The 141,101-nt window shown below is 45.6% G+C and overlaps 9 protein-coding genes, 3 long non-coding RNA genes and 3 pseudogenes across 53 annotated transcripts; 3 read left to right on the forward strand and 12 right to left on the reverse strand.

Annotated features, from left to right (window-relative positions):
* Nucleotides 1–30,554: 30,554 nt before the first annotated feature.
* On the reverse strand, nt 30,555–36,496 carry LOC136529447 (uncharacterized). Of its 38 annotated transcripts, none has more exons than XR_010777325.1 (8): nt 35,174–36,496; nt 34,209–34,419; nt 34,088–34,132; nt 33,613–33,687; nt 32,231–32,327; nt 32,018–32,128; nt 31,509–31,634; nt 30,555–30,818 (listed from the first exon to the last, which is right to left on the reverse strand). XR_010777325.1 is itself a non-coding variant. In XM_066522526.1 (8 exons), exons 2-6 carry the CDS (start codon nt 34,373–34,375, stop codon nt 32,022–32,024), a joined length of 576 nt encoding a protein of 191 aa, XP_066378623.1. In that variant the 5' UTR covers nt 34,376–34,419; nt 35,174–36,496; the 3' UTR covers nt 30,555–30,818; nt 31,509–31,634; nt 32,018–32,021. The 38 variants fall into 38 exon arrangements, 1 of the variants encoding a protein (XP_066378623.1); XM_066522526.1 differs by lacking the exon at nt 34,088–34,132 and adding an exon at nt 33,242–33,371; XR_010777326.1 differs by lacking the exon at nt 34,088–34,132 and having other exon boundaries at nt 34,264–34,419.
* A 381-nt stretch (nt 36,497–36,877) lies between these two features.
* LOC136527021 (uncharacterized) lies at nt 36,878–37,866 on the reverse strand. The gene is made up of 3 exons (XR_010776662.1): nt 37,731–37,866; nt 37,556–37,633; nt 36,878–37,355 (listed from the first exon to the last, which is right to left on the reverse strand). It is a non-coding gene; the product is annotated as an uncharacterized lncRNA (long non-coding RNA).
* Nucleotides 37,867–40,230: 2,364 nt separating this feature from the next.
* On the reverse strand, nt 40,231–42,431 carry LOC136529108 (uncharacterized). The gene is made up of 9 exons (XM_066522178.1): nt 42,336–42,431; nt 42,134–42,260; nt 41,879–42,029; nt 41,399–41,783; nt 41,258–41,313; nt 41,090–41,153; nt 40,906–41,003; nt 40,747–40,821; nt 40,231–40,598 (listed from the first exon to the last, which is right to left on the reverse strand). Exons 4-7 carry the CDS (start codon nt 41,612–41,614, stop codon nt 40,938–40,940), a joined length of 402 nt encoding a protein of 133 aa, XP_066378275.1. The 5' UTR covers nt 41,615–41,783; nt 41,879–42,029; nt 42,134–42,260; nt 42,336–42,431; the 3' UTR covers nt 40,231–40,598; nt 40,747–40,821; nt 40,906–40,937.
* Nucleotides 42,432–42,530: 99 nt separating this feature from the next.
* On the reverse strand, nt 42,531–43,234 carry LOC136529109 (uncharacterized). Its single transcript, XR_010777206.1, has 3 exons — nt 42,969–43,234; nt 42,766–42,868; nt 42,531–42,665 (listed from the first exon to the last, which is right to left on the reverse strand). It is a non-coding gene; the product is annotated as an uncharacterized lncRNA (long non-coding RNA).
* Nucleotides 43,235–43,405: 171 nt separating this feature from the next.
* LOC136529107 (uncharacterized) lies at nt 43,406–52,766 on the reverse strand. 3 transcript variants are annotated; one of them, XM_066522176.1, is made up of 5 exons: nt 52,554–52,766; nt 51,559–51,692; nt 50,179–50,312; nt 48,990–49,051; nt 43,406–43,527 (listed from the first exon to the last, which is right to left on the reverse strand). In XM_066522176.1, the coding sequence occupies exons 1-5, from the start codon at nt 52,701–52,703 to the stop codon at nt 43,447–43,449; spliced, it is 561 nt and encodes a 186-aa protein (XP_066378273.1). In that variant the 5' UTR covers nt 52,704–52,766; the 3' UTR covers nt 43,406–43,446. The 3 variants fall into 3 exon arrangements, 2 of the variants coding, with proteins under 2 accessions (XP_066378273.1, XP_066378274.1); XM_066522177.1 differs by lacking the exon at nt 43,406–43,527 and adding an exon at nt 48,801–48,868; XR_010777205.1 differs by lacking the exons at nt 43,406–43,527; nt 48,990–49,051; nt 51,559–51,692; nt 52,554–52,766 and adding an exon at nt 49,939–50,069 and having other exon boundaries at nt 50,179–51,325.
* A 1,244-nt stretch (nt 52,767–54,010) lies between these two features.
* LOC136525360 (protein ALP1-like) lies at nt 54,011–54,963 on the reverse strand. The gene is made up of 2 exons (XM_066518363.1): nt 54,557–54,963; nt 54,011–54,486 (listed from the first exon to the last, which is right to left on the reverse strand). The coding sequence occupies exons 1-2, from the start codon at nt 54,879–54,881 to the stop codon at nt 54,011–54,013; spliced, it is 801 nt and encodes a 266-aa protein (XP_066374460.1). The 5' UTR covers nt 54,882–54,963.
* Nucleotides 54,964–55,728: 765 nt separating this feature from the next.
* Nucleotides 55,729–56,684, reverse strand: LOC136525359 (L10-interacting MYB domain-containing protein-like; annotated as a pseudogene).
* A 6,172-nt stretch (nt 56,685–62,856) lies between these two features.
* Nucleotides 62,857–67,729, forward strand: LOC136528838 (pyrophosphate-energized vacuolar membrane proton pump). Its single transcript, XM_066521833.1, has 8 exons — nt 62,857–63,247; nt 64,665–65,239; nt 65,346–65,725; nt 65,807–65,893; nt 65,983–66,313; nt 66,574–66,984; nt 67,068–67,127; nt 67,222–67,729. The coding sequence occupies exons 1-8, from the start codon at nt 63,010–63,012 to the stop codon at nt 67,426–67,428; spliced, it is 2,289 nt and encodes a 762-aa protein (XP_066377930.1). The 5' UTR covers nt 62,857–63,009; the 3' UTR covers nt 67,429–67,729.
* LOC136528839 (heparanase-like protein 3) lies at nt 67,562–71,797 on the reverse strand. Its single transcript, XM_066521834.1, has 9 exons — nt 71,445–71,797; nt 71,304–71,340; nt 71,008–71,197; nt 70,770–70,918; nt 70,018–70,251; nt 69,744–69,933; nt 69,531–69,656; nt 69,169–69,268; nt 67,562–69,053 (listed from the first exon to the last, which is right to left on the reverse strand). The coding sequence occupies exons 1-9, from the start codon at nt 71,670–71,672 to the stop codon at nt 68,664–68,666; spliced, it is 1,644 nt and encodes a 547-aa protein (XP_066377931.1). The 5' UTR covers nt 71,673–71,797; the 3' UTR covers nt 67,562–68,663.
* Nucleotides 71,798–72,019: 222 nt separating this feature from the next.
* Nucleotides 72,020–73,135, reverse strand: LOC136525643 (uncharacterized). Its single transcript, XM_066518565.1, has one exon. The coding sequence runs from the start codon at nt 73,133–73,135 to the stop codon at nt 72,020–72,022; it is 1,116 nt and encodes a 371-aa protein (XP_066374662.1).
* Nucleotides 73,136–78,773: 5,638 nt separating this feature from the next.
* On the forward strand, nt 78,774–81,230 carry LOC136529526 (uncharacterized). Its single transcript, XM_066522597.1, has one exon. The coding sequence runs from the start codon at nt 80,033–80,035 to the stop codon at nt 80,798–80,800; it is 768 nt and encodes a 255-aa protein (XP_066378694.1). The 5' UTR covers nt 78,774–80,032; the 3' UTR covers nt 80,801–81,230.
* Nucleotides 81,231–82,015: 785 nt separating this feature from the next.
* Nucleotides 82,016–85,415, reverse strand: LOC136527226 (protein NUCLEAR FUSION DEFECTIVE 4-like). The gene is made up of 3 exons (XM_066519867.1): nt 84,809–85,415; nt 83,212–84,086; nt 82,016–82,669 (listed from the first exon to the last, which is right to left on the reverse strand). Exons 1-3 carry the CDS (start codon nt 85,139–85,141, stop codon nt 82,189–82,191), a joined length of 1,689 nt encoding a protein of 562 aa, XP_066375964.1. The 5' UTR covers nt 85,142–85,415; the 3' UTR covers nt 82,016–82,188.
* Nucleotides 85,416–87,139: 1,724 nt separating this feature from the next.
* LOC136529487 (uncharacterized) lies at nt 87,140–89,591 on the reverse strand. 3 transcript variants are annotated; one of them, XR_010777338.1, is made up of 5 exons: nt 88,985–89,591; nt 88,477–88,533; nt 88,315–88,380; nt 87,773–87,846; nt 87,140–87,405 (listed from the first exon to the last, which is right to left on the reverse strand). It is a non-coding gene; the product is annotated as an uncharacterized lncRNA (long non-coding RNA). The 3 variants fall into 3 exon arrangements; XR_010777337.1 differs by lacking the exon at nt 87,140–87,405 and having other exon boundaries at nt 87,425–87,846; nt 88,985–89,043; nt 89,113–89,591; XR_010777336.1 differs by lacking the exon at nt 87,140–87,405 and having other exon boundaries at nt 87,425–87,846.
* A 36,803-nt stretch (nt 89,592–126,394) lies between these two features.
* Nucleotides 126,395–129,616, forward strand: LOC136525644 (probable 2-oxoglutarate-dependent dioxygenase AOP1; annotated as a pseudogene).
* Nucleotides 129,617–135,843: 6,227 nt separating this feature from the next.
* LOC136528565 (protein ALP1-like) lies at nt 135,844–137,172 on the reverse strand (annotated as a pseudogene).
* Nucleotides 137,173–141,101: the final 3,929 nt, after the last annotated feature.

Consider the following 141,101-nt stretch of genomic DNA (forward strand, 5'->3'; position numbering starts at 1 on the left):
TCCCGTTCCAAGCAGCAAACAAGGCACCAAAGCAAACGCAACGCCATGAGCCCACGAGTGCTGAGTAAAAAAACTCTGGACGGCAGAAAGGCACTTCTATGGCTTGCGGGGTCGGAGTGCTAGAACAAGACCCGACTACTCGAGCAGTCGTCCGTGGTGCCTGGTCGTTCGGCATGCATCAGCTGGGGCGGGGGCGCACTCGAGCAGTCGAGCGTCTTCCTCCTCGAGGACGGTACCGGCATGTACGGAACTCTCAATCCCGCCCGGAATGGCTGGAATCGTCCGAGATGGCCGGAATCGTCCGGTATCCTGGCCGGTACGGGACGCAGCTTCTTCTGTTCCGGTCTGCACGCCGGCACGAGGCATACCGGCCGTTCCGGACGGTACCGGAACGGAATTGTGCTTTTTCTTTTTTTACTCGTCGGCCCCACCTAACCCAAAACAAGGGTCTTAGTTTACAATCTCATTTTCCTTACCCAAAACCAGCCCATCATAACCCAGCACAATTCCATATCCCATATCCACTGACTATCCAAACGCCACCCAAATGTTAAGAATAGTTTTGCTACAGCTGAGTGTGTGCCCGTTTTCTTAGTTTTTTTTTTCTCATTTCTTCTTTTTTTTCGTCCATATGTCACACTCCCTCCGTTTCAAATTATAGCATGTTTGTCTTTTCTAGACACGTTATGTTTTGAGTAAATTACGTGGCTGGTCCCTAAGCTATTGTTTAGATTTCATCCGATCTCTGAATTAAGAAACTGCTGTTTCGGCTTCCTAATCTATTCTAGTCATCCATCCCAGTCCAAATTAGCCACGTACCTCAGGCAGTGGCTGGTCTGGCACTCCACGTAGGCTGAATAAGCATGTGCCACGCACATAAGGGCAGGGACAGGTATGAAAATAAGCGAAAATGTCAGTATTTAGCGTCGTAAGGGCAACTCTAAGAGCCTGACTATTCTTGTTGAAGAGACTATTTTAGAATTTGTATAGTAAAAAATAGGATCCAACAGATGTGCTATCTAATTTTATAAAATAGAAAGTTGACTATTCCTTTATTTTTGATGACCATATATAGTCAAACAAAGCTGTTGTAGATCTTTTCTTATTCTTAGAAGTTTTCTATTTTACAAAATGGCTAAATAATGGATTTTGTCAACTAATTTTAGACAAGCTGTTAAAATTGCTCTAATAGATTTTTTATTTACATGATAGAATATTTAGTGCTATAGAAACTCTGCTGCTCTCTTTGGACTTGTGATCCAACGGTGATGGGAATTGTGTCAGGAACACGGTACAACATCTGTGTGGAATGATCGCGTTATTGTCGAGCCGACACCGGTTACTTGCGACTGTTGAGTGGTGAAGTCGAAACGAAAAATGCAACAAACACAAGATGGAGCCGAGATGACGACGTACAGAATCCCAACAGAACGCAGTCATGTGTAGCGTGGAGCGAGGGACGGTGCGGAGGCCCGCGGCCACGGCACGACTCGACGCCAGCTGCCCCAGGCAGCCCGCACCAGCGGGCGCCTGCCTTCTCCGACTCCCGGTGGCGGCAGCCGTGCGCGTGCGCCGGGCTGTCTTGTCCCGTACGCGGTGCACGCGGGCTGTGGACGACGCACGCCACGATGTGTCAACTCCGATGAAAGCGAATCCACCAACGGACAAGCAGGCGGCGGTCGTAACGTATCCAGTGCCCGCGCCGCGTTGATGCTGGCGTGTCGCTGGGCGCTGGCACTGCTGCGAACAGCTGGAAGCAACGCTGGGCGAGTGCACTGTGCCCGTGTGAAGTGTGAACGCCAGCTCCGGTGGAATATGCCGGTGCCCCGACGGCTACCGACGTGAGCGAGCTGAATCCACGCGCCCGTGAGCTGGCAAACGCCGAATCGAATTGGGGGAAGAAGAAAAAACAAAAAACATGCTACGGCCTATCATCGCTCTGATCAATGCATCGGAAGAGTAAGGCCTGTACTACTCGGTACCGCTTTGATGTCTTCTAGTCGAGTAGAAAAAGGGCCCGGGAACGTGCCGTGCCAGTGCTGGCACTGCTCCACCGTGTCCCGCGTCCTCTCAACGGCAGCTCGAGCCCCGACCCCGACTGAAAGAGGATACGGATCAACCTCAACTCTGTATTGATCTTGTGTGCTTGGTTTTCAATTTTGGTATTACAAAAATTTCGGTCACCACCGAAACTATCGAATTTTATAAAATTCGGCCGAAATTTCGACGAATTTTTTTTAGAGACCGGCACATAAAGTATGCTTTTTCTAAAAAAACATTTAAATCTAAACAAATATTAGTATGATTTATGACTACACATCTATTGAATACAAAAATATGCAATATAAACAATAAAAAATTGAGTCTAAAGTTATATAACACATGTATTAGTGTATTACAAAATTTCGGATTTTTCTTTCGGCCACCACCGAAATTACCGAATTTCGCGAAATTTCGCCGAAATTTTGAACCCTGCTTGTGTGGTCATATTTATATAAGTACAAGGCCCGTAACCTCTACGGGGAAAACTGCTCTCGGCACGGCAGAGCGACTAACAGAGGTGTGGCGTGCGCGGCGTGGCGCAGAGCGGGCGTCGTGCGTGCGCGCCTGTGTGTTGACCGTGTGGTGTACATGACGTGTACAGCCCGTGGGCACGACTCCGTTATCACCCCCACAGAGGCAACGTCGGGAGCTCCGACGGTGAGACTGAAACGAAATCCGGTGGACGTGTTCGTCGACAGGCCCTTCGTCATCACGTCGGCGAACTGATGGTCCGTTGGCACATGAGCAACACGCAGCTCGCCAAGCGCCATGCGTTCCCAGACGAAGTGGATGTCTAGCTCGATATGCTCCGTTCATCGATGGTGGACGGGTTCTCGCTCATGTAGACGGTGGAGACGTTGCCACAGTAGGCCACCGTGGCACTGGGAACGTTGCAGTAAAGCTTGCGAAGAAGCTGCCGCAGCCATATGCATTCGGCCACGGCGTTCGCCACGGCCCTGTACTCGGCTTCCGCGCTTGATCTCAACACGGTGGCTTTGCACTTTGACGACCATGACACTAAGGTGTCACCGAGGAAGATGTAGTACCCGGATGTCGACCGACGCGTGTCCGGGCATCCAGCCTAGTCGGCGTCCGAATAGGTGATGATCTTGGGGACACCTGTACCCTGGACATGAAGGTCGTACGACTTCGTGACACAGGCATAGTGGCATGAACATGAAACGAAACGCAGACGGCCGGACTTGTTTAATCCGCGGAGGACTTTTAAAAAAGGGGCATTAGTCAGTAATCGCAAGGCGGCACTCACTACACTAGTACTGTACTGCTGGTACACTGCTCCTAGGATCCATCCATTATCCATGTGAGCGTGACGGCGACGTCGACGGTAGCTGCGAGTTGTCCAGGGACGACGACGCTTGGTGCCGTGCCTCTATATTTATTTAGCCATCACTTCACTTCAGTATAGTAGTAGTAGTAGTATCGTTGACGAGCACAGAGCGCAACGAGGAGACGATCGAGATCTCGAATGCGTGCTTGGAAACGCGTAGCGCCTACGAGCACGTCCATGGCCAGGAATCCATCGCCTGCCTTACTTGCGAACGGATATGCATGTCCAATTGCTCACCCGTCTCTGCACGACTGAACAAAGCAAAACTTGATCTCCTCTCGAGCTCTTCTGCCTTTTGGCCTTTCCCCCCTCGATCGTCATGGCTGCTGCGGGTGCGGACGGACCTACTGGGTTGTGGGTAGCGGTAGCGTCCAACCAAAGCATACTTGGTAGTACGTCACTGGACGCGGAAAGCCAGCGCCCAGCGGCGGGGATTTTTTTAACATTTTTTAAACTATTTCTAATTTTAACACTGTTTATTTTTTTCTTCAAAAGTAACATTTTTGGACGCGCTATGTACGGCGCGGCAAATTCATGCTGTCGCGTCATGCATGGCGGCGCGGCATGGGGCGGTCAACGGCCGCGGCGACCGCTGACGTAGCGGGGCCGACGCGCCGTGCATCATGGCACGGCGGTGCCGCGCCACCGATCATGGCGCGGCGAGGCTTTACTTACCCGTTGCGGCGCTGGCTCCCCCCCTCTGTCTGTCTGCCCGACTCGAGGTGAGGCCGCTCGCGGCACCCACGCCATTGCCTCCTGGTTCCCCACGGCCGGCCGGCGACTTTTCCTCCCATGTCGGCCTCCTCCCTACCTTCCCCGAAGCTCCTCCTCGGCCTTGTCAAGGTAATGAAGCTCCTCCTCGGCCTTCACGGTGGATCAAAGGATTTGAATGAGTAGTTAGGGTATGGAGGAAAATATGAGTTCGTTAGAACGTTTGATTGAAGGATTAGGATTAGGATTGCCAATATCAAGGTTAATTGGTTAGTTAGAATTATGATTACATGTATTCTAAGGTCAAATTTTATATGAATTTTGCTTGTTTGAGTTTGCATCTCAACTTCTATATGTGAATAAATATATGGATACACTGTTGATGTACCAAATTTTATTTTTTAGTGGCCAAAGTATAGTTTTTATATAGTTTGCATGTTTACATCTAAGATAGAGTTTGCACCAAAGTGTAGGTTATATTTTATTTGTTGTAATGCAAATGGTTCTCATTGACATTAATTTGTAATGTTTTGATTTTTGTTTGTTAAATTACAACCGTTTTGTTAGATGCAAGACATGTATCGGGAGGAGTTTTGGCGAAAACGGGGTCGTCCTAGAGAATTATATCCCGACGCGTCTAGCAAAGATGCCCTCATCCCTCCTGACCTCCCTGTCCCTAACTGTGACTGTGATTTTCTGGCCGACGTGTTTCAATCGAGACATCTAGACACAGCGACGCGCTGCTTTTACAAATACAGTCGTTGTAATATAAGTAATTATTTCCACTATCTTTTTTTCTTCATTTGTGTAAGTAGGCTACTAATATTTTGTTGAAATCTTATATTGTAGGCCTACGAGAGGTGCTTTTTCTTTCAGTGGATCGACGGTACAGACAAATTTGACCCTAGATACCTCCTTTTCGACGATTGGTGTAGAGGGAGATATCCACGTGAGCACTTCGAGTGGTGGGTTCCACCCCCTACCCCCCCCCGGTCAATGACGGCTAAGGAGAAGCATCTAGCCGCAGTTAGACGACTCGAGGAACCTCCTCTATGCGAATGCGAAGATCAAGCTGTGATAAATCCTAAGAATACATTGGAGTTTGTGTGTCCGAACAAGCACGAAGTAAGTGGACAGTGTATCTGTTTAAATGTTTATCTCTATATGTGTGCATGTACTAATGTATTCTCTTGTAGCGTTATGGATTTGTGAAGTGTTGTTTCAATAAGTGGCTCTACGATTCTAAGAATCAATGGCCAGAGCCACCAAAGGCAAAGAAAAAGAAGAAATAAAGGTTAATTTACAAAGCACCTCCAGTCATGTGCGAATGTGGTGTTAAATCCAACTACGGTCTAGTCCCTTCGGAGCTTGGAATATGCCATTATTGCAGCCATATGGTTGACTATGATGAGGTTGGTTATTTTTGTGATAAACATGAAATCATATTTTTGTTTCTTTTGCTAAGACATATATGATATAATTTTTCGTTTGAACAGAGCACTAGGAAATACAGGTGGGAATATTATGATGGTCAAGCTAAGTTCTTGAATGAACTGAAGGGGAGGCAAGTAATTACACAGAAGAGTGGATATGGACCTGACTACGTCAACCTATTCATTAAACAACATAAAAAGAAGATGTGTTTGTTTGCTAGACAACACGGTATTCGTAACCCGATCGATGTTAGGCTTGACAATTGGAGGTCGGAGAGACGGAGGGCGTTAGAGGAGGAGAGGGTAAGGGAGAAGACAAGAGTACAAATACAGGTCTTGAATGACCATGTTGTTGCATTGTGTGTCAGTGAGTGCTTGAAAGCCTTTTTATTTTTGTTGTCTGATTTTAAATGTAATATAATCACGTTGCTAACTGGTTGCATTTTATACATGAAGAGATTGGATGCAGCGAGGACCATGCCGCAGAGGTGGCCCGTGCAAGGTATGAGAAAAAGAAGTTAGATAAACACAGAACGCGAGCTGGTTGCACCGTCCAATCTCCGATTGTGTTGGCCGATGATGGGGACGAGGATGAGGACGACACTGCCAGGTTGAGCGATCTCATCGCTCTAGTGGAGGCAGGCTTGCAGGCGGAGGAGGCTGAGAAAGACACTAGCAGACTTAGCGAGCTTATTGCTCAAGCAGATGCAGTCTTGCAGGCGGAGGAAGACGCGTTCTTCTCTCAGGCCACAGAGAAAGCAGAGGCCGCTTACTACAGGCGACAGACCGATCAAGGCAACGTAGGTGAGCCTAGCCACATGAGCCAGACAGAGGAGGATGCGTTCTTGACTCAGGCCACATAGGACGCAGGTGAAGCAGAGGCAGCTTACTACAGACGATAGATAGATCAGGGCAATGTAGGTGAGCCTAGCCACAGCAACGAGGTAGTGGTAGAGGACTGGTACTCAGATGATGAGTTGCTTACTCAGTATATTTCAGACTGAGGATTAGTAGAGGTATGGTAGAGGATTGGTACATGTGTGCTAGTTCAATGCTTTAGATTTGGTATTTGTATTGTAGTAGAACTTTCTCGGTGCTACATTGTGTTTTATTTGAACTATTTATGTATTGTACCCATATAACAAACTCTGTTTAATTTTTATAACGGACATTGTGTTATCTCATAAAACTTTTGCCATAAAAAATGGTATTACAATGCTGCAATTTGCATGTATTTGTTACGTTCTCGGTATATAATGCTTTTGCTTTTGTCATTGTCACACATTCGGGTATTACTTTTGGGTCTTAGTGTGTCTCATTGTGCCTGCTAGCATTAAGCGACAGATGCTTGATGACCAATGAAGTTGGGCTGGTTCTGTAGTGTCCTGATAAAGCATATCTGATAGAGGGGTTTGCTAAAGAGGTTTCTTCCACAATCTATAGAGTACCAGTGTTACCAAGGGAAACATTAGCCATGAGACATGGCACGCATAATTCTTTTAGTTTGGTGCCCATCTTGTCCAAACATTATCTAGAAGACTGTACCAATCAATAATGACCTTGTGTCATGTCTATGCTCTATTTTTTAAAAAAAGATAAATAAAAAGTTGTTCTCACCATTGTGATTTTTTGAAACCCCCTAAATTATATGTATCAAAATCTTGTTGTTGCTGATGCGCTCAGAAGGGAGTCTGGCCAGCGCCCAGCATGGGTTTGCCGCGCCACCGTCCATGGCGTGGCTAGGCTAACGCGCCAGCTGCCATGGCGCGGCAAGGCTAACACGCCAGCTACCATGGCGCGGCAAAGCGGACACGCCCTAGCCATGGCGCGGCGGTCAAAGCAGTAATAAATGGAACAAGACACTTCTGTTATGTTCTCACATGAGCCAAGTTATTTCGTCATGTTGGTTTAACGAATAGGTCAGCAGGAAGGTTAAGTGCACGAGATAATCAATACACAAGTTCAGCAATACTAACTTGTACACGTCCCAAGTTCATCGTAAGTTCGACAATACCTCTGTTCGACATAAGTTCAGCAAGTCATAACTACGACACAAATTCATCAATACATAAGTTCGACATTACTTGACATACTACATGTTCCATCAGTATATGGGTATCCGAGTACAAGTGAATCATGTCATCCTAAAGAACTCCTACGACCCAGGAGTATATGGGTACCGTGGACGTCGCTACCTCTTCGGACATGAAGGCAGCACGTTAGGGGTGAACCCAACGTCGGTACGGTCTTGCTGGCGGTACACCCGGCGGTACTGTTGAGTGTAACTAGGACCCTGCAATTACAATGTAGGCATCATTACTTACAATTAACATTAATATAATAAAATGTATGCTATATGCACCTGCTGCTCTTGTCTTCTATGCCTGCTAGCCTTGTGACCAGGTTCTTTGTAAATAAAGCAAAGATTCCTACCACGGGTCTCGTTGAAGTCTCCCTCTTCGTACATGTCTTCGCTGTACCCTCTCATAGCGTCCATGTCCCCCTTGAGTCGCTTCTTCTTCCTCCTACCCTTGCCTACCTTCATTAGATCTAGATGCGGCATGTAGTCATACCATGATAAGGTGGCCACTATGTCGGGTCAAGGTATGGTTCGAAGCTTCTCTCCCAAATACTAACGGTGTTTGAACGGAGATACAAGGGTGATATATATGGCAGATCCTCAAAGTTATACCCGTGAACCCTACAGGCCGTGATCATATGAGAGCAAAGGGCATGCATGATCTGAGGGATGTTGCAATTGCACTCTACTTTGTCAAGATCAACTCGGTAGTTTCATCCACCATAACGTTCGCCGTCCAAGCTTATGCCACCCTAGCCCCGTACATTAAAGATATGGTGACGGGGTCTATACGGCTCGGCGGTGTGCTGCTTGGCCAATTCCTAAGCTCCTTCAAATGTTCTGCTCCAGCCTTTCCAAATTGCCCCTGCTCAGCTATATTCCTCTGCACAAGTTACCACTTCTTGACAAAATATTCGTTGCACTTACAAAAGGAGAACTTAACAATTCTAGACACAGGCAACGATCAAACTCTAATGAAAACACGATTGAAAGACTCCGATGAGTTAGTGGTCATGATGCCATATCTGAACCCCCCTCATCATATGCTAATGCCCACTTAGCCTTCTGTTCCATCTACGCCTCTAACTAGGCATTGCCCGCTTCATTTAGCATCTTGTCTAGTTCTCTCTTTTTCTCCTTGAACTGGTGCTATGTACATACACAATATAGAGTCTTTACCTTGTCACATACCTCCTCCTTCCTCTAACACCGCCAGAAATTAGCGACAAAAGTGTCTCATGCACCATCTGTGCACTAGAAGCGGGAACCCATCTATATGCTCAGTTGCAGCATTAAGAAGCCCTAGGTGACGGTCCGAGATCAAACATATAGTGCAAGATGGGCCAAGCACTTGTACACGTAGAAGCCGCATGAACCATGACCACGATTTATTGTTCTCTCCCTCTGCCAAAGCAAAAGCCATGGGTACTATCTAGTCCTCTGGATTAACAGCAGCAGCCATCATCAAGGTGCCCCTGTACTTTCCTGTTAGGAAAGTACCATCAACAAGTACGATTTGTCGACAAAACTGTAATACATGTTCCGTTTACGTGAACGACCAGAACACACGATGCAGCCATGCAGGACATGCCTCAACGGGTCCCAAAAATGCATCCCTCCAGTGTCCATAAACCATTTCAAGCTAGGGTTGTAGTAATGCATTACACATAAGATGTGGGGCACCCTGTTGTACGCTTCCTCCCAACTACCCAAACGAATTGCCAAGGCAATTTGCTTAGCACGCCAAGCCTTTTCGTACTTCACATCATACTTAACGAATCCAGATATGGACTGTTGTAATGAAGACACTGAAATGTCGTTATTGTCATCAACGAACCCCAATATACGATGGGCAAGGTAACGTGCAGTGAGTTGTTGATGATTTTCCTTCTCCCTATTTGATAGGCAAGTGTGGGGTTCGACCACTTTACTTATCCTCCACTTGCCTTCACTCTATCTCATTGGTGCATTTAACCTCCACATACAACCATTTTTGCATATCACATGGTACCTCAACTCCTGGTCCGAATGAGTGACGTTGTACGGCCTATGGTGATACACAGCATAGTCCTGAAGAAAGTGCTTCATCTCTGACATTGTATTAAATATCATCCCCTTACTAAGGATTTCTTTGTCATGGTCATATAATGATTTCCTACATATCTGGAGACCGGTGTCACAAACTACCATATCTGTCATGTTGACATCCCTATAGTTTGAAATGCTCCTAAAAGGTACATTCATCGACCTTAGTTGCTCAAGCTCTGTCGCTGTGTAAGGTGGTGGTGGAACATACTGCTATGCTTCGCTAATTCTGCCTCATGAATTATAGGGGGTATCATCTGCTGGCAAATCTGTGACTAGTCTACCCTGAGCCGTCATAGCATGCAAAACCTCAGTTAGTACTGGTAATGGCATACCATGAACAGGTACTAGCATGGCATCAACCGGTGTGGGCATAACATGTCTACCTCCCTGGTCATCATCTGAATCACTGCTAACTACATCACTGATCCTGTCCTCCTCCTCCTGCTCCTCCTCTTCCTGATCGAACTCGTTCACATTGAAGTCATTGCTTATACAACCTACTTGACTTGAATGAAACTGCTCCTACGTCAACTGACCATCCAAATCCATAGTGCCCATAGTTGGTTCCACTGTTCGACATGAACCCCATATTCTTGTTTAGTATCATCATCGAAGGATGGCCCCTCCTAGAGATCATGCATCATGTATCCATTCTCCACAACCACCTCAGCCAAGGTCACATTGGAACTTTGGATTACCCTATTGTAGCGGGACCAGTGAGCATGGTCCTATAAGGGCATCAGCACGTAGTGTGCCCTAGTCTTTCCACTATCGAACCTCTCCTTCAGTGTATAATCACCGCCAAACTTTCCATTCAAACGGCCACAAAGATCGCTGAAGCTAGGAGGTTCATCAAACCATTCCAATTCTTCTTCCATATCCTCAAACATACCATCTTCTCTCCTAACACTTCCTCCGTAGAAAACTCTAACACAACAATCCATCTATAAAAGCATTTTAGAAATTTTATTAGGTCATCAAAATCGTCATGCGTACTAACTAACTGACTACACCTATACTAACTACACATATACCAACTAAATATACTAACTAATCTAATATTAATACCTATACCAACAATTCTAACTAACTATACTAACTAACTGCACTAAACACACTAATATTAATACCTATACTTACTATACTAAGTAACTTTACTAACTATACATATCTAGCTAACTGCAAAACTAACTGCAAAACTATACATAACTTATATTTACTAACTTCACTAAATATCTTTGCTAACTTATTATATAAATCTCTATCCAGTCAAACTAAATTTGAATCATAACCCTAGCAAAAAAATTAACAGAGATACAGAAGAGCATTACCTCGATAAAGATTATGGGTCACAATAATCCATCAATGGAAAGGAGATGGCCGTCGGCGGCAATGGCTGGCCGGCCGGTGGCAATCCCCCTTCTGGAGGACGACGTTGGGCAGCACAGCAGTGTCCTTCACGGCTCAAGACAGTGCGGAGAGATGGAGGGGTGTAACACCCTCGGTGTTACACTGTAAATCATTTACTAAAATATATCATGAGCATCATGTTTATTTGTTAATGCATGTAATAAAGTGTGTAGATCAATTTCTATAACTCGAAACGATCAACTAGACTACGAAACGAAAGTTAATTCAATAGTCATGTTATGTCACTTAAGGTTGAAAACTAATTTTTATTAAGCAAAAATGCTATGAAACATGTATGTGACACTTAAAGAAAATTGAAAGTACAAACTTTGTAGATGGCAATGATATACTTGTTGTTGAAAAATATTATTGTTAGATAGTATTTCTAATAGCTTAGAAATGGAACTTGGACTAAAATTCAGCCCAAGACTCAGCAAATTTTCAAAGTTGAAAGCGGTGTGACAAGGCTATATTAGTGAATTAATTTTGAAAAATTTAGCTAAAGTCTTGTGCTATATATTTTGCTTGGTGGGGTACATCCAAGTAAGTACTTGTCAATGGTATAGGGGTTGGTTTAGATAGTATGTGCTTTGATCATCAATTAATTGCTACAAAAGCTAGAAAATGTTGTTTGGGCGCCGGTTGATAGCATCAGGCTCATATTTCCTTTTCTAGTCTACCTTGGCCCAAGTATGTTGCTCCATTCAGTAGTCCTAGGTACCATCTTTAGCTCGACAGAGTTGGTTGGGTCATAACCGAGCTAGATGGGTCGTGGTTGATGCTTTAAAAAGCGTGCACAGCGCGTTTTGGGTCGGTTAGCCGTGTGTGCGTGGTCACCGCGCGCCTGGGGCACCGCTGGCCACCCTGACCATGCGCCTGGCGCGCTGCATGCTACTGCTGGCGCCGCTGCTGGTGCCACTGTGGCTACACACGCCGCCTTGTTGCGCTGCCCAGCTCCGCTACCCACTGGTGCCGCTGCAGTCGCGTCACCGCTGTAGCGCGCACCACCCTTCACTAGCCCCACTGTCCCGTCATCACTTTGTCATCGCGTCTCCGCATGGCTGCACGGTTTTTCGTTGTCGCTACCGGTGCCACGCCGCGTTGCTGCTGCCACTTACCACCGCGTGCACGTGGGGTGCCACAGCTGCGCTCGTGCCATCGCCTCGCCTTAATGGCGCTGCGGCCGCGCAGGCTACTCCCACCTGCCCTCCCCGCCCACGCACGTGGTCTGGCCGTGTGTCGCGTAGTTCGGTCGTAGGCGTCGACGCATGTTCGGCCGACCATTTACCGCCAAGGCCAACCGAGCAGTGCCCTATCGCATATATCTCTCCCTCTTCCTCTGTTCTCGCCGCCGGGTCATGCCCACGAGTGTGCCAGTGGTGCGGTCACCTCATCAATCACTGGTGCCTGCAGCTTTGCCCTTCTGTCTTCTCATCGCCCGACCTCGCACAGCCTTAACAGCGGCCCGGCCAAGCGCCAATTTTGGCGTCTCCCACCAGCGAGCCGTTAAGGCCACGCCTCGGCCATGACCGAGGGTAGACTTAAATTCCCCGCTCTAAGCCCAATTGCTTGCACCATTGCACTCGCACGAGCCTCCTTCTCACCGTGCGCATCTAAGCCTCACCTTTACTGCCACCCTCACGGCGCTGACGTGGCCGTGCCACCGTAGTCCGTCGGCGGGCTTGCCGTGCGCACATGGCCAGACGCGCCCGGTCCGTCCCCGGCCAAGCCACCACCACGGGTAGCTGCGGGGTGAGTTGCTGATGCTCACCCATTGTTTCTATCACCTCTGTTGTGTCGAGGCTCACCGGAACCTAGCTACCTCCGTTGTAGGGTGTCCGCCGCCGCGGAGGGAGCACCTGGACGTGTCCCCGCCCATTCTACCTCCGCCCAGCGACTCACGTCAACCCCTAGGTTAGCGTCGGCCTCTTATTTTGGGCAAGCAAGGTCTCAGGTGGCTGGCGCGCGCTCCAATTCCACCGCCGCCGGGCCGGTGCTCACGAGGGTGACCGGGGGACCTGGCCGATTCAAAGAGGGAAGAGTGAAAGGGCCTTATTGCAAAGTTTCTCTCTCTAGGAATTATCATGTGGAGTGCGGATTGATTTATCGGTAGCTCAAGGGTGTTTTTGCAAGAGTACCAGCGCGCGCGGGCTTCCCCGCCGTGGGCCGCCTCTCGCGTGGGCCTGCTTCGCGTGGGCCGCGTGGATGGGCCGCGCGAGAAGTGGTTTTCCTTTTTCCAGCAAATTAGCAAATATTTTTCTAATTTAGTTTTGAGTTGATCTTTGAAAAATTATAACAAATTCGGTAGATGTCCAAAAATTGTGAAACCAATTTTGTTAGGTTCTAAAATTATGCTATATTTATTAGTGTATTTAGTTCATATATATATATATATATATATATATATATATATATATATGTTGATACCAGCGGCTATTAAATCATTTACGAGTGCTTAGTATTATTTAGATTAGTATTTGTAGGAATTTTTATGGTAAATTGGTAATAGCTTTGACCATAAAATTTTTACCGTAGATTCATTGTATTATTTCGTGTTCACTGTAATTTTTGTAGCCTTAGAATATGTTGAGAAATATGGTAGCTAAGTACTCCTTGTCGTAGTATATAGGTAATCGTTAATAAGAGTAAGAATATATTTTAGTTGCTAAGTAGCACAAGAATGTTTAGGTAATGAACTAATCATTACTGCTAATAAGAAATATACATAAGAATTCACTACTAGTATTGCTTTCCGCAAAAAGGAAACACAGTAAACCTTAAAGCTTATCATATCCTTTGAAGTTGGGAAGTTATTCCCACTAGTCGGGTAAGTCTTGCGAGTATATTGTGTACTCAGGGTTTATTTACCCCTGTTGCAGGGACAGCTTGAAGAGTGACTGTTGTATGGAGGATTATTCTGGTGGGCACATATGGATCCTTGTATTCTACCGTTAGATGTTTATTGTAATTCTGCGGTTTAAATTCCATACTCTGAACTTGGTACTATAATAATGTCTTTTCTAAGAACTCTAGTTGTATGAAATAGACTAAGTATTGTAAACTCGTTCTCATTATTGGATCTTGGAGAAAAAACGTGGATTATTCGAGTACTTCCTTAGGGTGTGCTCGACGGAACCGTCCGATGCAGCCAGCTTTCGGGATGCTTAGTGTCTGATGGAAGACGAGCGCCTTCGGAAGCGTGCTATTTCGGACGGTTCTGCCACAAGGGGCGGCGACGAGGATGGACGGCGCGCGGCAGTGGGGAGATGGAGGGGCAGCGGCGGCAGTAAGAGAGGCAACGAGACAGGGAGAGATGGAGATGGAGTGAGGGAGGACGGGCACACGGCGGTGGGCGCGGAGGGCGGCGTGGTGACCGGGGTCGCGGTGGGCGGGGCTCGTCGGGCGCGGGCGCGCTGGGTGGGGCACGGCGGGCGTGGCGGCCGCGGGCTCGCCGGGCGGACGCGACGGGCGGGAGTCGCGGCGGCGCGTTTTCTCGTCTAAGGACGGAGACACTGAGAGAGGGAACAAGGGGTCTGTCGCGTCGTGATGTGTGGCGCGGCAGCCCCGCGCCGTGATGCGTGGCGCGGCAGGCCTGCCGCGCTGTGACGGGTGGCGCGTCAGACCTGCCACGTCGGCGGTCGCTGTGCCGCGCCGTCATGTATGGTGCGACAGCGTGAATTAGCCGCGCCGTGCAAACAGGCGCGCCTAAAATGTTAGTTTTGAAAAAAAAAACAGTATTAGTTTTAAAAATAGTTTAAAAAATGTTAAAAATAAAAAAAATACGCGGCCGGATGCGGGCGGCAGGTGGAGCACGAGATCGATCGAGCGCCGCACCGACGATTGCGCGCGTCCGCGTGTGCGTTGTGCCGCTAGCGCCGTGCCCGTGCGCGTGCGCGTGCGCGTCGCTCTCGTCCGCTGCATTTCCGGTCGTCCGTCCGTCCGGCGCGCCTGATCGGTCGGTGGGATCCCTCGTCATCGACAGCGATGCCATGTCCGTTTGGCGCTTGCGGCAGGGGTGCTAGCTGTGACTGTGAGTTGTGACCACGTTATCGCGCGCCGCATGCCAGGCCCTTTGGAGCCGTCTGCCGTCGCGTTCGGGCGGGCCGGCCGATCACGCACCTTCCCTGTTCCTTTTTTATGCATGGGGCTGCTGCATGCTGTGCCTGCAGCGCCAACGGCGGCACGTTCACATCAGCCACACACACGATGTTCGTTCAGGAACACGGGCCGATGCATTTTTTTTTGCGGGTCTGTTTGATGGTTCGCGTTGGGTACGGTAGCAGCAGGAGCAGCAGCACAAGATCGTCCGACTGAACTTTTGGTCTGAGCCGAGCGTTACCGTTTTGAACGAAGCATGTCATGTGCATCTCTGTGCTCTCCGGGGTTGCCGCTCTCGCAGTAAAGCTTTTACTGCAGCACAGCGCCAGGCCACCAGCCAGCCATACACGCCCATACCTACCTCTACCTCGGGTACACACCGTCCACACCCCTTGCCAACATCGGCTCCGTTTGCTTCGCTGAAAAAACAAGACAAAATATTGTTCTGTATGATTTGATGTGAAAGAAAAATATTATTTCGGTTAAAAAAATAAACTGAAAAGTATAGATTACAAGAGAAGTGAACGAACCGGGACTCTCCTCGAGCGAGCGTCTAGAACAAATCCTGACAGCAGTAGTAGTACTGTGGGTTTCTTGCTTGGATGGACCCAAAAAACATAGATATTTCTGCCCCCGATCCGGCGAGTGGTGTGGTGGCATGGCAGAGGCAGAGGCATTGGCAGAGTGGCAGTACGTGACCGTGCCCCAACACAACTGCCGTCGGATCGTTCGGCGGATCCGTCGTCCCGGTCGTCCGTCCGCGCCACCAACCGAGCCCCAACCATGTGACGCGAGTCGCGCGCGCGTCACGTCGGTCGTCGGTCGCCGGTCGCCACGACGCCATCCCCCATGCGCCGGGCCGGGGCCGCGGGGCGGGATCGCTATATACCAAGCTGCCCAGTGTCGGTCGGTCTTTGTTTGGGCGCTCACGATTTCCACGGCGCGCTGTTGAGATCCTCCCTCCACATGGCTTGACAGCAAAGACGACGTGCAACTAGTAGCGGAGCGCGAGCGATGGGATCGAACCTGACGTTTGAACGTATTGTGTGTATATACCCCGTGGTAGGGATCGTGGTGGTTTAGGATGGGTTTGATTATTTGCGAACGTGGGTGCGCGCAAGCGGCGCCGCCGTCGCTCGGCTGCACGGGCATAGGCCGCCTAGCCGGCACTTCTTTTCGGGTTGATCAGTTTCCAATGCAACACCATAGATTTCAGTACATTAGGATGGATCTGAGCGTACATGTACAATTCTTCTAACCCCTAGGGCGCCACTAAAGCGTGTTGTATTAAATCTTTTCTCTATCTTAATATAAAGACGCGCAAACCTTTTACGTGATGGAGAAAAAAAATTGCAGCACACTACTTAGTTTTTCTTTTTCGGAAAAAAGCATAAAAAAGAAAGAACATACATGTAGCTGTCTCATTGATGTTCGTGTACAAATTACGAAGTCTTCATTACGTGGAGATCGACTTGTCAATTTGCATGACCGTTGGAGAACGATGCAAGCTTATTTTTTTCCTTTTTCAGGGGGCGAGTACTTCATTTTTTTTCAAGTTATGTTTCACTTTATGTTGTCCTAATTCGTCAAATTTTGATTAACTTCATAAAAATATCAACAATATCCATAATATCAAATAATTAATTTTATTAAATTCTTCTTAAAATATATCTTGAAATTATATTTATTTCGGCTTGCAGGTGTTGTTACAATTTTTTCCCCTAGAACTTGATTAAAATTAGAAAAAAAATTAACTTAGAACAAAGTTGATGTGAATAAATCAACTATAATTTAAAAATGAAAGGTGTATCTTATTTAGTGTGAATCATCTGTGCACAATATGGGGATTGAGTGCATCTAACAGACCGTGCTATATGTTTTGGTATGTGACTCATATAATACCTATGAGAGGCTATTTATGTGTTTATTAAGGCTTTGACCAATATTAATTCTATAGCTATTTATGTGAAACTAGTATAATATATAAGAATTTAGAAATGTTATGGAAATGTTTTTTTTTATACATCTGCTAAATTTACTTCTTGTCTGATTGATTAACCAACGAAGCATGTTAAGTTTTTTCCCCTCCTCCCTGGGAGCCCAAGTAGCTTGGTAAGTTTTTTTCCCCTCCTCCCTGGGAGCGAAAGGGGACTTCGATCCATGTTAAAATATAATTCCCTCTGTAGACCTTTCAAGGTGCGACGATCTTCGTGATGCCCTGGAAGTCAGCATCAAATTCTGATTTATGTATATCACGAATAAAAATGCAAGTGAGTGTTAGCTCGCAAGCCCACATATACTGATATGGGTTTAGTTATGGGTTGCCACAAGCAAGTTGCAAAATCAAACCGATATACGTGTTAGAGGGCTAGCCCACTTACATCCGTAATTATGAATCAATGTATATAGTATTGATTAATCACCATACCCATTCATAAGCCAATGTGATATGCCATGACCATTTTAAAATAAATTAATCTATAAAGTTATTCTAGGTCAAATTATTCTAAATTCAACCAAATTTTTAGAAAAAATAACAATATTTATGACATTAAAATAATTAGTATCAATATATGCACATGAAAAATTTCATAATATATTTTTTTTATATTGCAAATAATGTTATTCTTCAATATAAAGTTGATCAAAGTTGACTTAGTGTGATTTTAGGAGTTGATTTATTTTGGACGAAGGCCATATATGAATAGTTTTCTTGGAAAGGACAAGTTCATAGTAGTAGGGCCAGTATCATTGAGAGTTTTATCTATATTGATAGGTTGCCATATAAACGTTTTTTATCGCATGGCAACACTTTTAAGTAAAGAGAGATGTACTATAGTTGAAACTACCGTGACTCGATTTCTACCCCTAGATGAGTTATGGGATCAAATGTCTATGAAACAAAAGTATAAAACTATATATTAAGTGTTGGGTTCATAAACCCGGGGTCCCTAATGGACCCGCTTTCCTACAAAACTCGGCCCAGCAGGCGGCGTAATGACACACACGCCTAGGCCGGCCCAGATACACAATAATAGGCCAAGACCACAATCCGGTCCCCGACCAACACCTTCGACCTCTGTGGGCAGGCCCCGTACTCGCCTAACGTCTGGGTCGCGGGCTCAGCCTCGCCCGACCACCTTCTCCGACCAAGGATACGCCGGACCTCTGCTCGCTGCTCTTTTCCGACTGACACGGTCGGGGACGACTGGGAACGACCAACCGGGGACGCCCGCTCAGTGTGGGTCTAGGGAGCAGGCGAAACAGATAAGGTAAGGCGCTCAAGTCAACCGTAATACCTAGGACCACACCCTGCCATACCCTTCGCACCTACAAGATGGTGCATCCGGGTCATGATAGATGGACACTATACAACCTTCTAGACGTGTCAGACCGCAAACAGTATTGTGGGCGCCGACGTTTTCCGTACCAGACGAACACGGTAGAGCATGCTAGACGCGCCTGGGCATAAACAATATTATGGGCGCTGGCAGCCATCCCGTACCTGATGGCATGAGCAACAAGACTAGGCAGTACACATATACACTTTCTCTCTGACTTGTAAGGCCATCCCTTTCAACTATAAAAGGGGATGCGCTCTCCTAAAAAATGACGTTGTCTCTCTCTCTCTCGAAGACTCTCTCGATGACTCGAGAACACAATAGCTCAACAAGCTTTAGAGACACACAGAGCATACGCTCTAATACTTAGCATACGTTAGAGCCCCCGTCACTCTCGGCCACTCGGTTCAGAGTTCGATCGGGCCTCTAACACCCTCTTCTCATTCCTATTTATTTGTAACCCCACAACAAACTTCAAGCACCTGGGCTCAGGAATAAATTCATTAATCGACTGAAACTGGATGTAGGGCACGTTGTCAGAACTAGTATAAATCTTATATCATTGAGTGCTAGGCCACATCCGATCACAACGCAAGGCAAAACTACAAATATTTACTTGTTGGTTACTTTTCGCACCGATGGTTGGTGCTATCCGTGGGGAATACGTCATGCGTTCATGCTTTTGGTCATTGGATGGCCCACCTTTCCACCATCTTTGGCATGGCGAGCTCGAGCGATATGATTCGCTTCGGCTCGCTGGAGTTTCCCACACTCCCACTTACTAGGATGGGGGTTCCTCCCATCTTTGAGCCGCTCCAGACCTTCCTCTTCGGAAGTTTGGATTTCATCGCCGACTAGCTCGGCGTACTCTACCTCCGCAAGGAGGCGCTTGTCCCAGCGCCCACTAAAGGAGGAGCGCCCTCCACCGGCCCCGGGCCACTCGACAACCTCAACATCGAGACACCCACGCTTCGCCTCGAGCCCATGCTTGGCTCAAACTCCATGGTGAGTAACATACATATTGTTCTTTACTCACTATTTAACACCTTCCGCTGACTCTCCGGAGGGACCCCATTGTCCTCACCACGACTGCCGTACGATCGGTTCCCCTACAACTTTGCGTCCCTCATGGACGCGTGTGCAGGGGGCTCTGAAGGATGCTGACGCTGCCCCCTCTCATGTCCGAGTTCATGGGGATGGCGGGCTATGCTCCTGCCTCCTTCCATGACCTTGTCGATGACGAGGTCGAAAGCGACGACTCCAGCATCGACGACGTCGTGGCACCTGACCACCCTCTGTCCTAGGAGTGCGCTATGGCGGACGCCCCAGGACAGCCACCAGTGGTAGTGGAGTCCGTGCAGACTCAGACCCCTCCAGACCCCCATGCGAAGGCCCTGGCGTGTGTGCAGGAGCACGACAAGGAGTTACGACAAAGGTGGAAGAGCTACCCTCCACCTACACTAGCGCGCTCGACGCAGCACGCTACTCCACATGCGCGTAACCCGGCGAGCGGTGCTCGGGGTCACGCCCGTCAGATCTAGCATAACATCCTGGACAGAGGGAATGACCCCCCTCAATTTGCTCAGGCTGGCCAGAACATCGCTACTGCGGCGATGCTTCTGCGCGGCCTCCCCGAGCCTACCGACCCCTAGGAACAGGCAATCCACCAGAACCTTCGGGCGCTGCTGGAGACCGCCGTTGTTCACTAGGCATAGAGCTCCACGTCACGACACCGGCTCACGACCTCTTGCCCAACCGGGGGACTAGGGCTGTACCAGTCAAATCGCTCCGTCCACTCACCACAGCACTTACTGGGCGTGGAGTAGGAAGCCACGGCTGCACCGTAGCCTGACCCAACACCCGCTCCACACCGACCACCTATGCGTGAACAGCTTGGGATGAACTGTGACACTCGCAGCATCATCAACAATCGACGCCACTCCTGGCGCGATGATGACGTCCATTGAATGGCGGCGAGAGCAAGCGGCATGGGCCCCGGCATAACCATCGAGGAGTGCGAGGACACACACCCCAGGCATGGCAGCCGACCGAACGATAGGAGCCCCAACCCCGATGACCCAGGCCCACGGGCCTTCGGTCGCCGCATCCATAAAGCGTTGTTCCCACAGCGCTTTCGACCGCTCACCAACATCGCTAGGTACACCGAGGAGATGAACCCCAGTATATGGCTCAAAGACTTCTAGCTCGCCTACTGAGCCAAAAAAGTGGATGATGACTACTTCATCATCTAGTACCTCCCCATCTGCGTGGGGGAGCATGTTCGAGCATGGCTCGAATTCCTTCCGCCCGACAGCATCCTCGACTAGGCGGACCTCAACAGGGTCTTCGTTGGAAATTTCCAGAGGACCTATGTTCGTCCTAGGAATTCTTGGGACCTCAAGAGCTACAAGCAGAAGCCCAATGAGTCCCTGTGGGATTATATCTGTAGGTTCTCAAAGTAGTGCAACTCCCTTCCTAATGTCGTTGACGTAGACGTCATCAACGCGTTCCTTTCTGGGACAACCTACAAGTCTCTGATCTATAAGCTCGGCTGTGTGAAGCACCATACCACCCATGACCTGCTTGACATCACCACAAACCACGCCTCTGGCGAGGAGGCGATCGGGGTTGTCTTCAGCAGCGGTCAGGATAGGGGCAAGGCCAAGCATGAGGACCAAGGCAAGGGCCCCTCCACACAAAGGGGCAAGAAGAACAAGAAGGGACGGCGCCGATCGGCCAACCTAGCTTTGGTCGCTGTGGTCGACTGTGCGGTCAAGCAACCCCAATAGGGCCAACCTAACCATTTCGATAGGCTCATGGAGAGTCCATGCACCAACTATGCCTATCCTGTCAAACACCTCTACAAGGACTGCGAGCTCCTCAAGCGCTTCCTGCGGCAAGCCAGCAAGCCAAAGGAAGGGAAAGGCAAGGAGGACGTGGCCAAGAAGGGAGGCACGACGAGCAAGGATGAAGAGTCACTACCCACTCGTCATCTACCCTATCATCTGCAAGATGCACCTCACCAAGGTGCTAATGGACAGAGGCAGCGGCCTCAACATTCTCTATGTCGACACCCTCGACACCATGCGTATCCCTCGGTCGGAGCTCCACCCAATGAGCTTTCCCTTCCATGGCGTGATCCTAGGGACATAGGTGTACCCACTTGGGCAGATCGACCTACCCGTCATGTTTGGTGACCGAGCCAATTTTCGCTCGGAGGTCCTGACCTTCGAGGTGGTGGACTTTCCAAGGTCCTACCACGCTATCTTGGGGCGGCCATGTTACGCCAAGTTCATGGCGATCCCCAACTACACCTACCTCAAGCTAAAGATGTCGGGACCAAATGGTGTCGTCGCCATGGGTAGCACCTTTTTGCATGCCTACACATGCGATTGCCACTACCATCATCAACTCCACTAAGCTCCAGAGCTCGGGAATTCGGCGACTCCAGCAGTCCCCGACTGCAATGAGCCGACCTCCTCAAGTGCCTTCCATCCGACCAAGGAAACCAAGGCACTGGAGATTCACCCCACCGACCCAACTAAGATGGTTTGGGTCAGAACCAAGCTTCTGACCAAATAGGAAAGCGAGCTCGCCGACTTTCTATGCGCAAATCGCGATGTCTTTGTGTGGAAGCCTTTCGACATGGCGGACATACCGAGGGAGGTCATTGATCACGCACTACACATCGTCCTAGGCTCAAATGCTGCCAAGCAACGCCTGCATTGCTTTGACGATGAGAGGCACATGACCATAGGCAAGGAGATCGCCAAACTTCTAGCAGCCGGATTCATCAAACAGGTATACCACTATGACTGGCTAGCTAATCTTGTTCTTATAAAAAAGAAGAATGGGAAATGAAGAATATGTGTTGATTATACTGGCCTCAATAAGGCATGTCCAAAGGACCATTTTCCTTTACCAGGCATAGACCAGATAGTCGACACCACCTTAGGATGTGAAATCCTCTCTTTTCTGAATGCCTATTCAGGCTACCACCAGATCACGATGAAAGAGTCTGATCAGGTCACGACTTCTTTCATCATCCCGTATGGTTCGTACTATTACATAACCATGGCTTTCGGTCTGAAGAACACCGGTGCCACCTATCAATGGTGCATGCAACGATGCTTCGTCGACTAAATCAACCCGCCCGACCAACCTGACCAAGTCGAGCGGCCAAAACCAACAATCACCGTCTATGTTGACGACATAGTGGTGAAAACAGCTCAAGCTAGCGACCTGATTGCAAACTTGGCCGCCACATTCGCGAACCTCCAAAGGTTCAACGTTAAATCGAATCCCAAAAAATATGTTTTCGGGGTTCCGAAGGAGAAGCTACTCGGATACATCGTGTCCGAGCATGGCATCAAAGCCAACCCTAAAAAATCATGACCATCTCCAACATGGGCCCTATACGCAACGTCAAGGGTGTACAGAGTCTCACTGGCTGTCTGGCCACCCTAAGCCGGTTCATCTCCTGACTAGGCGAACGTGGGATGCCTCTCTACAAACTTCTTAAGAAGACAGATGCATTCATCTAGACAGAGGAGGCACAACATGCTTTGGAAAGCCTCAAAGCTTCACTGACGTCGGCCTCAATCCTTGTCGCTTCCGAACATGGAGAATCCCTCCTCCTCTACATCACGGCAAGCAACCACATTATGAGCGCCGCCCTCATCGTCGAGAGGGAGGAGCTGGGACACCCCCTAAAGGTCCAACGATCGATGTACTTTATTAGTGAGGTACTCGCCGATGCCAAGGTTCGCTACCCCTAGGTCTAGAAGCTTCTATATGTCGTTTTGATGGCGACCCATAAGCTCCTGCACTACTTCACCGATCATGAAGTCACTGTCGTCACTTCGAACCTACTGGGAGACATCATCCGCAACTGCGATGCCGCAGGACAAATCTCCAAATGGGCTCTTGAGCTCATGGGCCACGACATCAGGTATATCCCTCGCACTGCTATTAAGTCTTAGGCTCTCGCCGACTTCATCGCCGAATGGACGGAAGTCCAGCTCCTGACCCCGAATGTCATCCATGAGTACTGGACGATGTACTTCGATGGGTCAGTCATGGCACCCGGCTCAGGGGTTGGAGTGGTTCTGATCTCCCCAGATAGGAGCAGGCTCCGCTACATAATCCATCTCCATTTTTCAGCCTCGAACAATGCCGCGGAGTACGAAGCTCTCATCAACGGACCGCGCATCGCATCAAGCTCGGCGCCATGCGGCTATATGTTCACGGCAACTCAGAGTTGGTCGTCGACCAAGTCATGAATGAGTCCTCCTGCAAGAGCCCTCTCATGGCAGCATACTGCTAGGAAGTGCTCAAGCTCGAGGACAAGTTCCGAGGGATCAAACTGCATCATGTCTCCTAAAAGGACAACGATGTCGCCGACTTCCTCACGAAATTGGCCGCCAGGCGTGTTTCATCTCCAGATGGGGTCTTCATCAACGATCTCCATGAGCCATCTGCCTACATTCTGGAGGATCCGACCTAGACGCACTCCAACAACAATCTAGCACTTGGGGGGCTCCGACCCCCCGACGTGCCTCTACCCTAACCAAGTGCTCAGGGGCTCCAACCTTGGCGCCTCCATGGCAACATTCCCCGTCGACATCGCCGTGATGGCACTCGATCCGACCAACTAGAGAGCACCACTGCTCGACTACCTCCTCGAGGAGGTTCTTCCACTAGAAAGGACTGCAGCACGATGAATCGCTTGACATGCCAAGATGTTCATCGCCATCGGTGATGAGCTTTACAAATAGAGTTCGTTGGGAGTACTCATGAAGTGCATCTAGACTGACTAGGGGAAACCGCTCCTCCTAGAGGTCCACGTTGGAATCTACAGACATTATGCGGCCCTAAGGTCGTTGGTCGGGAAAGCCTTTCGCCAAGGTTTCTACTGGCCCACTACACTCCGAGATGTAGAGGAGGTTGTCTGTAGGTGTGAAGGATGCTAATTCTACGCTTATCAAACTCACCTACCGGCGCAGGAGCTTCAGACCATCCCTATCACCTGGCCATTCGCGGTCTGGGGCCTCGACATGGTTGGACCCTTCAAAAAGGCCCCAGGTGGCTTCACACACCTACTCATAGCAGTGGACAAGTTCACCAAGTGGATAGAGGCGAAGCCCATCACCAATATCCACTCGGAAGAGGTGGGTAGGTTCTTCCTTGACATCATCTATCGGTTTGGTGTCCCTAACTGTATCATCACCAACCATGGAACAAACTTCACCGGGAAGAAGTTCCTGGACTTTTGTGATGGATACGACATCATAATTGATTGGGCCTCGATCGAACACCCGTGTACTAACGGTTAGGTCGAGTGGGCCAATGGCATGGTCCTCTAAGGACTCAAGCCCTGCATATTTGATTGGCTCAAAAAGTATGCCAGATGATGGGTTGCAGAGGTCCCAGCGATCCTCTGGAGCCTAAGAAAGACCCCAAACTGGTCCACGGGATTCACCCCTTTCTTCCTGGCATACGGAGCCAAAGCAGTGTTACCATCCGACCTCAATCATGGCGCCCCAAGAGTAAAGGCCTTTGACCAAGACCGAGCCATGGAGGCTCAGCAGGACACGGTCGACCTGCTCGAGGAGGCTCGTAAGACGACCGTCATCTGCTCCGCTCATTACCAGCAAACTCTCCGTAGGTACCATGAAAGAAAAATCAGGGGGAGGACCCTCGAGGTCAGTTATCTCATACTCAGGAGGACCCAGTCAACCAAGGATAAACATAATCTCTCTCCACCATGGGAAGGGCCATATGTGGTGGTCGAGGTAATCCGACCGGGTGCCTACGGCTGAAGGACGACAACGGCAACGTTCTCACCAACACATGGAATATCGAACAGTTACGTCGTATCTTTCCATTCAACATTTGCTCCTACATCACCCCAGCCCAAGCACTCTCGGCCTGGGTCGCTCAGGGGCTCCACGGGGGTGTGATACCACCCTCCTTTTTACTATCATGTAGTAATACTTTTTGCCCAAACGAAAGGGCATCGCCCAAACGAAAGGGCATTCCGTTCGTTTGATTAACCTATGTAACTTGCGCTTTATCCTCTCGATCGATCATACCCCGCCACGACCTACGGTTATGAGCAGTTGAGCCTTGCGGGCCACACCCAACTTCTTAAGGCTATAGCCTATGGGTCAACGGGCAGGTGCGAAAAAGAAAGGACAAAAAACAAAGCTACGTAAGGGTAAAAACAAGGACGAATGGGACAAGCTTCCCCTCATGACTGGTTTCATCACAAAACAAACTTAAAATATTCATGTAAAACTGTTCGCACAGGGGCTCCTCCATGAACTCATGTTTTACATAAACTAACTATTTCTACTCTAATTCCATTATGGCCCCCCAGCTGCGTCGGCCGATGATGCAATTGACGAGGACAAAGGCGGTCGGCTATGGTCGGAATGACATTTGGCTCGATTGGGGGCGGGATGATGCTCGCCTCCGACTCAGCCTCCGCTGCCTCCACAGGATGGACGACGTCTTCTCGGCGCATATCTGCAGCCATGGACGGACGATGAGCCTCCATCACCATAGCGTGGTGACCTGTTCTGTCTCGCTCGACAACTTGGGTTTGAGCTCCACCTCGCTCGACCTCTGGGTCATGGGCTCTGCCTCACCCAACCTCTTGGGTTCATGGCCCTAGCTGATGGGACATGGCCTGCCCGACAAAATGTGGCCTAGGTGGGGCCCACCACTACCGCAACCCGAGCACAGGAAATGAGGCGCAACCACACACAAACGACCCTCCGCCTTCCCATGTAGGGTTTGGAGGGGCCCACCGATAGAATCTCTATTGAGAAGAGGCCAACTGGTCACCCGAGTCGATCGGACAACTACCGAGAGACAGGTAAGGAGCAGTGGGATGCCCCATGCAGGTTATGCGACTATCACGAATGATGGGCCCAGATTCCACTCAAACATATTCGATAGGAGCTCCCCAAACCCGTCACTCGAGCCGTTGAGGCAAGCGACGTTAGCTCAACCCCTCTGGATGTGGAAACCGCGGATGGGGTGACGCACGAAACTCGACCAAGCCCTACCAAGCCCAACGGGGCTTGGGGGCTCAGGCCACCTGACCCTAACTCGGGAGTCCAGCCGACCGCACAGGTTGCGGTCAGAATGGACATGGGCGAATACCCCGATCGAAAGAGACACAAGAGTCTGCAGCCCCAAAAAAGAGTACCAAGGTGCTCAGCCTTCGATCGACTTCCCAGTCGGCCGTAGGCTCAGGGGCTACACCAACCTGATACACTCGTGTGCACCTGGTGGAAAACGGATTACCAGCGAGTCTCCTCCTCAGGGGCTGGCCACCTGTCTGCACGGCGCGCCTCTACGACCTTCGCTAGTCCCTTCCTCAGGGGTTGGGTGCCCATATCCCTCCGACGTGCCTCCGCGGCCTTCGCCAGTCCTCCCCACGGTGGCTGGGTGCCCGTATCCCCTTTGCTAGTCCTCCACATAAAGGCTGGGTGCCTTAATACTACTCGGTTACCTTACGCGATACAACAAACCAAGGGGGAAAACACCGAAGTTCCAATAACAACCCCTTCACGACTTCATAGAAGTCCTAAAGGAGCTCGAGGGCTCCTGTTAGGTTCATAAATCTAGGGTCCCCAACGGACCTGCTTTCCTACAAAACTTGGCCCAGCAGGCGGCGCAACGACAGCACACGCCTAGGCCGGCCCAGATACACAATAATAGGTCAAGACCACGATCTGGTCCCCGATCGGCACCTCCAACCTCTAGGGGCAGGCCCCGCACTGCCCGACCTCTGGGTCGCAGGCTCCGCCTTGCCCGACCCCTTTCTCTGACCAAGGATACGCCAGACCTCTGCTCGCTGCTCTTTCCCGATCGACATGGTCGGGGATGACTAGGAACAACCGACCGGGGACACCCGCTCGGTGTGGGTCTGAGGAGCAGGCGGAGCGGATAAGGTAAGGTGCTCAAGTCAACCGTAATACCGAGGACCGTACCCTGCCATACCCTATGCACCTACAAGACGGTGCCTCTAGGTCATGACAGACGGACACTATACAACCTTTCAGACTCGTTAGACCACAAACAGTATTGTGGGCACCGACGTTTGCCGTACCAGGCGAACACGGTAGAGCCTGCCAGATGCGTCTGGGCATAAACAGTATTGTGGCCGTTGGCAGCCATCCCGTACCTGATGGCGTGAGCAACAAGACTAGGCAGTACACGTATACACTTTTTCTCTTTCTCTCTTACTTGTAAGGCCATCCCTTTCAACTATAAAAGGGGATATGCTCTCTCCTGAAAAACAACGTTGTCTCTCTCTCGAAGACTCTCTCGATGACTCGAGAACACAATAGCTCAACAAGCTTTAGAGACATACAGAGCATACGCTCCAATACTTAGCATACGTTAGAGCCCTCGTCACTCTCGGCCACTCGGTTCAGAGTCTGACCGCGCCTCTAACACCCCCCTTCTCATTCCTATTTGTTTGTAACCTCACAGCAAACTTCGAGCACCTGGGCTCAGGAATAAAGTCATCGACCGACTGAAACTAGACGTAGGGTACGTTGCCTGAACCAATATAAATCTTATGTCATTGAGTGCTAAGCCACATCCAATCACAAACGCACGGCAAAACTACAAATATTTACTTGTTGATCATTTTTCGGACCGACATTAAGAGTGATTGTTTTATCCATATTTCATTACATTCTACTCCCTCCGTTCCAAATTATAAGTCGTTTTAACTTTTTTGGTATATCTATTTTACTATGCATCTAATATATTAATATGTTTATATACATAATAAAAATGAATGGAAAAAAAGTTAAAATAACTTATAATTTGAAATGGACGGAGTATATTTTTTAAAACAACACCGTGAAACTCTTCACCAAAATTAGTATAATCAATGTATTTTCACTAATAACGCGTTTCTATTTCGACCAGTGTGTACAAAAAGGATCTGATGTTGCGTCAGGTACTACCATCCTATTGCCTGACGGCCACCGATAACCCACCATAAATGCAGCACGCTGGAAATTTCACATGCACGATCGCCGGCTGTGTTTAGGCCCCGTTTAGATCCAAATTTTTTTTTTATTTTGGCTATTATAGTACTTTTGTTTGTATTTGGCAATTAGTGTCTAATTATGGACTAATTAGGTTCAAAAGTTTCGTCTCGCGATTTCTCACCCAACTGTGCAATTAGTTTTTTTTTCGTCTACATTTAGTACTCTATGCATGTGCCACAAGATTCGATGTGACGGGTACTGCGCAAAATTTTTTGGAATCTAAACAGGCCCTTAGTTCGCGAAATGAAAATTTTTGGATGTCACATCTGATGTTTTGAGAATATCAAAAGGAATTTTCGAATACTAATAAAAAACTAATTACATAGTTCACCTAGAAACTGCGAGACGAATTTATTAAGCCTAATTAATCCATCATTAACGCATGTTAGTTACTGTAGTACTTATGGCTGATCATGGACTAATTAGTCTTAAAACATTCATCTCGCGATTTCCAACCAAACTGTGTAATTAGTTTTTTTCATCTATATTTAATACTCCATGCATGTGCCGTAATATTCGATGTGATAATTTATGGTGAAAATTGTGCAGTGGTGGGAACTGTTGAGAAACCTTAAAATAGCGTAATAGCTACTCAAGTTGTCCAGACATCTCACGAGCCACACCACACCACACCCATATGAAGTAGTATTATAAACAAAGTACGGTTAGGTCAATGAAAGGTTTTTGTGAGCAATGCAAGCAGGGAGCTCAACATATATCCATGTTGTTGCAAGGGGATTCATCAAGAAGAGGACCAACCAACTTCTGAAATGTAATAACTTGATACGCAATTTACAACACAAAAAGGGCCATGCATGTGTATGGTTTTATTATGTGCAACAACCACTGAATTATAAGCAAAGCACCATCAGTGAGCTAGCAGTAGGATGAAGATCCCTATCACGCATCAGTGAGCCAGCTATAGGAGAAAGGCCTTCTTAAACTAACCACTCACCAGTCACCAGCCGGTGGACATGCACTCCATAACTTCCCAAAATGTTGCTGTACGATAGCTCCATGGCTTGAGGAGGGGAAATGGACAATAATAGTGAACTGAAATCTCTAAGGTCTAGCAACATTTTGAATTTAGAAAAAAAAAATTCTATGTTTCCAATTCCAAATAAGTTTGGAGTTTAGCGTGACACACCACTGTACGTGATCGTAGTATTAATTGAAGTGGCATGAGATGGATATATACTATAGGATCAAACTAAAAGCGCGAAAACTGATATAGTAATAATTTGCACTGCTACGGCAAGCGTGGGAATGGCTTTAGATTGTAGGTGCAAATTAAATTAAAATGGTGAAAAGGTTAGAGAGCAGCTGTATCCTGTCCATCAATCAGCTACGACGTGTTAATTGCAAGGCCTTCATCACTACCACAGTTTGATAGTAACACACTAGTACAGTACTCATCTTGTGATTGTGGTTAAATTAAATGCAGTCAAGAGAATCCACACTAGGGCTAGTTGTTTCGAACACAAACCAAACAGTCTTGTGGGTGCGGTTAAATGCAGTCAAGATTTTTTTAGCCTACTGTGCAGCCAATTTCCGTTGCATTGCTGTCTATGTACACGGAAGACAAAATGTGGCCAGATATATATATACTAGTGGAAGGCGCGCGCCCTTGCGCGCGGGTAGTTACAGGACAGTTTATACATAAAGGATTGCACAATAGCATAGGGTGAAGCTATATTTAATTTCATAAGATACGTCAGGCTGATAATGCATTTCGAAGCTGGCATCAGAAGAAGCAGTTGTAGGTTTCATGAGCAGCATGTCCTAATTTGCATTTAAAATCACGGGCTGTAATAAGCACGGACCAAATGTAAACAAGACGGAACAAGGTGGGCCTGTATGTTTTCAGATCATGGTCATCATCGCGATCAAATGATAGACAGTAACACGGGGCATGATGGATTAAAGCAATACCTGAGTAAAAGATCCGTACTTGCATTTACGATACAAATGCAGGTGTCTCAGGTCTTTTCAAAGTTACGTTCATGTACAACTATTATGTCTTAGAATCATGAATTGAATGAGTTCTTACAGTTTAATCTCACACAAATCCAACCTATTGGTGCTTGATCAAACACCTTGGAAACAATAATGATGAGATCCATGAGCTGGAGACCACACCACTGGGCTGCCGGTAAGAACTGTTCACTTTCAGCAGCACCTATTCTGGTACGAAATAGAAGCAAAGAATGGGGGATTAGAGGAGGAAGTAAATCTCTAGAGTAAAGTTGATGCTCTTAAGCATTGTCTCTTGGCTATCTAAAAAGCAGGAAATCTAAGAAACAATCATTCTCTGATAACCTACACCACACTCCCTTCAATAAAACCATTCTTTGGAATTGCACTTTGTAAAAATAATAATAATTTTACAGGCTTCCTCAAGCAGAAATAATACGATAATTGAGAAGAGTGGTAGTAGATCTATGTATAGGAAACTAAACAGTGATGCAAGGTGGACATAATAAGATTGGAAACTAAGTATTTACTCATTTCATCAAACGCCCATAGCTATACCACACTATTGGCATTGACTCACTTATATTGTCATAAATACCACAGCAAAGTGCAGTGCAGTGCTTGGGTTTTTTATGGTGACACCTAATGCATCCATGTAGACATTTTATTGAACACCTTGAGGACCGTTCACTAAACATACGACCTGCAGATCAATGCATATCAGTAGGAATGAAATGCATTTAGCGCAGGAGGGGTGAACCACAGATGAAGAATCAATATTGTAATGAGTGAAAATGCGCGCAAATAAGTGTACAAAAAATATTAAGGATCAATGGTGCAATTCTACTGTAGTTGACATATTCAGCATATGAAACAGAGACCAACTCAGAAATTATCTACTTGCATCTGTAATGAACCAAATCCACCTTTTGAATCTAGAATACTTATCAAACCTTCCTATCCACCCACGATAGACGCAATAAGGGACTCCACATAAGAGATAGAATCTCTGTCAATTTTGTTAACCTACATTAGAAACAAAGATAGATTCACTAATTAATATGCCAAACACGGAAGAGAAATACAACCCTATAGAGGAAGAATCTGGGTAACAGACTGAGGACATAACTGCTATGTCATAATAAGAGTGACTGTTGGAGCATATAGGATTATTATGTCAGTGGCAGTTCAGAGGCTGCACATCCCAAGTCATAGGTAGCTGGCTTGCTTCTTGCTCGACAAATCAAGCATAGAAATGTCCATCTTGTTAACCATAAATTAATAGTATATGTGTCGTCTTATAATATTCTACTAATCCTCAAAGCGCCGTGTCACAAAGAACTTCTTGAGGATGCTGTAAGCATCAAAATAATGCTGAAACTGAAATCATATAGTGAATTCAAATATACCTGTTCAGGAATAATTGCAGAGGCACATTCTGGAAAACTGGAAGCAACTCCAAGTGAAGTACAACAATGTTGTGGACAACCTTCCGGGCCGAACATTGTATTTCTGAAGATCTATGGGTCCCAGGAAAAAAAGGACTTATTATCAGCATAAAAGTCTAGGTACTTAGAAAAGATTTAAAGGACAATGAGAATCACAAAGCAGTATTAACTTACTGTGGTAAGATGCTGATGATAAAAGTAGAGTTTTTAAGGCTTCCATGTTTGGAGAGTTGGCTCTCAAGCTCATCCACACATCCGCAGAATATGTTAACTGTAGTCAGATTGAAATGATTCTTAAAGAATTTTGATTCAAATTCAAGTATTTGAGTTCTTGCCAAAAGCACAATAACAGAGAACAAGAGCTACACAGATGGACTATTAGCACTTTAACTTTGACCTCATCATATGCTCCACCTGTAGATGTCATTAGCATAATAATTGCGATTGCTGAAACTACCATATACCTTTTCATTCACAATTACAAGGTTGACATTAATTCTGCCATGAAACCCAAACATATATTGTGGCATGTGTAACATGAGGATGCAGTGTGGGGAGATGGAACGGCATCTTGAAAATCCACCAAGATAGCACGTTGAGTAAACATAGGAGTATATAATAGTGAGAATTCATGAGCAAGTGGTAATCTGTAATTTCTGAAATAACAAAATTGAAATAAGTGTACCAAAACAAATAAGCCATCCAAGTGACCTATATTTTTATCCATCATAATATGATATTTTAATATTGTTTAGATAACTATGCACATATGGTATGAAATTAGCACAATAGTGTAGTATAGCAAAGAAAGGTGTACTGATATATTCTTGTTTTTTCTATGAAATCAACATAACCAACATAACTACCTGAATCTAAATAGGGTGTTTCTCAGTACATCAAAACCTGAAAATTACAAAGAACTTCATACTATTTGCATTTTTTGTATCGATATATAGGGTTGCATGCCCAATAGATTTGTTGGTGCAATAACCTAGTGAACAATGGACAATAACAAAATATACAGTTTGAATCTTTCTCATGGAAAACAGGAAGAGTGCCATGTTCCTCAAAAGAACTTTTGTGATATAATGTTGGGAGGACTATTATTTTGAACAATAAAATCACTTCTGTGCAACAAAAAATTGTAATGGCCTATCAACACACACTATAGTTTGCAAGAAGTACTTGCAGGTATGAACTATTTTGTGTGGCTTCATACACTAAACAGAGAGTAGAAACTGAAGATTTGTAGCAAAAAGGTTTATTTCCAAATTGTCTGATTCTGAAGTATGTAGCATGAGCACCAGGCAGCATCCTGTTCACCACAAGAGAAATAGGAAGGCTGATCTATATAAGAAAGTTTGGGATGAATTAGCAACTCTAGAGCTATGGTTGGCAAGTACATGTAAAGGGTACATAATTGACAAATAATTTTGCTCGATATATTAAGGGCTCTGGCTGGAAACGTTATGCTGAACAAGGGAATTTGAAAACCGCATTATAGATGTTTCAGACATTTCGGTATTCAAAGTTGGATATACTGTACAAGGACTCACCAGTGACACGACTGCATTAGCAGAAATAATGAATCGAATTTAGTTTGTAGGTAGGCCACTTTCAGAAAAAGTAACCTGGAACAAATCATTAGCGAAGAAGAACAAATCATCAGTCAAAAATATTGGACGATGATATATCTCGCAACTATGAAGTAAAAAATATAGGAGCCTAATACATTTTGAGACTATGAATACTGAAGTGTGGTCAAAAGGGGGGAAAAAGAATTTTGCTATGCGGACAGATAGAGTTCTGCTATGGGTTTGGTAGTGCCATTTTGGCAAAAGCAAAAGTTACAATCACAAATACTAATCTGGCAGTGAATTTAGATGTTTGTGCGTGTGTATGCTCGTGCATATGTGTGACTTGCATAAGTAAGCACCAAAGTCAAAACAATCAGAGCTCCGAATCCGATAGGCTCTGCTCGCTACTCAGTGCGATTTTCCCTATCAGGGATCTAGAGCAGAGCGCAGTCACCTTGAGATTGGAATTGGATTCCTCTATTCCTGATGTCTTCCTTCACTAAAATGAACAACCGTATGATACCCACCCTATAATAATACATTCTCGTTGGCTTGTGCGTGCACTCGTGTGGTACCTGGGGGGTTGATCAGTGTGGGTTAATCGCATGATGTGTACGGAGTATGTGATACTTGGAATAGAATGGGAGCGGGGAGCGGGCAGCTGAAACATTTCAGGGTGACATTGCGGCTTGTCCGAGAAGCTGCTGCACTTTATAGAGTCAGGCAGTGTCTCCTGCACCATCACACTTGCAGCAGCCTGTCACACTCAACCACAACAGACATAGCCTGTACAGACAGAATGGTCTACACAGTTAGCTGAACCTTTCCTAGAAAGGAGTAGAACGTCAGAGAAAGGGCCTTCGTACATAAAACTAAATTTTTGAAACTAAAATGATCAAATAACCTATCGGTAAAGCATAACAGCTGCCTAGTTGTGGCATCTTTATGACGATATGGTAAATGATGTATCAATTTCTCTAAAGATCGATACCTAAACCAAATAAAACTCGTAATTAAAGTGATCTATTCCAAATATACTATTTGGTAATAACCACAAATAAAAGAGCAGAACATGTACAGAAAGATCACCGGTCAACCATAATCTAGTATGGTTAGCAAACCTATTTTAAGTAAAGGACAAAATTAAAGGTGATCAGATTGCTAAAATTTAAAACTGCAAAGTATGTTGTGACCCTTGAAAAGAACCAATATGTAATCAGTCTTGTGTAGCACTAAACAGATAGGTTTCAGGTAATCGCATTATTAAGGCAAATTCACCAATGATAAAAAAAAGCAGTACAATGAGCCACTAAAATTAGCATTCATGTTTCTGCAAAAATCAATTTGTGACAAAATAAGGACAACAACTGAATCTACAAGAAGACAACTTCCAAAGAAGTTTGTTGTAAGTATGTTAGAGCTAGCAGCATTTAACTTAGATAGTGACCTTAAGCTGAGTTATGTTTTCCTCATTGCTTCTTTGATCAAGTAAATTTTGTCTAGCTTTACAAAATCAAGCTAAAGACTACATATAGGTTACCTGGTTTGTTCAGTATTGATATCGGAAGCACATTGGACAGCCTATGCAGACCTGCAAAAATGTAATTAACTGATCAACTTTACCTGTTATTCTCATTCGTTAAGTTTTAAGAAAAATATGGAGGAAAGTTTATATTACAAAACCACTAAACTTGTTCATCATAGAGGAAGATAAATATTTTGCCACAACGGCTCGCTGCACCTACTGATCAACATGCACTAATTTAGGCATAGATAGAAAAAAACTATAAAATTGGCTCGGCAATGGACAATGTAGCTAGTTTATTTTGCTAAACACAAATTATAGTACTAAAATAAATTAGGCACCGATAATTCTACACTCACAAAAGAGAATTATCCAGTTTGACATGCTTGAAGAGCAACCAATACAGGGAACACATTGGAAAAAGCGAAGATGAAGATGCGCTGAACTTATTGTAAGATGAAAAGGAAAGGAAAGGAAAGGAGGCCAACTGACTGTGGTACTAAGACAAGAGCATGCAAATTAATCTACCAAAGGCCAATGCCTTTTAGGTCTGTCCACAACACCGCAAATTTAATTAGTGTTCGTGCTCAACAAAGATGCTATAACAACCTTATAGGAACTACTTACAAAGTCATAATCATATTGCTTCAGCAATTCCAGCTCTAAAAATATATGCAAAAAGATGATTGTTCGATTTGTCATCAACAATCCAACATACAAGACATGCAACAGTGGGTGTCCCGATTCTGAAAGAGATAGTGACAGAAGAACAATAGAGTGCAGCAACAGGGACAAAATCCCCATCGCTACTCACTCCAACAGAAGCCAACAAAGAGGAGCACACAGGGGCGATGAGCGAACTCCCCAGATCCACAACATGCGCGCAGGGACCCGACGTTGCAGGGTGTCCGGTGCTAGAGCTACCGCCCCGGAGAGCGAGAGAGAGCGAGAAAGAGAGAACCAGACCGGCTCCAGCCCGCAGCGGTGTCAGTGGGGAACGGGCAGCCATGGCCGTGGGAACCGACGGGTCCTACCCACGCTGCGCCGCGTCGCAGGGCGCCGTTCGCTGTGGGTCTGCCGCCACCGCCGCCCTGCTCGGCCGTAGCGCTAGGGTTTTGCGGAGCACAGCAGCAGGCGCGAAACGGTGGGAGGAGGCAGCGCCGGGGGGCAGCAACGTCGGCGGCCACCGGTGGGGCCCGCTCGCTCGGCACAGTGGCCGGTGGCGGCCACCGGCGGGGCACGCGCGTGGCGCCGCGCCGCAGCCCGGGGGCGCCGTCACTCTCCGCCAGCACCTGTCGGGGTGAGCCGACAGTGGGGGGCTGGCCGGGATGACGCGAGGGGGGGGGGGGGAGGAGGAGGAGGGCGGTCGTAGCCACCGTCGTCGTGGCAGCGGGAGAAGAGGCGGACACGGCAGAGGCGATGCCTGCGGGAGAAGGGGCGTCGGGGTCGGGAAGAAATGTCGGGGGAGGGGAAGAAGCGTCTAGAAGGAGAATTAGAAGTTGGGTATATATTTGACTGTCTAGATTCGGGCGAGAAGCTGTGGAAGCCGGAGAAGCTATGGAGAATGAGGAGAATCCGCTCTTAGCAATATCCGGCGGAAGCAATCTGAGCCACTCGTTGCGGGAATCAAACGGATGAAACAATTTGGGGTGACGTGGACGGTGGTTCTGTCAGGAAACCACCTCGGGCTTGTATAGGTACTAGTGTCTGGGGCGCGCGCATTCGCGCGCCCGTGAGGTGTTGGGGCAACTAATTGCAGGGATCTAATGTTAGTGTATTTGTGCGAGATATAGGATGGTGGTCCATTAGTACACCGAAGATTAAAAGGTATCTATATTACAAGAGTATTTGCTACTATCATAGCACATATGTTCGCGATCACATATAGGCTATATAAAAATTACAATAATTAGAGGCGGCAGTTGATAAACTTTTGGGCTAGCAGACTCTGTTGAAGTAGCCGTTTTGGCGCGTGCGCTTGTCTTCAGAGTCACCGACGCTGCCTGTTTCCTAACTGGATTCATCAGTTTCGGAGTTGCGCCTTGGAGTAGCTGTGGCGGACCATTGTTTACAGAGACACAAGTTTCATAACTGTAAATTAGTAAAGAGTTGTATGTGTAAATAAGTATTAGCATGGACTTACGGTTGTAGTAGGAGTCGTCTTCAGGTGGATGGAGACGTGGGCCTGCACAAGTAACTGCATGATATTAGTGTTTGTGTTAGAGCGAGTCATTGATTTGTGTGCCTAATTATTTTTGTATGCAGATAATGATAGCCGATGACTTTGTTTTGTAGGAGGCATTAGTTTTTTTTAGGTTATGTGGCTGTACCTATGGGATGTGGTAGCAAGTATAAATATAAGGAGCTGTTTTTGGAGTTGATGACTTATGGCTGTACCATGTGGATGAGATGTGATCTCATCATCGGAGTAGGAGTATAGGTCGCGGCGGTCTGGCGTATCAAGCACTGAGTCTCCTGTATGAAACAAAAGGAGAAAAAAGAGTTACTGTGATAAAGCAAGCATAGGTAGGTGGACGTAGTAATTCTCGTTGCGCTGTTAATCAATAATTACCTTGAATATGAGAGATGCGTTCCTCTGGTGGAGTGTCCCTGCCTTGCATTTGCTCTGTGAGTATTTCATATTTCAGTGCCCAGATATCGACAATATCATTGGTCGTAGGTGTGTGTCTGAAACCTATGTGGGCTTGGAGGGGTAGTGCAGAGAGCTAGGCACGGACTGTTATTTCATATTGGAGAGTAGCAGGTATGAAGTTTATTTCATTGATAGTGCAAAGTCTATCAAACAGGAGGTATATGACTGAGCTGGAGCATAGGTGCGGTGGTATGCCAGAGACGTAGATGATGAGTCGCTCGTATGGTTCATTTGTAGGGGTATCCCTAGCGAGGTGCAGATTTAATGGATTGGATCTGAGCAAATCCTGTAGTGGAACTAAGGTGGCACCGTGTTGTGGTTTCCATGGCATGAATACGAAGCTGTTATTGTTGATCCTTATGAAACAGCTAGTTAGCAGGTGAGTTTTGGCAGCTGGTGTGGGTAGGCGAAGGAAAAATCCTAGTCCATAGTAGGATATGCTTTCGAGGGTTACGGTGATTCCATGATGCTGGTAGATTGCATCTTTGAGCTCATAGGCATTGCATGAGAGTGAATCTGTGTCTGGAGCAGCTACCATGATGGCATTGGCAAAAGAGTTTGTCTCAAGATCTGTCAGGTCTGTGTTGTCGATGATTGTAAGATTGGAGAAAGGGGGTCTTGGCATCTATATATATATATATATAAAACAGTATTAATGTAATATCTAAGAAATTTGTTGGCATATATTGAATAAAGGCCGTCTTCGTATCTATTAAAAAAAAGGAGCACCATTGTATGTTGTCTGCAGTGTGCAGGGAAGAACTTTATAGTTACATTCCTGTGGTTGTTTTGGTGTCTTAGCACCGGTAGGTTGTCATGGTCTACTTGTGACTTGTAGTATGAGTAAAATGATTTGTGGAAAATTTGGCTTCTTTGTTGGTAACGACGGTAACCATGGGTGCATGAATCATAATCGTAGATATTAGGCTGAGCAACGAATGAGGGTGAGGCGAAGGATGTATACCTTGTATCCGTGGTGGATAGCAGCTACACGTTTTCTTTTGTCGGAGATAAGAGGTTCGCCGCGTCTTGTCCCCGCATCGCCGTGGCCACCAAATTGGGCCAATGTTTTGCCTGGGCAATCGCCCACTGTGTGCTCGCCCCGTGCGGTCGCCTCACTTCTAGGTAGGGCCCGCCCTAGGTGAGGTCGCCATGCTTGCCTCTTGCATCGCCGCGTCTGACCGCTATAGCCAGGGCTGAGGTTTCCTTTCTAGGGGCTGCGAGGAGCGAGCGGCGTGGAGGAGGAGGAGGAGGAGCTGCTGCCTCGCTGCTACCATCTCAGATGGGAGGAGGAGGAGAAGGAGCAGGGAAGCACAGCGCGGCGGCGGATGGCGAGGTCGGCACCGCTCTGATTGTTTACTAGCGTGGTCGAGGCGTGGATTTGGGGAAAACAAGCGGTGGGGTGGAAGCCGTCGTCTGTTTTAGATAAGGAGGTTGGGGCCTTTTTTTTCTATGACTGGAACGGGCCTATGCGGGCTTATGCATATTTGCCTGATGGGCCTATGCGGGCTTTTTTTGGGTCCAAATGAGTTTTGGTATAATGCTGTGTACATTTTTTTTGTCTGGTTTGACGACATGGCCAAGCATATTTTTGTGGAAGAAGCGTTAAACACCTGAGCCAAGAGAAAAAAAAAGCAACGGTAGTCACCATGAAATACTAAAGAAACGATGCCGCGCTTTTTTTTTGTGACCTCCTAATTGGGCTTGAATCAACATAGAGAAACACTAACATGAAGAACAACATTGCTGCACGGTGGTGTTTACCATCTTGGTGGATGAAAACTAAAAAGATTGCATACAGATGCCGCAGCATCATTATGTATACAAGATCATGGATGTATGCATACAATGGTCTATCCCTGTCAAACCAAGATAAGATCAGATGGTCGGTGTCTAGGCTCTGGATACTGATATATAGGCGATGGACAATGGTTAAATACGAAAAGGTTGCTTGTACAGGGCAAGACTCATCCACCGGATCATTTGAAGGAATCCAACATTCAATATGTAGAAATCATGACAGTGCTATGCATGTACTTAGAACGCTGAATCTGAATCGGTGAGCCATCGCAAGAGTATCTTACAGTTTTGTTGAAAACAGCATCAAGTTCAGAGAATCAATCTACACCCAGGCTACAACAAAGGATATATAGTTGACAAATGCAAGACCATGCGAGTCTCAGCGGAGCGAACACTTGCCATTTCAGAATGATCATGATAGACTGACAAAAGCGAAGAGGCTGCTCTGTTTCGAGCACGCCGTCACAGGCTATAACAACAGTTACAGGCTGATCCATATAGGAACAGCTGCAGTTTGACTGCTATAGTAATTAAACGTCCAATTAAGAATGAGGGGCTGAAGGCATAGCAGCAGTCATAGACTGACTGGTAAAGGTCCAAGCTGTAGGACAGATGAAAATACAGGAAATAGTTAACACTACATAATCTGTGGTTCAGCATGATGTGTTTGCCATTGCAGGAAGTTCACATGTTTATAACATGCCATAGTTTAAGCAGAGATAAACTGAGCTGATCATGAGTACAAGCATAGAATATAAAAGGAGACTAGGAATTATACAGGGAAGAGGCTCCTGTTTTAAGTTTGGAGTTGAATTGTTCTAGTCTTGGTGAACATTGTACCATATGAAAGAAGCCTAGGAACTGTACAGGGAACAGGCTCCTTTCTAAGTCCATGCGGCTACAAAACACTGAAACATAGTTTCATAGCATAGACAACAAGAGTTTGCAGCAAAATCTTGGAGCATTCGGTTACATCATCGGCATTACCTGTTTGAAAAAAAAAATTAGTTAGTGTAAATGAACAATGCAAGATTTCTTGTTGAGACTGTTTTGTGTTATCTGAAGTGAACTGATGGATTGATCCCAACTCTGTTGTCATAAATGTATTTTGCGTGTAGCTGATGTATAAGATTACCTTAGCGATACCAGAAAGGTATTTTAGCTGTGGGAACCATTCTTTGCAGCGCGGTCTTCAGAGAGAGACCTTGCTCTGTAATTTTTTAAAGAGTCAGTAAACAAAGAGAAGTGATATGGGTTTATAAATACGTGAACCATATTAGTGTTTCTAGCATACTTCTTGGATTTTGTCTTCGATGATGAAACATCCTACGCAGCAAGTCTTTTAAGGTCGTTGATGGTTTGGTCTTCTTCATCGTTCTGAATATTATCATGCTATAATTTGTACCACGAATATGTTAGAGCTTTCTGTCACTATGATATGTATGGAATACTGAATTATATACATCAATGCAGCTGACCTTGTTCGTCGAATCTGGGTGGCCGAATAGGTTCCTCTGAGCATGGGGATGAACCGGCGACGATCTTACAGAGACAGAGAATGAAGTATTATTAGATAAATGTATTGACTAAAGTCTGTCGTGTATGGATCATGTAAAATTGCTGGTTAGAGTATTTTTTTAAAGCACCTGGTATCATCATCTTTACAGGTCTCTTTATCAGTGTCAAGAGCTAGTATTGGAGTCTGTTTCATGTCACAGCAAGACAAATATGGCAGTATGTTTATAAACATTGGTGTAATGGAATAAGCTTGTATAGGATCTGGTTACCTGTTGTGTTCCTGACTCAATCAGAAGCACCTCACTTGGGTGTTGTGGACTATTGATATCTGTAGAGGCATTTGTTGGGTTCTCTTCTTCATACTGAGACATAGAAATAGTGTCTGTTTTAGACTGTTTTGCTGGTCTTGCTAAAACAGCCTTGACTTGGTATTGTTTGTATTTTGTGCTCTTGCATGAATCATTAGTAAGATCAACAGAGAGCATGAACGTGCTGTTAATGATCTTCTATAATGGCTGAGGCAAGGCATCTCGTGGAGCTAACGGGTTCATCACTGATTCACAGTCTCTCTGAATCATTTTGTAGGCTTCATCATCATAAGCAAAGAACCTAGCTTCACCTGTCTCATCTCTTGCTGTGAACGATATTAGATACCTGTGCAATTTAGGAAACAGTGGATCTGTAAGTACTTAGAGAAACAGTGTGTGTATGCCTGTATTTTAGGCGGAAGCGGTTTCAGCAATACGGACCTAGGAACCATAGTTGTGCCTTGACATTTTGGACATTTATAGCTTCCATCTGCCTGCTGTTCAGCCTTTTTTTACACAGTTTGCAAGACATGTACCACCAGCTGGTTGTGTTTATAATGGAGACAACTATTACCGTGCACTTGAAGGGTCCCTGTTCATATTATAGAGTTAGTAGATAGGTGTGTTTATAAACTGTTACCGTGTTTATAATGTAGAAAGATGTGAAAAGATGAGTGTAATATATGTGATACGTACCTCTTCATCAAAAGGGTCAACCTGGTTGAGTGCATCTATAGTTTTCTCTGGAAGCTCGATGTCTTCAGCTGGAGAGTGAGTGTCTTCACCTGCTAGTCGATTGATGTACACCGGGGTGTTTTTGAATCTGAGAACGGCAATTTTAGTGTTGCAGCATATGATGGTTTAGTTATATATGAGGTCAGGTCGATGAAGGCTGTACCTAGAGTAGAAAGGACGTGCCTCTGGAATGTTGGGGTTGAGGTAGTAGCAGCAGGCTGAACTTCCTGTCAAGCATGGTTTACCTGCGAGACGCCAGAGGCGAACAATTTTCAGAACAAAAAAGTATGTTGGTTTATTATGGTAGATGGGTGTATACTTATGATCTTTGGTCTGAAATGTAGAAGATAAATTACCATTATTTTTAATATCTTCTCGTGGTACGCATCTAACAAGGCAAACAATAACATTACCAGCCTCACTGTCGTATATATTGTTAATGTTGAAAGCTCTAGCATGCTCGCTCCACAGGGTAATCTTGATCATATTGTCTCTAGATAGGAATTAATTCTGGATGAATATATATTTTTACATCTGTATAGGCGGGCGGTAAGTGCAAGGTATTGTAGTCTGTGACATAGGCAGTTACATACCTTAGATCCTTGATATAGATCTCTCTGAGGGTTTTTGCCTTTTCTTGGTTCTTTGGCACAAATGTATGTGTTGCTTCGTACTTGACGAGGTAACCAACGACATCTTAAAAATTTAGAGGCCAACAGCACCAGTCAACAAGAAAATGACTAATTGAAAGTGAAGATAGAGTTTATCTGCAACATATTCTAGACCTAGAACAAACCTGTTAAGTTGTAGACCATTCGTGTTGGTTTTATGGCTGGGAACTGAGTGATCCTATAAATGTATTCAGGAATTGTCTGTGGAGGGTTTTGAACAACCTCAACAGTTGTCTGGGCTGCCATCTCTATCATCAGATCTCTGTCAACTGGCCTATAGCTTTTCTTCGCACTGTCAACGAGAAATTTCTTGATGATATAAACCTTTCCAACTTCAAAAAGAGATGCCTTGGATTTGATTAGGTCATTTGAAATCTCTGCATACATGGCGTGTCCCTGTAATTGTAAATATGCAATGAATTGATTAGATGCTATCAATATGAACATGTAATAGCAAAAGGTATAGTATTGATTCTATTGTTTGAAGGCTAACTAATTTTAAGATGGTTTTGACCAAGTCAGGAAGGTACCCGTGCGTCTGCTAGAACCATGCCAACATACAGAGGCGGTCCTTGGCCCATGTTTTCATAGTGTGTCCATTTTCTAATGACTCGAGTAGTTATGCCTTGTGCGTGGCGACCTTTCTGCAGATTGCTGAGAAACCTTGGCTGCTGCATGGTGCACCTAGTATATATGAAAGAAGTTGTTATTTGTAGTATGGAGGCAGTTTTTAAATAGCAGAAATAGAAGCTTGCTCTCTTTTTCCATTTTGGATAAGCAATTATTGTTTCATTTCTTAGTTTATCAAAAAAAGTGCAGATGCTGCATTCCTGTACATATTGATAGCACTACCTAAATCCCTCCGTGGAAGGATTTTCAAAAGCATCTATACAGGCCAAATTTTGGCTATGGCAGGCACGCAGGCCTCTTGCAATGGACTATGCATATATAGGTACACTACTTAAATTATCATGGGCTTAACAGATGCAAACAGAAAGCAAAATACTATTGAAAACAGGTGGAGTTTGGTACGTCAAATGCATAGATATGGCTGGCTTCATCTTTTATCTAGTCTAAATACTAAAGCACTTCTCTGTAGACTACATTCTTGGTCTCATCGGTAGCTTTTCCATCGTCATCTTCGATGTATATCTTGAGACCTTGCTTTGTAGTTGCACGTGATACAGCAACGTATAGTTGTCCATGTGAAAAAATAGGCTTTTTGAGGTAGACGCCAACAGCTGAGAGAGTTTGTCCCTGGCTCTTGTTGATTGTCATAGCGTAGCATACTTTGATAGGATATTGTCGGCGCTGTAGAACAAATGTCCATCTGTTACTTTTTAAACTTAAGGTTATGCAAGGTATAGCGAAGGCTTGATTCGCCTGTCGCCCATTCATAATCTTAGCCTCAATTGTCCATTCTCCAACCGAAGTGACGATCAGTCTTGTACCATTGCAAAGACCAGCCCTTTGGTTGAGATTGCGCAGCAACATTACTGGGATTCCTGGTTTCAAAATGATTTTATGTTGTGGGAAATTATTACCATTGATTGAGTTTAAGAACTCAACTGGGTATAAGAGGTCATATGCTTCTTGTTGAGCAGTGGATTTGTCAATAGTATCTGAGCTCAGGCATTCCTTCTCTATACCAGGGACTAAGGGGATCATGTAATCATTAACAGTATCTGTTAGTTCATTTGTTGGAGCCAGTATAGCTCTCTGTGATAAGTATATAGGGTCTTTGTATCTAGCACGAAAGCTAGGATAAACTGAGTGGACAATAGCTGCAAGCCTGTCCTCATCAGGAGTGATAAGCAGCTGCTGTGGTACTGTAATCCAGCTTGGTTCGTCGTCTGTGTCTCTAGCTGTGCATGGTATTTTGCCCTCGCCGATGTCCAATATCCACCTACTAAATGCTGCCACCTCTTGCTATTTAGAAGGATCATCCGGTGAACATACCAATCGCATATTCTATTTTAGATGCAGGATTTCAACAAGGGTCCATAACCGAGACCTGGTGACAGCGGAGCTAATGATATCTTCTTTGGTACCACCTTCAACCACAGGTAAGATTTGTCTGAGGTCTCCTCCTAGAACAACAACTTTTCCACCAAATGGTATATGAGCAGCTTCTGGGCTTTTGGCTTTTTCAATATCCCTAAATGTGCGGTCTAAGGCCTCGAAGCATCTTCTATTAGCCATGAGGGCCTCATCCCAGATGACCAGGCTTGTGAGCTCAATAAGCTCAGAAAGCATTGTGCCCCTACTAACATCGCAGACTATATCCTCTTCTATCTCACAAGGAATTTTGAACCTTGAGTGAGCTGTACGACCTCCTTGGAGCAGCAGCGCTGCTACACCCAAGGAAGCCACGGTCAGTACAATCTTATTCTTTGCTCTAAGATATCCAACCATTCTATTCCATAAGTATGTTTTATCGGTGCCTCCGTATCCTGAAACAAAGAAGAATCCAGGCTGGTTTTGTTCAACTCTCTGGACTATTGTGTTGAAAGCATTTGCCTGATCTTCGTTGAGAGAAATAGTTGGATTATTCATATCAATGGATGGATCCGAGGGATGTGATAGCTCCTCTTCAACCAGACGATTGTATAGAACAGAATATTCAGAATGGGTCTTTGGAGGTAGATTGTAGTCAGCTATGTTCTTACCACTCTGTGAGAATAAAATGGCTAGCTCATCAAGAAGAAAATCTCTAGCCCGTGAATCAGGTACTGCGTAGTTTGGATCACCGACCATATCTCTATATTGATAGATAATGTCATCAGACAGATGGCGCCATACTTTTTCAAAGAAACTCTTTTCGTCACCTACCTCACAGAATAGGATCATGGTAACGAACAAGCTTTGCAGTTGCGGTAAAGTAGCCCAAGCAGCCGACTCATCAAAGGCATTATACCACTCTTGGTCATCACCAAGGAGACCATGTGATCGGCATGCCTCTTTAAAAGTGTGATGATATGTTCCATTATGAAATCTAAGGTTTTCATAGCTGGTAGCACCTTTCACTATCAGAAGCAGCATGCGAAGGTAGTACCGCTCACCAGCCGATGGGTGTACATAATGGAGCCTGCCTATCTTACCAAACTTTTGCCTCCGCTTATGCCATTTCCTGTCTCTTTGATCCCATAACCATCTAGAGGGAAATTGCGGATAAGTGAGCGCTCTAGCTTCAGGAAAAATTGCATTACACTTAAACCACTGAGTCAACATTGTTCTTCTCAAAAACTCTGCTGATACTAATTTCTCCATTTTGGTCCTTGCGCTAAAGCTGACAAAATTTTTGTTCGGAAGGTGAACAGGCATTCTCTCTACCGCTGGGTGGTGTCTGTGGATATCATATCCAAATATTCTCCAGCATGCATCTTGTTCACAGATATATCTGCAATCGAGGTATTCTTTTACCTCATTTATAGTGTTTGTTTCGTTATCATATGGTGCTAGTTGGCCTTTCTTAACTCTCTGTAGGTAAGCTTTGCTACAATCTGCTCCCTTGGTCACATATTTGAAAAGGTACTTGATGAAGGTCATTTTATTGCACCATTCAACATTTATATGTGCCTGGTACTTTTTGAGTACCAGCATATTATATGGGACAACCCATCTATTATCCATTTGGAAGCCTCCTTTGCGAACAAAAAGTGTATTTGTTCGTCTCTTGTACACTACAAAACCATTCTTGCTAACCATAGTGGCTGCCTCATATGGCTTGGGAAAATGTTTTGAGCATTTATTCTTTTTCATGCAGGGACATTTTGGGTTGTCTTTACCACAAGGGCCATGTATCATATGTTCGGAGACAAGAGCATAGCCAAGTGGATCTATTTTTGGATCAGGTATCTCTGCAGTGACATATTTGTCAATCATTGCTGCAGTTGGAGTTGATGTATCCGTGGAAGTCCATAGAATAATATGGGCATGTGGTAGTCCCCTTTTCTGGAATTCGACAGTGTGGAGCACTGCATTGGAAAAAGAGGGATCTTATGAATTTGTAAGAAATAGTGGGTTGTTAGGAAACCGCACGCAGGTACGTACGAATGGAAAGGACTTTATCAAAGCAAGGATAGCAAGACACTATGCATAAACATGAGTGTACCTGCATTGCAGGGTCCAAAAGATATACCAACTTTGATATCATGCAGAAGTTCCTCTAATTTCATATTAAAGACCCTGACTATCAGATCATTCCTATCAACTGGCTTTTGTCTAGGATCAAAGATGGCTTCAGCGATTTCAGGCCATTTGGGATTGCATGTGAAAGTAACGAAGAAATCTGGAGGACCATATTCTTGACAAATTGCGATCCCATCATGATAATTTTGTATCATGTAACGTCTGCCACCTGTGTGCGACGCTGGTAGCATGGTCATCTTCCCCATCTCGCTGCCCTTTGTGGATCCTCTGTTTACTACATCACAAATTCCTTGGATACTTTCCATTCTAATATCAGCTTGGTTTTCTACTATGTACTGTAGCCTGTTTTCATCTACACAGGCCCGAGCATCCACCTTAGCCTGACTTGAGAGTGCACCATAACACAAATACGGATTTGGTTCATCTTTCCTATAATGGAACATGTAGCAGTAGTAGTCCTGCATGGTGATTTTTATATGGGCATTGGCTCTTGTCTGTATGGCTCCACTGTAGAGAACCCTAGGTTGCCAACCACGCTCAGCATATGGAAATAATAAAGGATATTGAAGCGCCATGAAAGCGGGATGCAGAGCAGAAATCTGTTGAAGATCTCCTGCTTGTTTTTGCACAATAATATCCCGCTCAAAGGCTTCGTAGCTGAAATCACCAACTACTAACATAGCCAGCTGATCTGTAGTTGGTAAGCTGTACTGAGGTGGATCACCGTCTCTTGGGCCAACTATGCGAATAACAAAGTCTTCTGTTTCATCATCTGTCAATCGGTCCCTCGCCATCTAAAACTGCTGCGCGAATGAGTTGTGTTGATCAAGCATGGCAGCTAGGGACTCAACAATAGCAGGATCTAGATCCGATCCTGTAGCGTCATGATGACCTAAAGAAGCAATTCTATTTTGCACCTCGTGCGATGTATCATACACATATAGTTGTATGAACTTGGCAGGCTCATCATCCGGTGGCAGCAAAGAACCTATGCGGTGATGAATTTGTCCACAAATCTTAAAAACCAGAGGACCTCCACCATCATTCATGGATCGGTCTATGTTTGCTCCCATCGAAGTGAAGGCAAAAAGGCAATTGTACTGCCTGATATTTTTCATGAATTTATTAGAGATAGGACCACCATCAAATCTCGCAAGAGTTGCTAGAGGCTCAGGTCTTGGCAGGAACCGCGGAATGGCGACTCTGCCTCCTTTGCAGCACCTGTTGTAGATAACTGAGCCCGAAGAACCCTGGGAGTCCTTGCCAATCCTTTCAGCGTGCCAAAAAATGGCTCGGCAGTTGCAGCATTGCTGATCAGGTGGACCATAATATGATCTTCCAGGATATGAAACTGGTTCATAGATATGGAACAGGCAGATGCATAGTAAGAAGCTCATTTTTTTGGGCCTGGGCTGTGCACCATGCTAAAAGTAAAAGCACATGTGCTGTGAAGATATGGAATCAGTACCTTTGAGGGCTTCTATGAAGGCCTCATCAAACTGGCCACAGTCTAGATCAGCACTGTGCCTAGATGCAGCACCTGTACAGGTACTATAGTTCTTAGGAATATGGATATGGAAGGAGATAGATAGAGACTGTGTGTCTAGTAGGTCTAAATACCTGTCCAGACAAGGCGATGTTGGTTTAACAGTTTCCTTCTTTTGCTCCTACATGCAGCAGGATTGGATGTTTCTAGAGGACACGAAGTATTATTTCCTGAGTAGAAGAATTGTAAGGCTAACGCAGGAACAACATGAATATAACGCTGTATGTACACATGGAGGGCTGTACAGCCGATGGCACATACGAGGCCTCGCGCGGCGGCCTACCGATATCGGTGTACCGGAGCTCTCTGCATGCACAGGAGCCTCCACTGCCATATATAGGCATATACTGTTAGGCTAACCAATATAGACAAATATGCAGTTCTCGGGAATTAGTTCCAGGGATCTTTTATATAAAATAGCGAGTAAAACAAAGTGCGTTTTACATACATGTCTGCTGTGCAGCCATAAGAAGCGGCTACTCCATGTGGTTTCGCTGGCTGTGCATCTTACTATGAAGAGACATAAACAGTTTTTTTTTGTGAGCAAAAAAAATACATGATCGATACATAACATGAGTAATATAGAGAGATAAGAGTTTTGACATGGGAAAAGCTATGAACCAGGTACTTGGAAAAAAGGTAAATAGCCATAAATGGCATGAACAAATTGGCTGTGCAGTAAAAAATCTTGGACACAGCTATAGGCCAGGAATCTGCGTCTATATGGCAGAACGCGGTCGTACGACCATAGTTTCAGTGCCAAACAAGATGTAAGTAACGGAACGCGAAAACATAGTTCCACAATTGAATCTGATTTATTGCTTTAGGAAGTTGTAATTACAATAGAAGAAAAAAATATTACAGAGAGATAGTCTAAGAAGACACAGGCTAGAAACACTAAAGAGTAGTACCGTGCGGAATAGCCGCGACCTCATCTAACAGGAGCCGCGCACAAACTTCGAGCGCAGGCAAAAGCACATTTGGGTGTTCTGAGGCTGCTATCACCAATCTAGCAAGTTGTGTACCCCTATTTGCAATTGGGAGGAGCCGCTGGGCAATAGCTCTATACATATATAATCCATGCATACTGCAATCAACAGCAGGCAAACCATATAGCCTTTGCAAAGCAACAATAGCTTGGAACGCTGCGGCCTCATACATTAAAGCCTCATCTAAATGTGGATGACCCCAAAAAAATAATGTGCGGGGGCCGGCGTGGAGCACACTGGATGGTAGTTCAATCTCTATACCATAAAGATGTGTCCCATCCTGTATCACCTCATGTATACAAGATATATAAGGTAAGCAACATTGCTGTGCAATATCTCTCAAAATAGTTATATATGATAAGCTGGAAGAAAACATGACGTCAACGCTGGGTTTGCGAAAAAAAAAGTTTGTTTCCCCAGAAAAAAACTTTTGGCGGGGATTTTGCAGATGAGATTTTTTTTTTGCAAAGTCTCCGTGCGGAGCCAAAACTAAAATCAGCGTCGATATCCAGACAGCCGTAAGAAGCGACCGCGTCCCTCTAATGTGTTTGCAGAACCCAAAAGAAAGCAGACTGATATCAGCTTACTTCATCATAAGAAGCACTGTTTTGGAGAATATGTGTGCATATAAGGATGAGTCATTCTTACGTGAGAGGAAGCAGGAATCAAGCACAAAGGATCTCGAGGAACACCGAACAGCTATCCAACTGAGCACGGCGTAGCAGCCTTTGTCTAGCAGAGTGAAATAACCCAACCCAGGACAGCGATGCACGCCGAGGAACCTGTATTATATCATAACAATACCAAAAACAAGAGCAAATTAGGTCATTACACAAAGGGCATGAATCTTAAAACAAAACGGTGTGTGCAGCAACATATGAAGTAGTTTAGGTGAAACCCAATACATGACAGAAATCAGATTCTAATTTTGAGGAACACCATATAGAAAAGAGTGGCCTAATTTCCCCAAAAAAAATATATATGGTTAGCAAACAAACAGCAAGTAAAAGATAATGTTACAGTACTATCGCTTATTGCTCCCTATACATAAAAGATGTTATTCTGAAATGGCTGATCCTGCATCAAATAAATAGCGTTGATTCAGTCAGCAAGGAACGACCTGTAACCCAAAGGCATGTCTTTGGCTTACCCAAATATTGGCTAACTCATCGTTACACTACTATCACCTATCGCTCCCTATATACATATGTGTCAGTAGGTGAAACCTATTTCTGGATTCTATGTGTCCAGATTAGATTCTAATATATGTTGCCTGTTCCTCTTATACATATGTGTCCAGACTCTAATATAAAACTCAACCTGCTTCTATGTGTCAGAAGGCGAAACCCGATAGACGACAGAAATCAGATTCTAATCTGGCCCCTATATACATATTGGTTAGCACTAAGAGCCTTAGATGTATAAGAGGAAAAAACTAATTTTCAAAGCAGCCCAAATAATTTTTATAACTTATAATGTCCAGCTCGTCCTCACCAGCGGCCCCTGGCTGTGGTACTCGTGTAGAAAATCAAACATAAATGATACGGTACCCCAAGTGTTGGCATGCGGCAAACAAAAGCATCAATTGACATACAATTGAAAAAGAAAGCAGTGAATCCATGTATAACAGGGAAAAACTAATTTTGAAAGCAGCCCAAATAATTTTTATGACTTATAATGTCCAACTCGTCATTAGCAGTGACCCTCGGGTGTGTTACTCTTGTAGAAAATCAAACATAAATCAAGCATGATGCCAATGCTGGGTTTGGCAAATAAAAATTTTGTCTGCCAAGAAAAAAACTTTTGGTGGGAATTTTGCAGATGTAAAATATAATTTTTTTTGCGCAAAGCCTTCGCGCAGAGCCAAAACTAAAACCAGCGTCGATATCTAGATAGCCGTAAGAAGCAACCATGTCCTTCTAATGTGTTTGTAGAACCCAAAACAAAGGAGACTGATATCGGTTTACTTCATCATAAGAAGGCCTGCTTTGCAGAATAAGTGTGTATACAAGGATGAGGCACTCTTACCTGAGAGCAAGCAGGAACCAAATACAGAGAATCTTGAGGAACACCGAACAGGTATCGAACCTTGCACGCTGTAGCACCTTCTGTCTAGCAGAGCGAAATACCTCAACCCAGGACAGCGATGCACGGTGAAGAACCTGTATTATCTCATAATAATAGCGAGAGCAACAGCAAATTAGGTGAACACACAAAGGGCATAAATCATAAAACAAAACGGTGTGTGCACCAACATATGAAATACTTTAGGGTAAACCCGATAGATGACAGAAATCAGATTCTAATTTGGCCCCTATATACATATCGGTTAGCACTAAGAACCTTAGATGTATAAGAGAAAAAAACTAATTTTCAAAGCAGTCCAAATAATTTTTTTGACTTATAATGTCCACCTCATCCTCACGAGCGGCCCCTGGCTGTGTTATCCGTGTAGGAAACAAAACATAAATCATATGGCACCCCAAGCGTTGGCATGTGGCAAACAAAAACATTAACTGGCATACAGTTGGAAAAAAAAGCAGTGAAGGCAGGCAACAGCATGCACAGCCAAATCTCATTCCACTAATACCTAAATCATTTTGGATGGGTAAATGCAAATTGGAACAGACTTTTTAATATAAAACTCAACCTGTTTCTATGTGTCAGTAAGTACCCTTCTAAATTTTTCAACACAACCCAGCCCATCCAGATTCTAATTTGGCCTGTTTCTATGTATAGGGAGCATATATGTCCAGATTCATCATAAGAAGCATTTGAACAGCTGCTTCTTATCAGCTTACCTCAGTCTACTTCTAAATTTTTCAATACAACCTTAAGAGACATTTGATGGAGCAATCTATAACAATAAAATTTAATATAGGCAATCATTCTAAGCCTACACCGCACGTTATCCTATCTCTCTCCTAGATCAAAGGGCGCCGGGCATTTTTAATCTTGGATTCAATGAACACCTGCCTACCACATACAAATTCCTAGAGTGCTCAAGTGCTGATCGCACAAACCTTTCTCCACATCAAGCTGCACGCATAACATGGCCGCAACCACTGTACGGCTGAGCAGACAGCGGCCACGCCTGAGTAGACAGTGGGCAGCAGCAGTCCCAGACCAACCGCCGACACGGCAGGCCGGAGCTGCCGGCGCTCTACGCTCATGCTAATCAGCGGGCAAGGTTGCACAGGCCGCCATACGCCGACAAGCACAGATCCTAGAGCCCATAACGCTGCATGACGCCCCCGTGTCGCATCCATGAACGGCAGACACAAATCCTGTGGGGGAACTAACGGATCTAGCCATGGAGCCGCTGGATCCGGTCATGGAGGCCCCGGATGAACCCTAGCAAAAGCGGCCGAGAAGATTCCCGGTTGACCTAGGCGCCGGAGTGCGAAGGAGACGAGGAGCAAGGGAGGGAGGCCGCCTTTACCTGGGGCTTGGTCGTGGCAGGTCGTTGCCGAGCCACCCACGCCGGCCTCCACGCCGGTCGCCGGCGGCGCTCTCGGCAGGCACGTCGGCCCAGGGCTGCGCGCCAGCTGCACCCGCGACCAGCAGCGTGGCCGTAGCCGGTGCGTCGCCGTGTGAGACAAGGAGACGAAGGGGAGGCGCGAGCAGCGGCGGGAGCGGCAGCAGGGGCGCGAGCGGCGGCGGCGTCCGTGCGACCCACGAGAGGAATGGGGGAAGACGGGGAAGAGATGAGGCCGACTGTGTGGACCCAAAATCGAAGCCACGGTATATATTCGGTGGGCCGACTCCGGAGCAGAAGCCGGACTATGCTGAGAGAAGCCGGTGCAAGCCAATAAGGAGCGGCGGAAGCGGATTCCAGTGAAATCCAATCGAAGCAATCACAGCCACCCGATTCAAGATCAAACGGCTGGGAGAATTTTGGCCGACGTGGATAGGCTCCCTGGCGGAGGAGCATGTCCGGCTTGTCTGTCTTAAAATAGCAACAATACACTTCACAAGGCCTCACCGTTTGGGACATGAAAAATTGATGTGATCTATATAGAAAGAGTTACAACTCTCATCAGAATCATGAAGGCTTATTTGGATCCATTTATTTACCCCTCCAATCTACCTCAACACATGTGGATTGGTATTAATATATGGACATCCAACGAGGCCTAAGATGGTTTTGTAGTGGTTTTAGGCCCTGTTTGGCATGACTCCAACTCTGGGTGGAGCTGCTCCACTCCAGAACTCCAGGTGGAGCCAGCTCTAGATGGAGTTGGAGCTGTCTGATGAGGGTGTTTGGCTGGGAGGGTGTCTCCAGCTCCAGAAAAGATGAGTTTGAGGGTAGAATGCCATTCTTGCCCCTGGTTCGACTTGAACTACTTCTCACAAATATGAAATGAAAGTACATGCAGTGTAGTCCAAAATAATAATAAATTACATGTCATTTGCGTAGAACCGAAATTAAAAAATAAGTTCATAGTTCCAAAATAAGGTTATTACAATAATCATTGCACTAATTCCATGCTAGGGCGATGGATGTAGCCATATTATCACGAAAGGTGTCCATAGTCACAAAGCTTGATTCCGAAGTTGATCCATCGGAGGCATGTTGAGACATGGCATACTTGTTGTACCTTTCTGGAATAGTAGGCATGTAGGTAGGATCTCTATCAAAATTAGCAAAGTCCACATCAACACTAGCATGTTCACGTATGAAATTGTGTAGGACCATGGTAGCAGCAACAATCTTCTTTTGTGTGACCATTGAATAACCGGGCATCTTGTAAAGGATTTGCCATTTCATTTTTAATACTCCAAATGAGCGCTCAATAACATTACGAACAGATGAGTGTATACGGTTGAACTTCTCTTTTGGAGTATTTGGTTCCATACCTCGATGCCACTCGGGTAAGTGGTATCTTTCACCCTTGTATGGAGCTAGGTACCTCGGACGATTAGGATAGCCCGCATCTACAACATAGTACTTGCCTACACATATGTAAAACAAGATAAGTTTGTGCATACAAATATGAAAATGAACGTAAGCAAAAATATTTACCTTGAGGTGGATGTGGGAAGACATCTACATCTGCTTCCAATGCATGGTACAATACACTAGTATCATGCAAAGAACCCGGTTGACCCACAGCCACATACGTGAAGCGCATATCAAAATCACAAACGGCAAGCACATTTTGAGTTGCAATTCCAGTCTTACCAATATATCTCACTTGTTCTTCAGGTGATAAAAACATATGAATATGGGTTCCATCAAGTGCACCAATGCAATCCTTAAAATGTGGATATGCTCTCTTGTCATTCCTAATCCTCTTGTCCACATTGCGGAAATTAGGATCTGTTGGTCTCAAGAAATCTTGTGCCATGGCAACCACACAATCTAGAACTTCATGAAATTTTCTACTAATGGTTTCACCTGAGTGTTTGAACTTATTTTGTCCTCTTCTATTTGACTCACACCCACCACATGTGAATAGGGAAATGGCCAACATCTCATATGTATTAATGTGTTTTGATGGTTTTAATCCGTACCTTTCAACCAACACATCATGAAGATCATGAAAAATAACTTCATTCATCCGAAGCATTCGATGACACTCCCCTGGAGTGTTTACCATCTCCATCAGCCATCCCATTCCACTTTGTTGTGAAAACATGAACCTCGGCGGTGCCTTGTCCATATACAATTCATGATAACTTTGTGCTAGTTTTGCACTGCTCTCAACCATTTTAAAAAATCCCCATCACTAGAATCATCAGACTCACTTGAAGACATCTATGAACATTAACATAAATGAAATGTAAGATACAACTGCAAGAAAATGAACTACACAAAGCTACAGAAAGCTACAGAAAGCGTCCTCCTAAGCCAATTACCATACAACTGCAAGTACAGAAAGATACAGAAAGCTACAACTGCCATACAACTGCAAGAAAATGAACTACACAAAGCTACAGAAAACTACAGAAAGTGTCCTCCTACAGAAAAGTATAGAAAGATACAGAAAGCTACAACTACCATACAGAAAAGTACAGAAAGTATAGAAAGCCAATCGACAAGAATGAATCAAAGAAAAGAATATAGCATACAACTGCCATACATAAATGAATGGCAAGAAAATAGAATATAGCATACAACTGCCATACATAAGTGAACTGGAATAAAATAGAATATAGCATACACTGCCATTGAACCTAATCTCACTACCATTTCTACTTATTATATTTATCATTGTACTTCCTCCTAAGCCAAGTGAACCTAATCTCATTAGTAGGCAAGGTCATGAACATCTCCCTTTGCTCCTTCTTCACAAACAGTTCAGTTGCAATGTAATGTTCATTGCTATCATAGCCGACCCCACAAGCAATCACAACCTCCATCACTTCATCAATAGAGTATTTTCCATGTCTCTTCGAAACATATTCATTGGCTAAACTTGCCATACTGTTTACTGCTTCTTGAATTAGGAGTGCATTTCCAGACTTCGCCTTCTTGCCACTTTTTTCAACAGGCCTAGCCAATCTCTTGCCACTTGCAGGTGGAGGAGAAATACCAATATCCTCCTCTTGTGTTTCAAGAATGACATCATCATCTTGTGGATCAAAATTGGTGGCCTCCTCTTGTGTCTCATCAATATTTTCAACATTCACAACATGAGGAGACCAATGATCAATACCAATAGTAGTGATGTCAGCAAAACACTTGGCTAAGTCATCTTCATTCTCAAGGCCCTTCTTTTTGAACTTTCCACAACCCGGAATGTCCTGAAATAAGCAGAACAACAAGTATTATTATAAGAATTCCACAACCCAGATTTGGTCATATGTAAAACAAATATAGCAAAAATTTTGAACCAACTTACAACTCTAGCTTTTTTTCACCATTCATCATCCATAGCAATAGTCTTCTTTATAGGATCCCAACCAGTCCCTGTTTGCCTCAGCATTAGTTTCTTCCATGCCTTGAAATCTTCCTTCAACTTGTCCCATTTGTTCTTGATCTGAACCTTGGTAGCCACAATTCCAGTCCTTTCTTTAAACCCTTTCTCAACCTCAGTATAACCAAGTGCATTCAAGTGTGTGTTTGGCCGATTTCCTTTTCCAACTTGTTCGGCAAACAACATACACAACACTCGAGTGTTCTCTGAGTTCCAATCAATTTCAGGCATCTATCGAACTCACAAATTTCATATATGAGGTTCTCATTATGCTAAGCAAGTTCAACTGGACAGGATATCTAGAACTACAACATGTTTTGAACAGGCTATCTTCTCATGTTATTACTGAACAAGCAGGTTCTGAACAGGCTATATACTGAACAAGCAGGTTCTGAATAGGCTATTTTCATCAATCTAGAACTACAACAGGTTCTGAACAAGCATCTTCTCATGTTATTACTGAACAAGTAGGTTCTGAACAGGCTATATACTGAACAAGCAGGTTCTGCACAGGCTATTTTTAGCAATCTAGAACTACAACAGGTTCTAGAACTACAATAGAGCTTGTTAGCTCAAAGCAGTTCCATGTCTACTAAGCTATTTCCTTTCCAAGGAACCACAATTATCTTCTCATGTTATTACTAGAAACCAAACATGGAATCAAGCATTGATAAGATCTGTGGCTAGCAGAGTGTCTGAACAAGCATCTTCGGTAAACTTCATGAACTGAAGTTTTGGGCATCTAAACAAACCCATAGGCAGAAGAGGATAGCATAGTGTTTTTTTAAAAAAAATTGGATGATAGAGTTTCTGGCATACAAACGGCCTTGAAATCTATAGCAGAGCATCGATCTACAAAGCAGAGCATCGATCTACAATAGAGCATGCATCCCAAAAACAAAATAGGCACCATACCTTGGGGGGCCTCTACGGACGGCTGTTGGCGGGCTGCGGCCGTCGGGGGATCTCCGGCGGCGTGGGGCAGCGGTCAACGTCGGGGCTACTGCGGTAGGCGGCAGGACTCATGCAGACATGGAGGGAGGCGGAGCTAGGCGGCCGGGCGGGGGATCTCCGGTGTCGGGGCTTCTGCGGCCGGCGTCGGGGCTTCTGCAGCAGGCGGCGGTCCTCGCGCAGACGTGGCGGGAGGCGGAGCTTCTGCGGCGGGCGGGGGATCTCCAGCGTCGAGGCTTCTGCGGCCGGCGTCGGGCTTCTGTGGCAGGCGGTGATCCTCGTACAAATGTGGCGGGACGCAGAGCTACGTGGCCTCACGAGGCTAGGAGAACGGCAGTGGGGCTCGGCCGGCCAGCGGTGGGGGTGGACGGCGGCCGCCTGTATGACTAGCAGCGGCGGAAAACCTAATAGGGGGTCTAGCGAGAAGAGGACAGAGGGAGGCTAGGAAAATGAGGAGAGATGTGCTGGGGGGGCTCAGAGAATAGAAAATGGTAGGCTTCGAAACGTTTTTTTGTGTGTAACCAGTGGCATTGGTGGGTAATTACCCACCAACTCTACGAGGAGGTTCAAAAGAGAGGGTTCTGAAGCAGCAAAAGAGGTGCTCCAAAACTCCACCTCTATTTGCACTATAGCTCCATAAAATTAGCAGCTCCATAGAGTTTTGGAGTTGGGGTGTTTGGCTGAATTTTTTGATGGAGTTACTGGAGTTTAGGAGTGGAGCCATGCCAAATAGGGCCTTAGTAATGGTTGTCCGAATGGGTTGTTAGAGACGGTTGATGTTTTTTTATTTTGTTTTGTTGTTATTTTCTCCCCCAGTTTAGCCTAGATGACTTTTCTCATGTATTTTCTCCTGCTTCATTATTAATATGTAAATGGAGACTGTCAGGTGACTTGCTCATTTTAGAAGAAGATTAACAACTTTTTGGAATCCGAGTTCTTTTTTTCTGTTTTTTTCTTTAAAAACGAACTTATCTTTGTAAAATCTCTATACGGGTTCTGTGTGTTGCCGCGTTCCAGACTCCAGTGAGGCCCTTAAGCATGTGTTTCGATGATGGGTTGGAATAGATTGGACCTAGAATCTAGAGCGTTTGGTTTGCAGTTCAACTAGATTGGAACCAACCCACTAGAGAATATACCCCTCATATCCGGGTTGCGTCCGTTCCTCCAAATCTGGCGGACGGGACAAACCAGTTGTGGCTTGGCATTTGGGCAACGTGAGTAGTAGTAGACAAGCGGACGCGGGCAGCGGCGGCGGCGCGAGCAACCGGGCCCGAGCAACGGCAGTGCGGGGTAGCGAGCTATAGCGGCGAGCGCGCCAGTAGGCAAGCAGCGGCGGCGGTGGCGTGAGCATGAAAGCCCTAGTTTGGTTTTGGATAATTGATGAAATCTTGCACTAACATTTGTCATGAGTTGTGATATGAGCTTGGTTGGTGCAATCCAAGTGAGGAGCATGGTGGCACTCAAATGGTGATGTTGATCACATGAAATGATGAGATGGCCACATGTGATGATGATCAAGTGCTCAACTTGAAAAAGAAGAAAGAGAAAAACAAAACCCTATGGAGATCAAGGCAAAGGTATAAATAGGGGTTTTATTTTGGTGATCAAGACACTATAGAGAGTGATCACATTTAGAGTAGATTGTCGTACTATTAAGAGGGGTTCTTAACTAGATAATTCGGTCATTTAGTGCCACTAGGTGTTGAACTTCATGCATTGTATTTAGGCCTAGTGCACTGTAGGGGACTGTGACGCCTAAGAGGTGGGGTGAATTAGGCAACTTAAAGATCTAACTTAAAACTATGGCATCTTTTTCTAACCCTAGCAAAACCTATGTAAAAGATAAACTATCTAAATGTGCAACTACGGTTTTGCTAGTGTGTTACTATCTCTACCGTAAAAGGAGTAATACAATCAATGTAAATGCAGAAGCTAAAGAGCAAGCTAGAGATATGCAAACTCCCGTCGACGACTCCGGTATTTTTACCGAGGTATCAAGAAGCGTGCAAGCTTCTCCCTAGTCCTTGTTGGAGCCCCTCGCAAGGAATCCCTCGCAAGGGCCAAGCTCCCAGTCGGGTAACTCCGTGGATAGCCTCGGGCCTTCCCCATGCGCAAGTAGGTCTCCGACGTGCCTTCCGGCAAGCCTCTCCCGAATGCTCCCCGCCGTCTTCACTATCAAGCTTTCGGCCTGAAACGCCGCGGGCCTTGTTCCCTTTAGTACACGGTGGCAGCCACACCACAAACGCGGTTAGTGTGATCTCGCAAGACTACAAGCCCCTCCGATGTACAACAGTGGTGCGAGCAAGCACCGAGTGGTAAGAGGTATGCAAACCTCACTAAACACTAGGCCTAAACCTAGAGCAAGCGCATAAGCGGTGGCCTAATCAACCTAAGTACTTCGCAAAGCACCTACGCTAATCACCTAATAAAACACTAAGCACTATGCAAGTGGAGATCACTAAAATGGTGTATCAACATCCTTGATATGTTTCCTCAGCTCTACTCCTCTCATTTGATCGGTTGGGGTTGTATTTATAAGCCCCACTGAGAAAGCAGCCGTTGGGGACAAAGTCCCGCTTTTCTGCTACTGATCGGACGTTGGAGTCGTCCTGATCGGACGCGTCCGGTCGTCCCGACCATTGGAACCACGAACAACTGATCGGACGCTGTCAGCGTCCGGTCACTTACCACCAGACACATTCAATCACAAGTTCGCCACTCTGGAACCTCTCTATACTCGATCGGACGCTACTGTCCTGCGTCCGGTCGGTTTGCCGCCAGCGTCCGGTCACTTGCTGAGTGTGTTGCCGGACTGATGAACAGTGCCATCGGTGCGTCCGGTCATTTTGCTTGTTCAGCGTCCGATCGCTGCTACTAACGCCTGCTGTTGCCGAGCCACTGATCGGAGCGTCCGGGCACTTTCTTTCAGCGTCCGGTCCAGCGTCCGGTCACTTCTGTGAGCTCGTTTCTTCGCGATCTTGCGTGCGGCTTGGTTTCTATCTTCGTGCTTAGACTTTGCTTGATATCTTAGGTCTTCTCTTGTGCTCCTAAGGTCTTGCTTAAGGTGTTGATCATCGGATCATCACGTCGCCTCCGTCCAAGTCACGTCTTGTATTCTATTGAACTACAAAACAATCACTTGCAAATTCATTAGTCTAATTTGGTCGCATTGGTCATCAAACACCAAAATCAAAAGTAAATGGGCCTAGAGTCCATTTTCCTTACATGCACATTGGAGAGCAAGCGAAAATATTTTGAGTAATGCTAACTTGGCTCTAACATATTTTGAGAAAACACTTTGAGAATTAGTATCGCTTGCAAAGTAGTGTTAGACTGCTTGTGGATCGAATTGATAATAAAAAACGCAGCTAACGGAGGCTTTTGCCTCGGGGTGGTCACCGCCATGGGTGAGGCGGTGCACCACCCAGGCCTGTCCGATGCCTGCCTGGACATGGACGAGAGCAGCAGCTTTGAGGTGTTCACCGAACATGGCGGTGTGCACCGCCATGTGCATGACGGTGCACCATCGGTGGCTGTCCGGTGCCACCGCTGCTTTTTAACCGAGGCTGGGACTTACTGGAGTTAGGGCCGAGAGGGCACCGCCATGGGGTGGCGGTGCACCGCCCTAATTATCCAAAGAGCAGGGTTTTCGGGGGCTCGGCCAGGGTGGCACCGCCACCCCCTGTCCGGTGCCCCCGTCGCCCCTGTCCGGTGACCAACGTTGGTCGACCATTCGAATTCGACCGTTGGGGGCACCGTCACCCCCTGTCCGGTGACCGCACCGCCCTGTCCGGTGCCCTCGCAGAAAGCAGCTCCAAGGAGTAACGACTCTATTTGCTTGTGTGGCTATAAATAGAGGGTATGGCTGGCCTTGACCACTCTTTTGGCACCTCATACACTTGTGCACACCCTTTGAAAGCTGAGCAACACACTCCACTCACTTGTTCACTTGATTTCCTCATCTTGAGTGAGCTTGGAGCTTCTAGTGCATTGCATTGAGTTGCATCGTCTTGTGACACTAGTTGGGTGTTTTGGGCTGGTTGTGAGCTTGTTACTTTTGGTGTTTGCCGACACCTAGATGGCCCGGTGATTGGAGAATCATTGAGCGGAGTTGGTGATTGTCTCCGGCCTCGATCTGTTGCTTGTGAGGGGTCTTGTGTCTTCCTTGGAGGAGCGCCAAAGACAACTCTAGTAAATTGCTCGTGTCATTGAGTTACCTCACTTGTGGGTAGGTTCTTGCGGCGCCTCTTGTGGTGGGATAGGTGTGTGATACCTATTAGCTGCCGAACCACCAAGTGTTGGTCAACACAACAGGGACTAGCGTGTCGACAAGCATGTGAACCTCGGGAAAAAATTGGTTGCCTCTTGCCCGTTAGTATTCTCTTGGTGATTGAATTGGTATTCATCTTATGATTAGTTCACTCCTCTACGCGATGGTATAATCACCCTACTCACTTATTTACATTTCTGGAAACTAGTTGTAGCAAGCTCTTTAGTGTAGCTAGAATTGAGAGCTTGCTTTCTAGTTTAAGTTCATCTAGTGGAGCTCTTTAGTGTAGCAAGTTTAAGAGCTCTTAGTGAGTAGCAACATAGTCTCTTGTGTGCCTAGTAATTATAGCAACTAGAATTGTTAGATAGGCGGCTTGTAACCCTTGTAGAGCTAGAGTAAGTTTGTATTTCGCTATTTATCATACTAATCAAATTGTTCTAGTGATTTTGTATAATTTTAAATAGGCTATTCACCCCTCTAGCCATATTATAATCATTCAGAGCCGCCGATCCCGGGCAGCGACGGTGATCTCAACCCACCTCACATGTATCTCCAAGGGAGGAGGAAAAGAGACTGACACTATGGAGCCGTATGTCAGGGAGCTCAACCCACCTCACATGTATCTTCAACTAAATAGGAAATCAGGGATGACCTCAACCCTTTAATCAAACGTGAAAGGGTTCGACCCAACCCAAAAAAAACAAGACGGAGCCAGCCTATCCCTCACGCTAAGAAGATGAGTTTGCCACCTATCTCGAGTCCTCGTCTCCTCGGTGATGGCCAAAGAAGACGGAGTAAAAACATTGCCAATGTGCAGTATCCAAGATCATTAGCTTATCCAATGTTGAAAGCAAATGACACGTCAGCGCAAGCTCACTCCCTTACCCTTAATCCAGATCTTTTCCCGCCTATAACGAAGAACAAAAGAAAAGATAAAGATATTTATCTCCTGGGCCCACCTGCCATCCCGGGCCAGGAAAAGCGCAAAAGAATTCCAGCCCACCACACCAGCAACAGCAAAAGGCTATAAAACACGGGACACCCCACACACACTGAGTCACTGACATACAGGCCTGCAACTTTTACACCTAACCCTTCCAAGTTAAGCGCATTCACGACCCGCCCCCTTCTTCTTCTCTCTCCTGGCCACCTCCATCCATTCCACACGCACCTTCCCCCCGCTCTATAAGAACACGCGCCCCGAGCACAGGGAGAGAGCGTGCAGAGCGAGACGCGTCCGTCGCCTCTCCCCTTCCCCCACACCGCCGCCGCCGCGCGTCCGTGCGTTCTTTCGTTCCCCGCGTAGGGTTAGGGTTTGGCCTCCGCCGCAGTGCCATGGCGATCCTCTCGGCGCTCGCCACCGAGGTGTTCATCCCCGTCGCCGCCGTCATCGGCATCGCCTTCGCCGTCGTGCAGTGGGTGATCGTGTCGCGGGTGAAGCTCTCCCCGGCCGCCGCGTCCGCCGGCGGCGGCAAGAACGGCTACGGCGACTACCTCATCGAGGAGGAGGAGGGGCTCAACGACCACAACGTCGTCGTCAAGTGCGCCGAGATCCAGAAAGCTATCTCCGAAGGTGAGCCCGGGGGGGATTCCTCAGATCTGGGGGCTGCCGTTCGCTGGGTCCGCTTAGATCCGCGCATTTCGCGCTGCTCTAGCGCGTTTGCCAACCGAGGATTACGGTTTTAGTACTTGTCGTTTATTATAGGATAGATATACACACGTTCCTCGAAAAGTGTGATCTTTGCGGGGGGTAAAAGGCCTGGACTTTTGTTATCCGTTCGTTTATTTAGTGGATTTCACGCTGATCTGGCTGGCGGTGAAGTTGCTAATATTAGGATGGGTGCCTGGGTGAGCTCAAATGCCATTCTATTTTTACCCTCTTCGGGGACAGGCTAGACATGACAAAATGATGATATTCTTTGGACCGAAACGAGTTTCAGATTGCATGTTTTTTGCGGAGTGGAAGACAAATATCTATGCGGGGTGGGGGGGGGGGGGGGGGGGGGTGTTGGTACCTCTGTGGGGGCTGCCAATTGCCGTACTACCCCTTCCCCCCTCCAGAGTCCAAACTATGTACTTTTTTATGATAATTTTGGTCACTACTGGCACCTGTCCCAAATGTGGATTTTTTCAAGCGGGGGCTCTCATGTGATGTGTTTACTGTTGTTTTGCTAGTATTCGGTTCACGGGTCCCAAGTGGGGCTGGCAAATAATTCCTTTTTCTCACCCCTTGGACGTGTGAATCTGGGCTTTGGCTTTGGATGCTTGTAGTGGCTGGTGGATCTAGGCTTGTAGAAGTGTTCTTTTAATGCCTAGCAGCGTTCTTGCCCCTGTGTCGGTGCTGCAGTAAAGATGTTGACATGGTCTGATCTGGCCTGGCGCCTGGTAATGGTGGAAGGTGCGGGATGGATCTGTCAAACTGTATAGGTACACACGTAGCAAGTTAGGCAGAGCACCATTTGGCTGACATACGCTACCATTAATCAATACATGGGATCCAATGTCTCTAGTGCTAGGTATATCTGGACCTGGAAGTTCCTGGGTAAGGGATGGGGATTCTCTGCCATCTGTCACTCACGTGTCGTTTGTTCACTGACCTCTGAGCTTCCCATTTAGATCAGCATGGATGGCCTAGTGCTCATCAGATACATGCCCCATATGTGGGGTTTTGTTTTAAGCGTGTCACCAATCTTTGACCGGATGTGCTATTTTCTATGATTGAGATGGGGACACAGGAAAATAAGCACTTTTGTAGTTATCTGGTTGGGGGGCCATGAGTTTGTTACTTCCCTGTGTAGTTGACAAATGGATGTTGGATGTGTCGGTCTGTATTAGGCACTCGTTATTTATTTGCTGGTACTGGAAAGACAAAAATTGGACCAATAACTTTAGTGCTCTTTCTGATTTTGCTTGATTGTGGTGTTATATTTATATCCTAGTGACCCTAACTATATCATTGATATCTAAAATGTCTTTTCTTTTATGTACAGGAGCAACATCCTTTCTTTTCACTGAGTACCAATATGTTGGTATCTTCATGTCTATCTTCGCTGTTGTGATCTTCCTCTTCCTTGGTTCGGTTGAGGGATTCAGCACGAAGAGCCAGCCCTGCACCTATAGCAAGGACAAGTACTGCAAGCCTGCACTGTTCACTGCACTCTTTAGCACTGTGTCCTTCTTGCTTGGAGCCATCACCTCTCTGGTATCTGGTTTCCTTGGCATGAAGATTGCCACATATGCGAATGCTAGAACTACCCTGGAAGCTAGGAAGGGTGTTGGCAAGGCTTTTATCACTGCTTTCCGCTCTGGCGCTGTTATGGGTTTCCTGCTTGCATCAAGTGGGCTTCTGGTTCTGTACATCACCATTAATGTATTTAAGTTGTATTACGGTGATGACTGGGAGGGTCTTTTTGAGTCCATCACTGGCTATGGCCTTGGTGGGTCATCCATGGCTCTCTTCGGGAGAGTTGGTGGAGGCATCTACACAAAGGCTGCTGATGTTGGCGCCGATCTTGTTGGAAAGGTCGAGAGGAACATTCCTGAGGATGATCCTAGGAACCCAGCTGTAAGTTTTCTTGACATATAGTGTTCATTTTAGGACAATTCTAGGAGCTATACAATCATTAATACATGGCATTTCCTTCCCTGAACTTTTAAATCTTATTTTTCAGGTGATTGCTGATAATGTTGGTGACAATGTTGGTGACATTGCTGGAATGGGATCTGATCTCTTTGGTTCATATGCCGAATCTTCCTGTGCTGCCCTTGTTGTTGCGTCTATTTCATCTTTCGGAATCGACCATGATTTCACTGGGATGTGCTACCCACTCCTTGTTAGCTCTGTTGGTATCATCGTCTGCTTGATCACCACCCTGTTTGCTACTGATTTCTTTGAGGTCAAGGCTGTGAAAGAAATTGAGCCTGCACTTAAGAAGCAGCTCATCATCTCCACCGCCCTGATGACTGTTGGTATTGCTGTAATCAGCTGGTTGGCCCTTCCAGCTAAGTTCACCATCTACAACTTCGGTACCCAGAAGGATGTCTCCAACTGGTATGCTTTTTTTTTTGTTAACCTTTGCCATTTATTTGTAGAATGGAATGTATTGTCTTGACAACTGCCATATCTTTGCAGGGGCTTGTTCTTCTGTGTTGCAATTGGTCTGTGGGCTGGTCTGATTATTGGTTTTGTCACAGAATACTACACTAGCAATGCATACAGGTTTGAATCCTACCAGTCTCTATTATGTTTTTCTTGTCATCATTTCTTTGTGATGGTGTTTTAATCCTAACATATTTATTCTGTGGCAGTCCTGTGCAAGATGTCGCGGATTCGTGCAGAACTGGTGCTGCCACTAATGTCATTTTTGGTCTCGCTCTTGGATACAAGTCAGTTATCATCCCGATTTTCGCTATCGCTGTTAGCATCTATGTCAGTTTCTCCATTGCTGCAATGTACGGCATCGCAGTTGCCGCTCTTGGTATGCTGAGCACAATCGCAACTGGTCTTGCTATTGATGCTTATGGTCCCATCAGTGACAATGCTGGTGGTATTGCTGAGATGGCTGGAATGAGCCACAGAATCCGTGAGAGAACTGATGCTCTTGATGCTGCTGGCAACACAACTGCCGCTATTGGAAAGGTAAAAATGCTTTTTATTCATTTGTCTCAACTTGTTCATTTGCCACTGTCATTATTGGCACTGTTGGTAGGTTATGTATTCCATAATGTTTTAACATATGAGAATGTAGTAGTAGTAGAAGATAATATGCAATAAAAGAACCATTGTACTCATCTGGTAACTTGATTCATCTGTATCCCTATGTAGTAGTAGTAGATAATCTGCAACAAAAGAACAATTGTACTCCTCTTGTGACTTAATTCATCTGTATCTATTTGCAGGGATTTGCCATTGGTTCAGCTGCTCTTGTGTCCCTGGCGCTTTTTGGCGCCTTCGTCAGCAGAGCTGGAGTGACTGTTGTCGATGTCCTCTCCCCCAAGGTTTTCATTGGTTTGATTGTTGGAGCCATGCTTCCCTACTGGTTCTCTGCCATGACCATGAAGAGTGTTGGAAGTGCCGCCCTGAAGATGGTGGAGGAGGTCCGCAGGCAGTTCAACACCATTCCTGGGTTGATGGAGGGAACTGCCAAGCCTGATTATGCAACATGTGTGAAGATCTCCACTGATGCTTCCATCAAGGAGATGATTCCTCCGGGTGCTCTGGTCATGCTCACTCCCCTCATTGTTGGAACCCTCTTCGGTGTTGAGACTCTTTCTGGCGTTCTTGCTGGTGCCCTGGTTTCTGGAGTGCAGGTGTGCGCTTTGCCTTCTTCTACTCTTTGTGCACTTCAATGTGTTTGCTTGTTCTAGGGTTTATGGATTTCTGCTTTCGACAGATTGCCATCTCTGCTTCCAACACCGGTGGTGCATGGGACAATGCCAAGAAGTACATTGAGGTGAATGTCCTGAAATAGTCTCATTGAACGCCATGTCTGTTCATCTATGGTCAGTGCTAACTTTCTCCTCAACTTCACCCTCTGCTTGTTTCAGGCTGGTGCCAGCGAGCATGCGAGGACCCTTGGCCCCAAGGGATCTGACTGCCACAAGGCTGCTGTGATCGGTGACACCATTGGTGACCCCCTGAAGGACACCTCGGGCCCGTCCCTCAACATCCTCATCAAGCTCATGGCCGTGGAGTCCCTTGTGTTTGCCCCCTTCTTCGCCACCCAAGGTGGCATTCTGTTCAAGTACCTGTAAGGGCCACACCAAGCACAGCAGAAGTATACGATCAACCGACCGTGGACATCTCGAATAACTCCTGCCAAATCGCCAGTTCTTGTGTATTGTGCGCAAGCTGCCTAGCTGCACTGCTGTTTTTTTGGTCTCATTGTTTCAGGATTGCTGCTGCTGTTCGTATTCTCTTTGGGCCTCCTGGAGGCGTTACTGTTAGCCTTACTCTTACTCCCCATAGCTCCACGTAGAAGAGAACAAATGTCCTGTGTCTGGCAAATTTTCCCAGTCCCTTGATGATGGCGATGATGTTGAAATCTTTGAACAATGATACATGATTGTTGCATTGTACTGGTGGTAACTCCGTATTGCTCTGTTGATGTCCATTCCAATCATTCAATGTTATGCTATGCGTTCTAGCGGAATAGGAATGCTGTTTGTACTGTCATGGCTGCTGCCGACAAGTTCATAAAGGAACCTAAGGCCCTTTGGATTGGAGGAATTTCAAAGGTGTCTAATTCCTATGTTATGCTTGCACTACATAGTGTTTGTAATGGAGGAATGAAGATTTCCTTTCTTATGGAAAGACTTGCTTTTCATGAAATGGAGGAAATAACATCTACTCCAAACTCTTGGAAAATTTTCCTACATGTGAATGGAGGGATGAGAAATCCTTGTTCAATAGAATGGAAGGATGAGTAAGTGTTGTTCAATAGAATGGAGAAACATGTCTTGCATTCCCGTGTTCAAAACACCAATTCCTATAAAATTTATATGTTTTTCAATCCTCTATTCCAACTCATTTCCTATTCCTGTGTTTTATTCATTTTCTCAGGCCCTGAACTTTGAAGTCAAGTCAAATTCTCCTTTTTCTCTGTGCATCATAATATTCTGGAATTTCTTTGGTTCCAAGCAAAGTTCTTTTTAGATGCTTTCCATTTTTGTTTTTGAAAAGTTGATACTTTCCTTGAACTCAACAAATTTCGCCAATTGCTCTTATTTCACTAGTGTTTCCAACTATGATCTGAAAAGACAATGGGAACGAGCTTTTCCCCTTCCCGTCGTTGATCATCAGTTTCTTCAACCTTTTACAATTCTAAGAATAAAAAGAAAACAAACTCACCCTTGAATCGCATCCCCTTTCTTTCGACAGATGCCTTGTACCTCACTTCACTTCATCTTACCAGATGGAAAGCTTAGCTGTCCATCATCACAAATCACGCCAAACCCATTATGAATCTACTACCCATCTAACTACTGCCCTAACTACATGCCGGGGCATTGAAATGTGAAATGCGAGCGAACACGATGGAGTACGGCGCCACAGCGATGGGCTGTGCGGCATCCACATTGACAGCCTCCAGTGTCGGAATGTTCCCTGCCGCGTCGGTGGCCAACGCCTTGCCGTTCAGCAGCATGACCTGGCTCCTCAGGTTGCCGTCCCTGGGGGTGAGATGGTACTCGTCTCTCACGGCGCCGGTCGCCGCGTCGTCGACGCCGGTGAAGCTGGGGGCGTGGATGTGCCGGAACTTTCTGCCGCTGACGTGCTTCCTTGCACCATGCTTGTGCGCCGCGACGGCCCCTTGGGTTGTCACTGAGACTTGGGTCGTCGTGTTGCCGCTGAGGTTGATCAGCAGTAGAGTGATTCCTGGCTGGACGACGAGGATGTACACAGGGTAAAGATTGAGCGTGAATTCTTTAGGAGATGAAGGTTTTTTTTGGCTGCCGATGAGAAATTGCTGATGAAATAGGTACTGAATTGCTTACTGAATCTCTTGCGCAGTGTGCATATGCGCGGATCTTGTTCGTGCCGCTGAATGTTGTTGCTAGAACTTTGGTTCCCATGAGGCGATGCCACAGTAAAGCACTGCACAGAAAGTTGGGAGGAATTCTGTCATTGAAGTGAAAAATCGGCAACTTTGTTTTTCTTTTTTGTTTTGCAAGATCAACCTTTTTAGCAATTGGGGGTAGTTCTATGCATTTAGGACAAAGGATTATATCTTGTTCGATGCATCCAATCTTCTTGTACTCCAGCACAAGTTCTTTTCGTCGGTACAAGGCTAAGTTTTTCGTCAAGTGTTTATATCTACTATACTACTTTAGCCATTAAGAACATTATGTATTTTTACCTGTAATAGTCAGGGTTTGGTTGGAACGTTGTGGTATTTAGCAGGCCGTAGTTGCCACCAATCAAACTCTGTCTGCAGTAGCTCTTTGTGTCATACTTTGCTGACATCCCAAGCTGATCTAAAAACCTTGAAAAAAAAATCACCAAAACGAGCTCAAAAACATATCCAAGAACAGCTAAACAGAATTGGACACCGGAGAACTTGTTAGCTTACCAGAAGCTGAACACAAATGCATCAGTGACAAGGTGCCGTCCGCTGTTGTAAGCGCCTCCAGCTTCCCCAACCCATGCGACGGTCGATGTTCCTGCGGATTTCAGCATCCCCTGAAGATCGCTGAATGTGCCTATCATTCCGTCGAGGGTTGATGGATTGAGAATCTTGTCAATCAGATGCGTGTCATTTCCTGCGATGTTCAGTTCAGCACATCATTTTTCAGTCTCTGTATGCATCAACCAAATTATCCGCGAGTAAATAGCTGTGAGTATACCTGGTCCTAAATTGTAAATGTGGTGGGTGATCACATTCAGTAGATTTGGCTTGGTTTTGACAACAAGTTGGCTAAACCAGGCTCGGTCAAAGAAGCCTCCAGGAGCAAGCACCAATGGTCTTGATGGATTGCTTCGGTATATGTCGTCGACTAATTTTTTTAGGGCGATCACATCCGCAGCATATTGGTCCACGCCAACCCGTGTTCCGACTCCAGTACCACTGAGTTCATTTCCTGCATTTTTTATTGAAATTGTAGCTAGTGACTCTAATTTTTTTTTGGAGAATTATTTTCAAAATGGGGGGGGGGGGGGGGGGGGGGGGCCCAAAATGTTATTTATTATTAGGTATAAAAGCTGTGGATAATTCAGAAATTGGTATTAGGCAGCCTAAGCACACATGCTACTGTCCTAAAGATTGGACATGTCACATGTTAACATCAATAATTTCAGAAAACTAGAGAACACTGAAAAGATGTTTGAACAGAAACTCTAGCCCTTCTCTGAAAATAGATAGACATACTGAATAGAGCCTTTCAGAAACAAGTCATGCATTAAAAATTCTCACTTTGAGACCAGACACATGAAAAGAGACTTTCAGAAAAACTCTAGCCCTTCTGTGAAAGTAGATAGACATATGAAAAGAGACTTTCAGAAACAAGGTATACATCATTAAAAATTCTCACTTTCAGACCAGACAGTAGGGGCATTTCGAAACAACTAGCATGATAAAATGCACAATAAAACAACATACCAAGCTCCCATCCATGAATTCGGTAGCCCTTGTTTGCTGTGTACCGAATCAGTGACGCCGCATTGGTGTAATCCCATGGCCCTCCCACGGATCCATCCGGCAACGGAACGCGGCCATTTAGCGCGTTGAGCCCGAACACAATCTTGGCACTGCAACACCCACCGGCCGATGAATTTCTCATAGCCCAGAGAGGAGCGTAGAACTGAAAATTCAGTGGCTGGATTCGCTGAAAACTCACCCAGATTTCTGGAAGAAGGCGTTGAGCTCGTCCCACCTGCGCAGGGGCAGGCAGCCCTGCGTGAAGCCATGCATCTCCGACACGTTCTTGGCGAACGGCGCGCACGGCCGCCCGCCGAGGTCGGCCGTGCCGTACACCACCTTGTCCTGCAGCGACCCTCCCAGGCGGAGCACCAGCGGCGGCGAGAAGGCTGAAACAAAATTCACCACCGCATTGGCAACAAAGAGCTACTGGGATGGGATTGGGAGAACCCCTCGATACAGCGGGGCGGCCACGGCCGGTCGTCGGTCGCCTACCTCTGACGGCATTGAGCAGGACCTTGTTGGAGAGATCCTGCGCGAGAGGAGAGGACAGACAGAAACTGCGCGTCAACTGGCTGAGCTCGCGAGGCGTGTCAGGGTCTTAATTACGCGGCCGTGTCGTCAATTGTCACTCACCAGGTTGAGCAGGCCGGCGCGGCCCCAGGCGCAGGTGCCGTAGTCGCACTTGTCCGGCGGCCACCAGTCCAATGTCGCGCACACGAAGTCCTCCCCGGTCGCCGCGACGGCGCGCCGCGCATCGACCGTGGCCAATGCCGCCGCCGCGCCGCCCGGCCGCAGCAACGCGGCCAGGAACCAGAGACCGCCGAGAAGCCGACCCAGCTGCTGTGTCCCCGCGGCGGCCATGCCAACTCGCGGACCGACCCCGGCGGGCCAAGAAACCAGGCAATGCCTTCGGACTTCGGAGCAGTGTTGCGGCTGTGGGCCAAATAGGAGTGGAGAGCACGCGGGAGGAGGACGCTGCTGCTACCCACCCGCAGTGGCGAATCTAGAATTTTGGGTCAGGGTATGCTTCTCAAAAAATTTCATACGCAATTCAGAAAATCCACTTTCCAATTCGGTAATAAGGTTGTAATAAAGTTTAAAATCATGGATTAATTAGAAATCATATCCACTAAATACAATATAAATAGTTTCAAAAGCCAAACTGATAATTCAAATATATTCATATAGAGCACTAGAGACTTACAATGTTATCTTGCTGATGAGTTTATTCGACGCGTTCGAAGGGACATAAATGTCTCAATTATGTCATCTTCATCAACTTCAAAGAAAATATCTCGCTCAATGAAAGTGACGAGACAATCATCCAGAAGACTATCTCCCATCTTGTTTCGGGTTTTTGTTTTCACTAAAACCAATGCAGAAAATACCCTTTCAACACTTGCTGTTGCCACAGGTAGAAGCAGCACCAATTTGAGAAGCTCATAAACCATATCATACACTTTATGTCTCTTCGTTTGAACAAGCTTAACTGAGAGATCAACAATATTTTCTAGACCTTTGAATCTATCATCCTGCTTGATGTCATCAATATAATTATCTAGCTGCAATTCAAGTCTGCGCAAATTATTTTTTGAGAAGTTCTTTGGGTAGAACTCAGCTAGTCTGCGTAGCTTCTGCGCATCAAAAGACTCAAACGATTTAGAAGGATTGAATGCCACCATACAAGACAACAACTCCATATTGATCTCATCAAATCGATTATCAAGTTCTTGACTTATTTGATCAATGACACCAATATATACTTCTCTTCTGAAGTGATCATCATTGGTTTGCTTTCGAGCACGAGCTTTTCTTGTTGATTTTCCATAAGGAACATAAACATCATCCATAGCAGGAACATCAACACCATGTTTATCACAAAATGAGGTGACCTTCTCAAGAAAAGTATTCCAACCATCAGACCTCAATTGTTGCATTCTTTTCTTTGCCACATTAACAAGTGATATTGCATTGAGAATATCTTGCTCCCTTCTTTGTAGACACTCAGATAACTCATTCGTGTATCCAAGAATAATATACATTAAATGTACAAAGAAAACAAACTCAAAGGTCTCAAATGCTCCCGTCACAAAATGTATTTTGGTCCAATCATCCTTATATGTAGGATCATCCCCAAGATCAACCAGTACATCATGGATTGATTCATACATAGTAAGGATGCTGCATATAGTTTTGTAATGAGATCCCCATCGAGTATCTCCAGGCCTAGACAAACCCATTTCTTGATGTAATCCAGTTCCAGATTCAATTTCACCACAGTCAAGTGCTTTCTTGATATTCTCAAGCCTAGCTTTTCTAAGCATGTCATGACGCTTACAAGAAACCCCAATAATATTCAATAAGATAGATACTTGATCAAAAAAGGAGCTGCAATCTGTATTTCCCTTAGCAACAGCCACAAGAACCAATTGGAGTTGATGAGCAAAACAATGAATATAATAAGCAGAAGGTGAATCTTGCATGATCAATGTTTTCAGCCCTTTAATATCTCCTTTCATATTGCTAGCCCCATCATATCCTTGACCACGGATTTGAGTCAAACTCAAGCCATGACTAACAAGTAAAGCTTCAATTGCACTCTTCAGTGATAGAGAGGTAGTATCATCTACATGAACAACTCCAATAAAATGATCACATGGCCTTCCCAATTTATCAACATAACGCAAGCAAAGAGTTAGTTGTTCTTTATGTGATATATCACTAGACTCATCGGCTAAAATTGCAAAGGGCTCATCACCAAGTTCTTCAATTATTTTCTTTCTAGTTTCTAGGGCACAACAGTGAATAATTTGCTTTTGTATGTCCGGGCTAGTTAAGGTACAATTACCTGGATCATTGTCCAAAACATACTTGTTGACTTCTTCACTATTTCCAGCAAGAAATTTCAAAAGTTCAATGAAGTTCCCTCTGTTGCTAGATTCTTTACTTTCATCATGTCCACGAAATGCCAACCCTTGATGCAAAAGAAACTTGATACACCTAAGTGAAAATGTCAATCGTTTCTTATAAAGTCGAAGATCCTCATCACTCCACTTCTGAATATTATAATCAATTGCTACCTTGGGATTTATAAAGCCAATGTACCTCTCTTGAGCTGCAATATGTGCCTTGGAACCCAAATGTTTGAGAAGTGCAGGCTCTCCTATATTCCAATTATTCCAGCCATCAACAGTAAATGCCTCCGACCCACTGCCCTTCTTAAACAAGTAGCATATAAAGCAAAATGCAGCATCCTTCTTAATACTATACTCAAGCCATTCATGATTGTACATCCAACAAAAATTGAATTGGCGATTTTGTCCTGAAATCCATGTTTTCGGAAAATCATGTGCAAAGGGTTTAAATGGACCTTTAGTAATATATGCTCTTCGAATTGCATCTTGATCCTTAACTGGATAACTACGAATGGGACGTCTTTCACCTGGATCATGTGGAAGACGATTGATATCATAAACCGGTTGAGCTGAAGGCGGCTGTGGTCGTGGCGGTGGCGGTACCACATTATTTTCAGTTTCCTCAACTACTCTCTCACGAGTCTGCTGTTCCACCACAGGTACAATCGAATTAGGAGAATGATTAGAAGTAGCAGCCGCTGCCGCCGCCGCTGCCTTCCTTTTTGCTTCATGCTTCCGATAAAGAGATGCAATGTCCCCGTCTCTCTTCATAACTGCATGAATTTTACAAAGAACAACAACGCCAAATAATTTCTTGAGTGAACTGAATCAAAAATTTGCATGGATCATCATTGCAAATTACAACTAAAAAAATTGGAAGTCACATCTAATAAAATATACTTACTTTGCGGCTATTTGGTGCTTTGCGTCTGTTGGTGCTTGCGTCCTGAATGGCTGGCGATGCCTTCGTGCTTTGCGTCCTGAACAAACTTGCTCGATGCCTGGCGATGCCTTCGTGCTTTGCGTCCTGAACAAACTCCGCCCCTGCCCACCCGCACCTCGGCTAAATAGTAAATGTTAGACGCCAAGGCATGGAGGCAAGCGGCAGAGGCCAGGGCCAGAGTGTGCAGCGGGGATCGGAGCCTGACAGCGCGTGGCGGGCGCGCGGGACACCTCCACCGTGCGATGCGAGACTTCGACCACTACTGCTATTCCGAGCTCGCGGGATCCTGTCCATGCACGGTGCGTGACGCGGTAAGCTCGCTCGGTGGCCGGGCGGGCTGGCGAAGTCGGTTTTTTCCGTTAGCGGTTGGCGCGCGGGCGGTGAGCTCACACACAGTGATACGGCTCAGGTTTTGACTGGGGATCGGCGCGACTGGGTGAGCCCGATGGGTTTTTCGGGTGAGCCACGGCCACCGTAGTGGTGGGGAGCACTGTAGCCAGCAGCAGCGGTGAGGACTGAGCAGTGAGGACGAGGCAGGAGTAATAAAAAGGCGCTACTCCTGGGGATCCATCCGCCGTGTTGTCTTGTTGCCGCAGACAGAGGTGCAGGCTGCATCGCACGGCGCGGCACGGCATGGAATGGCATGGCACGGTCCGGTGTGCGCTTTCTTTGTTTCCTAGTCGTCCGGCCGCCGCCGGCCTTTCGTTGCTTTGCTGGAGCGGCAGCAGTCTTTTGGTCTAGGGCTCTAATCTACTGGTGAAAATCGACAATGGCAGGAGTTTGCTGCTTTGTTCCCATTCTTCTTGAGAAGAGTGGTGCGTGAATCGCAATGTTCCAAACAGAGCAATCAGCATAGGAAATACTACAAGAGAAAGAAAAAAAATTGCATTTAGGATTGACACATGCTTGTACAGAGCCCGTCACTCCGTCTTCTTTTCTTAAAAAAAAACTTGGCAGGAGCTCTGCTTATTAAGGAAAGTAGAGGTTTATGTACAAAAAAAAAAAAAAGTCGAAGACGTAAAACACCCCAGAGGACACAACCAAAGTATAGAAAAAGACCGATCTCCACTCCCTTCAAGGGGTGCTAAATTATGTTGTTAAAGACCCATGAGTGAAGATTGATGTCTTCTTTGGTTTTGGAGGTCACCTGTCTAGCGTCCATGGCGGTGTTTTAAAAAATCTTTCCGTTTCTTTCTTTTTAAATGTTCCACATCGAAATTACCACCCGTTGAAGTGTCGTCATCGCTGCCTTAGGATTGTGGCGGCTGCTTCCTCCCACCAAACACAAATTTCTGTTGGCCAGACATGTGGCTGGATTAGTTGCACATCAAAATGCTCCAAGGTCAGCACAAGGTTCCAAATCTCTTTGGCTAGAGGGCGGAATGGTGGTCGAAATCTCGCATTGCACGGTGGTGTCCCGCACCCCGCGCTATCAAGCTCCGATCCCCCGCTCCACTCTAGCTGGCCTCTGCCGCTTGCCTCCATGCCTTGCCTCTAGAATCTAGGCAGCATTCGGTTACCATGGGATTCTAGGAATCCGAATATAAAAATAATCCTAAAATCCCATCCAAACAGGATGGAATTATAGTGGATTTTAACACACAAGCACGTAATCCAATAAAACACATCAGAATTTTTCTATCTAGATTATTAAAATCCCCTCGGATCCAAACTATTTAGCCGAGGTGCGGGTGGGCGGCATCAACGTCCTCCGCGTGCTCTCCTCTCCTACCCTCCGTCCTCCCAAGATTAAAAAAAAAACACTTGGAAAGAGTTGGGATGGCCAATGTGCAGTAGCAGTGCACCATTCCACTGGTCCTCCGAAAACCTGCATTCATCGTCCAATTGCCCATCTAAAGGGAAGGGAAGGGACCCTACACACAACACAAGGATGACACATTCTCACAGCTTCGCTTTCCTTGTGGGCGCGAAACGGCTCATAACGGCTACACACAACACAGATTCTTGGTGGCTCCGATATTTCCCCCCCTGACGGAACCCAATCAAGATATGCACAGAGCATGATTTTCGTTCGCGCGGTTGCGAATTATCGATCGGATATAAGCTTGCTTCCTATTGTTCCTCAGAAAATGGTCCATGTCAGAATATATGCCATGTGGTAGATCTCTTTACTCCCAACACTTCAGGTCCCATCCCATTATTTGCACATCAGACATCAGGCAGTTTTGTTGTTGGTTCCTGAATTTTGAGAATTTCCGTGGCATGGTAGTTAAATTTGGTGAGAGCGATCGAAAACCTCATGCTGGAACAGCCCAACGTATAGTGCAGGCTGCGTCCTCTTGGGTGTCCTAGTCCTAGTTTGCATCGAGCCGGGGCATGCGATCTGCAGACTGCAGTTACAAGAATGTAGCTTCCAAGAGGAAAGCACAAACTAGCTCGTTGGATGACATTTGATTGTATTGTACCTGTGCCAAGTTTTCTGATTCACTTTACCCTTTCCATCTCCCGTTTGGCAGGACTTATTTTGGCTCCGGCTAATTTATATAGCTGATTTGTTGTGAGAGAAAAACACTGTTTTCTGGCTGATAAACTCAAACGAACAGAGCTGTCATTTGTTTACATTGTTTCTTCTTTTCATACGAGTCACTCACGACAGAAGCATAGGGAGTACCAAACGAGAGGACAGAAGAGGAAACCTTAGCATACTACTCCGTAGCGTACAAAAGAAGAGATGCAGCTGAGGGAGGATGCTACGAGCTCCCTGCTGAGGTAACTGGACTATATTGAGAGTTGAAAGGTGCTTGTAGATCTCTTTGGTTGTGCAAATACCGTTCTTAGCATGTTTCCAACGTTGTTGTTCCTGAACTTTCTCTGGTTCTGGCGTTCTGGCCGGTGTTGTTGTTACCGATAACGACCGCAGTAGAAGAATTTTCATACATTGCAAACCTCTGTTACACCCTCTACATTCTTGCTGGTAGTATATTTCTTCAAACTCTGATATATATGACGTGAAAAAAACAAAAGTTTACAAATCAAATCTATACATGCTGCTATATTTATTGAAGAATCAAAGGATGATGCGATTGAACAAAACCAGACTAACATTAAAAAAAATTGAGAAACACAGCTGCATCAAGTGGTGATCATTTCGAGCCTACCATATGTACCACAGTAAATAAATTTTTTGAGAAAAGAGCTTCGGGGGTAGCATATGTTATGGTGCAGTGACTTGTTGTGCTGACCAGTTGCACCGTGAGAGTGTTCGCTGTTATGAGGGTCTGCAGTATAAGTTGCACGCCATCTGATTCCTGAGAGAGATCATCAGTTCTTATGGATGGGTTAAAAGAGAACCATACCGCCCGAGGATGGGTGCAGTGGAAGAAGAGGCGAGCATCGTTCTCAATGGCCCCACAGGTATCGCAGTGGTTGTCATTGTGATTAGAGTATCTTGCAACCCTAGCAGCAGTGGCATGAGCACGCCGAATCAGTCTCCAGGTGAAGGCTTTGATAATGGGAGGGAGGTATGTGGATTTCCAAGCCCTCTTGAGAATCTGGTTGGCAGGAAAACATATGCTACTCCCGAAGCTCTTTTCTCAAAAAATTTATTTACTGTGGTACATATGGTAGGCTCGAAATGATCACCACTTCCACAGGAAAACTTGGACCCCTACACAGGTTCATAATGCCGTTGCTGCTCATATTCACACACACTCCCAGGCGGTACCATCCACTAATCCCACGACTTCCAACAATAATACCACACCATGTCACCCAAATAGAGCTTCAGCCACTACTTCAGGTACGACGCTACAATTGATGCAGGGTCCAACGGGGAACGCCCATTCCACTACCTTATCTGCCCTACTTCAAGGTAGCAGGTGTTATGTAGATGCATCTACTTCACCAGACCACACAGGAGCCTCTCTGTCTCTGAGGACTGCAGGTCTGGGAATCTTCATTCTTAACTTTGCCCTCGTTTAGTTGCCCGGAATCGGCTGTGGCAAAATCACTGGAGCGTACTGTAGAATTTCGTTTGTATTTGGTAATAATTGTCCAATCGTTGACTAATTAGGCTCAAAACGTTCGTCTCGTAAAGTACAACCAAACTGTGCAATTAGTTTTTGATTTCGTCAACATTTAGTATTTCATACATGTACCGTAAGTTTGATGTGACGGAGAATCTTCTTTTTGCATAATGCCAAAGTTTAGATTTTGGGTAACTAAACACCCCCTTTCAGGTACAACCCGCCCAGACGATCTACATCAAAGCTACACTCGCCAACTGCTCATCAGTGCTCATGGCGGAAGCTGCAGCCCTTGCCCTTGGATCCTCCATAACTCAGGCCATGAACATCTCCAACTGCAACTTCTTTTCGGACTGTCAACATCTTGTACGCTTCCTCAATATGGCCGACCTCTCCAATCCGGCTGATTGGAGAATCAAGCCTTTTGCCCAGGTCTTCTCCAACAACGTTGCTGGCACACCTTCCAGGATCACACAAATCACCAGAAGACTCAACACAACAGCTGACTCCCTAGCGAGGCATGCTTACACCTCCTCGGTAGTCGAATTGCACAACCACTGCTTGCATATGCTATGTGGCCACCTCTGCTCTGTAACGCAGGCTCTACTTTCTGTAGCCTTGTCGGATGTAAACATCATTGCAGCTAATTGCTGCTGATAATATATCTGTTTGTTGTAAAAAAAAAACCCATGAGTCTGGACAAACCGGGCGATCACCTCGAGAGGATCCGCGCATCCATCGTGGTCCTTCCACTTCTGCGCATCCCATGATGGTTGGGCCGGCCGAGCGCGAAACCAGCCACTGCGCTGTGTTTTGGTCCGGCCCAAGGCCTAAATTCGGTACCCGCGTGGTGTGGCAAGCGGCGCGGCGCGAGGCTGGGCCTGGACCCTGGAGGCCCGAGGCGCTCTCGCTTTCGTTCCGATCCGCCGACGATCCATTGCCCGAATTGCACATGACCGGAGCTGCGTGCCGGACTGCCTCGGCGCACCAGCGGCGTCTCAGGTGCTCGGATGATCCGGCTCGCTTCGTTTGCGCACGAATCCGCCACCTGATCCCACAAAACGGACGGGCGCACGCACGCACGCTCCCCCTCTTCCGTGGGTGGGCGGCCCACCGGTCCGTGCACGGCGTACCGGCACCAGTCTGCCACCATCACCACCACCATCCAGCCAACAGACGCCAACAACCTCTCGGCTCTCGCCCATTTTTATAACCGGGTTCACGTGACGCCACCCACGCATCGGCCAGTGTTCACTGCCGCTACACACCAGAGCGCGCGCCCCGCACGTCCAGCCCCACGGGCTGCCACCGCGCGCCGGAGCCTCACTTGCTGGCATTGCTGCCGCCGCCGCTCGCCACGCACGCTCGGCTCCGACGATGGACTGGTACGCGTGGCTCTGCAGGGCGGGGCTGCACCCGGACGTGGCGCTCGAGTACGCGCTGCTGTTCGCGCGCAACGAGCTCGGCGCCGACGACGTGCGCCACCTGGACCACGAGTTCCTCCTCAGCATGGGCGTCGCCGTCGCCAAGCACCGCCTCGAGATCCTCAAGCTCGCCAGGAAGGATCCCTCCTCCTCCTCCTCCTCCCACGGCGGCAGGGCCACCGCCGTCGCCGCCGCGGCCGCCATCACCGTCGTCCTGCCGTGGCGCGCCACCAGGCTGCTCTCCGCGGCCGTGCACCGGTCCGCGCGCTCGGCGCTCGCCCGCCTCCGCGCCTCGGTGTCCCACTCCCGCGGCCGGGACCGGGACCGCGCGGCGGCCGTCCTCGCCACGCCGCGCCTGCTGCCTCTACTGCGGCACCGCGGCGGGAGGGTCGCGCACAGCAGCTGGACCAAGATCGCGTCGCCCGTGGCGGTCCGTGGCGGCGGGAAGCTCCCGCTGCCGATGCTGACGCACGTCGTCGGCAAGCCCGTCCTGCTCACCAACAGCTGCGCCGACAAGTGGAGGGGCAACGGCGGCGCGGCGGTCAGAACGGTGCCCGCGCCCTCTGGGTCCATAGCTGCCTGCCTCATGAGCATGGACGTCTGCAGCTGCGACGAAGACGAGGAGGGGGACGGCAGCGGCAGCGACGTGGAGGTGGTGGTGGACGTCGGCGGCGAGGAGATGCGGTGGGAGTCCATGTTCCAGGATCTGAAGCCCACTTAAGCCCGGACGCGCTCGCGTGCCAAGTGCGCCCTGCACCTGTGACCTGCCGCTGCCGGCCAGTGCGTACCTGCCGGCTGGCCGCCACATCCAACCGTGTACGTACAGCGAGCGAAGACAACGTGCATGATGGCCAGTGGTCAGTGGTCACTACTAGTACTCACTAGCTAAGCTGCCTGCTGCCTGTTACTGTTACTGCAACTGTGTAAATGAGTGTGAAAAATAATGCCGTGTGTCATTCTCTGAAAATTTGAGCTTGGAATCGCTCCATGTTCACGCACACACGGACGTTGTAGGATCTCGTTCCTTGTGCGATCGGATCATGAGTTCATGACGATCAAAAAAACCTGCAGCATTTTCGTCCCTGCCGTGAAAATATTTTAAGGACTACTACTCGTCTGTCGTTAGTGTAGAGCACTGACAACGGGATGGAATAGATAGAGGGCCATGTTCCCAAACCGAGGCCCGGCTTAGATGCGATTTTTTTTTTGCAAAATGCAACTGTAGCGTTTTTCGTTGCTATTTGGTAATTAGTGTCCAATCATAGTCTAATTAGGCTTAAAAGATTCATCTCGTGGATTTCGTCTAAACTGTGTAATTAGTTTTATTTTTTATTTATATTTAATGCTTTATGCATGCGTCCAAAGATTCGATGTGATAGGAAATTTTAAAAAATTTAGCAAAATGAAGTGGAACTAAACAGGACCCGAGACAAATCAAAGGGTGGCGCCAAAAAGAGTCGAGGTATCCAGATCTGCACTGACAGTCGCCGCTCCACTCAAGGATTCAAAATGGGGACACGCCGTTTGGATGCACGGATGTAGATCTGTCGCATTCAGCAAAGTTTAGCTGGCCAACCCTGGTCAGATCTCAACTGCTAAACTTGTTCAAAAATTTCAGCGTTCAACTGCTGATGCTGCCCTGGCCTGCCCAACAGGCCTTGAAGAGGACCTGTTAACCTGCCGACCACTGCCCCAGTTCAAGGCCACGAGTAAACCAAATTTTAAAGACAGCATGGTTGAGCCCTAGATCTAGTTCTTTCACATTTTTGGAGAAAAAAGATGTTAATTCTTCTCAATATCATGAAATCTACCAAAATGTCCCATATACAAGCACCATTGTTCTACATAGGTAGGGATTTCAGCTATACACCCCTGAAATTTAGGCCTCAGCGCATTAACCTGGAGCAACAGCACAAGCATCTGGTACAAGTACAAGTAGCTGCACGAGACCATCACCCCCTCTTCATATTAGACCAAAAAGGACCTAAAATTACAGCAAAGAGCACAGTGCGTGCTCATGAATTACAATAGATCATTTCTGAAGCTATTCAGACCTCATACTGGGTTTATTGTAGATGCAGAAAACACTACATCTCGTATCACCGTTGTTCAATGTGCAGAGTTCCTGGGCTGGCTGAAGGATCCCCCCGCATACAGCATCTGATACACTGGCCGAACCCTCACTGTCAGAACCGTGCTCAGCAATGTGCCCAAGCAAGCCGTGCCGGAGAGGACACAAAACGTGAGTCTGAAGCAATCAGGGCCATGACATGCAATATCCGACCCTGATGTTGTGGCATGCTGCTTTTCCACTTCGAGATCGTAGACATATCCCGCAAGGGTGTTAAACAGGTATGCGCCTACTGGATTCGCTAATATGATGAAGTTGAATATCTTTCCAAAGTGCTTTAGTCCGAAGAGCTCTGATGAGGTTGAGATTATCACGGAGAGCAGGACACCATAACATATGCCAAGTAAGGCGACAGAGACGTAAAGTGTGGCAAGCTGACCCAATGCAAAGAGCAGGTATGTAACTATCATCACGACTTGGGTGCATATGATCAGAACACTTCGTGGAAGTGTCCTTGACCTGCAAAAGAAGATTGTAAGTTAACCCTAGGATGCAATGGCAACAATTTTGAATTTCAACAAACTCATGTCTATCACTCACAAACAAGAAAGCTGTTCCCTACATGTTTCTACACATGGGATTCAGGATTTTCCTTCCTGTTTGTCTTCAGACAATTGACAAATCGCTAGTTTGTCAGGCTTTCATGTTCTCTATTCACAATTTTTACCCAAGCTATTGACTAACGTGAGAGGAGATGCATTAAAAGATAAACCAACCATAGGGATGCTATGGAATTTTTCCTCAGGACAGAAATTCAAAACTTGAGACTGCAATGCAGTTTTCTAATAATTCAAAGAGGGATTAACATGGTTCATAAATTTGAGCAGTTCGGAGCTATAAAGACACATTGGTTCGCTACCAGATATCTCTCAGTAGTCAGTGCCCACTAGGCCAAAAACAATGTGAAATTGGTAGAGCTATTAAAGCTAAGAATGGCCCATCATATGGAAACAATTATTTCAAAGAGTAAATAGTTGAGAAAATATAAGATATTCTGTTACCTGACAAGATACTCAGAAACAGCACCACCTCCCAGCCGGCCAAAAAAATTGCAGAAACTGAAGACAGAGAGTGAGATGGTTGTGTCGACAGCACCTGCAGCAATTCCTATTTGTGCTAGATTATTAACAACAGTGATTCCAGATCCAATCCCAACAAAGCATATTGCAAAGAGAAGCCAGAGATCAGCCTTCAGTATTGCTTCACGAAACCTGAAATCTTCTCCCCTTCTTGGTCTTCTTCTCTTCGGCTTTATAGCACCTTCACCCTCAGCTAAGAGAATATCAATGTCAAAGGAATCATCTTCTTCAAGATTACCAAGGTTTGATTCGGAGGAAGAAGGCAAAAGTGATTCTGTGTGATCATTATCAGTTGTTGGAGAGTGTGAATCTGATGGGCGTTTTTTCTTCGGGAATAAAGTCATCTTCAATGGTATTGCCAGGGGAGCAAAAATGAGAAGAACCATAATGACAAGCAGAGAATAGTTCATAATGTCATTGAGAGTCACGACATGATCCAATATCGTAGCCCCAACCAGATAAACCCCAAGAAGAATGCTCGCCATTTGTGCAAACAAAAAATGGACTTGCTCTGCATTCGTCTCCACCAGAGAGGGTTCACAAGGCTGAACAAAGTACATTGCCAGAAGGCACACAGCAGGAATTCCGAGAGTGAGAAAGAGCAAAAGGTTGATGGGAGAATCACGGAGCACTCCAGTGTATATTGCGGTGTAAACAGCGGCACTTAAACCCGAGTACCCTTTCAGAATGCCAGCAACAGCACCTCTGCTGAGTGGGAAGTTCCTCATGTTGGTCACTAGAACGGCAGTCGCCAACCATGCACCACCATTGGTAGCAAGACATAACGCAAACCATATCTGCAAGTAGGGTCATTAGTCAATTTACACTAGATCCAATAAAGTAAATCCCAGACTGGAAATACACTGCTTAGAGTAGGTGAAAAAGTTTGTCTCAAGTTGAAGCTAGCAAAATGCTAACCTCAATTAAAGCCTTAAAGGGGAAACATGAGTGGTGCTAATTCTAGAACACCCGATCATCCTCCGGTGAGATCTGGCATGTAAAAGTCCTAAATGCGTGCATATTGCAGGTAAACTAAGTGAAATGCTGCATTTTTGTTGACCCAAGTGTAATCAAAACTTGTTTGCTAGCGTTTGACAGGCAGCTTGTCCCCATTTGTTTATGGAATCTCAGAAAGAGACATCCTCAAGCTTACACCATAAGATGTATGGCACGTAGCCTGCCCCCTTTTATTTATGGAATCTCAGAAAGAGACATCTATTTTCCCTCAAGCTTACACCATAAGATGTTTAACCATTTTTAGGGTAATAATGGAGAATAAATCCCAACATCAGCATAATGTTTACTTGCACAGCGCAAAAGTGCCAAAAAAGCGACCACTTGCCACAAAACAATGCCTTCCACGAAAAACTTAGAGTAACTCAACTTCCGTTTCACGAACGCATAAACTGGATCTTAAAAATCGATCAGCAATGTCTTTCGCGAAGAAAAAAAAAATCGATCAGAGTAAATTGATGAGAAGTAGCAAAACGAAGAGCGACAGTGGCGGTCGGCAGCTCACCAGCCAGTAGGGCAGCGCGGGCGCGACGCCGGAGACGAGGAGCCAGGCGGTGCCGTACCCGAGCAGGCACGCGCCGGCGCCGATGAGGAGGAGCAGCGCCGGGTGGAGGCGGTTGCAGAGCACCCCCGGGAGCAGGCCGAGGTTCTCGCCGACGTCGCAGGCGACCCCGAGCAGCGCGAGGCGGCTCTGGTCGGCGCCGAGGGCGACCTTGAGCGCGTGCGAGTAGAGCGCGAACGTAGAGCTGGCGCCGCCCGCGACCTGCACCCACGCCGCCGCCCCTAGCCCCAGCCACGGCGGCCGTCTCCCCGCCCTCACTGACGCCGGCCCCCGCATCGATCTCGCTCGCCGAGGGGAGCACCGGAGCAGCGTGCGCGGTGTACAGTGGAGGCCTGGAGAAGGGGAGGGGAACGGGGGAACTGCGGTCTCGGGATCGCGGGTCGGTGAGGGTTTTTTTATGGGGCTTTGCGCAGTACGGCCGTCCGCGGGCGCCGCGCCGGACGGTGGCCGGTGGGCTTGGAACTTTGGGAGCTGTGGGCTTCGCTTGGAGCTGGGGTTTGCCGGTTTGGGTTGGTGGGGACGGTGTGCCCACGGACGCGAGGGCGGAGGAGGACCGGATCCCGGAGACAGGGACGCGGATCGCAAACCATCGCGATTTCGATGGCGACGGGTCGGCGGCACCGGCCGGCGCGTGGCCGAGATCTCAGGGCTTGCTTGCGAATTGATCGCGGCAGATTCGCTGGGCCGCGCCGGCGCAGTGAATGGACCAAGGATTAGCAGGCGTGCGCGACCTGCCCGTGGGCTCGCAAGTTTTCATGGGAAAGTTCCATTCGACCTCAAATCTACTATTATAAAAAGGGTCCGATTTGCCTTTCGCATTACAAAAATGAATTTTTAGACTCCTTGATTTTTCAAACTGTTTGATTTTTCTTCCTGAAAGATTTTGAAAAAGGTTTTGGTTGATATGACTCCACGACAACCACAACAGAACTAAGTTGGATTCGCGGTAGCTCCGTGAGTAAATTAGACAATAAAAAATTGTTGAAATGATTTTTTTTCCAAAAAACTATCCAAATATTTTTTTAGAAAAATATGCATTTAAGTAATACTAAAATATGTTAATCTTAGCATACTATTCGTAGAAAGTTTTTGGGTAAGTTCTAAAAAATATTTTTTTGTAGTGTTTTTGATAAAGTATAATTGATCACTTGAGTTATCATGAAAGTTCGATTTCGAGGTGAGACTAATGGATGCCACACGCAGAATGGCTAATATGGTACCACCTACCACATCAGCCAAAACCATTTTAAAAAACGCTCAGCAAGGTAAATCAGATGGTTTCAAAAGTTAGATATATTTAAAAATCTAGTTTTTCAGTTGAGAGAGGGAAATCAGACTTTTGGAATAGCTGAGAAGGTCAGATGGAACATATGATAAGGAAATGTCAATAGAGCCCCGATCCTAAATCCCCCGTGGGAATTCATTCATCTATTAGGGGAAGGGGCTTATTCTCCTGAATTTAAACGGGAGAAAACACACCCAGACCGAGTTGGTGGGGATGGGGATGGTCCTCTATACCCTCTCCCCAATCCCCACCCCGTTTATCATATATGCACTTATATATCACAGGAATTTGTGATGTAATTGTTGTTTAGTGTTCATTTTTATGTGTATTGTGCTAGAGTATTAATAATAGACTATATGTGTACATTGCAGTGCATTAGTTGTACACCTGTGCTAAAAAAATACTTACTTTTATATTAAATTTGAAAGTATCAATGCTGGGATGAGAATCCCCATGGGGATCATTCCCCGCGTGGGAACAGGGATGGGGACCAAATCCCTGGCCCTCCTCACGAGTTTTTGTGGAACCAATGATTTTTTCACGCTAGGTAGAGAATGGAAAGTCATTGCCGACAAGAAATTCCTCATTGCCATCTAGGGTTGTGGTCAACCCGCACGCTACAGCTACTTCCGCGAGACTGCAAATAGTTTTTTGCGGCTGGTCCTTAGCTTTAGACCGTTTGTTTAAAGTTTTAACTCTAAAATTTAGAGAAGGAAATCCAAACATCTTGGAGATGATTTTCCCCTAATATTAGCTATATTTAGTTTTACAAAAATGTTTTGGCTAATCTCTTGAAGATGCTGTTATGCACCGTGCCAATGCTCCGTAACCGACTGATGAGCAATCAGGACATGTAATCTTGTATTATAAGATTCAGGAACGATCAAACAAAAGCAGGCATCGACATCAGCTAGTGCTCACATGCTGTTCTTTTGCCAACTGCAAATTTCATCAGAAAGAAAATATATATGTTAGCAGCCAGCGTGATTACATACAGGATTCAAGCACGTACGGAGCAAAGAGCATGTGGATAAGGCCCCATTTCGTGCTTTTGAACCTGCTTTTATTTTTGTAAAAATAAAAAACTAACTAAAAATGCAAAAGTTACATTTGTTTTTTTATCAACTAGGATTGTGTCCGTAAGTTACAACGGGAACAAATCAATGCCCTGGGCCACTATTGAGATCAAGGGACATATAGGCTGACATGCCAACGCTCTGTCCACTGTAGTGTTAAGATTTAGTGTCCTGAAAAGCTAGTTCGTCAAAACAGCAAAACAAGTCTTAAAATCTCACGCAAAGGTTTGTTCCAAGTAAGGGATTTCGTCAAAAACGTATCTACTGAATCATAGAAACTAAGAGCAATGGATGCAGGAATCATTAAACCATCCCAAAATCTTAAAAATAATTTGGGCATGCAGGAATCATTAAATCATCCCAATTTCAACAAATAGTCCATCCAACCATATAGGAAGCATGCATTCATAAATCAGTGTCGACATCAGGCAACAGGTTCAGATAAATTTTTTTTGCATATAACTACATCTAAATATAGGTAAGCATAATAATTTTCCTCATCGCAGCTATGAACTAAAACTTAACAAAATAGGAGTGACTACAAACATTAGGCAGGTATAGTGATCATCCTCCGTTGAATCTGCACATTCATTATTGCCAAAGCATCAAGATTGTTCTTCCTAACAAAAACAGGGAGGCTTCACTGTTATTAAATGTCAATGCAACATACCAAAAAAATTGCTTCCAGTAAGAACATGCTATGAACTGGTCACTCAAACATGTAAGTAAGTTCGTTGGATTGAGATTTTATTGTAACAAAAAATCTTCAAAAGCTGCCATGTACAAATATGATGTTTTCTCAATATTTATATGTGCTTTGGCCTGACAAAAATCTGTTGCAATAGTACTCATGCTTCTTTCTCAAGGTTGGCAACCAGTGTCCAATGGACACAAAAAGCCTACTGCATATGTTTCATCTTAGCAACTATCGCAAATTTCTAAATAAAAAACAATAGCAATCAATTATCCCATATTGGCCAGGACATCAAGGTTGGCAACCAGTGTCCAAGCACTACATTCACCTGATCAAATTGCTATATTGAGTGATAATTCGATTAAAAGCATGGTAAATAGATAACCATGTTCACCTTATCAGCATGCTGTGAATTCCGCCATAAGAGACAACAACATTACAACATCCGTCCACCGAAATTCTGAAATTTAAGCACTTACTGTTAAAGAAGAAAGGACCAAAAATGTAAGGATAGGACAAAAAGAGAGAGTAATCACCATCGAAAATACTTAGATACCTTCTAAGCTGGTAGTCCTGGTTTTAAACAAGCAGCTGTCTGACATAGTCTATGTTCCTGAATCAACGGAGAAAGGTGTCCAAGTTGGTTTGCATTTGCATATACAAAGATTCGAGGATTACTAAAAAAATTCTTTTTACAACTTCCAAATATTGGTATGAACTCTGAAGATCAACTTTTATGAGCAAGACAGTTCGAGTATCTGTTCAGGAAGAACCAGGATTATTTATTTACAGCCATACTACTGCAGCATCAATTGCTTTATAAATGCTTTTCACAGCTCAAGAGTCTGCTTCAGCTATTACTGCACCTGGGGATAGCTTTCAACTGTTTATAGTGAAACAATAAAAATAACTATATCTAGCAGGAATTGATCACCCTATCAAACAGTTGGTCCTAGGAAACATATAATGAAAGAGAGTTTTCATAACAATGGACACATAAAGCCTACTGCACATGTTTCATCTTAGCAACTATTGCAAATATTGTCATAGGAAAAGGTTCGTACATGGGGCAGTCGACTGCATATGTTTCATCTGAACAACTATTGCACATTAGAAGCTAGACCTGCAATGCAAATTAGAAGATTGTGTTTCTTTTAAACGGAGCAATACAAAATACAGAAAAGAAGCTCACCAGCTCATCCTTTAGGGGCCCTTTGGTATGGCTCCAGCAGCTCCGGCTCCGGCTGACACCCTAACATGGGAACTGATAGGAACCGAGGTTCCTCCTCTGACCGAGCGTAGGTTGTAGCGGTGGGTGATCGGGGGTCGAGGCTTAAACCGCGATGGACCACGGCGGGGCGCCGTGATCTCGCGGAGGGAGAGGGTGGCGGCGCTACAGTACCGGCGCTACAGTGCCGCGGTACTGTTCACGGGAGAGAGAAGGCGGCGGCTAGGGTTTCTCCCGGCTCCCTGAGGAAGCCGGAAACAATAATTGTTTCTGCTTAATTTCCTCAATAGAGTTTACAGGTATTTATATGTCTCTGAATAATAATAGAAAATAACTCTAATATTATGTAAAATATGATAAATATGGGCCTTAAGCCCCCTAACCCGCCGCATCCTCTAGCCACTGCTGGGCCTTCGCCTGGAGTACTGGATGCCGGTCATAACAGGAACACTGTAGCACTGTAGCCCGGAGATGTTTTCCTCTTCCCACCTTTTTCTCTCATTGTAGCGCGGGAATTTCTAGCTCCTCCGGCTCCGGTTCTGACACGCTACATTGCGTGAACGGTGCAGGAGCCGAAGCATCTCGGAGCGGTACCAAACGGGGCCTTCAAATGCATTCCCCTAATGCGTATGCACTGAACATGTCAGGTTGTATCTGCAGCAATCTCAAAAAGAAAAATTATTTGTAGCTTGAATAAACACCTATTCTTCAGCATATAAAACCAGGGAATCAGACTTATTGGCTCCGTTCGCTTCGCTGAAAAAACAAGCCGAAACACTTTTCCGGCTGATTTGTCGTGAGAGAAAAACACTGTATCGACTGAAAAAACAAGCTGAAAAGTACGGATTATATGCCAATACCTTCATGGCTGGGCATGTCCATGGTGACAGAGTCGCCAAAGCCGATGCTTGCCTTATTACCACAAACATCGCCGCCCGTCCCTATGCTCAGCGACCGCCTTGACGATCTTCTCGATGTTTGCGGGGACTGAGAATGCCACGGTGGTCGGAGTCAACACCACTGAGTTCAGGGCCCCCAACGCCGTCTGCATCGCCACCTACGCCAATACGCCATGTTCATGTGCAGGTGCAGCACCAGGAACTGCCGTTGTCGATTGGGGAAGGGTTCTGCAATGGGGGAGGCAAAATCCAGGAGAGAGGCAGGGGAGAGGGCGCGATCGGCGAGGGGCACGGGGGAGAGGGTCGCGATGGTGTGGGGGCGTGATTGGAGGACGCGATCTCGCGATCTGTAGAGAGCGTGATTGGAGGAGGAGATTGCGTACACGCGAGGCAGAAAACCGCCGGGCGGGCCTGACAGGGACCGCACGTGCGAACCGCAGGGCGGGCCCCGGGCGCGAGTGGCTTTGCTATCGCACGTGTGCACTTATGAATGTTTTAAAACAGACGTAGGCTTTGTTTAGTTCAAAAACTTTTCTAAAAAATCTTATATGAAGTATTAAATATAGATAAAAAAAATTAATTATATAATTTAGTTGGAAATCGTGAGACGAATATTTTGAGGTCGATTAGTGCATGATTGAATACGAGGGTGGTTCGGTTTTTCTTCTCTTTGCCCATCCGCGTCGCGAGGAAACGAGGGCGCCACGCGTGCTCCCTCCGGCGGGCACAGGCTCCGGCGGCGGCTCCGGCGTGGGCGCGAGCGCCGCCCTGCCCCGACGGCCGGCGGAGGGCGCGGGCTCCGGCACTCCGGCGGTGGTCCGCTCTCTCCCCTGCATCTCCGGGCCCGCGGCGACTCCGGCGCAAGCGCGAGCGCCGCCCTGCCCCGGCGCAGGCTCCGGCACTCCGGCGGTGGCCCTCTCTCTCCCCTGCATCTCCGCGCTCGTCTTCTTCCCCTCTCCAGTTCGTGCTCTTTCTCTGTTCTTACGCAGAGACGAGCCACCCTCGTTGATCTCCGTCGTCTGACCACCGCAGCTCGATTGGGTCGACGGGGAGCACCTCCAAGCCATCCTCCATCTTCCCCAAACCTCTACTCCTTTTCCCCCGGACGGTGCCGAGCTCCCCAGGAGCTTCGGCAACCAGCCATGGCGGACAAGCAGAGGACGACGAACGCTCCTACTCGTCCGTGACCTCTCTCTTCTTTTATTTTTTTCCCTTTGGGCCAACGGACAGAGAGCTGACAGCTGAGGCCACACCCAGGTCATCTCACCGTTTTCCTATAGAAAAATAAAAGAAGAAATACACTTATACGGTTGTACCTATTCTTTACAGTCAAGATGGATGCGAAAATTTTATTTTTTTCTGTTCCTTTTCGAAATAGTCATTTACGTGCGAATTAGTGAACAAATTAGTTTCTTATAAGCAATTTGCGTATAAATAGTCTAGGCCTTTAGGAGCATTACGGTTATTTCTTTTACAGTGTATAGTTCACAACAGCTCTAACTAAACGGTCTTTAGCTTTTCCGATAACTATTTTCTCGTAGCTTTTTTTAAAACCACGGGTCAACCAAATAGGCGCTCTAACCATTTTGGTTCGGTGCGTCTCACGAGCACGCACGTGGCGACCTCCGACAACTTCCAGTCCCGCCGCCCTCCACGCGCGTGGAGGCGGTAAACGGTGCCTCGCAAGGAGGGATGGTCGCGATCGAGAGTTTGCAAAGAGGCGCCAGCGGGCCGGGACGCCGCCGCGATCGAGTTTGCACGGCGTGGATTGGGGACGGGCTGCTTGGCGCTGCTTGCCGGCTTCGTCTGCGCCGCCGCCGCACCTGCCTCGTGCGTCGCCATGCACGCTCGGTGGTATCTACATCTGGTTGGAACATAGATGGCCAACGGGCCGGCCTGGCCCGGCACGGCACGGGCCCGTGCCAGCACGGCCCGATAGCCAACGGGCCGGCACGGCACGCCGTGCTTCTCGGGCCGTGCCTAACAGGGCCACGGGCCTGGCCTTCGGCCCAGGCACGGCCCTATGGGCCGATTTCCGTGCCGGGCCGGCCCGAGAAGCACGGCCATTTTCACAGGTCGTGCCAGCCCGAGGCCCACTGAGGCCAGCCACTGCGCGGGAGCCTTGGGGGAAGAGGGCGGCTGTCGACGTGCTCGAGGCCGGCGCGTGCGCCGCGGCCGCGCGGGGAGGCGAGGAGGAGGTTGATGAGGACATCGCCACGCTGGACACACAGACGCCATGGTCTTCCCCAAGTTCCAATTTGTTCCCAACTCAGCTGCCACGTCGCCCTCGGATTCAGCAGACATGTCATCACTCTTTCGGTCATAACTTTCTCATACGACATCGAAACGGGCCGTTCTTGGATGCGTTGGAAAGGGGACGACGACGTCGTCGTTTTGGATCTAGTCCCAGCTCCAGAAGGTCCGTGGATCATTCTATGTGACCACGGCAAGGTGCTGCATCACCTATTTGGGCCAACTTGGCCATGTATCGTGTCGGGCCTTAAGCCCAAGTTGTGGGCGCCCAACCCCTGGCCGTCCCCAACCCTAGGTCGAGTCTTAGACTATAAACACAGCCGCCGCCGCTGCTACACAATTGGGTTTTGTTTAGAGTTTAGTTTTCCATCGAGAAACTGAATCGTTCATTGTAACTGTGGTGACAAATCCTTTTACAGTGATCCAGGGCCCCCGTTCTTGATCTCCTCCACTGTGTCGATTAGTCCTTTGGAACCTAGTTCTTGAACCATCTATTGATATTCGCGTCATTCATATTTGTAATTTCAGATTGCGTGTTTTACCTTCTTGCTTGTGCTCTTCGATTCGCTTGCAGGAAAAGCCTTCTTGGCGAGGTCAATCAAGTTGTGCTTGGTTGATAACCAACGGAGCAGTGGTGTAACGGTTGCAAGGTTCGAATCGTGTCTGATTTGAAGCCGGATTGCCAACGTCGAGATCTCCACAAATCGAACTTACCGGCTACCTCTCGAAAGATCGGGCCTGTACTCATCAATTGGTATCAGAGATTTCAGGTTTACCGCGAGGTATAATCTCGTTTGCCTTAGATTCATATTTGTTCATTACCTAGAGTCCACAAAAAGCCCAAAAATATTTCAATTTCCGCTGTCCTATCGCCCTTTGTGCCTTTGCAATTTCGTTTCAGATTCGTGTTGTTGAGTTTGTGTCCGTGGTCGAGTCTTGTTGCTGGTTTAGGATTGTGTTCGTGGTCATAGTTCAATCGCCCATTGCTGTGATTTTGTTTTCCGCCGCTATCCCATCCACCGTTCTCAAACAACAAGTCGAAGCCACCACATTACTCGACTTGCCCCGCTAGCCGCCTTGTGTAACTTCTCGCCGCCGCGCAAACCCTAGATAGGTTGCCAGCCGCTCTTATTTTGCCTGCATCGCAGCCATCTTTACATCATCAGGCGAATACCTACTGCTGTGATCGGTGTTAGAGTTTAGGGACGCTTTGCCCTAACTGCCGCCGCCGTGTTGTGCCTCCCGGAAAACATACCTTGAGATACCTTTGGTAAAACAGGCATAACTTTTCGCTCGTTTATTAGAAAAATCTGAAATTTTTTCAGTAGCTTCTTGACACCATTTGGACCCGACCCAAACTCGGCTTCGCCCTGTATGGTTTCATCAGAATTGCCAAAAAAATTCGGGAAAATATAGAAAAAAAATTGTCAAAGTTTTTGCACGCTTTTCAGAGAATGTGCTGAATTTCTGTAGACCACATCCCACCTCAGTTGTAGGTGCCAATTTTTGTGGTTGCATCTTTTGTGATCCTTGTTCAGAGAAAAGTATAAAAAAATAGTAAAAAAAATTTGTTTCCTACTAGTGCCTTTTGGAAAAATCCAGAAAAAAATCAGGAAAAAGGAGAAATCCGGGTTATTTGCTTGTTCTGTGAGTTCTTTCGATCATCCTTTGTTTTCACCTGTTGCGCTACGTCTCGACACGTCTTAGCCAGCACCTGTGATTTGTACTTTGGATCCAGATTGAACAATCGCTACTCTGCACTCGTTAATTGCTAATCCTTGCTGTCATATTGTGTGCCTACCCATAGCTCCACATATTCTTCTGTCAGCACAGGTTTATCTTGCAACTGTTACCCACGCTCAACAACAGATTACTTCGCCACTTTGGTTTTGCTCCTGTTTGGCGTTGGTAAGAATACAGGCAAGACGGTGGTAAGCCGCTTGTGATTTTGCATTCCACTTTCACCACCATCACCACCACTTGTTTCCTTTTAGTTGATAGGGATAATACTTTGGTGTTGTCTTTTTCTATCTTCTAACCATGGCAGGAACTCCGACGGACTTCAATGAGTGCGTGTCCAAGGGCGAGCTTGCAACGTTCATGACTGAACAACGCAATCTTATGACCGAGCTGATGCGCAACGTGAACAATCTGGTCACCCGCATTGAACAGCTTGAGCAACGCCCTCCACCTTATCGTGCTGATGATGAAGATGCGGATGCTTTTGATGATGAAGATGCGTATGCTGACGGTGGTGCCCGTCGCCGCCTCAACTTCAATCGTCGCGGTATGGCAGGTAATAATCATGGTAATAATGATCTTTTTGCTAAAATTAAATTTAGTCTACCACCTTTTGCTGGTAATGTTGATCCAGAGGCATATTTAGATTGGGAGCTTGTTGTTCAACAAAAATTTGATTCTCATAATGTTCCTGCTGAGCATAGAGTTAGACTTGCTACTAGTGAGTTTACTAATTTTGCTTTGTTCTGGTGGAGTGATCTTTGCAATGCCAATAATGCTGCTGCTGCTGTGCCTCAAACTTGGAATGTTTTAAAGCAACATATGAAATCTCGTTTTGTTCATCCTTATTACCAACGTGATTTACGTTTAAAACTACAAACTTTAAAACAAGGTGATAAAGGAGTAGAAGCATACTATCAAGAATTGATTATTGGTTTAGCACGTTGTAGTATAAATGAAGATGATGATGATGCTAGTGCTAGATTTTTTGGTGGTTTAAACCATGATATACAGAACATACTTGATTATAAAGAATGACGTAATTTTTCCCAATTGTATCATCTTGCTATTAAGGCCGAACGAGAAGTACAGGGACGCAAACAACACCAGCCTTTCAGGTCTAACAATGGGAGGAATTTTCAGCAGCGTTCCGAGCCGGAGACGCCCAAGCTTCCTGTTGCACCACAGCCATCTACACCTCCATTTTCTTCCGGGGTAAGTAAATTGTCTAATGTGCAGTTTCCACAGCTGAAGAAAGGTGGCACTCCAGGTGCTTCTACTAGCTCCTCCTCGTCCAGCTCTAAAATCATTTGCCACCGATGCAAAGGCATGGGACATGTCATGAAGGAATGCCCCAGTCGTCGCGCTTTCATTGCTACCGAGGATGGATATGTAAATGCTAGTGATGTTGAAGATGATTTAGCCCTTGCTGCTAACATTGATGCAGATCCCACCGAGAGCGATCAAGACAAGGAGGCCATCACCATTGACTCCGTGGCTGCTGTCGCGGACTACCCTAGCCTTCTTGTGCAGCGTGTGTTGAGTACACGTGTGGGTCATGAAGAAGAGATGAAGATCCAATGCCACAATTTGTTCCACATGTATCTCATTGTGTAGGGTTGTCGTGTTCTCACTATCATTGATAGCGGGAGTTGCAACAACTTGGTGAGTTCAGATTTGGTTGACAAGCTTGGCTTGACCACACGACAACATTCGTATCCATATAAACTTTAATGGTTCAATAATAGTGGTAAGACTAAGGTAACTAAATCAGCACGCATTAGCTTTTTCACAGGCTCTTATCATGATACTGCTGATTTTGATGTTGTCCCTATGCAAGCTTGTTCCATTTTGTTAGGTCGCCCATGGGAATTTGATAATGATGCTTTACACCATGGTAGAACTAATACATACACTATCATACATAAGGACAAGAAAATTACATTGCTGCCTTTGTCTCCTACGGATATTATTAAACATGCTCATGAGATCAAAAATAAACCTCCAACAGACATTGCTAAAAATGGGATTAAGTTAAAAGGAGGTGCTTTTCTTGCTACAACTCCTGCTACTACTGAGTTATGTGATAATCCTGATGCACCATGTAATACTATGTTTTGTCAACCTTTTATGTCTAGTGCATTGCCTGCTGTCACTAACCTTTTGCAGGAGTTCGCTGATGACGGGATGGAGTCGAGGATGACTCCAATTCTACAAGGAGGGGATGATGAGGACATCGCCAAGATGGAGTCGAGGACGACTCCAATTCGAGAAGGGGAGGATGATGAGGACATCGCCACGCTAGACACACAGACGCCATGGTCTTCCTCAAGTTCTAATTCGTTCCCAACTCAGCTGCCACGTCGCCCTCGGATTCAGCAGACATGTCATCACTGTTTCGGTCATAACTTTCTCATACGACATCGAAACGAGCCGTTCTTGGATGTGTTGGAAAGGGGACGACGACGCCGTCGTTTTGGATCTGGTCCCAGTTCCAGAAGGTCCGTGGATCATTCTGTGTGACCACAGCAAGGTGTTGCATCACCTATTTGGGCCAACTTGGCCATGTATCGTGTCGGGCCTTAAGCCCAAGTTGTGGGCGCCCAACCCCTGGCCGTCCCCAACCCTAGGTCGAGTCTTAGACTATAAACACAGCCGCCGCCGCTGCTACACAATTGGGTTTTGTTTAGAGTTTAGTTTTCCATCGAGAAACTGAATCGTTCATTGTAACTGTGGTGATAAATCCTTTTACAGTGATCCAGGGCCCCCGTTCTTGATCTCCTCCACTGTGTCGATTAGTCCTTTGGAACCTAGTTCTTGAACCCTCTATTGATATTCGCGTCATTCATATTTGCAATTTCAGATTGCGTGTTTTACCTTCTTGCTTGTGATCTTCGATTCGCTTGCAGGAAAAGCCTTCTTGGCGAGGTCAATCAAGTTGTGCTTGGTTGATAACCAACGGAGCAGTGGTATAACGGTTGCAGGGTTCGAATCGTGTCTGATTTGAAGCCGGATCGCCAACGTCGAGATCTCCACAAATCGAACTTACCGGCTACCTCTCGGAAGATCAGGCCTGTACTCATCAGAGGTGGCCACCGGGGCTGGGAGCGGCGGAGCTCCGGATCTCGGGGGAAGGAGCTGCGCAGGCGGCGCCCTCCCTCAAGCGATGGAGAGGAGATGAAGAGGGGGTGGGAGGGAGCCCGCCGTGCAGCGAGGATGAGGGAGAGGGAGAGGGAAAGGGGGATCCGGACGGGGAGGGAGGGATGGAGGATGGGGGAGAGAGGGAGGGCGCCGTCGTGCACCGAGGATGAGGGAGAGAGGGAGGCCACCGGATCTGAGCTGAGGGAGGGAGAGGGAGAGGGAGAGGGAGGGAGAGATGGACGCAGGGGTAGCCGTGGGAGGTGGCGGCGGTCGTCGGCGTGCTCATCCCCGAGGCGGATCCGCTGGAGGCGGCGGCCGCGCACCCGCGCGTGGCAGGAGGAGGCAGGGGCAGCCCGCGGGAGGTGGCGGTGGACGCCACCGAGGAGGATCCGGCCGCGTGCGTGGGGAGGGGACTGCGCGGGGCGGCGGGGAGGGGGAGGAGAAGCCGGGAAGGGGGTTAGGGTTCAGGGAATCAGGGGTGCGTGCGAGCAGAGCGGAGAAGGGCGAGGCGTAGCCACGGCGAGTCGGCGACTTGGCGATCCGCTTCCGCTTATATATGCGGGGGTGGCCGGATGGGGCACGTGGGGGGTGCGGGCAGGCCGGGAGGTGGCAGGCCGGGCCGCTAGCGGGCCGGCTGCTCTGTAGCAGGCCGTGCCGTGCCGTCCCACGTGCCTGGGGTATGGCCTAGGCACGGCCTGCTCCTCCGGGCTGGGCCAGCCCGGGCCCGCTAGCCTCCGTGCCGGGCCGTGCTTGGGCCGGGCCAAAAAAATGGCCTTGGGCCAGGCCAAAAAAACAGGCCTTGGGCCGGGCCGATGGGCTCGGGCTGCATGGCCAAATATAGGTTGGAACGAACTCTAACGTGGCATTACAGGATATGCTTCCATATGGCGCCGGTACAACCATTATTTACGAGCAAAATATTTCCTCGAATAGCTAATTCTATATATACTGTATACAGAGATTACAAGGGAGCAGTTACAACTACCTTCATGTTTCCTAACATTTAATTGGCTAATGGCAAAAACAAATCATCTTAGGAGCCGCCGCAGCCGTCAGCTCTCCATTGCCCTGTTCGCTTGGCTGATTATAGCCCGTTCTGGGACGTAGACACAGGGTCTACTTCGTTGCCTACATTATCCGGTATTAGGATTTAAGCAATACTAGAGTTTATCTATGTTTAGTTACCTACTACTCGTAGGAAGATTGCTATACATGTAAGCTTGCATAATACATAAAGCAGGTGTAATCTAGCATTAGCTTGTACACCAAATTAGATCGTATCAGGACATCACCATTCTATCTTACTAAAAGAGTAGGCAAGGTGGACGTACCGAACTAGAGAAAGCCGTAAAGAGTTACGTAAATTTTCAAAATGACTACTATGGGCCTATTCGGCTGGCTTTTTTATTTTCACTAGTTACAATGTTTTTTTTTTTTTTTTTTTTTGTCTCAAGCTAGCAGCAGCTCAAACGGCTAGCTTAAGTGCAAACGAACAGGTCTAACATAAAAGGTGGGTCCTAATATAGAATAGAATAAACGAATTGCACCTTCCCTATACTCCTGACGCAAATGGATGAGGAGAGAAAACAAAAATTGCTTACTGCCGGGTAGGAAAGCTTGTTTCCAGATGAAAGAATCTTTTGATCTTGCCGACTTTCACGATGCTTCTTGTCCACTGTATGCCCTACTATCCCATGTTTTTCTCTCGAATACGCAAGAACATTGCGTATTAGCCCGTGTTCAGTTCCAAAAATAGTTTCAAAAAAGTGCTACAGTACTCGTCCCATCGAATCTTGCGATATGTGCATGGAGCAGTAAATGTAGACGAAAAAAAACTAACTGCACAGTTTGGTTGAAAATCGCGAGACGAACATCTTGAGCCTAACTAGTCCATGATTGAACACTATTTACCAAATAAAAATGAAAGTGCTACAGTACCCAAATTCCAACTTTTCCTCCAACTAAACACAACCTTATTTGCATTAAGGGCTTGTTTGGATGCCAAATTTTTTGGCAAAGTGCCACTGTAGCATTTTCGTTGTTATTTGATAAATAGTGTCCAATCATAGTCTAATTAGGCTTAAAAGATTCGTCTCGTGGATTTCGTCTAAACTATGTAATTAGTTTTATTTTTTATTTATATTTAATACTTTATGCATGCGTCTAAAGATTCGATGTGACGGGAAATCTTGAAATTTTTTGTAAAATAGGGTGAACTAAACTGGCCCTAAGAAGAAATCAGATTTAATGGTTTATATCACAAGAAGTGGCCTTATCCGGTCCGGCGCTGAACTGAAGGCGATTACATGTTTACAAGAACAACGAACAGCTGAGGTCTATGAGCCTGCGCTACCCGGGGTTCGGTGCACCCAAGCTCGACAAACTTGCCGCTCCTGCCTGAATCCAGCGCTCGCCGTACTATCCCACGTTATTATTTATCGGTTTTTATCTTGTTGTGGGTGTTCTTATGTCGAACTTCTTCGTCTATTCTAAATTATAAGATGTTTTGATTTTTTTAATACATAATTTTTACTATACACTTAGGCCTTGTTTAGTTTCTTTCTCTAAAATTTACTCTCTATCACATCGGATATTTGGACACATGCATGGAGTATTAAATATAGACTAAAAAATAACTAATTACATAGATTGCGACTAATTTACGAGACGGATTTTTAAGCCTAACTAGTCCATGAATTGACAACGTGGTGCTACATTAAACATGTACTAATGATAGATTAATTAGGCTTAATAAATTCGTCTCGTGGATTACTAAGGACTTCTGTAACTTATTTTATTATTACTATCCGAACACTCCCATGTGATACCCCGATATGACACCCGATATGATATCCTTAAACTTTACTCCCTGGATTTAAACACCACATTAGTTATACACTATGTCTAGATACATAGTAAATTTAATATATCTAGAAAAGTCAAAGCGTTTTATAATTTTGGACGGAGGAAGTAACACAGATTTTCACAAGCCGACGAGGCACATAAAAATAAGGGAATTACTCCTCCTCGGTCGCCTGATATTTTTCTTTCCGTCCAATCACCCGCGCCCGACCACGCCCGCACCCACGCCCAGCACACTGTTCATCTTCCCTACCGCGACGCGTGCGCCCGACGGTCACGCGGCCGCACCCTCGAGGAAGATGGTCGAGGAGGAAGAAGGCTGGCAAAGGTATGACTGCTGAACGGTAGGATAAGTATCCAAGGGTTGTTATCGTCGCATGATGGATAAGCACGCGTACGAGCATTAGCTCGGGTGGTAGCATCCCAGGGGTGGGAATCTCTAGGTTGGGAGTTCGACTCCGCAACTCAGTATGCAGAGTTTTGCGCGTTATAAAAAATCCCCTCGTCTGTCCCAGCCAAAGCACAGGTCTAAGGTCCGGCCCAGTCTTACATGTGCTACGGTGTCGCTGTGTATAAATAGAGCAGGGGTTTAGGGTTTTTCTCGACCTACGTGAGAAGGACTTTTTATTATGCACAATATCCGAAGGTTGTCATATACCCCACGGCCTGAGTTTTTTCCCCTCTGACGGATAAGTGTGGAGATAGACCCTAAAAATATCTCTTTCATACTTCATCTCTTGTAGAATATTACTTCAACCAGAACATAGATGTGACTTAATCTGAGCAACCAAATGTAACCTTACAAAACACACCTTGTTTGCGCTGGACAATCAAATACTAACACGTTAGCGTCGGCTGTCTTAGGTTGTGCCGGATATCTAGGCACGTACGTAGCCCAACTATATATAACTTGAAAAGTCAAAACATTATTTGATCGATACCGAAGGGATCGGATAGGTACTAAGGGTATACTTATAGGACGTGATTGTGTGGTGTGCTGACTTCGCGCCGATGGAAGCCACGCGTCCCGAAATTTGATCGCACGGCCAAGCGAGGAACGGCTTCGACGCCCAGCGCATCGGCTCCCAGGCGATTAGGCCGTGCGGCTCCGGCTCACTCAAACCAGCCCAGCCTCATCCCCATCGCGTGCTCTTTCATCCGCATCCACTTCCCCCATCCCCTAGCGCTGCCACTGCCCCTCTCGATCATCGCCGTCGTTGGCTTCGCGTACCTTGGTTCCAGGCCCCGGCCCACGGCGAACTCTGCGACAAGCTGGGACCCCGGGCGTCCAGCCACATGAGGTAGGTCAGGTCCTCCATGAGCTTGCCGCAGATCCGCAGTTGCATCGGGATGGACCATGGTGCTGATGAATGTCACGAGCAGACCGATGGTGCCCAGGCTATTGGTGTTTGACATGTAAAGGCTTCGATTTTGTTGTCCTAAGTCACGTTCATTTTGCCGATTTTTTAATCACCGTGCCGTTGTTTGATGCAGCAGCCTGAACTTTTCATTTTGTTTCTAGGGAGTCAGGAAGCTATCTTATCTGAATTAGAAAGGTGCATCGCACCAATACGGCTCCATTTGTTGAAACACCAACTGAAACTATGGACATACATGTTCGCGGTGATCAAGTGCCGACGTGTCCTCTGCCCAGTCAAAACTGGAGAAGGGTTGGAGCTGGAATTGTATAAAAATCTTATGCATATGGTTGTATTGGAATGTAGTTTCATGACTGTAACCTTTCTTTGCAACCTGAGAGCTTGTAGTGATTGTAGTGGTAAACTCAGGCTCCAATTGTAATATGTACACTGTGCTTTTTTATTTGAAAGATATATGGTTCTCCAGAATACAAGCAGGTTATATGAAATGCAAAATGAACAGAGTGCCTGAATACATCTGTGTTGACAATAGCAAAGCGTTGATTTCTGAATGTTTGTATGACACAGCCTGAAATGAATAAGCTCTTTTTTCTTAGCAGAAAAGGATAAGCAGGTCATTGTCTGCAATGACCTTGTATTCAGTTTGTATTACTATATTTGATATCGAACAGAGAGGATCTTCTCAAGCACATCATCTAGATGTTCCATTTAGTGTAGGAATTCAGACATTTGCATTGACAAGACCAAAGCGTTGATGACTGAATTTTTGAATGCCAAAATAAAATAAAATGCATTCAAACAGAATGCAACCAAGTCTTACAGAGTGCTATTAATTCAAACTGGAAGTAAAATGATACAATTCAGTGACCGAAAATGACTATTATTCATTGAAATGTAACTTTCATCATCCAACTCATTTTGACGAAGACTATCTGAAACCTTCTCGCATTCTACAAGTAGTTCTGAAAGACCGAGTTTTCGATGAAATCTTTTCTTGAAGACATTATTCATACCTTCGCTCCTTTGAGTTAAGTTCATATCCACCGTAAAAGAGTCACGATATACAGCAGCCCACTTTGCCCGTATACTATACAGGTTTTGCATCCATGAGTTATCCTCAAGTTTGTATTCCCTCAACAATTCATTCCACTTTTCAATGAAGTAAGCCTCCAACCTGTCCTCATACACACATCTCTTAAAATCAGTTAGAAACTTACCATCTAAATCATGAATTACATGCCCGAGATGTTTAGCAACATTTAGACAAATATGCCACAAACAAAGTCGATGGCTTGTATTTGAGAATACGTATGCAATTGCTCCCGCCATGGCTGCATCTTGATCGGTGAATATTGTGCTAGGATGCTTACCAGACATTGCCACCAGAAAGGTTTCAAAGCGCCAAACAAATGATTCAATAGTTTAACTATATAAAAGTGCAGCCCCAAAAATTACTGTCCGCTTGTGATGATTGGCTCCAAGGATCGGAGCAAAAGGCATCTCAAATTTATTAGTCTGAAAAGTTGTGTCAAATGACACAGCATCACCAAAGCACTTGTAATCCATGATAGATTGAGTGTCTGCCCAAAAGAAATTTGCTATCCGACCATCTTCCTTATTTATCTGAATAGCATAAAAAATGAAGGATTCTCTAATTACTTGTTCTTCAAGTATTCCAGCAGTGTTTCTGCATCATTAGCTTCTAAGTACTTCCTACGCTCACAACCAATCTCAATATTGCTATCCATGTGAGAAAATAGCACCTTGTCTTTTCCTCCATAAAACTCCTTCATGAACTCATATACTTGGGCTGGCTTCATCCCTGCTTACCGTATTTGGCCAATTAGTTTTCTGTCTGCCTCTATAATACATCGCTGGGACCTCAGCTTGTGTGACTTATTGGGACTAGTAAGATAATGATTGTGATCAAGTATAACCTTTTGTACTGTCCACATCCCCTCTCTGCTGACAGTAAACTGAACTCGAGCATTGCAACCTGTCCTTGTATTGTCCTTCTGTGATGACTCATTTTCTCGATGTCCTTGGCTGCTACAAACTATATATTTCTGACATATTGTCTTATTTGCTCTACGCTTTATATAACTCTTTGTAATGCTAAATCCAACCTTACCGGCATATGTGTTGTACATCTCACAAGCTTTGTCCTCTGATTGGAAAGTCATTCCAACCTCAGGAGTGATCAAAGTTTTTCCAATTTTATCAACCGCCTGTAGTACAATAGGATGGATATAGTTACATAGCCATGCTCAATCCATTTTTGAAAAATTCTACCAAAGGAAAGGGTTGCCATTTCATACCTCAACTCCTTGTGGTGCCATGGCTCCTGGCAAGTGCACAGCTGATGTAGTCGCGGGCAATGTTGACGTTGACTCCATGATGTTGGACATCACCACAGGTGTAGTGCCTGTATGGATGTTCTCCTATCCAAAAGATACGTTGAGACATTTTTGTGGTAACCAATGATGAAAATATTGCATAAATAATAGTACATCTACTACCTGTGTTGCATTAATGGTGTTCGGAGATTCATCGGCGTCTGCAATATCCTCTCGCGACACAACGTCATCAGCGGCAACACTCAATGCTGGATCGTCCTCCATGTACTGCAGCAGCGAGGGCACCCTGGCGGCCGGCTGCTACGGTGAGGCGTCAGGTACGTGCGCCGCAGATCAGATTGCCGGCGGCGGACAATGACAGGCGTCTCAGATCACAACTCCAACCGCTCGACCGTGTTTGGCGGCGCTCACGTAGTCACGATGTTGGTCGCAGCCTTTCCCTGCGTCATTTGCGGCGCTAATGGGCTTTCTTGTCTCTTAGATGAGCCATGCCGAATGTAGAGCCAGGGAAGCAAGCCGACGTGCCAATTGAGCCACACTGCTGGGATGATGTGTCAACATATGATTGGGGGTCTGCACGGAGCGTCCCTGCAGCCAGCCTTCACCAAATTTTTTTTCGGAATTGCTATCTGTTGCCCGTGTGTTTCTTTTGTTGGCAGCACACGATTTTTTGTTGCGTTCATCTGGCGATGGAGGGCTGGAGCGCTAGTTTTGGTGGAGAGTGAGGTGCCCTTTCATTGTCTGGCTGATGTGTGGGTCCCATTGCTACTGTTTGTATTTTGGAAGTCGCGCCGGGTATCCGATGGGTCGCGTGGCTCCCCCATTTCTCTCGCTCACATCGCCTTCCTCCTAGCGGTAGCCAAGGGGTCGCGTCCCATTTCTCTCGCTCACATCGCGGCGATGGCAACCCTCTCCCTCCCGGCGCGGTGACTAGGCGGTGTATCGGCGGCAGCGGCGCCTCCTCCTGTTGATCTGCTCGGTGACCTGTCGACTAGCTGCTTCCCGGTGCGCTGGAGGCGATTTGATCGACGGAAGCGGCAGTTGCTCCGGCTCATTCTTCTTCGTCTCAGACTCGTTGTTGAGGTTCGTATTCGATCCCGTTTCTGTGTTGGTAAGATTGCTGGGTCTCAAATCTGTTGGATTCCGTTCCAATTTGGTTTGGGTTTAGGGTTTTTTGGGTTGTGTTTGTCAATTTGGTTGCGGCAGCGGATGTGGTTGAGGATTAGGTTGCAGCCGAATCCTCTCCACATCGCACGGTGGCGCTGGCAGTTTCCTCGCCGGTGCTGAGCTTTTACACCGCGCGTAGGCGGTGGGTGGGGCGGAGGTTGTATGGCAGGCAGCGGGTGGGTTGGAGGTTGTCCGCGGTAGGGAACGGGTGGGGCGGAGTTGTGGGTGGGGGCGTTTTCCTTGCGCTTCACTTCCCACTGTGCTGTGGTGCCTCGCTCAGGCGGTGGGTGGGGCGAAGCTTCTTTGGCCTACATTCCGGCAAGCTGTGGGTGAGGTTGTCCTCCTTTTCATATTGGTTAGGTGCTTGTGTCTGTACCTGTCGATTTAGAGCAGATGTGGTTTGTTTGTAGATCTCGTTTTGATGCATTGCTTATTCTTCTGCTAGTTCCAGATTAGGATGTTGTTTTGGTTGTTCTTAGGGATCGCTTATTGAGGAGCACAATTGCTGTCGGTGTCACCATGGCTTTGTTCCTTGTTTATGTGAATTGTTTGCCTATAAATCCCACTGTTCCAATTGCTTCCCTGTTAACCAATGTCCCAATTGCTTGCCTGTTAAGTCTGATTGTCTTTCTGAACTGTTGTGAAATATCTAAAAAGGGAATTAGAACTCCTAATTGATTAGTTAGGCCATTTGCTCAAAAGGGAATTAGGATTAGTCAGGCCACTCCTAATTGATTATAGTGGAGATTAGAGTGATGGAGTAGGTTTAGTATAGTGTCAACACTATCTGCATTTTTTGTGTTGCTTGAAAACTACTACAGATTGGAGTGATTTTGGTTTTCTGTCTTGGTGCAATCTCTTTTCAAGCTACAGTTTGGTTGGACTACTTTAATCGTTCTGTTTGATAGTTTGATTGCTATCTGGATAGTAGGAGCTAATATCTTTTAACTATGTGTTGCATATACTGTACAATAAAGCTATGTTTAGTATCTATTTCTTCATTGCACATTTACTAGAAGTAAGTTGCACAGTTTGATTTCTGCAATTTTGTTGTTTAACATGTGCAATATTGTAAGTGCAATCAAGCCCTATTGTGGGTTTTGGCATTGATGACCACCAAATTAGAGGACCAATGATGTTTATCGAGATGACAAGCAGAGAATCAAAGAATGAGGATGATGTACAGGTTATAGGTGTCCTAATTAAGAAAGGTGGCTAGACCCAGCTCAAAAGAGGTTTAAATTCTTTTATGTTTTGAATTTGAGTTTAGGAAAAGCCATACTATTAAGAGGGATTTTAGGACAGTTGGTCAACTGTTGAACCAGATGCTCAAATTCACAGATCTACATCATCTCACCTAGTCAAAACAGCCAACCAAATTTCAGATCATGTTACCTGTTTTGGCTAGGGCGGCAGTGCTGCCCTTAACCGACCGTTAGACTCGGGGGGTATTTATACCCCTCAGGCCCGGCCCACAATGGTCATCTTCTTCACTGAGTCATTCTGCTCGAGAAAAACATAACCAAAGCTCACCCTCTCTCCTCCATTGTTGCTCCTCCATCCCTCAAGCAAATCCTTGATTCCAACCATCAAAACTTGAGAGAAAAGACAGCAAAACTCGATTGGAGAGTAGATCCACTGATTCCCAAAGTCTAAAAGCATTTGGTTTATGTTTGGCCAATGGTTCTAGGGTTTGTTACTCTTGGAGCTTGCTCCTAGCCAGCTAGGCGTCGCCCTTGTGCTTGCCAACTTGTGTGGCAGCCTTGGGAGGTTTGTAACCTCATTTGAAAGCTAAGAAATCACCCATCACTTCAAGAGTTCACTCTCTTGATTTGAGAATGAGGGTAAGGCAAGCCTTTGTGGCAAGCTCAAGCCTTTTGTGGCTTCCTCAACAATGTGGACTTAGGCAAACCTTAGTGGTGAGCTGAACCACGAGATAAATCTTGTATCTTGCGTGCTTCGTCTTTATTATACTTGCTGTTTACTTTGTTGCTAGCTATTGTTAGGGTTTAGTTGCTCGATTCACATTTGTGTGAAGTTTCTGTGGTATCCAGTCTTCGAACTGGATCTCGAAGTTATATTGTAGGATTAAGCAGCTAGTAGGGTCAGGTTCATATCTGTTAAATCTTAACTGTGTTAGATTAATTTTTGAAGAGCGGCAGTGCCACCCTGTAAGGCCGGCAGTGCCACCCTCTGTTCTAACAGAGTTTTGAGTTGAATTTTTATAGGCCTATTCACCCCCCTCTAGGCATTCTTTATCTTCCTATAGATCCTACAAGTGGTATCAGAGCGAGGTTGCTTCGCATATGCTTCACCGTGTGAAGTATGGAAGAGGAGAAGGTTCGAAGAACGTTCGTGTTGCGGACGCAAGTGGTGTGCACGTTGAGGATGTTGGCAGCAGCAGTGAGCTGTCCATGTCCACAGCAAGTGATGCCACCATCAAAGAACCCAAGACCACCGATGCCGAAAGAAGAAAGGCAAGAAAAGAAAGAAAAGCCACAAAAATCTTGACAAGAGAAGCTAGAGAAAAGAAGAAGGAAGAGCAACGTCTCAAAGACAAGAAGAAGAGAAAAGAAGAAAGAAGAATCACAAGAGAGGTAAGATCTAAGAGAAGGGCAACAAGAACTCAAGAGCAAGAGAAGAATGAGTATGATGCATCATCTAGTGAGCTCTCTAGTAGCTCGGACAATGGAGATGATGATGTGTCATACCATGCTTCAAAAGATAGCAAGGAGGTGAAGAGCAAGGACAAAAAGAAGGATAACAAGGACAAGGGCAGCAACAATAACAAGAACAAATATGCCGCCGTATCCTTTAATTATTCTTATTTGTCTAACCATAACAAAAAGTCCTTTGTCAATGTACCCGCAGGAAAGTTGCCTCATTTTGATGGGACAAACTTTGCCAAGTGGAAGCACTTGATGAGTGCCTATCTTGTAGGTCTTCACCCCGGTCTTTGGGAGATTATGGTGAATGGATTGCTGCCATCGGAAGATCCCGAAGTGCCAACAAATGAAGAGCTAGTTGCTGTCCATCTAAATGGCCAAGCCACAAGTATTCTCCTTAGTGCCTTGGATGGAAATGAGTACAACCGAGTGATGAATGTCAATGTTGCAAAATAGATTTGGGACACTTTGCATCTAGCACATGAAGGTATAGATAAAGTGAGGAAAGCAAAGATTGATTTGTTGATGGCCAAGCTCAATAGGTTTATGATTGTAGATGGAGAGGGGCCACAAGAGATGTTTGATAGATTAATGACCTTGGTGGGCAAGATTAGAGGCTATGGGTGTGATGAGCTTGATGATCACAAAGTGGTGAAGGTTATGTTGGAGGCCTACCCACCAAGAAATGAGACCATAGTCACTTTGATTAGGGATAAGAAGAAGTTTGAGCACTTTACACCTAATGATGTGCTTGGAAGATTGTTGACATTTGACATGCAAAAAGAAGAAGCTAATGAGAGGAGAAGACCTGGTGAGTTGCAAGCCAAGCTAGAAGGTATGAAGATCAAGGAAGTAGCTCTCAAGGCCAACAAATCAAGCAATCAAGGCATCTCCAACAAGGTAAAGGGTAGCAAGCAAGCATCAACAAGTCAACCCAAGGAAATCAAGTCAACCCCACAAAATGATGATCCAAGTTTATCCTCAAGTGAAGATGAAGATGATGGGGCTGATTATATGAAGATTGATGACATGGCTTTGTTCATGAAGAGCTATCACAAGGGGTTGAAAAAGAATGGGTACAAAATAATGCAAAGAAGGTTCCTAAACAAGAAGAAGAGGACTTGCTACAATTGTGACAGCACGGAGCACTTCATTGCTAAGTGTCCTTATGACAAGAAAGAGAACAAATACAAGAGGGACAACAATGAGGGCAAGCATGAGCACAAAAAGAGATACAAGCAAATGGGAGAGGCACACATTGGGCATGAGTAGGACTCAACTAAAGAGTCAAGTGAAGAGGATGTGAAGATTGCAACTGTGGCTATTCAAAAGCTATCCTCTACATCAAGGCTCTTCAACAACATGTCCAATGATGATGACCACTGCTCCACTCACGTTTGTCTTATGGCAAAGGGTGAGAGGGTAAAACGAAAAGCTAAATCTCCTCCATCTCCTAGTGACATCTCTAGTAGTGAACTTAGTGATTCTAGTGATGATGATACTAGTGATATTGAGAAATATGTTAAATTGACTAAAAAGTTAGATTCTAAAACCAAGCTCTTCATCATGAATCTAATGGAGGAACTAGAAAATGTCAAAGTCGAGCTAGCCGATAGAGATGATTATCTTGAGGAAACCGAAAAGATGTATATTGGCTGCAAGGAAGCTCTTGAGTTAGAGAGAAGTGAGGTGGACTCTTTGAACAAGGCCTTGGCCGAAGAACAAAGAGAACATGCTCTCACGAAGAAGGCAAATATTGCACTCAATGATAAGTATTATGTCTTAGTTGAAAAGCACAACAAACTTGAGAAGCAATATAACCTTCTATGCGAGAGCACCCCACTTCCCTCCAACACAAATGACATTTCTATTCCCTCCGCTAGCCAAGGGTATGAAAAATGCTATAATCTTGACTTAAAAGTTTATTCCACTAACCTTGCAAACTTGGAGGTCATGAAAAAGGGGATTGCTAGGCTCAATGCTATGTTAGAAAAAAGGGGCATAGAAGGTAAGAAACCTGCTGATGGCAAAGGCGAAAAACCAAAGAGACCACAATACAAAGATGGAAGAAATACACGCATCAAAGATGGGCTTGGGCATACTCATGGAGGTAAAACCAATGGAAGAAAGGTAATAAATGGATATGAGTGTGTTTAGTTCGTGAGCAAAGGGCAGGAAGGTACAGATAGGTCTGCACAGAAGGTGGCATAAGGCCAGCCCAGAGCAGCATCGCAGCCCATGGGCGGTAGTGCCGCTGTGAAGGGCGGTAGTGCCGCTTCCCACAGAAAAGGGAAGACCACCTCCTACTCCTCTGCTCATGTCAAACCCAAGAAGAAGGTGTCACTTCCAGAGCAGGTTGTCCAGAAACCAAAGAAATCTATCTAGGTCACTCCAAATAGATATGCTTATCAACCAAAGGCAAAAACACCTCCTCAATGTTTGGATTCTAACTTTGTTTTGCAGCACAACAGCAAGGGGGAGGTGTTTGCCAAATTTGTCGAAAATGGTCGAAATGTTTATCATAATGCTTCTATTTGGGTTTCTAAAGTTCTTGTGACTAACATGCAAGGCCCCAAGAATATTTGGAGACCTAAGACTAGGAACTAAACTTGTATTGCAGCAATACTCCTTCGATGGGTTAAGTTGGGTGCTTGACAGTGGCTGTACAAATCATATGACCAGAGAAAGGAGTATGTTCTCATCATATTCCCCAACTACAAATTCAGATGAAAATATCATATTTGGTGATAATTCAAAAGGGGGTGTGATTGGACTTGGTAAAGTAGCTATTACACTTGATCATTCAATTACAAATGTCTTACATGTTGATTCTTTGAAGTATAATCTGCTATTCGTCTCTCAATTATGTGAGATGGGCTACAATTGTCTCTTCACGGATAAGGGTGTGAAAGTCTCTAAGAGGGAGGATTCCTCAATTGTCTTTATGGGTCACCTCAAGAACAAGCTTTACTTAGTTGATTTTAGCAAAAGTAAAGCTAAGCTTGAGACCTATTTAGTAGCAAAATCTAGCATGGGTTGGCTATGGCATCGCCGACTGGCTCATATCGGGATGAGGAACTTGGCCAAACTCCTAAAAGACAACCACATTCTTGGACTAACCAATATTCAATTTGAGAAAGACAGGATTTGTAGTGCTTGCCAAGCCGGAAAGCAAGTAGGTGTACAACACCCACCAAAGAGCATCATGTCTACCACACAACCACTGGAGTTGATTCACATGGATCTCTTTGGACCGGTCGTCTACATAAGCATCGGGGGTAACAAATATGGTCTAGTTATTGTTAATGATTATTCCTGTTTCACTTGGGTGTTCTTTGTTTATGATAAGTCCCAAGTGCAAGAGAAGGTCAAAATATTTGTGAGAAGGTCACAAAGGGAGTTCGGTCTTCCTATCAAAAAGATAAGAAGTGACAATGGGACCGAATTCAAGAACACTCTAGTTGAAGAGTTTCTTGATGATGAGGGCATCAAGCATGAGTTTTCAACTCCTTACATCCCTCAACAAAATGGTGTAGTAGAGAGGAAGAACCGTACACTTCTTGATATGGCAAGGACAATGCTAGATGAATACAAGACGTCGGACCTCTTTTGGAGTGACGCCGTCAACACCGCTTACCATGCCATCAACCGTCTCTACTTACACAAGAAACTCAAGAAGACTTCATATGAGCTTCTAACCGATAACAAACCAAAAGTATCATACTTTAGAGTGTTTGGGTGCAAGTGTTTTATACTTAACAAAAGACCCAAAACCTCTAAATTTGCACCTAAAGTTGATGAAGGAATTCTTCTTGGCTATGGATCAAATGAGCATGCCTATCGTGTCTTCAACAAAACCATGGGAAGAGTTGAAGTCATGGTAGATGTGACATTTGATGAATCTAATGGCTCTCAAGTGGAGCAAGTTGATTCAAGTGTTGTAGGAAAGGAGGATCCACCATGTGAGGCAATCAAGCAAATAGCTATAGGTGACATTAGGCCACAAGAAGATCGAGCCACTGATGATGAGGATCCCTAGGCTGTTGCTGCACAAATTTCCACTGACGCACTTCATCGACAAGGGCAGCACTCACCTGCTGAACATCAGCAGGGTGGTAGTGCCGCCCCTAAGGGCGGCAGTGCCGCCCCATCCACCTCAGCAATAGCTGCTTCAACTCCTACTCCACCACTTCAAGGGCTCAACCTGGAACCTATTTTTGGACAAGAAGAGACTGAAGGTCTAGAAGAAGAACAAGGAGGTGTTGAGCATCTAAGGCTACGTCAAACAATACAACGGGATCACCCCATTGACAACATTCTTGGGAGCATTCAAAAGGGGGTAACAACTCGCTCATATTTAGCAAATTTTTGTCAATATTACTCGTTTGTTTCCTCTTTGGAACCTCTCAAGGTAGAACAAGCACTTGGAGATCCGAATTGGGTCATGGCCATGCAAGAAGAGCTCAACAACTTCGAGAGAAACCAAGTGTGGAACTTAGTGGAAAGGCCCAATACCAACATCATTGGTACCAAGTGGGTCTTCCACAACAAGCAAGATGAAAATGGCGTGGTGATAAGGAACAAGGCAAGATTGGTGGCCCAAGGCTTCACTCAAGTAGAGGGCTTGGACTTTGAAGAAACATATGCACCGGTGGCAAGACTTGAAGCAATTCAAATGCTTCTAGCCTTTGCTGCCCATCATGACTTCAAGCTATACCAAATGGATGTCAAGAGTGTATTCCTCAATGGCCCAATATAAGAGTTGGTGTATGTGGAGCAGCCGCCAGAGTTTGAAGACCCCAAGTTCCCAAACCATATCTATAAACTCCAAAAGACGCTCTATGAGCTTAAGCAAGCACCAAGAGCATGGTATGAATACCTTAAGGAATTCTTGCTCAAACAAGGCTTTGAAATAGGCAAAGCTGACCCTACACTCTTTACTCACAAAGTTAGAAATGATATATTTGTGTACCAAATATATGTCGATGACATAATATTTGGTAGTACTAATCATGTGTATTGTGATGAGTTTAGTAGGATTATGACTAAGAGATTTGAGATATCCATGATGGGTGAGCTGAAGTTCTTTCTTGGATTTCAAATCAAGCAAATGAAGGAAGGGACATTCATTAGCCAAACCAAGTACACCCATGATATGCTTAACAAGTTCGACATGGTGAATGCCAAGCCTATCAAAACTCCCATGCCAACTAATGGACATCTTGATCTAAATGAAGAAGGGAAAGCCATCGACATCAAGGTATATCATTCCATAATTGGCTCTTTACTTTACTTATGTACATCTAGGCCGGACATAATGCTTAGTGTGTGCATGTGTGCTAGATTTCAAGCTAACCTGAAAGAGTGCCATTTAGTGGCTGTTAAGAGAATCTTGAGATATTTAGTACACACTCCTAACCTTGGCTTGTGGTATCCTAAAGGCTCCAAGTTCAATCTACTTGGCTATTCAGATTCTGATTATGCTGGTTACAAGGTAGATAGAAAAAGCACTTCAGGGACATGTCAATTCCTTGGACGGTCCCTAGTGTCTTAGAGTTCTAAGAAGCAAAATTGTGTAGCCCTTTCCACCGCTGAGGTCGAGTATGTTGCAGCCGGTGCATGTTGTGCTCAACTACTTTGGATGAAGCAAACCCTTCTTGATTTCGGATGTCAATTTACCAAAATTCCACTCTTGTGTGACAATGAAAGTACCATAAAGCTTGCAAACAATCCCGTAAGCCACTTAAGAACCAAACACATAGACATCCGATATCATTTCTTGAGAGACCACGAAACTAAAGGAGATATCGAAATTCGTCATGTGAGCACCGAAAAACAACTAGCCGATATCTTCACTAAGCCTCTCGATGAGTCAAGGTTTTGTGCTTTGCGTAGTGAGCTAAATATACTTGATTCTCGTAACATGGTTTGAAATATGACACACCTCTGTTTGACAACCTAGCAATATAGGAAAATATTTTAAAAAGATATTACATTGTGTTTCAAAATCACTTTAAAAAGGCCAACTAAGTGTCATGACCATTGTCTATATTATTGATTGCTTACTGGTCATGATATTTAGAGAATATATATCCATATCTGAGGTTAATAAGGTCATAAAGTTTTAGTGTAATCCCTGCAAGATTGGCAGGGCGGTAGTACCGCCCATTATGGCCGGCAGTGCCGCTCTCTAAAAACAGGGCTGTTTTTAGCCAATTTTGGCTGGGTCGCGGGACCCATTTTCTTCTACTTATTCCTTCTCTGGCCCTGACGCAACTCTCTCCTTCTCTCCCAGCCGACACCGATGCCTGTGCTTCTCTCTTCCTCTCTCACAAGCACAAGCCACCGCCGTTCTTCGTGGGCTGCCACCTCGGCAGTGCCGCCCCTGTAGCCGGCCGAGACTCTTCTTCGCTGGTCACTACAGGAGGCTCCTGGCTGAGCCATTTCTTCTCTTCTCCCTCCACTCCAACGGTTTGGAAGCAAGGTGAAACCCTAACCCCTACTCGATCTATGCAATGTGAAGCTCTTGGTCATGGATTTATGTTTCTAGAGGGAGTATGAAGGATTTAGAAAGGTTTTTGATGGTTAAATCGAGTTGATTTTGGATTTCACCGGTTGGATGATTTTGGAGAGAGTGGCAATGCCGCTCTTGAGACCATTAATGGCACCCCTCGCAGATTCTAACTGCTATACTCAATTTCATATAGCCGATGAAGTTCAGAATGGATTGGATTCACTTATAAAAAAATGTTTTAAAAGTTTTTCATACTCAATCTTTTAAATCCATGGCTAGGGTTTCATGTGTTCTCTATTTAGACTGTGATTCTAAAATTGTGATGATGAATAGACACTGTTGGAAATAGGATTTAACCAGAACGAGAAAATTGAAGATGAAATAGTGAAGCTACTGAGGGCGGCAGTGTCGGCCTCAGGCGGCGGCAATGCCGCCCTACCATGCTAATTTTAAATCCAGCATAGTTTCCTGTGTTATCTTCAAAGTTCTTTTTCTTGTTAAAACCTGCTTGCAGCTATGTCTAACTCATTATCTTATACAGTTTCTTATCAAGTCTCATTTATATTGCATAGATGGACCGAGGTAAACAGAAGGTGTTGACAACCAAGCAAAAGGTCAAGAGAGGCAGGGGACATGCAAGCTATACTCCCAGAGATAGAGATCTTGATGAAGACCTTGCTGAAGAGGAAAACATTCAGAGGATGGGAAGAACTATTCGTGTGTGGCCTGATTCTCCTTTGCACATTTTAGAGTTTGATAGCAGCTACATGAGAAATAACACCGATAGGTTCAACCTTATTCCTCCCCAAAACAGTGATGATCATATAATTGTTGATTATTCCATGAGTTGGAAGAAGACAGGTGAAGCCAGAGAGATTGATCCCTACTCTTCTGATAGATCAAATGGTATTGATTATAGATTTTGGAATGCTTTCCAATCTGATTTTTATGCTAGAGCCATTCTATCTAAGTCCAAGGGCAAGATTAGCAAGATGCAGTACATTGACTTTGGTGACTTGGAGAGCAGGGATGATCATCAGTTTGCTACAGCAATTAAGACCTGTGACCGCTTTGAGATGACAGACATTATGAGTTTTAGGTATGACTAGAACAGGGAGATTCTTGCTCAATTCCATGCTACTTACTATTGGAATAGGGAAGTGGATGAGCTTCATTGGATGACTGATGGGTGACATTATCGCATTGATTTTGTCACCTTCTGTCGAATTCTTGGTTTTGGACACATCCACAGGGCATATGAGAGGATACATAATGAGCGTCGTTTTGAACCAATGGAAGTAAGCTTCATGTAGGAGGATCAAAATCTTGCAGTTCCTGATTGGTCAAGAACAAAGCTCAAGAGTTTTTATTACATCATGAACAATATCTTCAGGATCACTCTCAACCCTAAGGACAATACAACAGATTTGAATGGCTATATCACTAATGTGTTGTCTAGGTTTCCCAACAGTGAGAAATTTAATGTTACAAGGTTTATTTGGGTTGAGCTTGCATATGCCATGGATGATGGGAGAAGATCTTTGCCCTATGCTCCTTACCTCATGTTTATGATTGACAAAGTGACTGGCATGTGGTTCCCTAAGGATTATGAGCACACTGTTTATAAGATCAAAAAGACCCATGGTGGTTTAGGAGGACTTGGCTTAGCTAATCAGCACACTAGTTCTGGAGGACTTGGAGATAGTGGGGCAGCAAGCGTTCATCCTTCTAGAGCTGAACACAGAGATATTCCTAAGCTGTCCAGGGCTAGGGAACAAAAGAAGAAGTCAAAGTGGGGAAAAATGAGTGCATGGATGAAGGCAATTTTTGCTCAGTGTACATATGCTTCACAGACTACTTATGAGGATCGAATGGAAAACAGAGAAGTAGTGAGGCATGCTAGGGAGTTGGTAGGGTTGCCACCACTTCCACCAGTGCAACCACCACCTCAGTTCTCTAACTTGCCTCGTCTTTCTTCCTCTGATGAGGAGCAGGATCAGGCAGATGAGCACCATGATGAGTAGCCAGAAGATCAGCAGTATGGGCACTCATATGAGCCATTCAGTCAGTACTATAGGTATCTACAGGGGCAACATTTTGAGGAGCCCCCAAGGCAGGAGGACCTTGGTGCAGAGATTCACCCTATAGAGGCCGATCCACAGGTTCAGGTAGCTTTGCTTCGCACATATTCCAGGAGATCGCGTCCTTCAACGGATCAGCTAGGGCCTTCTACATCAGCTGGGGCAGTACCTCCATGACATTCAGCACGCTTCACTTCGCACACCCACGTCGCCGGACGTGCCCACGTCGACTCCGACAGTGATGAGTGATCTCTCTTCTTTTTCTTCTCTTTTTGGTACTTGATGCCAAAGGGGGAGAAAATTAGAGAGGTCAATAGTTTTTCGACGCCATATGATTCTTCGCTGCTGCGCTTATGTTCAGATCCGATGAGAGTAGTTGTTAGATTGTGAGTTTGAGAGTCACTCAAAACTCTATTTTATGAAATTATGCTACTTTGTGACTTTATTTGCTTCGGATATGGACATGTATTCATGGTTACTATTTTTAGCTTGTCATATTCTGAGTTTAAATTATTTTATATTCATATGATCTGCTGTAGAAATCTATTTGCTACCTGACTGACATAGTGAGGACGGTAGTGCCGCCCTATTAGGCCGGCAGTGCCGCCCTCTGCTGTATCAGCTAGAATCGTGTGTGCTTGAACTAATATAACCTATCATATGCATCATGTTTATTCCTGTGACACTTTGGTCAGCACCCCACAGCAGGCATGGATGTAGGGGGAGGTTCCCATCGCACCTAAAATATGAATCATGGCCTTTTATGCCAGTTTGAGAATTCAAATCTCTATTCACAGATTTAGGGGGAGACTCCTATATCCATGATTCAAAAATCTTAGTTTAGATTTCATATCATATGTAAGCTCTAATTGGATTGTCATCAATTACCAAAAAGGGGGAGATTGTAAGTGCAATCAAGCCCTATTGTGGGTTTTGGCATTGATGACCACCAAATTAGAGGACTAATAAGGTTTATCGAGATGACAAGCAGAGAATCAAAGAATGAGGATGATGTACAGGTTATAGGTGTCCTAATTAAGAAATGTGGCTAGACCCAGCTCAAAAGAGGTTTAAATTCTTTTATGTTTTGAATTTGAGTTTAGAGAAAGTCATACTATTAAGAGGGATTTTAGGACAGTTGGTCAACTGTTGAACCAGATGCTCAAATTCATAGATCTACATCATCTCACCTAGTCAAAACAGCCAACCAAATTTTAGATCATGTTACCTGTTTTGGCTAGGGCAGCAGTGCCGCCCTGTTAAGAGCGGTAGTGCCGCCCTTAACCGACCGTTGGACTCAGGGAATATTTATACCCCTCAGGCCCGATCCACAACGGTCATCTTCTTCACTGAGTCATTCTGCTCGAGAAAAATAGAACCAAAGCTCACTCTCTCTCCTCCATTGTTGCTCCTCCATCCCTCAAGCAAATCCTTGATTCCAACCATCAAAACTTGAGAGAAAAGGCAGCAAAACTCGATTGGAGAGTAGATCCACTGATTCTCAAAGTCTAAAAGCATTTGGTTCATGTTTGGCCGACGGTTCTAGGGTTTGTTACTCTTGGAGCTTGCTCCTAGTCGGCTAGACGTCGCCCTTGTGCTTGCCAACTTGTGTGGCAGCCTTGGGAGGTTTGTAACCTCATTTGAAAGCTAAGAAATCATCCCTCACTTCAAGAGTTCACTCTCTTGATTTGAGAACAAGGGTAAGGCAAGCCTTTGTGGCAAGCTCAAGCCTTTTGTGGCTTCCTCAACAACGTGGACTTAGGCAAACCTTAGTGGTGAGCTGAACCACGAGATAAATCTTGTGTCTTGCGTGCTTCGTCTTTATTATACTTGCTGTTTACTTTGTTGCTAGCTGTGGTTAGGGTTTAGTTGCTCGATTCACATTTGTGTGAAGTTTCTGTGGTATCCAGTCTTCGAACTGGATCTCGAAGTTATATTGCAGGATTAAGCAGCTAGTAGGGTCAGGTTCATATCTATTAAATCTCAACTATGTTAGATTAATTTTTGAAGAGCGGCAGTACTGCCCTGTAAGGCCGGCAGTGCCGCCCTATGTTCTAACAGAGTTTTGAGTTGAATTTTTATAGGCCTATTCATCCCCCCTCTAGGCATTCTTTATCTTCCTGTAGATCCTACAAATATGTGGTATTTACATTTAGATTTCACTCTAATCTGCTTCAGTGCTTGTTTGCTCCTATCCTGCCCAAGGTGATTTCATTGGCGATGGCTCGATTGGTCTGGAAAACTCACGCTGCCTCATCGCGCGCTGCTGAAGGTGTGTACTTGATCCCTTCTCGATGTGTCTGTGGACTATTTAGTTGTTTTTGTGTACTGCTCTGAAATGCCTAAAACATTATTCAGAAACCAAAATTGTGAATATGAGCACATGGCGTCTGCTTGCTCTCTCTAATCTCCCAGCAGCAGTGTTCTTCACTGAACATTCATTTCTCTATTCCTATTAGTTTGAGTTGTCCTTTTATGTTTAGTAAACTGTGCACTGGTATGAACTTAATTGTGAATATGATGTTTAGTAAACCGTGTGTTGCCCTGCCTTCACCAATCGATTACTCGCTTGTCGTTTGCCATTGCTAGAGCTCTGAGGTACCTGCGTTCACCACTTTTCTCCCTTCATATGAAGTTTGCCTCATCTTTTTTCCTAATGGATGGAGATTTGGGTGGGGGATTTTGGGATGTAGCCTGGGGATTTGAGCATTTCTCTTTGGCATTGATGTGTAGGTCGGATTTGTGTTGGATTTGGGGGATTTTGTCTGAGTTCATGGAGGGATAGAGTGTGTTTGCTTTCTCCTAAGCTAGACTGGCCTCGTCTCACCGAGGATTTGCCTTGTGTGTCATCGATTCTGCTGCAGATGGGGTGGGGATCATGTCAAGCGTGGGTTGAAATGCTTGGAGGGATGGTGCTCGGCTAGAGGAGTTGTAGTTCGTGAGTTGCTGTGGAAGCTGCTCGATGTGCTTCCTGAAGATCATCACAGCATTTCCTTTGTTTCCTTTATTTAGTGCGTGGTTTTCTCTAAATGTCAGTGTGGTTTGACAGATTAAGTTGCAACAATCATTCTATGTTTATGCTTCATTGGCATGATGGAATTAGGATATTGTTTGTGAGCCGCACCTTGTGCTCCAGGTTGTTGTCATTCCATCTGCATATTGTTTTGCCTGTAGATTGTACAGAGTTCATTTCATAATGAAACCATCAGACTTCAGGTTCAGTCTTGCATGTAGCTTAGCTACTAATGGAGCATTGGCGTTGTAGGAAGTAGTAGTGCTAAGTAGTATGTTGTGTTAATGTGTCAACGATGGTGTTTGCTTAGTAGACTAGGATTAGTACTTGTTAGCAAGAGCTGAGCTGAGCAAGCAGTGATCCGGAATGGCTGCTACTTTTAGTTTCAGTATTGGTTGTCTTGTGTGTTTGTGTGCATGTGTGTGTGGAGGAGGCACAAGTGTGTCAGTGTCACCACGGTATGTGTGTGGAGCAGTTGTTATGGCCTTGGCTTGATGTGAACGACTGCCCCTGGAGCACGGTCACCATAGCAGTCGTCTGTGCCTGCTGCATTAGCTGCTTCTAGACATGGTACAGCCCCTGTAGCTTCTGTACCTTCAGTAGGAAAGAAGAGAGTGGTGAGAAATTTTGCTGACCTCATCAAGTTGAGATGCAGAGAGAATTCAGCATATTGTGCAGACTTGAAGCAAATCAAATGCTCTATTTTTTTACCTGTTGTCTGACGATCTATTATTGGTTCAAGATGGCAATTTTGATCTGCTCCCTCTCCATGTCTTGTTTTAGGTTCATGCTGATCTGCCTTTTTCAATTGTGTCATCTGTTCCATGAGAATTTGAGAATGAGTTACCCAGTTGTTGCTGCAAATTTGGATTGCATCTACCGTTGCAGTTTTAGACTTTTCAGAGAATTGTTCCAATGGAATAAATTTTGTCATTCTCTAGCTAGTCAGGTATAACATTTTGAGTTTTTGACTGAGTAGAACCTGAAAATAACCTGTGCTTGCTAGAACATCCAAAGGAACCAGGTTGGACTTTGAGATGCACCAATCCTATACCTGTCTTTTTGCGTTGTTGTTTTTGTTGTAGTGCTTAAAGTTGGGCTCTCATGTGTGATCTGTTCTTGTGCTGTGCATCATGCGTGTGCTCTTGGGTGAGTTCCCATGTGCTTGCTGATGATATATAGACTGTAGTTTCATGTGCCATGGCATCCTGCTCCCTGGAAATGAATATATATTTCAGTCTAGTAAATTTAGTATGACACTTGTACCAAGCTTCTTAAGGATAATTTATTTGATATGAAATTTCTATGCACAATCTGATAGGTAGTGTTTTCAGCATACATGAGCATTGCTTTTGAGTCTTGTTGCTCCATTGCTAGGCGATGCTTGTCACTCCATTTATAGGCAAATTGTGTCCTCAACTTCTGATTGGGGTTAATATATTTGCTATGTTCAGCCTACATCTATTGCTGCCCTAGTTAGTTTTTTGTGTGTTTTGTGTACTATCTGAGGTTAGGGCTCATCCTTGCTACACTTTGCAACTTCATGCTATGGTTGCAGTGGGTTTGTAGTGGAAAAGAATCCCACATACTGAGGTAGTTGTTTATTTTTTAGATCTTATCAGCCTTATAGATCATTTTTTCTATGCTATGAAACTGTCAATTAATTGAAGATCTTATCTTATTTGCTAATTGTAGGGAAGAGATTGATTAGCTAGAACTTGGCAAACACTGGCCTGTGTTGGCTGTTCATATTTCTCTTCACTTGGTTATTCCTGAAGGGGAAAACTTGCACAAGGCAGCTCAGATACTACAACAATTGATAGGTAACTTTTATATTGAATGGCTATTTTAGGTTGCTACACTTCTTAGTTCTACAGATTCTCTATTTTAGGTTATTTTTGTCTTATAACATGTCTACGCAGATTCAAGTTGATTAAGGAAGTTGGCTATGGGACTTTCGGGAGTGTATGGCATGCTATAAATAAATGGAATGGCGAAGTTGTATGTATCTAAAGATAGAACTTCTATGGAAACATTTTTTTACTGTGAACTCTGAATGAAATGATAATTACATGAGAATTTTACCGATGCTTTAATGTAGGTTGCTGTTAAGAAAATGAAGAAAAAGTATTATTCTTTTGAGGAATGTATGAGTCTCCGTGAAGTAAAGGTATTTTAGACCAGTGATGTTGTTTTTATCATTACCTGTTATGTTCATATTTTTTTAAAAAGCCATTTTGAATTGGTTATTGTTTTGTCTTGTCTCTATAGGGTTTTGTCTGGAAACTTGCTTTATGTAGTCATCCCCTTCTCCATCTCCAAGCTCAAGCAGCCTGAGGACCTGTAAGCTCTAGCTCTCTCTATTCCTGTTTCCTGACTGCCTTTTTATCAAGAGCTATGTCTTTAAAGATATGGTCACTTTTTGCACCCAGGCCATCTTTATCTCAGTGTGTATCTAGAGTATTGTAGGTGATATGTTGATATAGATAGCATAAGAGTGTTATATCTACGAGTTTTACTCATTTACTGCATACCATATACATTGGATGGTCTGAATCCAAGATTTTTCATTGAACCTGAATTGTTTGAGAAGGCACATTTGTTTATTTTGGAGCCTAATGGTCGAGGCAACAATTGTCATTCATGCTATTGTGTTTTTTGTTTGATGTTCTTCTCCATAGTAGTTGTAGTGCTCTGTTCCTATTAATATTTTGTGTTAAAACAAAACAAATAAATCATTCGGTTAATTAATTGCAATCACCAATGATGCAAATTGCAAGTACTGAGCACCGCAATTTTAGTTCGGAGGATATGCAAAATGTCCCTTTTTGCTTGCAGAGGTTGCCTATTAGTAAGGAAATCATTCTTCCACAACAATCCTTCCAACTCTGTTGACTTGGGTGCTGTTGCACTAGGTTGTACGTGGTTTCATTGTAGTTTCAGAGCAGCCACTGCACTGTCACTCAATATTGGTCACTTTTCTGGACTGGTGATGTATTCATTAGGGATCAGCCTAAGGATTGTTTCCCAAGTGCACTGAAAAAGTTAGAAATCTATGACTGATAAGCCAATCCATCGCTGCCCAAGGTGAATGAACTTCCAAGTTCAATTTGTGAAACTGGTTTTCTCTGATTTAGAAATGTTGTACCTATTAGTTTAGTTGCATGTTTGGGGATCCGAATTCCTGCATGATGCTCTGATGCCTGCTTACTTTTGGTAGCCTCATCTTGTCTTGAGTAACTCATGTGTTGTTCTTGTTCCGGGCTTAAATGCAGATCATCAGTTACATGGTAGAACGTCTCATGGGCATGTAATCTGTTTATTGTTGTTTGTCGCAACACATTTCACCAATCTTGAGATGAGGGTCAGTGGCCTTTGTTAACTTGTGATTTGTGCTGACACACACCTCATTTTTGTCCTTGTCATTACATAGAAAAATTGTTTTTTGTCATTTGTGCTAACACATCTTGAACTTTGTTTATTATGATTTGTGGCAAGACACACCTCTTTTCTGTACTTGTCCTTTCATAGAAAAAAATTGTTTCTTGTGATTTATGTTAACACCCCTTGTCCTCTTTTTATTGTGATTTGTGCCTTCCCCAAGCCAAGTTTTTGTCCTTGTCTATTCATACACTTGTGATTTATGCTAACACATCTTGAATTCTGTTGATTGTGATTTGTGCTAGCACACATCTGTTATTTGTCCTTGTCCTTTCATAAAAAAATGTCCTCTTATGATTTGTGCTAACACATCTTAAACTTTGTTAATTATGATTTGTGCCAACACACACCTCTTATTTGCCCTTGTCCTTTCATAGAAAAAAATTGTCTCTTGTGATTTGTGCTAACACATTTTGAACTTTGTTAATTGTGATTTATGCCAACACACACCATTTGTCCTTGTCCTTTCATAGAAAAAAAATTCTCTCTTATGATTTGTGCTAACACATCTTGAAATCTGTTAACATGTTACATAACTGAACCCTTGATCTATCAGACCTTTTGTTACAGAGAAGAGGCAGTCTGCAGCTAACCGGATCAGAGAGAAGTACCTTGATAGAATTTCAGTAAACTTCTACCCTCCAACTTCAATTGTGTAATGTTGAGGATATGCAATATGTCCCTTTTTACTTTCAGGGGTTGACTATTAGTAAGGAAATCATTCTTCCACGAGAATCCTTCCAACTTTTTTGATCTGGGTTTTGTGTAGTGGGTTGTACATGGTATAGTTGAACTGAGCGGTTTGGGATTCATAGTTTGTCTGTTTTCCACATTTTCTACAATTGTGTAATGTCTTACTGGACCAAAACTTTTTCTTTGTTTATTGTGATTTGTGCTAGCCCACACCATAGTTAAATTAGTAATAACACTAGTACTTTTCTAATAGCCAGAGGCAAATCATTTCTCCCTTTCAATACTGAAGCTGCACTTGCACGACAATGCTCAGTATTTAGCTCTTCAAAGTTGATAGCAGAGGTAGAAGTTTCCTTCAGTATTGCTATTGCTGTGTCGTTTAAGTTCTGTAGCCGTATGCAAAGCTAACCTGCGCTTTACATATAGTTTACTACCATGTTTCATTTATCCATTTCTTGATTGCACATTTATAAGTAGTAAATTGCACACTTAAATTACTGCAATTATGGTGTTTAACATGTGCAATATCCGGTCTTTATATGTAACTTTCTTACTATTTTGTTTTCCAAGCAGGAAAAACATATGTTCAGAAAACCACTACATATAAAGGAGATTACAGCTTCATTCTCTCCTAATTGAACTGTTTCCTCTCCCTAATTCAAGCCTTCCTGATTTGATCCCTTGATCCTTTCCCGCCTAATCAGCCCCTACGACAGCGCCTATAGTTATTACCAACCATAACATCTCTCCCCTCCTCTGGAAAGAGCTCGTCCTCGATCAAGGGTTTAATTTGTGCCTATGATATTTTCTATAATATCATATTGTTTCCAGATTATAATTCTGTTAATTGTGATTTGTGTCGGCACACCACTTTTTGTCCTTGTCCTTTCATAGTTTTTTTGTGATTTGTGGCAACACATCTTAGATATTTGTCTCTGTCCTTCCATAGAAAAAAATTATCTCTTATGATTTGTGCTAACTCACATTTTCCTTTTGTTTATTGTGGTTTGTGCTTGCCCAGGGCAAGTTTTTGTCTCTGTCGTGTGGATGCTTGGGTGACGCGGTCTGTTGATGCCCACTTGATTGTACTGGAGAATGGTTGGGTTATGTGTTCCTCCTATGATGATTGAGTGCCAAGTGAAAATGAGGGTCTCAGGCTGTCTAGAATTCATATTGCTAGTCTATAAGTCTGGATACCTTGAGATTGGTCTGGTTGATTTTCTTTATCGTGCTAAGGAAATAGTGAATTCTGATAAGGCCTGATGGTTATACAATTGCAGATTGCAGTTGATAAGTTAATTCATGTGTGACATATATGTCAGCCCCCCTCTCTTTCTTGGTTTCTTTGCATTGTATTCTGTTCTAGAAAGATTGTCAGAAAAAGGAAATTTTCTACATTTTACTGTTGAACCCTTTCAAAATCCAAGTGACCACATGGGGGGTTTATGCAGAACTCTCCTTTGGGTTTGTTCCATTTTGTGCCTTTTTGTCATATCTACCAAGTGTTGACTAATAGGCGCATTCTACCATAGTCTCATAGCCATAGGCATAGTGCGGTTAACATAATAACAAATTGACAATGGCAGTGGCATTTGTCAAGTGCATATATGAGGTGAAAAGTTCATAGCTGCTGGATTGTTCCCTTTTACGCTCTCATATCCTTTTTTAAACTGTCAGAAATATCTTCATGAATCATTACGTGTGGCATAATTTCTGTTCTTTAGGTACACAGGGTGAATGTTAAAATTATGACAAACAAATGCTCTTGTTTTATTATGGCAAATTAATAGCTTCTAAGCACATTTCATGTTACAATTATACTGTGTCGAAAGGGTGTTGCTTGCAGAACTGAATTGCAGTTCTAGAAACTACTAATTGATGCATTTTCTTCTGTAATTTGTGCTTGCTTGAACAATAGGTTGCAATTTCTGCAATTTGGTTTTGTATGCATGGATCAATCTGATTGATATTTACCTTTTTTTGTCCCTATTATGCACAAATAGAAAGTAGGAACCAATAACTTGCTGAATTCCAGCTTTACAATGATCAAATGAGCATTTTTTACTATTAAGAATGCTTGCTTTTTATATAAATTATTGCCAAACTGTCTATAATCTGAATGTGCTTTTAATTGTTGTTATCCCCAAATAATGCAGTATACACCGGCTATTGACATTTGGAGCATTGGATGCATATTTGTTGAGGTGTTGACTGGGAAGCCTTTATTTCCGAGTAAAAATGTTGTTCATCAGCTAGATTTGATTGACTGATCTTCTAGGCACATCGTCAATGGATAAAATTTCTCGGGTATAGTGCTATAACCAAGGAAACTCTATTTTTATTTCGTCTCATGGCTCAGTGACTCCAAAGTTGAACTTGTTTTTTATTCATTTTCAGGTTCGGAATGAGAAAGCAAGAAGGTACTTGAGCGGCATGAGAAAAAAAGGACCCTGTTCCATTTTCTCAGAAGTTTCCCAGTGCAGATCCTTTGGGACTTAAACTATTAGAAAAGCTATTAGCGTTTGATCCAAAGGACCGTCCAATAATAGAAGAAGTAGTCCTTTGCTGTTGTCTCAAGTAGAAGGTACGTTCTCTATGCAACACACTCTTTGAGAAAACTGGTGTAATGCTATCTGATCTACTCTTTGCTGATATTGGGCCTCTCTGTCTTAGTTAGTGGGCCTCTCTGGCACGTCTTTATTGGGCTGAACGACAGTTGTGGGCCTTGTTTGCCTGATGGAATTTGTGTGTTGCATTCTCTTAAAACACACGTTTTTTCCAGTGTTTCAATTCGTGTGTTTCTTAGGCATCTAACAACCATGTGCTAACTAGTCAAAAAATACATGGTTTTTCCTATGTTGAAATCTGTGTGTTTTACATACAGCCAACAACCATGTGTTCGCTTATGTTAAAACACACATGTGTACAGTAGACAGACTCATTTTTTTCCATCATTGCACACTGCTGAACCTCAGCGCATATATAGCTAGAACTACAAGGTCAATCAGCAGAAACCACCAAGCCGAGAGACGGAGAGAGCATGGACACTGGCAAGGTGGCCGAGCCGCCGTGGCGCGCGGAGCTACGCAGTGTCGACCTCCACGGCCTCCGACCGGGCGGGCTTGGTTGGGTGGAAGCCTACGCTGCCGTGGCTGCATCGATGGAAGAGCTCAGCTGCGTCGTGGTCGCCCACGGCACGTTGGACGGCGAGCTCCGACGGGACCTGTTCGGCTGCGCGATGCCGGAGCTCTTCGCCCTCCCTCTGGCGGTGAAGCAGGGAACACTGCCTGGCAGCCGTATCGGCGCACTAGTAGAGAAACGAGATGTACTCCCGGTTCTTAACCCCCTTCAATCCCGGTTTCTCAACCGGGAGCACGAATCCGGGACTAAAGGGCCCCTCCTTTAGTCCCGGTTTCTCGCCCGGGACTAAAGATCCACCTTTAGTCCTGGTTGGTAATACCAACTAGGGCTAAAGAGGTCTCCCGGCCTGGCCACGTGGGCCGGCCCTTTAGTCCCGGTTGGTATTACCAACTGGGACTAAAGGTTTTCTTTTTTTTCTTTTCTTTTGTTTCTATTTTCTTTTTCTTTTTTTTCTATTTTTAATTGATGATTCGTTCGCATTCTACGCTGTTAGCGGGACTTTCAATTTTCGTTCGCATTCTACGCTGCTACTGGGACTTTCAATATGTTTTCTTTTTTTTGTTTCTATTTTCAATCGATGATTCGTTTTGGCTTTCGAATACGCATTATACGCTGCTAGAATATACGTATTCTACATGTTTATAATATTTAGTCAAGGATGCAGCGGTACGATCTTATAGAACAGATCCTATTCAAGTAAGATCGTGGTGCATGGCTCCAGAGCTGAGCTTTTAAGTTAGCTTTCACTCTTCTGAGTATGCGAGGTGGTGCTAATAGGTGGGACTGACCAGCAATTCCAGCATATTGCGTACTGGGCCGCTCCATTCTGGTATATGCTCTCTCCTATGTGTGGGCTTCAGGTCGAGCTGGCCCATCGAGGCTCCTGTAAACGCCCGGGACTAAAAAACATTTAGTCCCGGCTGATAATACCAGCCGGAACTAAAGGTATGACTAATTGCAACAAATGCACGGCAACAAGTAAAGCACGGCAACAAGTAAAGCACGGCAAGTAAAGCACGGCAACAAGTAGAGCCGGGACTAGTTGATACATATTGCTACTTCCTAATACAAGTAAAGCACGGCAAGTAAAGCACGGCAACAAGTAGAGCCGGGACTAATTGATACATATTGCTACTTCCTAGTACAAGTAAAGCACGGCAACCGGGACTAATTGATACATTCATTATAATGAATCATGCAGGGCTGGCTGTTACCCTGTCAGTGTCAACCGGGACTAATTGTAAAGCACGGCAGCCGGGACTAATTGATACTCTGTCAGTGTCAGCTCAAAAGCTGCCTGTTACAGTTTCAAGCTTTAGTCCCGGTTGGAGACAGCAACCGGGACTAAAGGTCCTTTCTAATCTCGGACGGAGCCTCTAGCCGGGAGTAGACTTTTACTCATGATTGGAGGGATCAACCGGGAGTAAAAGTTAATCTTTAGTTCCGGTTGGTAGCTTCAACCGGGACTAAAGGTCCCCTGCAGCAAAAGTCTACCGCAGTAGCTGTTGGGCAGGGACCTTTAATCCCGATTGGACCTACAAACCGGGACTAAAGATCTCTCGTCCCGGGCGCGAAATATACCGGAACTAAAGCTAAATTTCAAGCTGGATTGTACTAGTGGCGGCTACATCGGGCCTGACCCCGTGAAGGCCCCTGTCCTCGAGAGCCTGCGCATCTCCGAAGCCACGGACGCCGGCAAAGTCCACGCCTTCATAAATCTCGTTGGCCCCATGGAAACACTGCCTTCTGGTACGCAAACGCATGGATTATGCTGCTGTCTGCGTGTTAAGGAATGTGATTTTAGTTGTCATGCTGCTGCCTGCTAAGGTGATCCATGTATGCAGTGAGACGATAGAAGCGTTTGCCAAGGGCATGCTGGAGTTGGACCAGGCGGTGTCCTGGAGAGCCTGCGCGTCCGGAAGGAGCACGTCGACTCGCACCTCGCGTCTCTCGTCTACGACGTCCGGCTGTCCCGGCCCACTACGGGGCCCTGCCTCCGACTGCCGGCGGCGGCGACAACGACGAAGCGACGACGTACATGGTTGCGCACGTGGACTGCAGCATGGTGACCACCATCGCGCAACACGAGGTGGAGGGTCTGCAGGTGCAGGCCAGGGATGGCGCCTGGATCAGCGTGGCCCCTGAGCCCGGCACGTTCGCTGTCGTCGCCGGCGAGATGCTCACGGTAAACGGATGCTAGTTCTCCGGTCGATCATCCCTAGCTCCATCGCAACCAATGAACAAACCAAGCCCACCACCTCAACGCTTGCATGCCCGCAGGTGGTGACGAACGGGAGGGTGCCTGCCTGCGTCCACCGCGTGAGGACGCCGAGCAACCGCGAGAGGCTGTCGGTGCTGTTCGGGTCGTCGCTGAGGCACGGCGCCGTGGTGAGCGCGCTGGAGGAGCTCGTGGACCACGGCCGGCACCCCCTGCGCTTCAGGCCCTGTGACTTCGACGAGTACGTCAAGTTCCGTTTCGGTCAGGAGAGCGCCCCCCCCCCCCCCCCCCCCCCCCCCGGATTGAACAGCGCGCTCCAAGAGTTCTGCGGAATTGTCCCCACCAAGTGAATGCTATTGTGTTTCTGCGTATCTAAGCCTGTTCGCTTGCTCGTAAACGATCGTAAATTTTCAGCCGAGAACAGTGTTTTTTTCTCACATCAAACCAGCCAGCAGTAAATAATCCACGATACGATACGGCCTCCCGAACAGGCTGTCTGAGAGTCCGAGTCAGACAGTCAGTGATGCTCGACTATTGCTTAATTTGAACCTGTTTGTTTATTTACTATTTACTTCTGTTTCCGGTGCTCAAGCACCATTCGGCCTGTTCGCTTATGCTGAAATTTGGCTTATGCTAAAATGTTGTCGGAGAAAAATACTATCACGCCAGACTAACACTAGCTAAGCTTGGCTCTGCTCTCCCCCTCGCCTCAGTTCGCAGCGCCTGTGAGCTTCTTTCTGAGGCCGGACTCATCAGCCAGCGCCCAGCTTGGCTACCACGATGGTTCCATTCCACTCAATGGACGATACCATCTTCCTACGACGTGGCGCTGGTTCTGACTTTTCAGCACAACTCGCCACTGCTACAGATATTGCTGAACCGATGTCCGCGTCGTCGAGCTAAGGTAGGAAGAATGGTCCAAGCACCAAGCTCCATTTTTTTTCCCGAGGCTCCACGCATAGCATAGGACAAATCTAGCAGGGTTGACTTCTGGGCAAAGTGATCTAGGGATCGGAGGGAAGTGTAAACGAACCCATGAAATAATATATGACGGTCGTCCGGACAGGAACGGACGCACCCACTCGCTCTCCCCCGTTCTCCCGCATGCACCCGCTCTCCCCCGTTCTCCCGCTCGCCGACGCCGCTCTCCGGCCGCGGCCCAGGACGGGATGCTGCACCCATGCGCGAGCTCGCTGCTGCCTCCGCCCGCCTGTGCTCCCCCCCCCCCCCCCCGTCTGCACGACTTCCATGCTACCCCGCGCACCCAGCGACCCTGCTCCTGCTCCCCCATCGGAGACGAGGACGACCGTGGTGGCTCCTACGAGGTAGGTCGGCCCTTCTCTGGATCTGAGCCGCCTCCTCCTCCTCTGGATCTAAGCACTCCCCCTCCTCCTCCTCCTCCTCCTCATCTTGATCTGGATCTGGATCTGGATCTGAGGGACGCGGCGGTAGCTAGGGTTCCGGCAAGCTCTGTTGCAGTAGGCTTGTTTTGCTGTTGTAACAAATAATATTTCTTTGTTGCATTAGTTTTTTTTTGTTTTCTGATGTTGCATCTCGCATTGCAGTAGCCTTATTCTGATGTTGCAGTAGACTTGTTCTGATGTTGCAAACAAGTAATACTCTGATGTTGCATCTCACATTGCTCTCTTTTTTTGTTTTCTGATGTTGCATCTCGCATTGCAGTAGCCTTATTCTGATGTTGCAGTAGACTTGTTCTGATGTTGCAAACAAGTAATACTCTGATGTTGCATCTCGCATTGCTCCGTGTTTGCAATAATACGTTTCGAATGTTTCAGTTGCTTCAATATTATGTTGCAGCAGTTGTTCCATGTTGTTGCAAGTGTTTTTATTCGATCGTTGTATATGCTTCACACCAATGTTGCAATAACATGTTTCGAATGTTTCAGCTCCTTCAACCTAATGTTGCAGCTCCTTCAACCTAATGTTGCAGCGGTTGATCCGTGTTGTTGCAAGTGTTCTATTTGAGCTTTTTATGTTGTTCGTCCGGGGAGGGGCGAGTCGGGCGGACGGGGGCGCGTGGCTCTCCTGGGGCGTAGTAGACGGAGGCGCTGGGGCTGGCTGACGTGGGTGCTGCGGCTAGGGGGCGCTGGGGCATGCTCGTCACGCACGTGGGGCGGATGCGGCAGCATGTGGGGATGGCGGGGGGACGGACGGCACAGCGGGATGGCAGCATGGCGGGAGGCGGGCCAGGCGTGAGCGTGAGACGGGCCGCCGCGAGTGGAACGTTACTACGTCATGGATTGGATGAATCGGAATGGTACAATCTCCGGACGTACGTTGAAGCCGGGCGTCCGGGCGCTAGGTGCGTCGATTATACAAGCGTTCCCACATCGTGTAACTTTGGGGCTACATACATGTCGTTTTCTATATCTCCCCTAGCCACACGGACACGGTACTTCTATGTTTGGAAGTTGGTTACGAGGGTTAAGAAAAGATTTAAAATCTCCAATTCTGTATCTGTTTGAGGCTGCACCTATTCGTTAGTCGATGCTAAACTGTTTTGGTTTTCAAAAAGAAATAATCTTTTTCTCCATTGCAAGTTTTATGTATGGTTATACGTACATTGACTGTGTACATGGATTATTCTCTATAAACCTATCTTGTAGTTGCAGGATTTGGTTGCAATATTGCAACAACTTACGCATGCGGGCAAGGTGCTTTTCTCCGAGTCACATGTGTGGCAATTGAGCCTTGGTCATTAAAGTGTCAGACTCCGTTTTCTTTAGTCTTTGTATATTTTCTCATAGTTTGGAAGTGGGTTTAGAATTATTGTATCAATTTGATTTAATGATCTTGAATTAATAGAATCTTCATTTTCAAAATAAAAATAGAAAGAGGTAGGAAAAACACCATGGCTTATTACAAGAATGTACGCCATGCATTTGTCGGTTGAGAGTGGATCTAGATAATCCAATCACATCACTACAGGATTCAAGCGCTTTGCCGAGTGTCTAATGCACTCGGCAAAGCCTTTATCGAGTGCAGCACTCGGCAAAGACCCGACACTCGGCAAAGTCTTTGCCAAGTGCCTTTTATTGGATACTCGGCAAAGTCTTCGGACACTCGGCAAAGTCTTTGCCGAGTGCCCGACACTCGGCAAAGTTGGAGCCGAAAAAAACCCCGAAAAAATAGGGAAAAATAGAAAAAAATGAATTTTTTTTAATCAGTGGAGGCCCCCACCGGCCAGCGTCCGCCCATCTCTGGCATTTTCCACGTAAATTTCACAGCAACACGGCCGATGGGATTCGAACCCACAACCCCCCTGCGCGCGAACCTCCTCTACCACTACACCACACTATCACTTGTGTCTAGATTCCGTTTTAGTTCCCAATATATTATACTAAACCGAGTGTAAATTGCTTGTTTGAGCCCGTAAACGAATTCAAATAAAAAAGTTATAAACTACAAAGTTTCATAACTTTTCGAGATCTACACTTTTAGTTTAGGAAGTTTTTCCATCCGAGGTCGTTTACAAAATTTGAATTTCAAAATTTTGAAATTTAAACGCAGTTTTGCATGGCAAGATGATTTCAAATCAAAAAGTTGCCAACTACAATGTTTCATAACTTTTCGAGCCCTACAGAGTTTATTTTGGTTGTTTTTCCATCCGAGGTCGTTTGAAAAGTTCGAATTTTAAATTTTGAAAATTCAAACATAGTTTTGCATGACAAGATGATTTCAAATAAAAAAGTTGCCAACTACAATGTTTCATAACTTTTCGAGATCTACAGAGTTTATTTTGGTTGTTTTTCCATCCGAGGTCGTTTGAAAAGTTCGAATTTTAAATTTTTAAAATTCAAACACGGTTTTGCACGACAAGATGATTTCAAATTAAAAAGTTGCCAATTACAAAGTTTCATAACTTTTCGAGATATACAAAATTTATTTTGGTTGTTTAGTCATCTATTCATCCGACATGGTCGTTCTAACATTATTCACAAATCTTATATATCTCTCTTGTAGTTTCATAAACTACAAGAGATATATGTTATATTTGTGAACAAATTTACTTTCACTTTGTCATATGAAGAAAAGACCAAAACAAATATTGTACATCTTGATGAGTTATACAACTTTGTAGTTGAAAACTTTTTCATTCGAATTAATTTACTGCTTCAAAATGTGCTTTGAAATTTTCTTTGCCGAGTGTAAAAAAAACACTTCAAAGAGCTTCTTTGCCGAGTGTAAAAAAAACACTCGGCAAAGAAGCTTCTTTGCCGAGTGTCAAAAAAAAAAAAAAACACTCGGCAAAGAGCTTCTTTGCCGAGTGTAAAAAAAAACGCTTGGCAAAGGCGTCGTTACCGAGTGCCCGAAAAACAACGCTCTGCAAACCACTTGACACTCGGCAAAGAGCCGGTCTCCGGTAGTGCATACTCTGATTGTTTTTAATATACTTGAATATGGTCTGTTTGGAATTTCATATCCATCACCATATGATCCAACAAGTTCAAAATTTGTTGAAGATAAACTCAAAAAGTTTAGTGTTCCTTGAATTTCTTTGGACTTGACACGTAGACCAACATTTACTGTCCAACTTTAAGTTTCTGACGTGGAGCCCACGAGTAGATAGTCACACCAATCTGTCTAACGTAGTAGACTGTCGTACTGAGTCATCTCTAATAAATTTTAATCAAATTCGTTAAAACTTTGATCACTACTGCAAAAAGCTTAATAGAGACGGTTACTTTGCCCGTCTCGAATAATTGATTAACAGTTTTTGGTGATATCAAAGCATGACATGGCATATGTGGGAATTGTCTGAGCCGCATGCTTTATCAAAGTTTCTTTGCCAGCCCGGGATAACAATTTTTCCTTCCATCCTTGCAGGCGCTTCCCTACTCTATCTTTCAGGTATGAGAACACTTTAGCTTTCGATCTCCCCATGTAAATAGGTAGGCCTAGGTATTTATCTGATTGTAAGCCCTGCGGTAAATCCAGCGCAGCCATGAATTCCTCCTTCACTGCATTGTTGGTATTCTTTGGGGATATTCAGAGTTCGTCTCATTCGGTCATCCCATGCCTTTTCGTTCGTTTGTTATCCACTTATTACAAATGGGCCGTTACACATACGACCGCCATAACGGATACACGCCAAACGGCCCAGCACCCAACCAGCCCCGCCATGCGTAGCGCTGCTCGTCCATTCCCTCTGCACCGCAGCAGGCAGCAGCAACGCCGCTCGCCCGCTCTCGCCGTCGTGTGCGCTTGGTTGTTCCGTCTCCGCCATCTGTGTTCGGCCGCCACTCAGCAGTCAGCGCACACGCTGATGGAATCCAGAATAATCGGGATGGAATGGGCCATTGGGCCGGGCTCAACATGGGTAGGGATAAGGCCAGGCCCATAAAAGATAATGAAGCAAAGTCTTACTGAGCAAGTTTGTTGTGTAAATAGATTAGCATTGCCACTTTCTATAATTGATTAGCACTGCATTTTAATTTAGTTTTATTAATAAGACTAATATATATTGGCTAGGCGCACAGTTGGAGGCAAAAAAGCTACAACGTCCATGTCATGAAGAGCCGCTAGCTAGCGAAACATCTTGAATTAATAATGCCAGATCGATCCTTGCAAGCTTATCCTATTGGACTAGACTAATAATTCTTTGTCTCTTTCAGGAAATACAAGTTGACGGCGGGAAGATTATTAGGAACTCACAGCATGCTTCGCGCGGGTTTCTGCACGATATCTTTAATCGCACGTGGTGTCTAAAATTTTTCTCAAGTCTAAGTCACTTTGATTACCAAAAGATTTACATGGGAATAATTAAGCCCACTGTTTTAAACATTACTCCTACAAATCACGTACGTGCTCTCCCCATCCCAACTTTGTAATTATTTTGAATTTTCTAGCATAGCGTATGATGTATGAATTTTAGGTTTGTTTTTTAGTTAGATGATGACATAGTGTATGATGTAAATTATTTTTAGCTTTTCTAGTTAGACAATATATGATACAAGTCTTTTTGATTTTTCTAGCTAGATATATATTATATTGTACTCCCTCCTATCTCCACCAACACTCTGACACACCGCCGTTACACTAGTTGTTCACCGTCGCCCATAACGAGCAAATCCCTTGTCTCCTTAGAGCGTCCACAGTGTGTTGAACCGGCCCTGGGTCTTAGCTGGGCCCCACAGGTGATTAGACGTCATCTGTTAATACTAGCACAATATATGGAACCGGGGATGACTCCATACATGGGCCCCACGTTAATAGAAAAATCAACCGATCCCCACCCTCTCCTTCCGCATTGCTGGGCACGCCCGATGCTAGGCAACGCCGCCCCCTCCACCTGCTAGCTATGGCGTCTCGTCCTCTTCTCCTTGTGTAGCAGGCTATGGCGCTCCTCCCTCCTGGCACGGCTGCGCCTCCACCTCCCTCCTCTGTTTCCTCCTCCCTGGAACCTCGTCCTCCCTCCTCTAGCTTCTTCCTCACCAGATCTAACGGAGCTTCATGGATGTGTCCCAGAGCTGCCGCTGTCGCCCCGTTGTCCACATCTCGGAGCCCGCCACCGCCTCGAGGTCCTTCAACTCTGGCGCCGGCCATGGGCCTACGCCCAGATCTAAGGGCCGGGAGGCGCAACGATGGGGCCATGGGGGGCCACAACGACAGGGGCAAAGAGAGGGGTTCTGGCCAAGGACGGGGCCAGCTTCCAGGACGGCGGCGCCGACATCGGTGGACGACAATAGCGACGACGATGATTTCCTCTCTTCAGCGGCGCCCGCCTTCCGCTCGTCGTTACCCCCATGCGGCGCCCGCCTTCCGCTCGTCGTCGCCGCCCGATCTACTCCAGGTTCGCTCATCGCGGGAGCCCTCTCTGCCCATGCGATGTTGGCGTACAACAAGGAGGACGCGGCAGCATGAGCGTCCATGGTGTCGTGCATGGAGGCGCATCCTTTGTCGCCTATGGGATCTGCTGCATGGTTTGTCCCTCCCCGTCTAATAATAGAATTTTTTTGATTTAGTCTAATAATAGATTTGGTGTTGTGCGGTAGTAGAATTTTCCATTCATTGATTCAGAAAAAAAGAACTTTCCATTCATTTAGGCTTACAGCAACAATAATAAAAAAAACTAAAATAGCAAGATACTTGCAAAGCACATCTACAGATTACAGATCCTGAGTTTGTTGACCACCAAAATTTTTCCATATATGTTCCACTAGATCTTCTCGTAGACGTTTATGAGTCTCTCTGTCATGAATCATATCATTGATCTCCAGCATTCTGGTAAATCCATGAATTGGTCCGTGGTCAAGTCCTTCAATTGGTCTCGTAGCTCAACCTTCTTCATATGTAGTGTCTAGATGCAACTGATATGAGTCCCTCTCATCCTCAACTATCATATTATGCAGAATAATACAAGCCATCATAATATCTTCTAGCTCCCGCCTATCCCATAGACGTGCTGGATGACGTATAATGGCCCATCTTTTCTGTAGAATCCCAAAAGCACACTCGACATCTTTTCTTGCGGCCTCTTGATGCTGAGCAAAGAGTCTGTCCTTGTTAGTAAGAGGTAAAGTAATTGTTTTTATAAATGTTGCCCAGTCAGGATAAATTCCATCAGCCAAGTAGTAACCCATATTGTACTCTGAACCATTTATTGTAAATTTAACTTCTGGGGCTCTTCCTTGTAGCACTTGTGTGAACAATGGCGATTGGTTCAACACATTTAGATCATTGTTGGATCCAGGTGTGCCAAAAAAGGCATGCCAAATCCAGCGGTCATAGGAAGCAACAGCTTCGAGCATGATAGTGGGTACCTTGTAGTCACCACGGGTAAACTGCCCCTTCCATGCAACTGGGCAATTTCCCCATCGCCAATGCATGCAATCTAGACTTCCCAACATCCCTGGAAACCCTCGTGCCTCTCCAACTTGGAGTATCCGTTGGATATCCTCATCATTAGGTCTTCTAAGATATTTCTCCCCATATATTTGTCTAATACCTTGAACAAACTTTATTAGGCACTCTAAAGTTGTGGTTTCAGCAATTCCAAATGATTCATCCATAAGGTCTGCTGGTGATCCATATGCTAACATTCGGAGGGCAGCCGTGCATTTCTGCAACGGTGAAAGACCCACCTTACCGAATGCATCTCTCCTTAACTGAAAATACAGGGACCAATTTTCTAATGCTTCAACAATTTGCAAAAATAAGTGCTTTCTCATCCGAAACCTTCTACGGAATTGGGTTTCAGTGTACAAAGGATTCTCACAAAAGTAATCAGCAACTAATTTTGCATGGCCAACTTCATGATCCCTATTAATGTACCTTCGTGAGTTGCGGCTGCTACCTGCCCGATCTTGAAGTTTAGCTTCAATTCGAGCTTGCATTTTTGCCTCAACACGAGCCACCAGTGGGTCATTGATTTCCTCCAGCATGAGATTTTGGAGGTACTCACTACTGATGGACTGATTTTCAGAGCCTTCGGCCATTTGTTGGTATAGGTCTAGCTTAGTGGATGGAGTAGAAGGAAGTGTAGCATATGTGAATGAAGGAGTGGTGTGTTTATCTTTCAGGTTGTATTTATAGATGGCTTCTCCAGCAGTTGGCTTCTCCAACAGCTACTTTTTCCAACAGCTAGTTTCTCCAACGGCTAGTTTTCCAACAGCTACTTTTTCCAACAGCTAGTTTGTCCAATAGCTAGTTTCTAGAAAAATTAGTTTCTCCAACAGCTAGTTTCTGAGTTCCATGTCTCTTAAGGAGAGCACATTGCATAAACAGGTACAACCCAATATTTTGCATGGCCAAATTCATTTAGTACCAAATAATAATATTGCCACATACATTTAGTAGAAAACAAATTCCATACACTAATGGTACTGCCACATACAGTAGTACAACACAAATTCCATCGATACACTAATACATAATAGTAGTGGCACATATAGTTACTACAACACAAAATGCATACACTTAATACATAATGGTACTACCACATATAGTTACTACGACACCTACAGTACACACTAATACATAATGATTTGCTTAGTTGTTGGAAGATGGAAATAGTTCCTTGGCTAGACTTTGTAAGAGTTGTTCATGCAACTTCAGTACTGTTGGACTCATGTTGGAAGTATCCTTATCTAGCTGATCCATGTACTTTTGTATCATTTCATTTCTAGCCTGCTCCTTGGATGCTTCTGCTGTTTTTTCTAGTGCACTTGCTCTCTTCAACATAGCATCGTGAAACAAAACCATGTCTTCATCTAGCTGCGAGCCTAGGGGAGATTGTGGTATGACCTTTCCCTTTCCTTTTCCTCTCATCCTAGCTTTTGCTTTCTTCTGCCCCTCTGGGCGCACTTCTTTGAATGTCTCCGCCTCATTTGTGTCTTGGTTGGAAGATGAACTGTATGCTCCAGATTCATCTACTTTTGTCCTTTTGTTCTTGTCTGAACAATCTGTACCAGGTATACTTCTATACCATTTGGGTTCTTTCTTCAGAACCTTCCAGACATATTCAAGTGTAAAGGGCTTTTGCTTGTTTTCTCTCTTGAATGTGGCACGTGCTTTGTCCATGAGCATGTCATCAGATTCCCCACTACAATAGGTCATTCGATTATAGACCCCATTGAACTTGGTAGCAGCTGCATTAAGTCTTCTCCAATGGCTTTTGAGCTGTCCCTTTGACCTTCTTCTTGCACCTTCATGTTGGCCTGAATTAAATGCTTCTGCTATTTTCTTCCAGTAGGCCTCTCCAGTCTGATCTATGCCATGAATTGGATCTACTGAATGCTTAATCCAAAGACTTACAAGGCGTAGGTTCTCGACCTCACTGTAATTAATTCTCACAGCCCTCCTTCCTTCATCCGGGCTGCTGCCGCTTGAATCTTGCTTTTGGTCATCTTGCTCCACCTTTCTTATTTGCGATTGCGGGGTTGCTGAATCTGAGCCATGTGAAGATGCACCAGCAGCAGCACCTACAAACATTCCACCTGTGAAGCCAAAGTGGGGTAGTGGTTGAAAACCTTGATAACTTGGTGAGAACTGGGCATACTGCTGGAGGTTGCTTACACCACCAAAGGGATTTAGGTTGTGCATGACCTGAGTAGGCGAACTATGTTGGGGATAATGGGAATGGTTGAATGGTGGTGGTGGGGTGGGCAACTGAGTCTGGTTGAATGGTGGTTGTGGGATGGGGAACTGATTCTGGTTGAAAGTGTTGGGTGTGAATTTTGGGATGTGCTGAAAGTTTGTGTTATCTGCTCTTGGATTCCTGGGATCAATGGCGAGCAGCCTACTAAAACTACCCTCTGAGGATTCCATATGAACTAGGAAATATCACTATTGAGTTGTTTTGATTTTGCTTCTCTATTTTTGTGTAGGCCGGTGCGAAGGAGGAGGCAGGAAAGGCTTGCAAGGAAGAAAGCAGGCTGCATGTCTCCTTTTGAAGAAGCGGCGTTCTGCTGAAGAAGTGTTGTTTTTTTTTTCTTTGAAGGCAACGGCCAAGTGACCGTTGAAATGTGAATGCTCATCACTCCTTGGCAGTTGGAGCCGTTGGTGCTGTGTCATGTGTGATATATTTTTTTATTGCAAAGGGAGCGGGTCCGATGTATTGAACCTGGGTCTCCATCGACACCCTCCCACAGTGTATCGTACTGGGTCCTTTCTTTGCATTAAATGTATAGACCCAGCTTCGACACCCACACTGCGGGTGCTCTTACTGGTTCGTTCATCTCTCGTCGTCTTTATAGGGTCGTCCATCCTGAGATGCTTTGGATGCGCCCCTCCCAAGTTAATCTCTCTCTCGGCCCAACTATATAATAGTTAGCTCTTCACTATTAATATACACGGTCCACTTGTCTTTCTTATAAAGTTTTTCGGTTCTTGTGTCTAAGCCGACTGTAGGCTTATAGCCTGCTTCTCCTCTCTCTTCTCCCCTCCATCTTAGTATTTAGCCAGCTTACAACCTCTTATTGAGCCTATTCGCTGGTTGGTTTCTAGGCTGATAAGCCCGACTGATGCTGGTTTGTTGTTAGCTGGCTGATAATCCCTGACTGAAACCAACAAACGAACATGTTGATTATACTTGCCGACTTCTTTGTCTCTTTCAGGAAATACAAGTTGACGGAGGCAAGATTGTTAGGAACTCACAGCATGCTTCGCACGAGTTTGTGCACGATATCTTTAATCGCACGTGGTATCTGAAATTTTTCTCAAGTCTAAGTCACTTTGATTACCAAAAGATTTACATGGGAATAAATTAAGCCCTCTGTTTTTAAACATTACTCGTACAAATCACGTATGTGCTCTCTCCATCCCAACTTTGTAAATTATTTTGGCTTTTCTAGCATAGCGTTTGATGTATGAATTTTAGGTTAGGTAGATGACATAGTGTATGATGTAAATTATTTTTAGCTTTTCTGGTTATAGACAATATATGATACAAGTCTTTTTTATTTTACTAGTTAGATGTATTGTATCCACCGATACTATGCCACACCGCCGGTACACTAGTTGTGAACCATCGCCCATGATCAGCAAATCCCTTGTCGCCTTAGTGGTTCGTTCATCCCTTGTCGTCTTTACAGGGTCATCCATCACTATACCACAGTCCATTTTTAGCGTCGCCTGTGTCGTTATAAGCTGTTTCAGCGATATACGGTCGGTCGTTATAAATCTATAATGACCCTTGTATCTGTCGTTGATATTGGAGTCGCTATAAATCTTTAATGACCGACCGACTTTTAACAACCATCCGTCTGATGTTATGTGATAAATGTAAAAACCGACTATCCGACGCCTATTATAAACTTATAACGACACACTGTCCGATGATATATATATTTATAGGGACTAACTATCTAATGTGGGGGAGGGCACGGCGGCGGACCGGGTGGTAGGCGGTGCTCGTAGTGGGGGAGCGCGTGGCGCCGCTCGAGGCGATGCGGCTTGCGTGTGGTGAAATGACCGGCTTTACAGGCGGGCTGGAGAAAAATTGGAGCTAGGGTTTCGTCCGACTTGTGGGCCATGTAAAAATTAGGCACCAATTAGGCCAGCGGAGAGCGCGTAGGCTCAAATTATATGTACCAATGGATAGTTGGACCATAATAATATTAAGATTTAACGACTGACTGGTGAACGGTAAAGCGAAATAACAATAACGACTGATAGTCTGTTGAAAAAACGAGATATAATGACCGACCGAATATTACTAATCTTTAACGTCCGACCTTCCGACGGTAAATTAATATTTTTAACGACTCTCATGTGACGCTAAAGATAGGCTGCGGTGTAGTGCATCCTGAGACGCTCGACTGCCTCCCATGAGGCGAGGGGGAGAGCCGGATCGGAGTGCAGAGCAGCTGGCCGCTGGCGTACGTGAGGAAGGAGAACGGCAGGGAATAGGGATGGTGCTTGAGCA

This window comes from Miscanthus floridulus, chromosome 19 (genome assembly GCF_019320115.1).
Source record: "Miscanthus floridulus cultivar M001 chromosome 19, ASM1932011v1, whole genome shotgun sequence".
Lineage (NCBI taxonomy): Eukaryota > Viridiplantae > Streptophyta > Magnoliopsida > Poales > Poaceae > Miscanthus > Miscanthus floridulus.

Excerpts from the sequence above, each read along its gene's own strand:
- LOC136529107 (XM_066522176.1), bottom strand. The coding sequence starts at position 52,703 with ATGAGCGTAGAGCGCCGGCAGCTCCGGCCTGCCGTGTCGGCGGTTGGT. Across the intron at positions 51,693-52,553 it reads GCAGCTTGATGTGGAGAAAG|GTTCTTCACCGTGCATCGCT; the intron begins GTTTGTGCGATC and ends GAGATAATACAG. Across the intron at positions 50,313-51,558 it reads TGGTTCCTGCTTGCTCTCAG|GTTCCTCGGCGTGCATCGCT; the intron begins GTAAGAGTGCCT and ends GATATAATACAG.
- LOC136529108 (XM_066522178.1), bottom strand. The coding sequence starts at position 41,614 with ATGCTCTCTGTTGATCTTACTAATGATTCATGCAAGAGCACAAAATAC. Across the intron at positions 41,314-41,398 it reads TTGAGTCAGGAACACAACAG|ACTCCAATACTAGCTCTTGA; the intron begins GTAACCAGATCC and ends GACATGAAACAG. Across the intron at positions 41,154-41,257 it reads TGTAAAGATGATGATACCAG|ATCGTCGCCGGTTCATCCCC; the intron begins GTGCTTTAAAAA and ends TGTCTCTGTAAG.
- LOC136525360 (XM_066518363.1), bottom strand. The coding sequence starts at position 54,881 with ATGGCACAAGATTTCTTGAGACCAACAGATCCTAATTTCCGCAATGTG. Across the intron at positions 54,487-54,556 it reads CTTCCCACATCCACCTCAAG|GCAAGTACTATGTTGTAGAT; the intron begins GTAAATATTTTT and ends ACATATGTGTAG.
- LOC136528838 (XM_066521833.1), top strand. The coding sequence starts at position 63,010 with ATGGCGATCCTCTCGGCGCTCGCCACCGAGGTGTTCATCCCCGTCGCC. Across the intron at positions 63,248-64,664 it reads CCAGAAAGCTATCTCCGAAG|GAGCAACATCCTTTCTTTTC; the intron begins GTGAGCCCGGGG and ends TTTTATGTACAG. Across the intron at positions 67,128-67,221 it reads ATGCCAAGAAGTACATTGAG|GCTGGTGCCAGCGAGCATGC; the intron begins GTGAATGTCCTG and ends TGCTTGTTTCAG.
- LOC136529447 (XM_066522526.1), bottom strand. The coding sequence starts at position 34,375 with ATGGTGCAGGAGACACTGCCTGACTCTATAAAGTGCAGCAGCTTCTCG. Across the intron at positions 33,372-33,612 it reads CTAATGCAGTCGTGTCACTG|GATGCTGCCTGGTGCTCATG; the intron begins GTGAGTCCTTGT and ends TGTGGTGAACAG. Across the intron at positions 32,129-32,230 it reads ATCATCAGCATCTTACCACA|ATCTTCAGAAATACAATGTT; the intron begins GTAAGTTAATAC and ends TGGGACCCATAG.
- LOC136528839 (XM_066521834.1), bottom strand. The coding sequence starts at position 71,672 with ATGGCCGCCGCGGGGACACAGCAGCTGGGTCGGCTTCTCGGCGGTCTC. Across the intron at positions 71,198-71,303 it reads CCTGCTCAATGCCGTCAGAG|CCTTCTCGCCGCCGCTGGTG; the intron begins GTAGGCGACCGA and ends ATTTTGTTTCAG. Across the intron at positions 69,269-69,530 it reads CCAAACCCTGACTATTACAG|TGCTTTACTGTGGCATCGCC; the intron begins GTAAAAATACAT and ends CTTTCTGTGCAG.
- LOC136527226 (XM_066519867.1), bottom strand. The coding sequence starts at position 85,141 with ATGCGGGGGCCGGCGTCAGTGAGGGCGGGGAGACGGCCGCCGTGGCTG. Across the intron at positions 84,087-84,808 it reads CCGCGCTGCCCTACTGGCTG|ATATGGTTTGCGTTATGTCT; the intron begins GTGAGCTGCCGA and ends CCCTACTTGCAG. Across the intron at positions 82,670-83,211 it reads GTTTCTGAGTATCTTGTCAG|GTCAAGGACACTTCCACGAA; the intron begins GTAACAGAATAT and ends CTTCTTTTGCAG.
- LOC136529526 (XM_066522597.1), top strand. The coding sequence starts at position 80,033 with ATGGACTGGTACGCGTGGCTCTGCAGGGCGGGGCTGCACCCGGACGTG.
- LOC136525643 (XM_066518565.1), bottom strand. The coding sequence starts at position 73,135 with ATGCTTAGAAAAGCTAGGCTTGAGAATATCAAGAAAGCACTTGACTGT.